Source organism: Anopheles nili, chromosome 2 (genome assembly GCF_943737925.1).
Source record: "Anopheles nili chromosome 2, idAnoNiliSN_F5_01, whole genome shotgun sequence".
NCBI lineage: Eukaryota > Metazoa > Arthropoda > Insecta > Diptera > Culicidae > Anopheles > Anopheles nili.
Genome location: NC_071291.1, coordinates 58,052,568 through 58,183,003, shown reverse-complemented (window position 1 = coordinate 58,183,003; position 130,436 = coordinate 58,052,568). Strand labels below are relative to the sequence as shown.

Below are 130,436 nucleotides of genomic sequence, written 5' to 3'. Positions count from 1 at the left end.
CAAATTCAAATCAATGTTATGTTGTTTAATTCATTCCCCTAAGTTTTATTGTCTAATTTACTTATGACGGCCTATTCTCTTATTTATTCTTCTAGATTCTCTGCACCTCATAAGCAAAATCGGTATATTAAATGTAAACGGTATCAAATGAGCATTTCCTCGATTATCTGACTTAATCCATGGCTGGCTAGATAGATTATTCCTCGTTCTCTTTTACATAGATTTAAAACGTAACACTTGCACCCTCTATTTGACAGATTGTCACTGATCAAGTAAGAACTACAAAAGTATAAAATAAATTAGCTGATGAAGAAGCAGATAGCTTCTTTTAGAAGTGAAATTGATCTATGCCCGTTAATTTGTGATCCCTTGAAATATCATTAATATTAATCTACTGCAAAATAGCGCGTACTTTTCCAACTACCATCCATTGTGAAAACCTACGAGTTTCGTTTAGAGCTGCTTCGGTTCTCTCGCCATTGTCGAAATTTCACTTCGACACTCCACCCCAAGCGGGCAGGATAATTGCGCGACGAGTCGTTGGGATGGCTTGCTTCCCAAACCGCCACCGATCGCTTAGCAAAACTGCTAATGATCGGTCAATTTTCTTGGGAGTTTCTTCAACCGCCCAAATGCAGATGACCGGTCTCCGGCGTTCCCTGGCAGCGCTTGACCACCGAGGGTGGCAGAATAATTACAGCCAGTTCGGACGCGAGCATAATGGCGTCGCACGTACTGCGTACGGTAAAAAGGGGGCCAAAAGAACTGCGGCTAGCAATTTCGTGTGACACCATTCCGTGGCGCACTACGCACGAAATCGAACAGCTTGCCCAAGTGCGGGCGACCTGGGTTTATGCAACCTGCGCTAACCTACGACCTAACGATCCCATCGACGGTGAGGTTGGGCCGAATTAAATCGCCTGCAAATATTGCGTTCTTCATGAGCCATCCATGCCGTCGATCGAGAGAGAGAGAGAGAGAGACACACATTGATTTATGGAACGTTTTTGGGGTGAATTTAGTGGACGCACTTTCTCGGCCATTTGTCGCTCGCGCTTTTCCTCAGCTCGAACACGTGCTAAGCTCCGGATCCAATCACACCGTCGAAGGCGAGCTTGCGGTGTTACGCGCGCATTTGGGGCCGGGCATTCGGAAGCGTCCATTAATTCAACACACGACGATAAATAAATCATTTTTCGCTTTCAATCCGCGAAATTTCGCCCCCAACCTTCTTCTGCTCCCGTTTATTAGGGGTTACCTTTCCGTGGGGTGGACGCGTAATCAAGCAATTAGCCGAGATGTTTGGGTATAATGCGCTCCTTTCGATGCGCATTCGAGATGCGCCAACGGCAAACCCTAAATCATGCCCGAAGCGACATACACCGAGCACGCATAAATGGGCTATTGATACCGCGAGATGCGCGGTGTTTGCTTTCCATCCGCGAGCATTAAGCAGTGTTTTGACGCAGACATCATAAATTAGGCTTTTTTATCGCGACCCCGGCGATCGTTTGCACATTCCACGCTCACGCTGTATTCGCGATCACGCGGCCATGCTTTCGTGTGCCCATCGCGGCACATGATTAGTGTGGATTGCATTGTTTAACTTGCTACTTTACTCACCTCGTTTGTGTACATTAACTGCGCAGAAGTTGCCCCCTTTTAACGGGTTGTATTTTGGGCACGAAGACTTGCTCTAAAAACGAACACGGAAACATGTCCCGATAAGGTGCACGACGTCAGGAGCTGGCGAGTTCTTGGCGTTTCAAAACGTAACATTCACTTTCGGACCGACACTAAGAGGAATCATATGTTGCTAAATTAGCTGATTGATGGTCGACTTCCAACATTGATGCTTACGAATTCCTAGGCATTCGACACGCCTTTATTGGGGTGTTAACAAAAGGAGGTTTGCAATTCAAACTTCCAAAAGGCATTTCATGAGGCTGACAGGGTTTAAATTTGATTTCCTTCATTCATAAAGCCACCTGCTAGTCGTGACAGTTTATCTGGAACGTGAACCTTTCTCAACTGGAATGCCGTCACAACAGCGAGCTGCCACGGTCAATTATTGACCCGGAGGAAGTTGGTTGCTTTTTCTCAAAAGTCTCAGCAATGGAGCCCGTGCAATTGCGCAAGCGGCCGAACCCTATCGACACAGGCGAGTATCCAATTTCAAATCAAGAAAGAAATCAGTTCGCTTGGTGAAAAATCACTTGCGGACTCGTAATATTCGTGGCCACGCCGATACCCGATTCAAGATCATTAGAGTCTCCAAATGACGTGACGACGTGGTTGGTGAAGTTCAAGTTTAATTCGTCAACTTCGCGGCCGGTTGTGACCCACTCCCACAAAAAAAAAACCCATTTCCTCAGGCTGCCCCGAGAGCCACAGGCGATGCCAACAGACAGGCTGCCACGATCGGTGCCACGATCGTGTGCTCGATGATTGATAAAAAAAGGAACCACTCTGAGACCTTGCGGCTCGATTTGGTGCCGGATTTTGCCGACCCAAAACTGAACTGTAAAACGTTTCCTCAGAGAGTATCGTCCATCCACCCCGTGGGTCAGATTAATGAGTCGTAAATGTGGCCCGGGCGCTGCACGACACCTCGACACCGGCATCCGGACGTTCACTTTAACGAAATCTCCAAATGCAGATAAGCCACCTGCGCCATTGGAGCAGCTTGGCAAGGTTCCAGCAACTCGATGAGAAAATTCTACCGAGGGTCAGTCGCCGAGGGGTCTCTCCTGTAATCCTGCAGTTCCGCCCAACTTCCCAACCCACAAAACGCAGGTGGGTTTTGATCCTCGGATGGATGTTTACCATCAGGGAAGATACCGGTCACAAGGCGGACGCGAAATAGGTGCAGTTGCAAAACATATCGCGCTCTGCAATAAACGTGGCTAGCATGTGTGACATTTGCTACAGCTAAGATCTCATAATAAAGTCACTTTTACTGCACCATGTGTAGGGGTCTCGATGCAACTAACTTGATCAGGGTGGTTTGGAGCACGATCTCAGTCGGTGAGCGATAAAAAAATTCCACCCGTGCTAAAGCAATCCGTGCTGTGTAGGACGATGCTAATAGATTGACCTCCAGAGCGCCGGCCAGGTCAGGTTTAGATGGTGCTAACGATTTTCGGAAGATCGTTTGCGTGGCTTACTCTGGCATTCGGACGATGGTGATTTATAGTGGCCAATAAATTTGTGCTTGTGGCTTTTTTTATTCGGTAATGGTCTTATGATCTCGGTTGTACTTTCGAATTGGTTCGCAGTTATTTGCGTGTTGCTCTTGACATCGGATACTTCTGTGTTAGTAACGATCATCAATGACGAAGCGATGGCTGGAAATGGATATTTTAACATTGACAAAACTTAAAGTTATCAATCAATTAAAATGTAGGAGCATTTTATATTTCATGGAATATATTAAAATACTTGTACACGAAAGATGGTTAATTTAATTAAAACATCAGCTTCAACCAAATAGATATCTTGAATGACATTGCAATAAATGTCAAATAAATGCATGAAAATTCTAGATTCTTAATTTTTTATGGCTGTATCCCTTTCAAATTTAGCGGTTTGATGATGCAATTCGATGTATTTGAGGTTTTATTTCTACGACACGAAACAGGCATATTGACACGCAGCCTGATTTTATCTAAATAGTTGATATACATTTAATGATATTTTGATGCACAAGTTCAAACAGATATTATCATTTAACACGTTTGAGGAAAAATAAACTCATTTCTATAACAAATGATATGATCGATCTAAAGCAACAATACTTGTACAAAAGGTTATAGTATTTTGGTTAAAAATTTATTGCTTAAATAACTAAATTAAAATAAATGACACAAACTATTGTTAAAATACCGTATTAGATCTTTATATTTGTGAAATAGCACCTTCTCTGATTTCCTTTTTATTTCCTACTGTCAAGCTTATTTCCGTCATCTTTGAGATGATGTTTTTGCCCACATCGAATCATTAGAGGCTCAATTATTTAATTAGTCAACTAACATTGCAGGAAATCGCATACAACGAATGTGTGGGACCACAAAACACTGCCTATCTTACCATCAGGCATGCCTGCTTAACGCGCCACACGAGAGAATGAGCCTCATGACGCGGCTGAGTGCTTCCGAGTTCACCTTATAGCTGCAAGTATCTATTTCTCCGCCGAGACAAAAGTAAGCCCCCTCTAAGACGGGGTTTTATCCGCATCTCCGCAGACTGCCTACGATTATATGACTTTCGCACGTGCGTTCGCGGGGTGAATGTTGAAACTTTCGTAAGCCGTGAGTGATAAATGGCGGGTCCCGCTCGGTATTTGAAGTCCGTACCTTTTCACAAAATTTCGCAAATTCGTAATGGTGCGCAGCTCGCCGTTTGGGGTTTCGTTTGGCTTTTTGTTGTTGTTGTTATTGCTTCCTTTCCGTAGGTCAGCCTTCGAATGGGCGAAAATTATGTTGAACACTTTTTGTGCATCTGTCAGCGGCGCGTTTTGTTTCGGCTTGGGCGCATTTAGCTCGGGAGTGTTGCCTCATGTCGTGTAGAAAGGAAACAGTGGGGCACATATGTTCTCGCAAGCTCTCAAGAAGGTCGAAAGCGGGATTCAGTGGTCTGGAGTAATGTTCTTAAGGCAAAAAATAAAAGATTTGCGAAGTGAATGCAATTGAATGTGAACAGATTCCTTGACAATTGATAGCGGAATCACCCTTTCGCTTATTACTCTTTGCAGAGAGTAACAAATATCATCTTTGCAAATTCATATCCATTCTCTAAAAAAAATATTCATCTTTCTTTTTTGATAGACTATGCTTTGTTAAATGCTTATATATAGTTGAGAGAAAACCATTTTAAGCGCAAAATAAATCTTCCAACCCAAGAAGCTGCCTGATTTGCATGTCTCTAGGAGGATTGCCCGTACCTTTTCAACCACTCCCCGGCTATTGACAACAAAAAAACATACCACACGATCGTAATGATCGCGTAAAGACAACGCGCGCGACAATTTGGAACGGTTGTAATGAGACTTTTGCGCAACATTGTTGGACAAACAGTACACCGTCCAGTTGCTGACGGAACCAACGGTCGGGTCTTCCGTTCGTTGTGACACCCGGCCAGGAGGTGTGATTGCCTCAACCTTAGAGGCCAGCCACTCTTACCATCCACGCCGGGACAATTGACTCGTGTGACAACTCAATCAGGCTCGTGATCGACAGGGCGGCCATCTTCCACCCGGTTCCGCAACGGTTCATGGCAGTACTCGATGCGCCACAACGTCCACGCCAGCAGGTTAGAAGTGTGAACAAATAAAACCCCATATACTACCCCGTGGCTGCGACTTTCCCCCGGTGTTGGCGCATTTTATGAGTCCACAAGTTCGCGGAGGAAAGCGCAGTTACCTGCGACACTCGCCGACGATTACGGAGCTTTCCTTCTATGCTTTTTTTTTTTGCTCTATCTCTCTCCCCACGACTCCCCGGAGTTTGGATGGCTCGGTGGCAATTCTGTCGGTTCGCGAAATTGGACGCGTAAGGTGGATTGAATAAAGTTTTCGGTTGAGGCCCAATTAATCGAACGCCATTGGGCACTTTACAGCTTGCGCTTTACTCGTACCGGGTTCGTCGCTTGGTGGTTTCGCGCATCGAGCTCTCCAATTTCACCATCGGTTGAACCTAAACCGAAAAAGCACCGCGCAATCGATAACCCATTATCTGGGTACCGGATTTTCTACCTGGTTTTATATATTTTTTTTTTTTTTCCACAACAGTTTTTCTATTGCTGTGGTATGTAATTCTGCGCCATAAACGCCTTTATTATGGCCACTGTTATCAATTCCATCGTCATCGAATATTTATCGACATCGATTGAATTGCTGTTGCGCGCTGATTGACCACCGACCGGAGGGTGGATGATGTTACTTTGTGCGCCAAGCGTGGAGGGTTTGCCGTTAAGGTGCGTTTTTTGTGTGATGACTCCGTCATGTGGCTACCGGTTTCGGTGCGATGACATTTTCCCTCAACCATGCAAACAACGCATTAGTTAAATCTCTTAAATCCCCAAAGAGAGGAAGCATAGGGCCATTAGAAGATTTTTAAGAGTAGTTTCATTGATGTTTTTTTTTATGAAATTTGGCTGCGGAAGAACTTTGCAGGAACGTCGTGATGAGTATAATTAAAGGAACTATTTGTTTTTTGTACTGTGTTGAATGGTTGATAAGCGGAACACGAATAAATCCTTATACTACGATGGTACACCATGAGTTTGGGTGCGATTTTTTTATTTCAATAATGTGGTTAAGGTTGCAATAATACAACATTAAGGTTGCGATATCAATAAAACATCCAGAAAAGATGCAGAATACAAAAAAGAAAATGAATATAAATTGTATAAGCCGAGATTTTAGCATAATGATATAACGTAATTATATCTATGTATCATATCTTTATTACGATTAGATTTTTTAAGTTTTTCACTACATTGTTCATTATCAGCAAAGATTTTTCAATATTTTTGTAATCATATGCTTTTCTTTCATGGCTCACAGAATGAAATGAATAAAATGAATTGTGAATTAAATAAAATGAATGACTACGCGTTTTTTTTATTTTTTTAAATAATTTTTGAACGGATGTGTTATAAATCTTTCACTCTACAAACTTGCTAACACTCATGATTTTAAAAAGGGATTATTTTTTAACACATAACTTTTCTTGTGCGTCGTGAAAATTTATGACACCTAGTTACTGTCTAGTTGATCAACATTACGAGATCAGAGAGCAATTAGAAATCATCTACAGTTGGTGAATCCATACGCACATCAATATGCAACGACTTCCTTTGCATTTATTTATGAAACAATGCCTCACGTCTCTCGCCACCGTTCGCAATGGAGCTGACGATTTGGTCGGAGCCGAAAAGTGCGTCCAATAAATTTTGCAAATTAGAAAAGGCAACACTCTCCTCAGCCCAACCTGCTTATCCACAGCCCAACTAGCTTTCTATCTCTCTTTTGCTTTCTTTCTTCTTCTCTCGCTCTCTCTCTTCCCAGAAAGCAGGACATCGATCGTGCGGCTGCGTGCAATAAAAAGCGTAGGCTCAATTTCGAAACCCTACGCTCGATTTCGGGGCTCTCAAATTCGGCGAACGGTCGCAAAACGCGCAACTGGAACAATTCGTTAGATCATCGCAGCGGCAAACCATCAGCTCAGTCGGTTTGGGCTAACGGTGGTGACCCATCACCCACATGCGGCTCATATGAACCCCTTCCTTTCGCACGTCGGTGATTTCTTTCACTTGTTGCGCAGACGCAGCCACCGATCGCGGGCGCATACCGTTCCGCACTAAAGACCGACCAGCACCGACCAAGCGAACGAACCAAGTGCCAATTGGAAAATGGAGACGAGGAAAAACGCCGGCGAAGAGCTCGGAAGAGCAGGGCTTCCTTTCACCCGTTCAAATCGGCGGTCACCTTGCGAGAGGTTCAGTCGCGAGGTCGTTTTTTGAGGGTTTTTGTCGCGATCGATCGTGTTCATTTTCCATCAGTTTTCCACCCACCATGCGGCTCCATCGTGCACTGTCGCATCGTGTCAGTGGAGGGGCATTTTCGGTCACCCTACGGGCAGGGACGGAAGGAAAACTGTGATCGCGTCTTGCCCGAGCCCGATATGCTGCCACCGCCTATGCTGCGATGCGGCATTGACGGATTGCGAAGCGCGGAATCGTCACATCTGACTGATCCCGTCAACCGATCGATCGGTGTGCATCAGTAAAGGCCGATTTAACCCCACGATTGCATCATGGTTGCATGTTTTTGTCACGTTTCGCTGGAAAAACGGGCCCAACTTTCACGTGGCAGACAGCATCCCCGTCGTCGACGGGTGTTATGCTACCATTTATGTTACCCTTTCGGCGTCGAAGGCCACACATTACGGGGCAGCCTGGCCATTACCGGCCGGCGACGTAAAGTGCCAATGAAACGCCAGCCTAACGATGCACTGATGTGCAATTGAATTTTTAGTGTACTGGAAATTACTCACACACGCAAGGGCATATCAATTCTTTCGAACCACACAAGCTGCTGGCGACAAAAAGGCGAAGTAACCAGCCTAACCATCATGCTCATGGAGACGCCTCGTTGATCCACGCGATCGCGATCGTCAGTAATTAAAAGGTAATGGATTCGCGCAAGCCGCTGGGTGCATTGTTTGGGTGCACTGAGATCTAAGATGCGTCGCGGGTTGTCGCTCTGGCGAACGGACGGGGAATGTCGCAAAGAGCCTTGCAGCTTGCGGACTACCGATCGCGAAACTAATGCATCCTCGCGTGTGTCCCACGCGTATCCTTGACGCGTACGCAACGGGTTTCGTCATCAGTGTCGAACCACGCGGTAGAACGCTCAGCGCACGGCCAGGGTCAGGGTGAGTTTAATATTGGACACGCGAAACGCGAAAATGGGTGAAAGCTGAAACCGAACCGTGCCAATAATGCACTCACTTCACTCCAGAGCGATGGAGAAGCGGTTCGCACGAAAATTAGCACAATTAAAATGGGAGTGCGGCTAATGGAAGGGTAATGACACAAAGAACTTGTTTCGTTTTTTTTTTTGACACCGCCACTCCGAAAAAAAGGGGTGTGATTTTTTGGAGTAGAATAACCCGTGGGAGGTGAGCTCATACTAGCTAGTAATCAGCGCGTGAATGGAACTGCAATGGTACCTTTTTGGCAGCAAAAACCAAACGCACTTTTCGTCAACAATTGTTGCTCTCAACACTGATTATCCGGTGTAAATTTCGATGGTGTTTGGGTTTGCTAAGCTATGGTCGTGATATAAGATGTGAGATAAATCACTTGCTGAATTTGAGCGAGATTGCGTCGCTTCGGTTTTAGTGCGTTTGATTACAATTCAGTGCGCGGTTGCACACATGGATTGCTTGTAAAGGACCATGCTCGTTACATACAGCTGTGTGTTGGTGCAGTTACAAAATAAAAGGTTTTATAGTACCAGCAAATAGGAGTGTCTGAGATTTTAATCTACAAGCCATCATGTTAAAAAATGAATTTTTTTCCAAGTACTGTTATTTTACAAAAAAAAGAAATGCAAAAAAGAGTTTGAAACCAAACGAATTAAAAGTAAAAAGGCTGGATGAAGAATAAACGTAAAATGCATGACAATAAATGATGATCTGAAGACTCACTGATATGAGTACGAACGAAGCAAAGCAAAGTAGATCATCAGAGTAGAAAACTCCCTAGCACCAACGATCATGTATGTGCGCTTTCGGGCTTACCACGTTTTCTCTCTCATCAGCCGTGTTGACTTTGATCGTACGTCCGACAGCCCATCATGCATTGATACACTAGCAGTACTACCCGGTACAATAAACCGCTCTCTCGTGGTGTTTGGCGCGCATAAATTTATAGCACGCTGCGAGCGGAATTACTCTCGCTTTCGTTCGAGCTTCGGCTAGTGCACTGCTCCACGGGGCAGACCGATCGGTTTCCGAGCTGGTCTGCGATCGGATCATTTTTTTTATGGTAACCGCCACTTTACCGTGGGTTTGAGATTTTTGAACGTGCGCACGCGCTCGCGATCGGTAGCTTTTCCCTCTGTTTTCAGCTGGTCGCACTCGCGCAGCGAAGAAGAAAACCTCGGCTTGAGTTCGGGCTGGGCGGCGGGAAAATAAGTGGTCCGCGTATAAAACGGAGCACACGGATCCGTTGTAGTCACAGTTCGATCTTGGCTTCTTGGCACGCACAGCCGGTGCTGAGAAACTAGACGCAGCACGCCTTTCGTCCTTTTATTTTTCCCGTATCTGCTTTCCCGCACAGTAGTGTCCTGGGAGTTGTTGCGTAGTGGTGTTTCCAGTGGGCCAGTGTTACTAGTGGCCATAGAGGATATCTCTACGTAAACGAGCAAGGTGAGCGGAAATCTTTTCGAAAAAGCCATCACGGGGAAAGGGCGATCGTTTACGATCAGTGACTAGCGTTAGTTAAACAACAGTTGCAGCGTGTGTAAATGATGAGAACTAGAAGTGATATTTTACCGCAAAAAAAAGGGAGTAAATGGATCATTGTGATATTTGTAGTGTGGCTCTAAAGTTAGAACATTCTCTTAGACATTCAGCTTCCATAAAGTGAAGTAAAGTTCCAAATAGTTCAGCGATCCCAATAAAGCAACAGCAACCAAACGTTCCACTTGGTTCGTTCCAAGGACGTTTCGAAAGCAATAAGGAACCGATTTTGCGATCGAGTGCTCCAAATCTGCCCTAGAATGCCTCAAGGAGCGAAACAGCGCGAAGGACCAATTTGTAGTGCAAATCGAGCCATCATGCATGCCTAGAACATGTTCGCTTGGTTCGCTCCATTGACCCGTTCCGGATACGATCGTGTTGCTTCTCAGGCACAAGCTCGGGCCATGGAATGTTGGAGCGATTTTGTTTGAACCGCGTCGGATCGCTGGTTTCGCTGGCTGTTAACACCTTCTAATGGAAATGCGGTGTTATAAAGCTGATTGATTTGCATCAACGGGATCTTTATGCTCTCCAAGCGAATGCATTTTATTCGACAGCATGCATGAGTTCTTGCTGCTTCTACGATGGTAGCTGCGGTTTTTATTGCCTGTTCAATAAAGTGCTACAAATAAATGAGCTTTATAGGATTTTGGGGCAAAATTAGCATACATGAGATAAATAATGGCTTTCCACATTGCAGCAGGTTGTAAAGGTTGGAATTTTTACAGCACAAATAGTTTGGGAATGAAACAAGAAATGGTTCTGAGAAAATAAACATAATATTAAGTATTGTAACATTGATGTCAAAAAGAGACGGCACTTTCTTCGTAATATTTCGTTCGTAAACTGACGGTTTTGTTTTGCATTTTGCACAACTTACCTTCTACTCTACACCCAGTGTGATGTTACAATCGTTTCACTAACACCGGACGACAGGTTCTGCCGGTTTTGAAACGATGGCGGAAATCCGATTTACACCTCTAGCAAAAAAAAAGTGAAACCCTCCGGAACTGGCCTCCTCTTCCGACGGATTTTCGATGATCACGCTCATTACGCGCTGGAAATCGGTACGCCCGTACGTGAGATGTCTGGTGCGATAGCTAAAGACCCCTTCCAAACAGTAACCCACCTAAGGCGGCTTCATTCGCTTTTCCGCGTCCTCTCAGACATTACATCACATCCCCAACCCTAGTGGCCTAGTGTCTGCTTCCTCGCTCACACTTGCGTGTGTGAAAATTCCTCCTCCCAATCGGTGACCTTCCGTGAAGCTGCTCAGAACGCGCCGCCTCGGGAGGAACAACTTTCGCGCGGCGTTGAGAAGCTGCCCGCTTAAAACCGGTTAAGTGCTTTTTTGGGTACTTTTCACCCGTTCAATTGGCGTTCTGAATCACGCCGATTACGTCGCCCGCTGCCTTACGAGGGTCTCTGTCGCTCCTGTCCAGCGACGAGGTGGACCTTGGCGATGGTGACAAGGCCGGCGCTTTCACCTGCAGCAACTGGCGTGAGTTGGGGTCCATTTTTTGAGGCGTTCTCGCTCTACGCGTCCGGCGTAATTTCGCAACACGCTGTAACGTCGTGACAGGGGCTGCGATCTTCGAGCAGGATCATGCGTAGAGATCACCTGATCGTGCGGGCAAAGATAGCGAACCGAGGCGAACTCAATTAAGTGGAGCTTTTACTCCGAGCGAGTCTACCGAACCATCAGGGTCGAAAAAACACAAGCTTAAATAAACAAACGATTTGCCCTCGAGCGCCAAAAACGAGCTAAACGTTTGGTTGCTTTTTTTTTTGGGGCCAATCGAGCATCCTTGTTGGGGTTTGTCTTAAGTGAGCGAAGGATGGCCCTAAAGTTTCCAGAAAATGTGTTTCAATTTCCCCAGCCCATCTAAAAACGCCACCATTACGCAGCTTCACCGCGATGCAACGTGATTGCGCAAGAGGAAATTCGACCCAAACATGCAGCGATTCCTCAATTAACCATCCTCTCGGGAGGTGGCTTTGTTTCGTCATCACGATCGCGCTCCCAACCCACACCGAGTGGAGCGTTATCAAAGTCCCGAATTGAATTTGTGCATCGAAAAAAAATATCTGCGCATCTCCACTGGCTGACTGCCACAAATTCTACGCCACCACCGATCTGGCTGCATTTTAATTATCCACCATTAAGCGAGCATGATTGGATGCGCGATATCGCGGGTGCATAATGTATTATCATTTCGTTCACTGCACCAACCGGAGTTAGGTGGGTTGCGTCACCCGGCCGGGGGAATTTCTCACTCGTTAGCCAAACTTTCTCAACCGAGCGCTTGATGTTGATGAATGTCAATTTTTCATGCTGCTGGGGTATAATTTTCCATCCCAACCGACCGGTGGGGGTTGGAGAATGAGCGCATGCTGCTAAATACAGGCAGCCCTTCGTCAGGCTGTCCCTATAATCACCTCTCCCTACGCATTTTCCAACGGCTTGTAAGAAGGAGTCCCATCAGCGAGTGAAGGTTCCTGTATGGAGAGGGTTGTAGAAATTACACCCCCCAAAAACCACCCCATCGGTTGAGTGGGTGTATTGTCACATCATATGGGTGGTTGCGTAAGTACATTCGCTTTTTTTACACACCACGATTCTTGGCTCACATGAGCTGAAATGCCAATTTGGAACCGAAACGTAGCGTTTGTGAGAGACACTGCTCGATGCAAATCACCGATTGGGGATGCAAAAATCACCAACTACCATACAAGAACGCTGCTCGTTACGGGTCCGAAGCGGTTTCGTTTCAATTGTGGCTTATTGGGGCTGTTTGTTTTACGTCGCAATGGCAAGCCTCGTGGCTTCGATGCCACGGGATCCATCGGGAGGACCGATTTTCCAATTCACGCACAACGCTGGAAGGGGCAGATTTTGGCATCGATTAAACGGGCCGTTCGATCCATCCCCGGCCATGCTGGGAGGGCCATTTGCACCCGAGACACTATCAATTACGGTGGCCTAATGCGGGCGGAAAAGATGTAACGGCTCCGTTAGCCCCGGATGGTGGGATTGGATTTTCATCGACTTTTGGGGCGCGTGTTGCGCACGGTGGGAGACTCCCGGAATGTCGACACATTTCAATCATTTTCCTAATGACTCAATTGGAATCGCGCCTGCTAGCCGTAATGAACCTGGCGCGCTGTTAATTAACGGACATTCCACGCGTAATCTAGTTGTGGGGGACTGGAAACCCGCTGGGATAGGAACAAATTGGAATGCGTATCGTTGCGTATGCGCTTAGCTGGATCTGGACGATGTGTTTCGCGAGATTCGCTTGAGAAAAATCGACTAATAACATCGCCGAGTAGATGCGCTATCGAAATCACCACATCGGTCGACTTTCTTCACGCAACACACGTTAGCGACGGCTTCGATTGGTCCTTTAGCTGCATTTTTCGCACGCGAATCGAGCTCCCTGAAAACCCACCAAGGTGTTCGAGTGGCTTTTTTTTTCCTCCACAAAAGAGGACCGATACCCGGTGTGTGTAGCATTAAACGTCCCAACAGTCTGACGGAAGCATGCCATTCGGGCGAGGTGCGTCGACATTCCGAATCATACCGACGTTGACAAACGGCTCGATTGCGGCAATCGGCAACCGTGGTGGAGCCATGGTTCGTGGTGATAATTACACTCGCCAGTGCACAATTGCCAGCAGCGATCGCAGGGAGCACATACCGGACCGGGGTTTGTCTAATGAAGGACCTACGCCCTTACGGCCTCGAGGCTCGAGAGAGCCAACTCGTCCGTTCGGCCGGTTCCCAGAACGACCTTTTGGTTGGATTGGTAGAGAGCGGAAAAAAAATATAACCCAGCCCAGCCTAGTGAGCCAACGGAGCCACGGAAAACGCAACGTGTCGTATGGCGCACACGCGATTGCTTAAGTCTGTCCGAGAGACAAAACGCACACGGCTCACGGTGGTCCATTGTGGCTCCCTGAGACACGCACTGGCATTCCCAACGTGACGTCTTAAGCAAGCGCCGAGATTGATCGACCGCTTGTACCAGCCTCGGAAGGATGGAAGGGTTGTTCTGGTTTTTTTTCTTTCTTACTTTTATTTCGGGAACCTACTCAACCGATTGCACAAACCTTCGCAGCAGCCAGCACATTAGCCAGCGTGTGGTGGATTTTTAGCTCAAATACTGACCGATCGATTAATCTCAACCGGCCGCGCTAATGGGCACTCACGTGCGCACACGCGATGAGGTGGCAGATAAATGGTGCAATAATTAGAGCAAGTGCTGCTGGGTGGGCGGTTGGCAGGAAGCATCGATGGATGGATGAGGCGACAATTTTTCTCCACCCGTCCGACTGTCCGGCTGTGATTGACATGTCGCTTTCGTGCGTCTTCCGACAGCCACGGTGGCGGATGGCTTTAACCAGAGCCTTTGAGAAGGTGCGGAGAAGAAGAAAAAAAAACTTTCACAACCCAATCACGTATCCTCCTTTCCATTATTGCGCCACCAGCCGCGAAACAGGCGGCGTGCTTTTGTGCGCCCACCTCGCGAGCGAAACTCCACACGGTGGTATGATTTATTGACTTATAAATTTTTCAGTTAATTTTGCGCCTTCAAGATGTACGATTTCGCTTGGTTTTTCCACCACATTTTCCGCCCGCGATCGGCGCGGTTTTGCTCCAATTGATCTCGTAATGCACCGACCCCAGCTCACGGGGTTGTTTCGATGATTATGGATGACTTTTTTCCTTTCGCGCTTCATACATGTTTCATATGGCTCCTGGGGGTGAGTCCGGTCACGTGGGGTTTTTTTTTCGGCGAGCTGACATGCGCTCAATCGGGCGCAAGATATCACTCACTCGCACTTGGGTCGCTTTGGAGAGACGTTAGCTTTTCCTTCGACCGATGATCAACCGGCGCGATGGCTCGATGGTCAACCGAATGCCGCGACATTGCACGCTGAATTTCGCCTCAATGCGAAGGGCGTCGCGTGAGGAACGATAAGAGACATCGAGAGTGAGTGAGAGAGCGAACACGACCGAGTTACATCAGATGGATACGGTTGGTTTCGCAGATTGGTGTGGAACTTGGGGCACGAAACATACCCAAGTGGTGCGATCAATCGACGACCGTAATTTAATTTGCCGCTCTTTCGTCGCGCGGAGAGCGTATAATTATGTTTTATCTGATTGGAGATTTTACCCCTGTTATCGGGGATTGTAAATCACCTTTTCCCTACTAAAAGCCACGCCTTTGCAGGGGACGAAGGGCCGCCACACGCGACACGCGTGGCCTGTTGAAATACAAATTATAACATCATGAAACAAATGGGTGACGGGGAGTGTGATAAATCGCCACCAGGCCAGAAAGAAGCTGTCAATCAAAGCAATCAACCTTTTTTTTGGGGGGTTTGCCTTTCTCCTTCGGGGAGCATAAATATTTGGAAAAGAGCCTCCGATTAGTTCACGATCACGTTGGCATTGCGTCTCGTTTAAGCGTTGTTATTCTTTCGTTACAAAGCACGCGCGAGTTGAGAATCTTTCACCTTCAAGCCACACACATTAACGCTAATTAGCCTCAATGCCACTCCCGGACAAACACTTTCACACGACCCCGGCCCAATCCAGCGGGTACGGTTTGTTTGCTTGTTGAAACAAAACACACCACAACCGGGCAACAATGGCGGCTGCAAATTGATCATTCAACCCCACTACCTTAGCTTGCTTGCTTGTTTCTCACTTCGAGCGGCTCCGACTCGACACAATTTGCCCAAACGTGATCGTGATTGATATCGCGTCCTCGGAAAAGAAAACCGAACAAAGTCAACAGCACCATCGCTTTTCACGGTTTCCTCGAGCGGTGCCAATGCTCATGTCGTTTCGTGCCGTACGCGATCATGACATTCATATCTCGAGCTCATCATCGTCCGAATCCGGTGCGCGAAGAGATTTTGAGAGGCCAACCTTTTCCATCACAACCAAATGCCACCGAAGGGGCGCTCGAAGAATGGCGCCGTGGAGAGAACCGGAACGGTTTAAACTGCTGGCGGGCTAACCTTACCCAAGGACTGGCCATATCGAACGAATCACACCACACGGGGCCGCTGAATTTTTGCACCCCATTTCAGCGTTGGTTCGCGTGGAAAGCGTTGGCTAATAAAAAGTAAAATTTCGAACGCAACCAAGCGCGAACGCGTTCAATCGACTTCAACGCCACGGTAAGCGACGAACCCGGTCGGCTATGGAGCCGGCATTCGTGTGGCTTTAAATGCGCGGCCCGGAATCGCAGTCGGTGTCGCTCGGGAGCGCGTGTAGGGAAAAAAGGGAGCCCCGAGAAAAGCGAATCATTCCGCATCGCAAATTGATTATCACTCGTGGCGCCCGCGGTGGCGGGAAAAAGTAAAAGCGTGAGGAGGAACCTTGATTTTCGAACGAACCCACCATTATGCAATGGCACCGGTCGTTTTGCTTTTGTCCGTGCACTGTCTAGTTGCCGTGGCTTTTCCCTTTTCTGTATCTGCGTTTGTTGTTTCGAGCCGGACGGTACCGGCAGTGGCATTAAAAATGCCACCACATTCAACGTAGCGATATCCGAAGAATGTGCGCCCGGGGAGATACCGGGGTGCCGGTAATTGAGCTATTCGCGTGATGCTACCGCGCTGGTGATGGCTTGCGATCGCGGTAATTGAAATAATAATTCCTTCCGGACCGTTCTTGGGCCACGAGCAAAATGTCAAGATCCCACCCGGTGATGGTTTTATTGAGACGTTAGCCGTGCAAGCTGTAAAGTAGAATGCGATCAACGATGCTCGAGTGCATAATAGGAACACAATGGGTGGTGGAACATAATTTTGAAAATATATTCAACACCACCCTGTCATTGTGTGATTAAAAATTAAAAATTTACAGCCCATTATTGACATCACCAAACACTTACGCAAGCCTTATCAAGCTTACGTGAAAATCACTTAAATCCTTCCTTAACGCGTGTTATGCTCAAACTATTCACTTTGTGTGCCTCTGAATGCGAAAATAATGCTAAATAATTCACCGCGAGGACATTTCGTTCCACCCCGCATGATGCGCGTTTGGTTCCGTAACATTAAAGCCTCCCCTCTGTCTGTCATGTTGTTAAAGTCGCCATGCTAAATTACGACTAATTAAGTTCATTTCTTTTCGTGTTGACTCAAGGCTTAAACTGGTGAAAGGGTTTGGTTAAGCGATATTTGAACCTTTTTCATTGACGCTTCTTGCCATCGTAACTTTGGGACGAAACAAGCCAACATCATCATCGTGTAGCTGGGTTGAGTTAGCTTGAGATTGTGTGTCTACCTTTCGGAGGAGCGATATTATCTGGCCTCAACAAACTACGCATTTCAATGAGCAACATCAATGGAACAGAATCGTGATGTGGTAGAATCCTTACGCTCTCGTTCAAGGATGTCCTGAAGCGGGTAATGTTGGCCACATTACTCAACGAGCTGAACCAGTTTCAATCAGCGCTCGGTGCGGCGTCTCATTGCATAATGCACTCAAACCACTGACGGCCGCCAAACGGAAACAAAGCCAGTTCCAATGGAGCTTATTAGCCCGGCACATGACGCTTTCTCCACTACCATACCATGGAAAGCTCAGCCCCACATTGCAGATCAAACTTTCTCTGATCTATTACCGAGTTTTCACGGTGGCACCTGACGCGGGTGCGTGCGCGAAGGCGGATTAAATAATCGATCAGCCCCGTACCGGAAGGCGTCTATTTGTCTAGCAACTACTTCTTTTTGCCTTTTTTGCCGGCTGGTTTTGGCTTCTTGCCTGCGTCATCGGTCACCGGGCCAGGTCGTGGTGGTCCTGCCGGTTCGAACTCTTCCTCGATCACCTGCACGCCGCGCGTTTCTTTGGGGCGAATTTCCCGCGAGGGTCCTCGAGGTGTTCGCAACTCAATCTCGACCTGATTGCATCGATTACCGCTGGCTTCCTCGGAGGGACGTTTGTTCTTGCCCAGCTTCAACACGAATACATCCACGTTAGGGTCATGCCAGCCTCGGCGACAGATTTCAATGCCAGCGCAATCACGCTCTACCTGTTCACTGTGAGCCTGCAAGGCGACGGTACGCGTTGGGTCAGGCTTTCGCCGGAAGTCATCCACTGAGACGGGAGTGGTTTTCTTGGCGAGCATGAAGTCACCGGACCAGTGGTACGCCGGGTACTTGAGAGTACCACGTACGACCGGCAACTTGCAGCCGTTTGCCTCGTGGCGGATGTACTCCTCTTTTAGTCCATACACGCCATCTGGGAGGGTGAGTGATGTCTGTGGAATAGAGAGCGAAAATATAGCCGTGCGTCAGGTACTATACATCAACCAGGTTCCAGAGCTCATACCCAACATCCTTTCGTGCATTCGTCGCTCTGCTCGCCATCCAAATTGACCGCAATGTTGGCGTCCTTCTCCACGCGGATGCAGATGGCGTTTCCGTTCAATTCCGCAGCGTACTCATCGTACGGTTGCTCCTCAGGCTCAATAGCCGTACCTACGATACTCGCCAAGCTTCCTTTTGGAGCAACGAGCTGATCATCATCGTGGTCTTCCACCGTAACACACTGTATTATGGGTTCACCTTCCACCTTGTAGCAAGTCACCGGTGGCTGTTGAGCGTCTCGTCCTCCAAACAGCACCTTCTGGTGGATGTTCGGTCCAAGGCAGGACATCCGTATGGTGATCACCACAAAGCCCACAATTGTGTGATCAGGTTCGCTCTCGAGCGGGTACATCGTCTTCAAAGTGTTGGACACCGGTTTACCGCGTGTGTCATCGTTGGATTCGTTCGATTTGACCGACTCTTTGGAACCAGAGCCTTCAACCTGCGTTCCATTTTCAAGGTCATACGACTGAGCTAGCTCAGTCAACAAATCGCGACCGGGTCCTTTCCATCCCCCGAGTAGCTTTTTAGTCCCATCCGGTCCTTTCTGATGCGCTGAAATGCGTAGTTCCGGTTCCTCCGCCATCTCGATGGTAGGATTGTACGCAAACAGGCAATTCTCTCCCGTCTTGCGCACTTCGAAGTCCAGCGCTGAGCCGAAATCCTTCTCGCAGACTTCACACCGAACCAGACCAGAAAGCTGCAACCGAACGCACAGTTCATTCCTTCGCGGGGTTTTTGTTTCGTCATCATCGAGCCCCTCGGTGGCCGAATTTCGCGTGTCCGAAAATATGTTCAAATCGTCCACGATGACCTCAAACAGGAATATGTACGACATGGCGTAGTAATTTTGCTTCCCAGCCTTCGGATGGCGTTCCAAATTGGTTTAATGCGGAATTTTCGGCACTTGCAGAATTTAGAAATCAGCCAATAAAAACACACAATTTGACGGGTTTGGAAGCTAAAGCACACTGAGCGAAAAGCCGCGGTTTTCGGTTACTTTGATGCTAAACCTTCAAGCCATCTGTACTAAACACCTCGCTGGCGATAATATTAGTTGTACTAAATAAGAAATTTCTTTCTCTGTTCCATTTGCAGGTAAAAATCAACAACGCACGTGTCAGGGACATAAATTCCAGCATCAGCGAGATTGGGCGAGCGCTTTAGTAACGTTAATGATTTTAATAAAGTCTTACCATCTGTCACTCGAACCGGCACGCTCACATCAAACAGGATTACAACGCCAGACCTACCGTCATCAGGGTGGGAAAATGAAAACCAACGGGTTGGCTTACGATTAATCAATTACACAATCGCTCGCTCCCGGCCAACCGATCGATAAATGCCAACGGAGTGCATACGCTTTTTCTGGAGCATACACAACGCCCCTGTTGGGCCGGAGAAATTGCTCCAAATTACTGCCACCGGTCGTGACACGGGATATTGCATGGGCGCAACAAAGTCCTCGATGGAGTGACCAGCACGGAATCGAATCACGGCCAATCGAGGCGAGTAAACGGTGCCCAACAACGGTTGCCGTGGTTCCGTGTCAGGTCGCTCTGATTATCCGTTACGCCACCGGTGCCCGAATGTCCCCCAGTTGAGACTCCAATTTTATGTTTCGCGAGTCATCATCGGCGTTTTGTGGCGTGTCTTTTTATCAACCCATCGTGCCATGTCACGGGCAGGCGATAGGGCTCGCGTTGGTTGGAAAATGGAACCGGCTTGGTGATGGATTTTGCATGTCCACCATGTCGATGTGTGAATGCTCCACGCTGCTGCACTTCATCATAGTCATTGGCGTTTTTATCTTATTAAAAATCCACCTCCATCACTTGCGACGAAGGGGATTGTGAGGTCGATGTTGGCTCTGTTTGCATCCATAATGAGGATTGTTTACATCGTACCGCCCAGCGTTATTTCAGCGGACGACTTGCTACATTTTACCGCGAGCGAATTGATCGCGTTTTCTCGGTACACCCGGAAGATCATCGCTTATGACAACAAGCAGTCAGTGCGGAAACTGATCTGTTGACGAATTTACCGCACTTTTCGACTTCCTGGTTTGTGGAATGAAAATCTGGCCTTTTAATCATCGAATCGATTTGTTTGATTTTCCATCAAATATTCCGCCCATTCTTCACGGGCCGGTGTGTGTTTGTGATCGCTATTAGGCGCTGCAAATTGACTCCCCTTCACATTTTTTACCACATAGCTTCTAAAACCAACGACCCAGCAAGTGAGTGAGTTGCGAAGAATTAGAGCGAACCAGTTACGAGACAGCGCGTCCAACCCACGTCGGGTGCTATTCTAATCATGCTTCACGCACCCCATACTTTGTTGCAGGGAAGTGCCCAGCTGTGTGCGCTTGGTGACCATAGCAAACGCGATTACAACCAGCAGTCATTAGCGGTTAGGGTCATTGCGATCGATTAATTGGTGGTGCGTAAATGGCTGGGTCGGCTGATCACCAGCCCAGGAATGGGAGCCACTCGCAATGGTTGATTTACATCCGAATGCGAACAAAAATGTTGAAGGCTCCCTGCTGGGAAAAGATTTATGACCCACCCGCGGTCGATCCTTTCCCTTCAACGCGCAAGGTCACCTTGAAATAGGCATCATCCGTCAGAATAAGCATCCGTTTGTCATTTGTCATTGATTTCGGGCTTTAATCCGGCCCACGGTACGTGCAAAACTTTCAAATTCAAATCTACCCGTTTCGAGCGGACCTTTTCCGTTCCGTTCGGTATTCATCCGCTCGTTGTGGCTTTGGTGAACGAGATTTTAATTACGTTACGCAAGTACTATCCCTGATGGGGCCGTCTTTATCCGTTGCGAGTATATCCGATTATGTCGGAGAAGGAGCAAAAAAAAATTAACAGAAATGCGTTCGCAAATGGCAACCCTTTAACCTCCAGCAGTTCATTCGAACCGCCAATCATGCGGACGGGAAGTGCGCTGCGTTACGCGATCGATCGTTTACGCGAATGAAGCTAAATTTCGAACACCTCGGAGCGAGTACCCTGCAATCAGCGGCTCGAAACGGAACGCCCCGCACCGGGCACGGCCGATAACAGACCGCCGCCTTTTGACGGATTGCTCCGTAATTATTGTTGGTGATCGAAGCAGGAAAAATATGCTTGTGGCCTCGTGAAGGTGTGGGCCACAATTGCCACTGCTGCTGCATGTCGATGATAGACATTATGCTGCCGTTGGTTGGATTGATTTGCTTATTTGCACCACATACTGCGCCATTAATTTGCATCCAGTTGATTTCGGTTTAATTTTTTTTGAGTTCTTTTGTTCTCGCGAAAATTCCACAAGCCCAGCAAGACGTTAACGGCCCATTGCCTTATAAAAGTGCGTTAGCATATTTGATATTGCATTATAAAAGTCAATAGAAAATTATGAAAAAATAAATATATGCCTCCGACACGCACGCGCGACGCACGAAACCCCGATGGGAATGCTGGTGTCATGAGAGTGTTCTCACCCTCACGAAACAGGCGCCATTTTGTAGCCTACTGTGCAAACTCGCGATCATTGCACCGCGTGCATGCCAAACCGGAGGGTACGCTTCGTGAAAGCAATTACCCCACGACGAAGCCTCATTCGCGCGTGTTTGACTAATGCCCAAACAATCACCATTTGTTCGGTGGCGTTTGCCTCTTTCTTTCCTAACTTTATCTTACCCACCGGTAGCTGCAATCGCCCACGTTCACCCCCGTTTGCAAATCACCGCAGAAATCAAGCAACGCGCCAAAGCGAAAGCACGCACCCGCGCAAGGGTGAGCCTTGTTTGGGAATCAACCCTCTCGACGCGTACAGCCTTTCGGAACCACCGTGGGCTGTGATTCGATTTGTTTGGCGTTTTTTTTTGTGTTGTTTTTCTTTCGCGGCATACCAACAATGGCCCACACGTGTTTGTGGCCTCTTTTCCGGAACCGGCCCGCGGTGGTATGAGTTATGACATGTGACCGACATGCGATGGCTGTTTGCTCAACTCCGCGCCGGCATGCTGACCGGTTTGTTTGCTCTGCACTGTGGGAGCTTTTAAGTGGCCGGTTTTGCATTGGCTCATAATGCACCCACCCTTGTTGTGCAGGTCAACATGGGGCGAGTGATTGCATGGTTTATTTCCTGCAATTCCACCGTGCCGTGGAAATGGGTGAGAGCTTTTCCTTCCGGAGACCTGGTGCTTGCTTTTCCGCTTCGAAGCAGGTGAGCGGCAAATAAATATCGTACGTGATTCAATCTGCGAGCGGTGCGAATTCGTTTCCTTTGTCCGCTTGCATATTAACGCGGGTTTAATTCCGCTGGGTTGTTTTTTTTTTCAATTTCGAATATTTTGGACACACTTTCGAATAGCTTTTGAATGGTTCGAAAATATAAGAAAGGCCAACTTGATTGAAAATTGAAACAAGAAATGAAGAGAACATGATCAAAAATGAATTGAAACTGTCTAAATTTGAATGAAGCAAATCATTCGATTGAATTCAATAGTTTTATGATTTGCAAACAAATGTAACTCTTCATCTCTCATATGAAACCTTTTAAATCGATTGTGGGTAAATGCAACAAGCAAAATGACAAACTAACTTTGACTTTAACGCAAAGATGCATTACAAAATGTTCACTCATGACAATTGTGAATCAAAGTTTGGAAAGTTTAGGTATGAATTGTATGCTTTTAAAAACCCACTTCATTTATACAATTTAATTCCTACCCATTAGCAACTTCCATTGTTTATTAATGCTTCACAATCGCTCCTTAAATGGCAAATGACACAATGCCACCCAAAGAACGCATTACGCATTGATTGCACCGACCATTAATTTGTACCTTTTCTAGCCCAAGAGCTTTACGGCGGAAAGGGATTATTTGGAAACGCACAGCTCAACAAGCCATGTCGACGCCACGACGTACTCGGGGGCGGATAAAAAGTAACTCTTTTCTCGAACCCCGCAATCGGGCGGCATTCAAGCATCTTCAGCCACTGTCGCAAACGGAGTGCCTTTCGTCGCAAAGACAATGTCGGGCAATTGTGCCAACCCTTTCATCCTTCGTTAATTTTCACCCACCCACATGGGCCGGTTTCGAGCGCATGTGGCCACAATGTTTCGAAGGTACTAGGCGTGCTCCAAATGGCCACATTGGCCACCGTTGCGTACAAGCATGAGGATGGCGCAACCGACCCTCAAAGGAGCTAAGGAACCGAAAGATTCCACGAACCGCCACTGGGGACCGTTTAGCCGCCGGTTTTTGCGTGAAAATCGATTTCCCAAAAACGGGCATCACTCGCGCTAATGAGTGGGCACATTTTTGCTCACCATTCGTCGCCGGTGAGTAGTAATGCCAATGTCAAGCCAACTATTTCGTTGCTGTTCGATGCCCGATCACTCTCATGTAAGCTTCTTTGGGGTGGATTTTCTTCAACCCTCATCGATCGCGGCTGATAATGATCTTCACGCGATCGGAACATAAGCACAGGTCCATATAGAGATGGTAGCGAGACAGCAGAAGTAGCCCCAGCTGCCAGTAGTCACTTATTTATCGAGGCAATTATGAAGAAGATTATCATCGACCCCGAACACCAGGCGCCTGACGATTGTATGGCCGCTCAGGGGGTTAATAAGTTGGTGTCCGAGATCGAGATGCTCCGGATGGTGGTGAATTATGCCACAACCGTGTAGTTTATGTCTTAATGGTGAACGTAATTGAGACGAGCAGATCGTGCAGCTGTGGTTGAATTCCACGCATGCTTCACATGGCTCATATACGAGTACCAGGTTTTATTGATTTTTTTTACTGTTATGACTATGATTTGATTTTCATGAGAATTATTTTTTACAATCTTAAATTCTCTAAAAAAAGGATAAAATCGAGAGTAGTTTACTTTGCTAATTTGAATAGAACGATTCGAGAATTATCCTAATTTGAATAGAACACTATAAGGCTATCTTAATTCATGCAGTGAGCAATTGTTATTGAAATACAAATGTGCATAAAAAAGAGCAAATTGTGGAGCATAACCATTAGCATACACATTACTGCGACCGCGAGCCTAGCAGTGGTTCACGATTGATTTATGGTCATACTGCTGACGTCCAGTGACCTCTCACGGTGTACTTAGCTCACCTGAACCACCGCTACTCCGCGGAACCATTTCAGCAAAGGAGCCCAGCGTCGTGCCAACCCTTAAAAGTGGCCGACGGACTGCATAGGCTTTATTGACGAATAAAATTAAGGTCTCCAACCGTGCTGGAGTGGTTGGAGCTACCCGAAAGTGTTACAGCTTAACCGCAGTTTCAGTTGAAACATTCGCTTAACGGCTCTCCGGTGGCATTGGCGTGAAAGCCCACATTTTGGAGCCCCGAGTGTTGTGCGTTGGATTTGCAACATAACTCTCGCATAGACGTCCCGGTTAGTGGCGTGCGGACCAGAGCGAATTAAACGAGTGATTGGTGCAAGGTCGTGACGAGGAGTTTTTTTCTGCGCCTTTATTCACCCTCACGCTGAGGGAGAGATGGCAAATAGAATTTGCTAACCGTGATGGACGGATAACTCTCGATGCGAGCGTGTTCGAACCCAGTACACCCGATTACCCAACCGTTGGCGATGATCCACTTGGACTCCACGAAATGCATTCGTGATCGTGAAAATGCGGCTCAAAATGAAGAGGCGATAGGCAGCTGGCGGGAATCCATCGACGTGCGGCATCAATCGAAAGTCGAACACGAATGGAAAAACCATCGGATGATTGTAAAACGCGCTGGTTGTAAAAATTGAACAATGTACCGAATTGTGATGCAATAATCTGCAATCAAACTGCATTTTGGAGTGCATTTGTGCTAGAAGAATAAGCTTATTTCATCAGTTGTTGCAGGGGCTGTATCGAACAGAATACAAGCCAGAACCGGATGCTTGAGGTGACAAAACTTGAGTGGAATAGCATGCAATCAGTCCGCCAAGTTGCTGCCACAAGGCTCCTTGTGTCAACACCTCAATTTTCTCAGTGTCAACAAGGCTAATGGCGCCAATGACCATCGCGAATAATTTTCGCACCCTCAGCATACATTTCTATACCACCCAGGTCCATGGTCGACGGAATTGAGAAATAAAATTGCGCAGGAAAAAAAAACATATAAAAAGTCACACGCAAATCCGTCGTAAAGGATCGGTAACAAATTTACCCATTAGGCGTGAAGCACGCTCATTACTCCATCATCATCACTCAAGCGCTCAACCCCTGGACGTGAACCCAAGCCAGCATGCCTTAGGCCGCGATTTGGTCGAACACGAATAAAGATCGTAATGGCTCAAATTACCGGCTGCGATGGCGTGCGATCGGGCGGGAAAATGCGCCCGCTGATCGATGATTTGTTCGCGCACTCATTAGCGCCTCATAATACGACACCCGACTTCGTAACGTGGCTCCGTCTTAGGGACACTGTCAAAATGCTTCCCCAACTTACGATGACCGAGAACGGTTCCACGGCTCCATAATCAATGTTTAATGACATGTGATAATTGGATTTAGCAGTCACCGACACCGAACTGGCCGGTGTACTTGTAGTTCGATCGCGATCGTCAAAGGATGCCCCCGCGAGGCAGTAATTAATAATGCCGCGTGAGTGCCGCGTTAGTGCATTTTTTCAGCAGTTCGTTCGCACGAAACTGCCGGCATCGGTTACATTGATGTCCTGATGTCGGTGGTGGTTGCGGTTCTTGGACCACGTACTCGCAACCGCATGCCATCGCTGGGACAGCAAACAACGCTAACGATCGCTGGCCACGGGCATGGGTTTGCTTTCGTTTTGTAAATCTTCTCGTCACCTAACGCAGCGCAAGGTTGAGCGATTTTCTGCGGGTCTAACCGTGGCTCGAGGCTCGTGTCGCGAGCAAACTGACTGTCATTATCATGTCCTAGAGGGAAATTGACGGTCGCTGCGGTATGCGCCCGGCTCGGTGATGCAAGGGAGAGCCCATTTGGAAGGGGTTGTTTGAAATTGTAACACCAGGTGACAGGTGGGAGAGAAGAATGGGTAGAGGAGACACAAAATTATTTGCAACGATCGTGACATTGCCTGCTGATGATGAATTTTAATTTGCAACGTATGCTGTGTATTATGACATTACGTCAGTGGAAACAACAGATACATATCTGACCCTCGAAATAGTATTTGCACAATATAATCAAACGTGCAACCGGTTGCAAAACCACCGATAGAAATGCATTCAAATTTGAAAGTCGGGATGAAAAATCGATTACGACTACCTGTTAAAAAAAACTAAAGCCAAGCGATCAAGATAAACGACTTCCGTACCACAAACATGCCCCCAAACATATGCTTCCATCGTTGACAAGCATGAAGCAACGATTTATGTTTTGGAAACTCGTTCCTACTGATGATGGAGCCAATCATTTACGCTCATTTTTGACTGTCATTTACTAATGGACCGGCTGTACCGACCGGATCGGCGATTGTTCCAGTCCTTTCCCAACTATTAACGGGGTCGGTAGGTTCGGACACACAACCGGGATGTCGGGCATCCGCGTTGCATGTGAAAGGATGCCGTTTAGCTGGTCCCATTTGATTCAGAAAACCCTCTCGAACGCCAAACACACGCACTCTGTTGAAGAAAACTGGTTCAGTGTGGGCTCCAAAATTGTAGTTTGCGCAATCCGTTTAATTCGTGTATCTCATCGGTTAGCAGGACGATCGATTTGTAGTAAACAAGTTGAAGGTTACAAGGTGAAAGCCAAATTCGGATCCGGTGAGAGGCTAAGTGTTGATCACCTCTTGCGGGCCATTAAGAAATGTGCTTTCGATGCGTTTGAAGCGATCACCAGTGGTTCGGTTTATAACCACAGCAAAGCCTTCAACATCACCTTGCAAACGGACGAAACGGACATGAGAAAATGTACTCTACCCCCGATAGCATCTGGTACGGCGTGATCGTGATCGCGATCGCGAGAGAATGGACCAACCATTCTATTCGTCATTCCGGGAACTGTAGCATATCGCCCGGGAAACCACCACCTTCTACTAATCCGACAGTTAGTATTGCGATCGTATCGGTCCCTGGCGGCACTCCATCCATATCCCTTCGGCTAATTGGTAATTCATTCTTAAACGCCTCCATCTCGTGTCGGGCGGAGCATTGAAGTCTACCTTACGATATGGCCATTAATTTCAACCCCGTTGGACCACATACCGAGACTCCGTGGAGACGATGACAGGCCAAGGTCACGAACCGCCGTACTTCATATTGCAACAACATTGCGCCAATCTCCAGCAGGTGTCAAATTTTAAGCTTCCCATTAAACAGTTCCTTGACTTAATTAGGAAGCTGCGTCGAAGCTGGCGTTCTACTGGAGAATGAGATACTGTCCCAAACATTCGTCACATCAATCTAGGGAAATATCTCTATCGAACACCTCAGCACGGTGGCAGAACGCTTTCGTCTCAGGATAATCGATCACCTTTCAAACGATCGTGTCCGGTTCACGCTTTAACCGGTAGCGAAACCAATGGTTTCGTTACGATTTACGAGCTGCAGAAAAACTCTAATTAATTAATCGCGTAGCAAAGCGGGAGACGGTCAGTGAGCGAATACGTAATATTCACCCCCGAAGCTGCGGAAGAGAACGAGTTTCGCCTGAGGACTTGTCGTCAGCCTGGCTGTCCTTCAGCTTAACCACTCCTGGAAGGTTTCCGTACCCTAGCATCCACCAGTAGCTTGATTCCGATCGTAAAACTAATAAACTATACCCAACCGAAGCAATGTGACCGTAGAACGCGTTCCTGCGTCTTACGGGTCGTCTGGTCGGAGTTTTTTTGCCGTCGATCGGGCTCGAGTATTACATAATTTGTTTCCCAGTGCGATCGCTCCGTCTGCAAGCATCCATGCACGATTTACCCCGCAACCGGGGTTGTTCTCGTTTCTTTTCTCCCGCCATTTTGTTGTAGTGTTTCTTCTGCAACGGCTCCTGGCAGTGGCATGGTCGCATGGTAGCAAACAAAAAAAAGCAAAATAAAAGCGCAACTTATGGGGAGTGGAAGCCATTGTACACCGAATGCATGCTAGACGGTTGGAGTAAAGTGTTGACCGGATTCCATCCCATCCGAGCCAGAATGCCAACCAGAGAGCACCGGCGTCGTTGAATGTAGGTTGAGCGTGTTACCTCTCGACGTTTTGTCTCTGCCACAGCTAGCTTAGTAGTTGCTGCTAAAGGAGCCTGATCATAGCGAGGGTAGTTTTGAACTCTCGACATCGAGGCGGTGGCACCAACCGCTGGATTCGCGCTCGATGTGAGCAATCTGATAAAATGTTCTTTTCTCCGGTCGCCTGCACGAGTTGCTCTTTTGCATTCGTGTCCCCGGGTACGTTACGATGACAGCGAGACCTTCTAAGGGACTGCCATAGAACAGGCGTTGTGGCGCGTTTTGCCGCTCGTGAGTAAGGTCAGTTTGCAACGGTCGACCGAAACTTCCTGAATTTAAAATAGCACAATCAAACAACGGCCAGTCACCGGAACGTGGAACCGGTCAAGGAGCCACGGGTGCCAGCGTTCGGTTCGGTATCATTACCGAAGTGGGGTAATAACGCCAAACCGGTGTGCCCAGGAAGGTAACGGGGTGGAATCGAGAATTAATCATAAAACCACAAACCCAATCAATTCTACGCCCAGAACGCGCACAACGGGCGAGCATGTTGCACCTTAGGCGGCTGATTGTTAGTAGAACCAGACAAACTGTCCTTCACGGCGGTCCAATCAATTGCGACCATTATTTGGTTGTTTGAGCAGTTGGCAATTACTCTATCCGGCTCTGCTGGCGGTAGAGAAAGAACCTAGTAGCTGCTGCAGCTGTCTTCACACCGGCACGAACGGGTCGATTAATCCTGTCGAATGGACGCAAATCACGCAAATGGGTGAACGCAGAAGAAAAACAAAGAGCACATTTAGCTCACCCACCTGGCGGGGGATGAAAGTTGTCAAGGTCACCTTCACGATCCCTTTCCGACCGCGAGGTAGTGTGGTTGTATCAAAGCGCGCTATTAAAGATACGCTTAAGTGTACATTCCGCCCGGGAGTCCATTTGCGGAGGAATTTGTCCTCTCTTATGAAGCCGTCGTTTCAGATAATTAAGCATCTAAAATGATAGTCATATTGTTAAGTGTCACCAGCTGTTGCGACGGTGGAGCATGCCATCAGCAACAAAAAGCATGCATTATTGCACCCAGTGGCCTTGCATCGAATGGAGCACTTGATTCAAAAGCCACCGCGGATTTATCGTTCCAAACCGGCTTGGGGGTGAAAATAAATTATCAACGCCTTTTTGACGAGCCGTTTGCCACAATTGCCGGCTAAAATGTGCAATCAACCGAGTTCGGGTCCGGAACCGCTGGGAAGTGATTTTGGCCCACTTGCCATCAAATCGGTTCCACATTTCTAACCTTAAAACAAACGCGCCGGATAGCGGTAATTACGCTTCACAGGCGGGTTGATTGATAAAAACACACAGGTTCTGAAAATGGTTGCAAACTTTGAACAAATGCCCCGCGCGTTTGTGGCTTCCAAGCTGTCGACATTGAATAAACATGAACTCCTTCAACAAACGCCCTCCGGGCTCGGCAAATCGGCGCCCAAGCTTGAGAATGAGAATAGAGTAAAGGGAGGAAAAAAAACTCACAAACGGCAACATAAACGGGTGGCGTTAGTGCTGGCGGCCACAGCATGCATGTGCACGTTCCAGTTTGCACTGGGAGGGTTACCGGTAAATGAATTATGAATTTATCTCAACTCCGCAAGCGCGTGCAACCGCGCCTCTCCACGAGAACACGTGGCACGCTTCGCTTTTCTATCCTCTTGCATGCGCTGAGGGCGCCCTAAGTTTACCGCTGGAACCTGCAATTGCAAGCAGAACTTGCAAACCCCTATAGATCAGTAGCCCTGTGGCGTTGTAGTGCTTATGAATCAATGCAAACAAACGAATCAATTTCTCACCGAACGCTGTGTGTGGAAAAAACAAACAGACAAACGAACGCAACAAAAAACGTCTATATTTTGACATTTGAGGTCGTTTGGAATGCTTGGGAAACCTTGTTTGCACATCTATCAGTTTCGTTGGCTTCGTTCTAAATCGCGTGCTGTTTGCTTTCTACTCTCCCGGTACAGATGATGCTGTTTGTAGTAGCATCAGCGTTGATCGCCCTTAGCCAGGTCGATGCAGTGAATGTGGCCACTTCGTACAGCGTGGTTCATCACGATCAACCCGCCGCTCAGCCGCGTCTGTTGCAGAAAGCGTCCCATGTATACGCCCCGGCTGCGCACATCGTCACTTCCAGCCACACCTATGGCCATGCCGCCGCTCCGCACTACGCGTAAGTACATCGTACTGTCCAATACCGTATAGTAGATGATCTCCACGTAATGCAACGCCTTCCGTTTACAGCCCACTGGTCAGCAAAACTCGCTACACCGTCCCATTCCTGAGCGCCCTGCAGGCTCAACCGCAGTGTCCGGCACCGCCGACCTGCGTGAAGTCGCGCTACCGCACACTCGATGGTTCGTGCAATAACCTGCAGAACCCAACCTGGGGTACCCCGAACCGTCGTTACGGACGTCTGCTAACCCCGAAGTACGGTGATGGTATTTCCCTGCCAACGGTGTCCGTCACTGGACAGGATCTGCCGAACTCGCGTGTCGTTTCGCTCGTTGCTTTCGGTGAACAGGACATCCCGGATCCGGAGTACACCCTCGGCAACATGCAGTGGGGACAGATCATGACTCACGATATGAGCATGCAGGCCGGTGGTACCCAGTCGAGTAAGTAGGCGTTGCTTTCGAAATAGTGTGGTTAGGTTTGCTCACGTTCGTAACCTCTTATTCACCTCCACAGAGAAACACCCAACCAGATGTTGTACCGATGAAGGCAAGCTGATCGGTAAGGAACGCGCTCCAAGCAGCTGTTACCCGATTCTGGTGCCGGAACATGACCCAGCTCACTCCCAGACGGAAACCGAATGTATCAACTTTGTCCGTACGCTCACCGACCGTGAAGACCAGTGCACGCCGACGCACCCGACTCAACCGGCCGAACAACTGACAACTGTCACGTCTTACCTCGATCTGTCACTGGTGTACGGAAACTCGGACCAGCAGAACGCTGGACTGCGTGCATTCACGGGTGGACGTATGGCTGTGGTTGAACGTGATGGATATGAATGGCCACCGAACAACCCTAACGCCACTGCTGAGTGTGAGCTCGAATCTCGTGACGAAGTGTGCTATCTGGCTGGAGATTCCCGTGTCAACCAGAACCCGGGCCTGACCATCATGCAGATTGTTCTGCTGCGTGAGCACAACCGCATCGCCGACCAGCTGCAGAAGTACAACCCCCACTGGGATGATGAGCTGCTGTTCCAGGAAGCCCGCCGTATCAACGTGGCCCAGTACCAGCACATCAACTACTACGAATGGCTGCCGATCTTCCTTGGCTGGGAGAACATGGTCAAGAACCGACTGATCTACCGCGTGAAGGGTGGCGAGTACATCAACGACTACGACCCAAGCCAGGATCCCTCGGTGCTGAACTCGCACGCTACGGCCGCCTTCCGTTACTTCCACTCGCAGATTGAGGGACGTCTTGAGTAAGTGACAAGACTTGGCTGGTGCATAGCTGCTTGGTGTGATGACTAATCTTTTCTGTTATTAACAGCTTGGTGTCTGAAATCCGCAAGCCTACCGGATCGCTGCGACTGAGCGATTGGTTCAACCGTCCCTCGATCATTGAAGCCGGCGATAACTACGACTTCCTGACGCGTGGTCTTGCTACCCAGCCTGAGGAGCTCACCGACACCAACTTCGACGCCGAGATCAAGCACTTCCTGTTCCGTCGTGGACGTCCATTCGGTGGAGATCTGCGCGCCATCGACATCCAGCGCAACCGTGACCACGGTCTGGCCGGCTATAACGATTACCGCGAGTTCTGTGGATTCAAACGCGCCTCCACCTGGGAAGATCTGATGGATCTGATTTCGCCACAGGTAACATTGGTGTTATTCTGACGTATGTTTCGGTCTACAGAATACTTACGCTCGATCATGTTTCCTTTTGGCAGGACGTTTCGAAGCTGCAGTCGCTGTACGCTAGCATTGATGATATTGATCTAACTGTCGGTGGATCTCTGGAGGCTCACGTCAACGGAGCCCTGGCCGGTCCGACGTTCCTGTGCATCCTGACGGAGCAGTTCTACCGCACCCGTGTTGCCGATCGGTTCTTCTACGAGCGTGGCGATAAGGATCTGGCTTTCACCCGCGAACAGCTTGCCGAACTGCGCAAGGCCAGCATGGCCCGCCTGTTCTGCGACAACGGCAACCACGTCACGTCGATGCAACCGAAGGCGTTCCTGCGAATTTCGCACAGCAACCAGGTCGTCCCGTGCTCGCAGCTGCCCGAGGTCGATCTGTCCCTGTGGAAGGACCTCTCGTACGATAACAGCCTCAACTCGTTCCACTATTTCCACAACTACAAGAAATAGGGAGCCAACGTGGGGCGAATAGACGCATGAATGTTGTTCCGTAGCACAAACATACACACATACACCGATTTTCATTTCCCACTTTTTGCAGCACGTGCTCACGCCTCGTTTGACGCAGAATCGTGTATGAGTTTGTTACATTGTTTGGTCCCTTACGCCCTCTTCCTATCCACCACACTCGGGCGAGTGGCACCGTAGCTGCTTGCGCGAGATCGGCACGCTTTTTGTGTGATGTATGCATGTAACGAATCCCTTCCAAATAGCGCACATACAGCAGGTCCTTGCGGCTTTAACTCACGCCCCTGAATTTCTACTAGCATATGTGCACGCTCCAACCCATTTCCCTCCATCAGGACATTCGCACCATGCATCGCTGTTCGTTTTCCGGAGTGATCGCCATGATGCTGGCTTTCCTGCAACCTCACGATACGTCCTAAACCAAACACTCGATTGCCAGTGTAAATAAGGATCGCACTAAAGGAACATCGGATTCGTTTGTATTTTATTTTGCCATATCCGTTCACCCGGACCATCTCGGTTATACCGGTCCGGGATAGCATGCATTGCAATAACCGACGCGTTTTCACCATCATATTGTTTTTGTTTTGTTTCGCTTTCAACGATCATCCATATCAACGTGACGCAATAGCTTCAAATTCGATACCAAGCATTCGTAAACCGCCTCCTACTCCTGACGAAAAAAATACCCCCGAAACATTGTACTATCATCCAAGCTATCCTCCTGTTAGTATAGTGGTAAAACGAAATAGTGTTATTTAAAAACAAATGAAATTATATTAGCTGTAGCTGTATGTTTTTTTGTGAATAAAGTTTCCTAACTTAAATAAAAATGAACACTTGCTGTTGCTATTACTTATGAATTACACCATTTGGACATCTCGCAATAAGGCCGTAGAAACAAATATTCAAATGGAATGACTTCATTTTTAAATCACTCGCCCAATTTCAGAGACCAAAGGAATATTTCAAAATATTTATGAGCAAATCGTCACACCGTTGCTAAGCGCCATTACTTAATGGAACACTATTTGTGCATTGCATACTTCAATCGGTAAATAGTGGTAACAAACGTTCTTAGTTTCTTGCAAATAATTCAGCGATATGTTACATATTGCCATAACAGCACTTGCACAAATAAAGGAAATTTTGAATTGCCTATGCATGAATCTTCGCTCTATCCACTCTCTTTATTAGAGGTGTTGATGCGCAGCTGGTTTCAATTCGTAAGTCTTCATTCGAAACGACAAGTACAAAGTATCCTACAGGTTACAGTGGAGGTGAAAGCTGTTACCAATTGAAATATCAAAATTCATCAATGGAAACACTGAAAAGTAATTCAATGTAAGCATTATTCATCATTTGAAATCCAAACATTTAAAATTATTTTAGTTATTTTTTATTTACTGCTTTGGCTCCAAATTGATGATGAAGATAATGATGATGATTTGTACGCTCTTAGTCCATAGATGCTGATCGTCACACGAGAACAATTGAGAATAGTGTGTTGGAAATTTTTAATTTTCATATGAAATATTGAGGGATGAAGAAGAAGGCATGGTTTTGTTACTAGGTGGTCTATTTTCATTCAATGACGCGTATTGTATTTTCAAATATTGCTTTATAGCATAGGCATTCATTTTGCATACAATAAATATAGGTATTTTAAGAGATAAAGCCAGTATTGTATCTTTTTTGCAAACCCGGGTGATATAAAAGAACGCTCTCCGAGGGAATCGAAGCAATGCAGACCAGATAGCTCTTCTTAGAGGATCCAGGATCTGCATTATGTGTGTTCTCGTGTGCGTGCTCCTCGTAGTGGCCCTTACCGGGCAAGGTGCTTTAGGACAGTGTGATGCCAATACCCCATACCGTACGTTTGACGGCTCCTGTAATAACCTGCAGAACCCATCGTGGGGATCGGCCAACACACCCTACGGACGATTGCTCCCGGCGGAGTATGGAGATGGTTTATCAACGCCTCGTCGATCGAAAACCGGAGTAGATCTTCCTCCAGCTCGATTGCTTTCGTTGTCAATGTTCACAGAACCGAACGTGCTCGATCCCCGGATGTCATTGGTGAACATGCAATTTGGTCAGCTCGTGGCACATGATATGGGACTGCGTGCTGGAAGTGAGTGTCGTTTATTTGTGAATGGCTATATTGTTTCGAAATATTCGTTGATATATTCTTTATCACATCGTATTCCGTCGAAAAGGCTCTGATGCAGTATCCTGCTGTCAAAATGGAAGAGTCGTTTCATCTCCTGGTAGACGATGCTTTCCCATCCCCGTGTTGCCGAACGATCCTGTCTTATCTCCCGCTGGAATACAGTGCTTGGATCTAGTGCGCACTTTGAACACCTGTGACGTTAACCCCGCGAATTGCGTCAATCGGCAAGCACAACAGTTGAACGCAGCCACTTCATTTTTAGATCTTTCTGTTGTCTACGGAAACAGTGCAACACAGAACTCCCAATTACGTGCATTCGTTGGTGGCCGAATGAAGGTTGATAACCGCAACGGAACTGACTGGCCTCCGAGGCATCCTCAAGCAGCTAGTGCTTGCACACTGAAAAGCTCAGCTGACTCTTGCTACTTAACCGGTGATGAACGCAGCAACATTACACCGGAACTTACCATCTTGCACATTGCTTTTCTGCGAGAACACAACAGAATCGCCCGACAGCTTCAGCTATCGCATTCTCTGTGGAACGATGAAAAAATCTTCCAAGAGGCACGGCGAATCAACATTGCACAGTATCAACACATTGTCTACAATGAATGGTTGCCATTCTTCCTCAATCCAGACCTGATGAGCCAACGTGGATTGCTACTGCGTACTCGAGATTACGTCAATGACTACACATCGACCATTAATCCAACCGTATTAAACGCTCACGCAAACGGAGCGTTCAGATACTTCCATTCCTCCATAATGGGTAGTTTAAGGTATGACAACGTGTAACTATGGTAGTGATAGTGGTTGATAATTTAACAAACGCATTCATCTGGCAATCCTCACAGTCTCCACCAGGAATCTAGAGCATACAACGGTGCGATCAACATCAATGACCATATGTTCAACCCAACAATATTGGAGCGTAACGACGGTTATGCGTTGTTGACCCGAGGCATGACCACACAAGCGATGGGTCGTAACGATTGGAACTATGATGCTGAAATCAAACACTTCCTCTTCCGCTCCAATAGCTTTTTTGGTACGGACCTAAAGGCGTTAGATATTCAGCGTAGTCGCGATCACGGAATTGCGGGCTACAATGCCTTCCGTCAGTATTGCGGTCTTGGACGAGCCACTCGTTGGGAGGATTTCGTTGAACTACGTGGTCCAAGGGTAAGATGTCGATAATGTGTTCGACGCTACTCTAATTCGAAAATGTGATATTTTAGGATATACAAATGCTCAACAACCTTTACCGTACGGTGGATGACGTGGATCTAACTGTTTCTGAATTCTTTGAAAGACATATTCCGGGAACCCAGGCTGGTCCAACCTATCACTGTATTTTGATGGAACAATTCCTTCGTACGCGCCGTGGCGATCGTTTCTTCTTTGAGAATGGCAACACACCTGGAGCCTTTACTCCACCACAGCTAAACGAAATTCGGAAGGCTAGCATGGCGCGCATATTGTGTGATAACACACCTGGAGTAGTGCAAATGCAACGACGCGCCTTCCAACAGATTGCAAATGATGTCAATCCATTAGTACCCTGCAACATGCTGCCTCCACTAGAAGCACGTTTGTGGTGAACATACAACACCACACCATAAAATTGGATTTATTGATGAAGATGAGAAAAATATATTTGAAGTCAGTTATTGAAACAATCTTTAAAGATTAAGCTGCAGATAAAATTGCAACATGCTGGTAAAATTGCCTCACTTTCAGATTTGCTTGTAGAGCAGACATGGTCTACCCACATCCTGCTGACAGGGCCAGCTGATCAAGCTTTCATTTTCCCGTTTACATGAACAACATAGCCAGTATTCTCATCGTGCACTTATAGTTCATTATAGTACAACCATACCTGTTCTCCTAGATAAATGTTCTAGTAATGCGTATGCAACTTCCACAGCTCTAATCTTAGAATAATGTTGAAAGCCTTTTTGAAGTAAACTAAGAGGTAAAGCGTAGGAATCTAATTTATCGCCCTTTTTGAGAGAATAAGTGATGATGTTACCTTTGTTGATTTACTACTCAACCACATTGTTAAATAGCAATTCTAAAAAAAGTTAAATAGTTTTAGTAGTAACATATTTAAGACACGCTCATGTGATATAGATGAGGGCTCAAATACATTTACACTCAATTTGCTCAATTCTTCTACATTCTTGTACATTTGTGCATTGTACATTGTGTAATACTTGATTTTTCAAGCGAAAAATAAGGATATAGTCCTGTATGAGTAACGTGAGAACATCCCATTGCCATATTTTGAGATTATTAACAAAGAATTTAATAAAAAATACCACCATCATACGTCAATAATAAATTTAAAGCGTTTTAATGTCTATAACAATTGTATGTTTGTAACAAATTTCATCCATTTCTATCCATACAGTTTTTTTTCGCTTTTTTCAATTTACAGTAGTACTTTATTAGTCGATGATATAAGATGACTACTAGAGTGGATGTTATAACATCGCATGTAATATAATTCCCTGTGAACGAAGTAACAGTCTTTACAGTAAATTGGCAAATAAAACAAAATGATAAAGCTGTGCCTAATTAATGTATATTATACTTTTGGATTTATATTAAATTTTTCCCAAGGCATACTTTTGCAAATACATAATGCACCACAAAATAATTCTGTATAAAAAAGTGTCAACCAGGATTGGTTAATGCTGATGTACTACTAAAAACTTGTATTCATTTAATGCTTCTATTTATTTTTCTTGAACAACAACTGCTACTTTTTTAACATTGAAAATAATTGTAGTACATGATCGCAGTGAAGATAAACAAATTTTCTCTTAATGATGCGAAAATATTTGATTGTTCGATACCAACGAACAGGCTTACTTTCCCCGTAAAAATTTAAAGAGAATCGTTATCTATTACATTATTTGCGTGTAGAACTTTTTGGAGCATCTGCAATGTACGAGCCAAAAGTGTGATACGAATAAAGAAAACATTGTTGATGCTTCAGCTAGATGCCGACTAAACGGTGATCAATGATGTATACTGTATTATGATATCAAGCAGTATATCGAGTCTCATTGACAATCAATAACAAGCGCTATACTGTAGATATATTGTCCATTTTCGCAAACAAGATCGATATAAAAGATCGCTCAATGGCCGAATCGTACTATTGCAGATCAGATAGCTCTTCCTAGAAGGTAGCAGGATCTGAATGATGCGTGTTCTCGTGTGCGTGTTCCTCGTGGTGGCCCTTGCCGGGCAAGGTGTTCTAGGGCAGTGTGATGCCAATACCCCATACCGTACGTTCGACGGCACCTGCAACAATCTGCAGAACCCATCCTGGGGATCGGCCAACACACCCTACGGACGGTTGATTCCAGCGGAGTATGGAGATGGGTTTTCAACGCCTCGTCGATCGAAAACCGGTGTGGATCTTTCCAGCGCTCGGCAAATTTCTTTGTCGTTGTTCACAGAACCAAACATGCTCGATCCCCGGATGTCATTGGTGAACATGCAATTTGGTCAATTCGTGGCGCATGATATGGGAATGCGAGCTGGAAGTGAGTATTGTATCGATCCTTATCGCTAATGAATACATTTTTAAGTTATGGCATGCATTGATGCGCAGGTTCCGATCCAATTCTATGCTGTCAAAACGGCAAGGTTGTCCCAACTCCCGGTAAACGATGCTTTTCTATCCCCGTGCAATTGAACGATCCTTTATTAGCATCTGGCGGGGTGCAATGCTTGGATTTAGTGCGCACTTTGAATACCTGTGACGTTAATCCGGCGACTTGTACAACCCAACAGGCGCAACAAATGAATGCTGCCACTTCTTTATTGGATCTATCCGTTGTCTACGGAAATAGTGTAGGACAAAATTCGTTGTTACGAACCTTCATCGGTGGCCGAATGAGGGTTGAAAATCGTAACGGAACTGAGTGGCCGCCGAAATCGATGGGAACATGTTCCCAGAGCATACAAAGTACTACGCCGTATTCGGACTCCTGCTTCATGACCGGTGATGACCGTAGTAGCATTACACCGCAACTGATGATCTTGCATATTGCCTTCCTACGTGAACATAACAGAATCGCACAACAGTTGCAAATCTCGCACCCCCAATGGAACGATGAAAAAATCTTCCAAGAGGCTCGGCGCATTAACATCGCACAGTATCAGCACATTGTCTACTATGAGTGGCTCCCATTTTATCTTAGTGGGGACCTTATGAAGCAGCGTGGTATGATTGGACAAATGCGGGATTTTGTCAGCGACTATAACCCTACCGTCAATCCCACCGTACTGAACGCCCATGCGAATGGTGCTTTCAGATACTTTCATTCATCTATTGTTGGCAATCTACAGTAAGTCTGACAAAACACATGAGCCACAGTTTTATATAAAGCTCTCAACATTAAACTTTTCTAGCCTTTATCAAGAATCACGAGCACTCAGCGGAGTGGTAAACATAAATGCGCATATGTTCAATACTACGATATTGGAGATAAACGACGGTTACACGATGTTGACTCGAGGCATGGCTACACAACCGATGGGCTTAAACGATTGGAATTATGATCCTGAAATCCGACACTATCTCTTTAGTACTCCAATGCGTAAAGGAACTGATTTGAAAGCATTAGACATTCAGCGAAGTCGAGACCATGGAATTGCTGGCTACAACGCGTTCCGTCAGTACTGCGGCCTAGGACGAGCCACTCGTTGGGAAGATTTTGGTTACCTCCGAGGTCCAGCGGTATGATAATGCACTCCCCTGATGCAAGGCGTTAGCTCTAACATTGATCATTTCAGGACATTCAACTCCTCAACACTCTGTATCGCACGGTTGACGATGTGGATCTAACTGTGGCCGAGTTCTTTGAAAAGCATATTCCGGGAACTCAGGCAGGACCAACCTATCACTGCATTCTGATGGAGCAATTCCTTCGTACTCGTCGTGGCGATCGCTTTTTCTTTGAAAACGAAATGACGGCGGGAGCCTTTACGTTTCCACAGTTGAACGAAATTCGGAAGGCTAGCATGGCGCGAATATTGTGCGATAATACACCTAGTATAACGCAAATGCAACGACGCGCATTCCAGCAGATCGCAGTCGATGTTAATCCTTTAGCACCATGCGGCACACTTCCGGCTCTAGATGCACGTTTGTGGTAATCTTGAATTACTTCAAATATTTGCATTGGCTTACTGATGATGATAAACAAATAAATATCAACCCAATTGTAGAAACTTTCTTGAAGCATTAAATATTGACTGTTTTAAAGTGTGGATTAAAACGGTAGTTTTTTATATAGAAAAATTCACAAATGGCATGGTTTACTGATGAAACTCAATTAAAATAATGTTCCGAACTAAAATCTAAACACAGATAAGTGGGTTATTCACTTGTAAATAAGGATGCAATCGTTTGGACAATCTGTTGCCTGATATAAGATCCATTATTCGTATCTACCGCGGAGCCAAATGGTGTGTATTTATGGATGTTCTGCGCTCAATTAGAAGAACGTAAATATTGATCCGGAATAGTCCTCTTTTCGAATTATAAACTCCTTTCGTGCGTCATCGTCGTTATTGATTACGTTTAATAATCGGTGAAGTATTCGCTGAACACAACACTTTGTTTCAAAACGCTACAAAATGCCCGGTGAGTGATGGATATAAATTATATTGAGATCCTCTACAAAGACAAGCAGTAAATTTAACTTTGAACGTCTTTTTGTTTTCGTTCCAACAAACCCTTTGTATACGACAGTATAGACACATTTTTTAATTAGAAAAACACGCATTACTTTATTCATTATATGTCATTCTGTTTGTATTTTGTTAATTATAATATTTGCAACGAATGAGCTCAATCAAATTGAGTTTTGTTATATAACAATTTATTGCGTCAAGATTCAGATGCTCCATATGATTAAAGATCTAAATGATCGTAGCCATTGTTATTTAAGGTGTGCAAATATTTGATTATTCGATACTAATGCACAGGCTTACTTTCCCAGACTGCCGTATGAATTTTAAAAACAACGAATCGCTATCCATTAATTTATTTGCGTGTAGAACTTTTTGGAGCATCTGCAATGTACGAGCCACAATTGTGATACGAATAAAGAAAACATTGTTGATGCTTCAACCATATGCCGACTAAATGATGATCAATGATATATACTGTATTATGATATCAAGCATTATATCGAGTCTCATTCACAATCAATAACAAGCGTATTGTCCATTTTCGCAAACAAGATCGATATAAAAGATCGCTCTCCGTTCCAATAGAAGTAATGTAGATCAGATAGCTCTTCCTAGAAGGTGCAGGATCTGCATGATGCGTGTTCTCGTGTGCGTGTTACTCGTGGTGGCCTTTGCCGGGCAAGATGTTTTAGGACAGTGTGATTATAATTCACCGTACCGTACGTTCGACGGCACCTGCAACAATTTGCAGAACCCCTCCTGGGGTTCGGCCAACACAGCATACGGACGATTGATTTCCCCAGAGTATGGAGATGGTTTATCAACGCCTCGTCGATCGAAAACTGGAGTAGATCTTCCCAGTGCTCGACTGCTTTCGTTGTCGTTGTTCACAGAACCAAACATACTTGATTCCCGGATGTCATTGCTGAACATGCAATTTGGTCAATTTGTGGCCCATGATATGGGACTAAGAGCTGGGGGTGAGTGCTACGTTGTCATTCACATTACGTAAAACGACTAAAAGCATGTAAACAATTATTTTGGTTGTTTAATTTACAGGTTCCGATCCTATTCCCTGCTGTCAAAATGGCAGGGTCGTCCCATCTCCTGACAAACGATGCTTTCCTATTTCGGTACATTCTAACGACTCCATTTTATCGGCCGGTGGAACTCAATGCTTGGATTTAGTGCGCACTTTGAACACCTGCGATATGAATCCAGCGACTTGTACTAACCAACAAGCACAACAATTGAATGCTGCCACATCTTTCTTGGATTTATCTGTCGTCTACGGAAACAGCATGATGTTTAGCTCGATGATGCGATCTTACTTTGATGGTCGAATGAGAGTTGAATATCGCAATGGAACTGAGTGGCCGCCGAAAAATTTTATGGGCACATGTTCTCAAAGTTCTCAAAGTTCTACTGGTTCATCTTATTCTAACTCTTGCTTCATGACCGGTGACGATCGTAGCAGCATTACACCGCAACTGACGATCTTGCATATAGCTTTTATGAGAGAACACAACAGAATCGCACGACAGCTGCAACTGTCGCATTCTCTATGGGACGATGAAAAAATCTTCCAAGAGGCTCGGCGCATTAACATTGCACAGTATCAGCACATTGTCTACTATGAATGGCTCCCATACTTTCTCAATGGGGACCTCATGAAGCAGCGTGGTATGATTGGACAGATGCGGGATTTCGTCAACGATTACAATCCGAATGTCAATCCCACTGTACTGAACGCCCATGCGAACGGTGCTTTCAGATATTTCCATTCCTCTATTGTTGGAAATCTACAGTAAGTCGTCAGACTTCATATGTCAGAAATCATTTATTAGCTGTATTTATCTTACACATTCTTAGACACATTAACATTTAATTTATGCATTATCTTATACTCAATTGGAAACTTTTTCAGCTTCTTTCAAGAGTCACGAGCATTCAGCGGCTCGATTAATATCAACGAGCACATGTTCAATCCATCGGTGTTGGAGCAAAATGACGGTTATGCAACGTTGACTCGAGGCATGGCCACGCAACCGATGGGCCAAAATGATTGGAACTATGATCCTGAAATCCGACACTATCTCTTTAGTACCTCAATGCGTAAAGGAACTGATTTGAAAGCAATAGATATTCAGCGAAGTCGAGACCATGGAATTGCTGGCTACAACGCGTTCCGTCAGTTTTGCGGTCAAGCAAGGGCCACACGCTGGGAAGATTTTGGTTACCTCCGAGGTCCAGCGGTATGATAATGCACTCATATTGTATATAACTGCGTATCTAATAACCAACATTTCAGGACATTCAACTTTTAAGCAACTTGTATCGCACGGTTGACGATGTGGATCTAACTGTGGCCGAGTTCTTTGAACAACATGTTCCAGGGGCTCAGGCTGGTCCAACATATCACTGCATTCTGATGGAGCAGTTCCTCCGGACACGTCGTGGCGATCGATTCTTTTTTGAAAACGAAATGACGGCTGGAGCCTTTACGTTTCCACAGCTGAACGAAATTCGGAAGGCTAGCATGGCGCGAATATTGTGCGATAGTACTCCTGGTGTTACACAAATGCAACGTCGCGCATTCCAGCAGGTCGCAGTCGATGTCAATCCCTTAGAACCATGTAACTCCCTTCCGACTCTAGATGCGCGCTTGTTTTAATATTGATTCTTACTGCGCAAGTGGGTTGATAACCTTGATATGCATAAAATAAACGTAGCCCTGGTTGATCCATTAAGCTAATTCAATATTGCATATGATGTTATCCGATCTTTCGCTTCCATAGCATTTATTCCAAACGATCCGATCGAGCCAAAGGTCCGCATATTGTCCCTGCAGGCGCCTACATCTGGATGGTGAACGTCGTTTTAAAGTTTTTTGCACCAGATCAGTCACTCAACAACCAGATTTTTTTTAATTCAAAATTTTTAAAATTCGCCCTATCAACATGTTTTTTGTCGAATGGTTTTTAAACCACAACAATCGGAGATGGTGGATTTTTTACCTTTTTGACCGACTCTGCCCCAACGTGCATCGGCTGTCAATTGGTATTTCGTTCCCGGCGAGTCCTGAGGCAAATGTTTTTCACGATTTTTCTTGCAGTTTCAACTCCGAGCTTAGGTATACGATTATTAAATCAACATAATTGCATTTTACTCATATTTTTAGATTGTGGTAGAAGTAGACTGCGTCTTTCAATTCTTTCAATTAAGCAATCGATGATTTAATTACATATTTTTGGTTTGAATACATTGCTCCATCATTTTGATCAGGAGTTTCCAGATTACAAACAGCTTACTTAATTATTTGTTATTTTTACATATATGCTGACATTATTATGCCTTCGCTATGTTTAGAGCTTATCGTGTCCTATCTAACGTTTTGCTCAATAGTTTTATTGCGCCAAAAGGTCAGAGACCGTAAATATACGCAAATAACCACTTTCTGAAACATCGACAATAAGCAACTACTACTCTAAGAACAAGAAGAGGAGCTTATTCAGCTGTTACAATTTTATTTCCCTATACATAGATTGAGATACTTTTTGGCAAAACAAATCCAACTTGATCATACAACAACAGATGGAAGTTGATTGTACAATTGATCAAGTAAAGAACGACTGGATGATATTTCCTGTATTTGATCGTGTATATGAAAAAACAACAAATACCATTCATGACGTATTTGTTTACGCAATTAGGTATTCTACAACATTTTCCAAGACTCGATAGCTATTACAAAGTATAAAAACACAGTCCAGCAAATTATACAAAAAAATCCTGCACAAAAAACCTTGTAATAAAACAAGCGAAATGAAACAGGCACTACGGAAAATGTACGTTTAAGTTACACAGAATTGAATTGTAAAAAAAAATATTAGCTCAATATGTCTGAATTTTGGTGAATCTAATATTTCAACCGTATCAATTTTTTTTAGTTAAAAATCTATCTCTTCCATCGCCAGAATACCTTCATTATTTGAGACAAAATTTATCTTTTAAACAAAGAACATTTGGTTTTCTACGGCAATGTACGATACATGGCTGGATTGTTACTAACTTGTTTGTTTTCTCTGGAACTACTCTGCACAAACGAAGCAACGTTGTGTAATTTGGCAATCATTTCCAGATGATTTGAACATGTGCGGCAATGTTATGTAAGAATGCAGTAATATAAAAAGGGAACAAGTGTTTTGCATCTCATTGAAACAAATTATCTACGCGATGAAGTGCCGAATAAAGTTTTGCGCATCATTAATCCTGCTAGTGTTCTTAGCAGGGTTTCAAAGTGCCTCGGGACAGTGTACAAATGATCCATACAGATCTTTTGATGGGACCTGTAACAACCTTCTGAATCCTTCCTGGGGTGCAGCAAACACACCGTTTGTTCGGATATTAAACCCTAAGTATGGGGATGGAAAATCTAGTCCATCACTAGCAAAAGATGGCAGTCAATTACCCAATGCCAGGCTACTTTCGGTTGAAGTGTTCAAGGAAGGTGTACAAAATAGTCCCGAATTTTCGCTAGTGAATATGCAATTCGGACAAATTGTCGCCCACGATATGGCATTAACGCGTGGAGGTAATAACGAATTTATCATATTGTGCAATCGGGATAACATAGATAACGAACATGGCCATGCGGTATATCGTTTCAGTTCGAGATCCAGTGACTTGTTGCGCTAATGGTCGATTGCAGCCCAACCGGGGGGCAAGATGTTTCGCCATTCCCGTTTCATCCGACGATGTAATGTTTACTTCTCGTGGAATTGATTGCCTGAATATGATACGCACATTGAATACTTGTGACTTAAATCCAACCAACTGCACTCAAGCTGAACAGCTGAACCTCGTCACTTCGTTCTTGGATCTATCGGTAGTGTACGGAAACTCTCTTGAAGAGAGCACGCTGTTACGCGAACCGAACACAGGTTTGATGAAGGTTGAGCAGCGCGTCGGACAGGATTGGCCGCCAAGACATCCGAATCCAAGCACCAGCTGTAGCTTAAGGACACCGGCAGAGGCCTGCTATCTCACCGGTGACGCTCGTGCAAACCAAAGCCCACATTTGGCAATGCTCCAAACTACGTTTGTGCGAGAACACAATCGTATCGCGCAGCGGCTTTTAGTGTTAAACCCCACCTGGACATCTGAGCGTGTATTTCAGGAAGCTCGTCGCATAAACATAGCGCAATATCAAGACATAGTGTACACGGAATGGCTTCCGAATTTTCTCGGTCGAAGCTATATGCTCGAGCGGAAACTGATATATCAAAATACGAGTGCAGTCAATGACTATGATGCCACGTTTATTCCAATGGTGATCAACTCACATACGACAGCAGCCTTCCGCTTTTTCCATTCATCCATTCAGGGCACGCTTAAGTGAGTGGCACCATCAGTTATAGTATCACGATATCGAAATTAATCATCAATATCCTACGCCCAATAGGTTGCACGAGGAAAGTCGACAATCGCTTAGTAGCATTGACATCAACGATCACACCAACAATCCGACGATACTGGAACAAACATCTAGTCGCTTCGCAGATTTATTGCGTGGTATGACTACGCAGCCAATGGGACAAAACGATATTAGTCTTGACCCGGCCACCAAACATTTCCTGTTCCGGTTCAATAACATGTTCGGCACGGATTTGAAAGCGTTGGACATTCAACGTGCTCGTGACCATGGTCTCCCAGGATATAATGATTTCGCATTCTTGTGTTTGAATCAACGCGCTACAACGTGGTCGGACCTTAACCAAGTATTGATCCCAGAAGTGAGTATTGAGCTAAAGGCGGAAACTAAGAAACCCAAAAATGTCCTTTAAAAATTTTTAATTCGAAAATATTCAATACTCTATCCAGGCGATAAATCTTCTCAGCGTTTATTACAAATCGGTAGACGATCTGGACCTGTCCGTTGGATTGGCATTTGAAAAAAAGATAGATGGCACACAAACGGGAATGGTTATGCGATGTATCCTAAATGAGCAGTTTAAACGCACCCGTAAGGGTGACAGATATTTCTACGAAAACGGACTGCGATTCACTGCTAAACAACTGACGGAAATTCGTAAATCAAATATGGCCAAAATTTTGTGTGATACATCCGTAAACGTTGATCAAATGCAACCGGCGGCGTTCCTGCTTCCTTCTAGCACTAATCAACTGGTACCATGTAGTACATTGCCCACTCCGAATCTTAGAGAGTTTTAAGAGTTGATGAGAAGATTATATGAGCATGTCGATGATTTCACAATAAATGTGTAGATAAATGTTTATCCAAATAAAATTATAGAATCCCCTTAATGCAGGTATTGAAAAGAAAACATCAATATGTTCAAGTCTTGTTCAATTTGATTATCTCAGCAACCTGGTGTGCTCTGTTAATAACAGGATACGAGCCCTCTTGGACGGTCACTGTAGGCTATCCTATTTAGATTGGTTGAGAATGTTGAGCATGTGCTTTTCAAATCCCAGGCGATTATTATCTATCAGTGTAGTACTATAATATCGCAAAAATTCACGTAATGATACTCTCTTTAACAAGCTGAATCCAATTCACAAAATAAGAACATGCATACCTATGGAAAAAATTTGGTAATTGGTAGTGTACTGACAAGGTAAATCCAACTTTTAAAATTAAAATTCAAACGTCAGAACACATGTATGAAGATTATATGCATTTCAAATCAAAAAATCAAAATTTTCAGTCAAGATAATGAGTATTAAATATCTTACAATGCCAGCCCAAATCCTTTGTATATTCCATCAAAACGAATTGAAATTTATTACACGATTAGATCTATGATAAAAAGATACGCACTCGACCCGTTATTAATGCACGACAGACCGGACAGTGATAGATAGCCGGAGCGCACTGTACACAGGATACTGAAAATAAAAACAATATTTTGTTTATAATTATTACAACAATTTATACTGCAATGTCTTCATACTAACCTAGGTGACCACACGGGCAAAAAACAACGCCAACTTCCTCTGTTAAACAAATTTTACACTCACGAGACTCCTTCAGACGAACGTTTTCTTCTGTCAATCGTTTAACCAACTCATCAGAAGATTGTGAGATTGCTTCGTTTTGTGAAGATCGTTTTTGCTGTTGAGAAGTTGTTACGGAAGACGAAGTTGAGGGACTATTTTGTTGCGATACCTCAATCACTGCTGTTTGGTCTGGCTGTCCAGTAATCAGCTGCATAATCTGGTGGGTAGTTAATTCCAGGATTTGGTGAACTTCCAGACCCAAATTCAATGCTAGTTGCGATAATTTAGTATTGAGAGCATTTTCAAGGATCATTGGCGGATGTTTCGAGCTCGGTGGTATCATTTTGACAGTAGAAGAATCGTTGACATCGCTTTGCACATTGTCAATAAAAGATTGACCCATTACAAGTCGTAAAAAGCTGCAATTTGGAAAACACCGTGCATGCTCGAACCAGGGATCATCGTTAACAAGCCACTGTTCAAATCCGCCATCACATTGAAAACAACGCACGTCGTCTGCAACACCTAGATAATAGAAACCAGCCTCCGATAAACGTTTAGGATCCTGCACGTGGCCCATGGTCCAGTTTGTAAATGATCGGAAACGGGCATCCAACGAAGCAAATTCCGGTCGAAACGGCAATTCCACCCGTTGTATACCAGCTGACAATTGCTCATTAGCGGGAATTGAATTTTCGATTACTTTTACACACCGAGGAGAAAATCTTGCATGCTCTTGAAACGGATCATCTCCAGCTTCCCAGATCCCAATCGTAACGAAACACCAGGGGCACTGGACATTATCCTCAGAATACTTATAGTATAAGCCTGCTTTGGCAAGCGCATCTGGTGATATGAACGAAACTGGCCAATTGATAAAAGTCTTTCGACGATTTCGTTCATCTTTCAGTTCTAGGTTCGAATATGTTGGACAGTTGTTTGTACTTTCTGGTTCAAGAAGGAACGGGCAATCCGGGCTAAGAAGACGATGTGAAGCGGGTATCTATTTAAAGAAGGAAATCCACAACATTGAACAAAGCTTCACACAATTTTACGACGTCATTTGTGTTTTTCTTACATCATGTATATCAGGCCAGTTGTATACGCGTACACCGCAAAAGAAACACTGAGCACTGTTGGCGGTATCAGAGGCATAAAATCCATTTTTGGACAATATACTATAAAATTCCGATAAAGGGCCTTGTGGAAAAGCGGTTACAAAGCTGCTTAGGCGAGCCATTTCAATATTCAACTCCATTTTTTATATCTAGTATATCCGACCGGCAATGTCACATATGCAGATTGCTTTGTTGTTAAATGGACTGTAATATTTTATGCTACAACGATACAACGATGACAACCTGATAAGGATAACAATGCACATGTTTTACGAACGAAGTTTTACTAACTCAAATTCTATAGATTAGAGACCAAGCTTTGCTTGTTAGGAACATACAAAAATGTAAATATTGGTACTTGTTCTATCATGTTGACGTTGCTCACAGTTGTCATTGAAAAATATTGTAGAACACGATTCAAACAGAAAATTTGTAAAATAATTTCAAAACATCTAGTGCAATATTTTAGAGAGATTAAAACATTTAAAAAAATATGCAGCTTTATAAGACATGCTCACGATGCCTTTATTAAGATTTTTATGTTTTATTAAGATTTATTAACAAAAATTAGGAAAATCCTCTCGATTTCACCAGGGCCACTTTCAATTACATTGTGTGATGTTATCTGTCAAATGGCAAAATAAATCAAAATATTTCTACGTGCTTTAGTCAACAACGTGTTCACGTAGTTTCTTACGAATGCGTTGTTTTGTTAATTCTAGTGATTACTTTCATTCGAGTTAAAACAATGAACAAATTATTTGATGAATGTGAATGGGAAAAAAACTTACCCGCCGCTGATACTAGCTTTTGTTTCTCTAAGAACACGGTAAGTATTAAAAAATCGCTATAAAATGCTCTATGAAATTGGTTCTTTTCAATATGCATTATGCATTCAATAGGACAAAAACAAAGCTAGAAACACTAAAAGTATATCCAACCGACAAATTGTAAAAGCTAACAATCGAAAAAGCATCAATAATGAAAACTCAGCTGGATGGTCTGTTTTGTTAAAGAAAAATGAAAGCGGCACTAATCATTCTGAAAAGAAATCAAAAGCAGCTACAAACGGCATGCTCGATAATAAAATAAAAAATGGAAAAGGAAACAATTCACAGGATAGAAAAAGGAAAGTGTGTGCCGGTTCGAGTGAAATTGACAAAGAACCTGCTTGTAATAATGGCAACAATTTACCTATGAAAAAAACTAAATCGAACGAAGTCGTGAAAACTAATGGTAGGCCTACAAATCGGATCTCTCAATTACACAATGGTGTCAAATGCTCTGCTCATGCTAAAGTTGTTGCAAAAGGAAACAAAAGAGAGAATTTATCTGCAGCAGCTCGGAAACCGAAAAATTTGAAAGATACACTTATGGAGCGTCTTAAAGGACCTCGGTTTCGATTTATTAACGAGCAATTATACAAAACAACCGGTGAACAAGCCAAGGCTCTTTTCCAAGAAGATCCTTCTTCGTTTGACGCTTATCATGAAGGTTATCGTCTACAAGTTGCCCAATGGCCCATGAATCCTTTAAATCGTATGATACGCAGCATTTTGAAACTGTAAGTTTATATATTGTAGTTACCGAATTCTTGAACTTTTTTAACGATGTTTTTTTTTCAGTCCTAAAAGTACAGTTGTGGCAGATTTTGGATGCGGAGATGCAACATTAGCAGCATCGATACCGAATCAAGTTTACTCACTAGATCTGGTTTCAAAGAAACCAGGTGTAATTGCTTGTGACATGGCTAATACTCCTCTGGAAAGTAACTTTGTTAATGTAGTGGTATTTTGCTTATCATTAATGGGAACAAATCTAGCAGATTTTCTATTAGAAGCCAATCGAGTTCTTAAAGTTGGGTGAGTGACTGTCTCATTGTAATAATTGTTCATATTTTAGAACATATTTTTTGTTTTTAGCGGATTGATGAAAATAGCAGAAGTTTCTTCGCGCTTCGATAATGTCAATGAATTCGTGAACAATGTTCAGAGATGTGGTTTCAGTTTAGAAAATAAGGATATGAAACAAAAATTGTTTTACTTCTTTAATTTTAAGAAAGAGCGTACGGTCCTGAAAGGATCAATCAAAATCAAACCATTCAGCTTAAAACCTTGTTTGTATAAAAAGCGCTAGTAACGAATACAAGACTTTAATTGAATAAAATTTGTAATTCGTACATTTCTTTAGGACTTTTAACTGTTTTTCAGAGATATTATGGGAAGACGGACCGTACGAGAGAGGAAATTACTTTATTAAACACTTTATTTTCTCCCCCATATTTAACGTTTAGGTCAAAAAGAGAACATATTGAAAATTTTCCTTCAGCTTTTGGCAACACTGTTGTTGAAAATATCGTTTCAGAGGCTTTTGCTGTTTCGAAGTGAGTACTGTCATTTCATGACATTCGGCAAAAAACAGCTTGGTTTCATAGTTTTCTCGTACATCGTCCTGGACCATTTATAGTGTTGTAAATTATGGCCGAATTACACAGTAATGGCACTGAAAAAGAGGTAGATGTTGAAAAGCCAGCACCGACTCTCTCCGGTCCCATAGTAGGGATCATCTATCCACCACCAGAAGTCCGAAGTAAGCACGTTTGCGGTTCGTGATGCGGCGTGCCAAAATGTTTCACTGTTTATACTTTTAATTGCAGATATTGTTGATAAAACGGCAAGTTTCGTGGCTCGCAATGGCCCTGAATTTGAGAGTCGCATTCGTCAAAATGAGCTTGGAAATCCTAAGTTCAACTTCCTTAGTCCCGGCGACCCGTACCACGCGTATTATCAGCATAAGGTGCATGAAATTCGCGAAGGCCGCACAGATACGGCGCCGCAGGCCGGGACTGCCGTTGTCCCTGGAGGGCTACAAAAAATGCAAGCGGCCAGTGCCACGCAGCAGAAACAACAAGAGCTACTTAAAGCCGTTACTGAGCAACAGTTTGTTCCAAAGGACCCACCTCCGGAGTTTGAGTTCATCGCTGACCCACCATCGATTTCAGCGCTGGACTTGGACATAGTAAAGCTAACGGCACAATTTGTTGCTCGTAATGGGCGTCTTTTTCTTACCAATTTAATGAATCGCGAGCAACGCAACTGCCAGTTTGATTTTCTTCGACCACAACATTCGTTGTTCCAGTACTTTACAAAATTGCTCGAACAGTACACGAAAATTTTGGTACCACCGAAGGATTTGATGAACAAGCTAAAGATAGAAAGTGCTCCTGGCAAAAGCAGCATGAATGTAGTGCTAGAGCAAGTGAAGTATCGATCAAATTGGATGAAGCACCAGGAGATGCAGAGTCGTAGGGAGGAAGAAAAGGTGGAAAGAGAACGCATTGCGTACGCGCAGATTGACTGGCATGATTTTGTCGTAGTGGAGGTGGTCGATTATCAGCCGTACGAGTCGGGTAACTTTCCACCACCAACCACCCCGGATGAGGTGGGTGCTAGGGTGTTGATGGAAGAGCGAATGAACGAGGAAGACCACGACATTGAGATGCAAATCGAGTCGGATAACGACGACAGTGATGACGAGCTGCACCGCGGCCATGAAGGCAATGGACAGGTTAAGTTGTCACTGATGGAAAATCTAGTAGGTAAACAGCAGCAGAAGGACAACACACAGGTACAGGACATGGATGAATCTTCTACGTCGGGCGATGAGGAAGGTGACCGCACAAAATCGCTTCCAGCACCAATCGCTCCCCCGACTCATGATAAGGTTATTGTGAAAAAGTACGATCCGAAGCAGGCACCAAAAGTACAGAAGCCGGTTCCGTCTGCGGCAGATGATTATTTAATTTCGCCTATAACGGGTGAGAAAATTCCGGCCGCAAAGGTTGCCGAGCATATGCGTATCGGTTTACTGGATCCACGTTGGGTTGAACAGCGAGACAAGCACATCGAAAAAGTTGCGCAAGAGAATGTGTACGCACCGGGAGCAGCGATCGAGGCAAGCCTGAAGCAGCTGGCGGAACGACGTACCGATATTTTTGGTGTCGGTGACGAGGAAGCAGCCATTGGTAAGAAACTGGGCGAGGAGGAACCTCGCAAAGACGATCGCGTAACCTGGGACGGACACACATCTAGCGTGGAGGCTGCTACTCGAGCAGCTCGTGCGAATATCACACTTGAGGCACAGATCCATCAGATTCACAAAGTGAAAGGGCTGATACCGGATGAGGAAAAGGAAAAGATTGGTCCAAAACCGATTCCATCGAACGTCCAGAAGACATCTCAACAGCCGCATCAACACCAGCAGCATCATCAACATCAGCAACACCAGCACGCTCAGCATCAGCAGCACCAACAACACCAACAGCATCAACACCAACATCATCATCACCACCAGCAGCATCAGCAATCTCAGCAGCAGCAAAACCCCCAACTGGCATCGTCAGCGCAGCTAGCTCAGATGCAGGCGCAAAAAGGGATGTCTCAAATGCAGCAACATCCCGTTCCTCCGCCGGTGCCTTCGATGATGATGATGGCCATGGGTCCACCGCCGTTTGCAGTTGGAAATTACGTTCCACCCATGGCCCAACATGGAGCTCCTCAAATGGCAGCCGGTGGTGCTGTTCCTGTCGTTCCCGATCCACAGCAGCAAATGGCTGGTCACGAAATCGCCCCTCCCATGGACGAACCGCCTAGCAAAAAATCACGTACTGAGGATAACTTAGTCGAGGAAAGCGTCTTCTTGCAGCGCCACGGTGCAACTGGATCGATCACTGTTCAGGTGCAGGTCCCGAACATGACCGAGAAGAACGACTGGAAGCTAAATGGACAGGTCCTTTCGTTGTCGGTGAATTTGACGGATACGATCAGCTCGGTAAAGGCGAAGGTGCAGACGGAAACTGGAATGCCGCCGGCCAAACAGAAAATCTTTTACGATGTAAGTTCGAGTTTGTTTGTTAAGCAAGCAATAGAAAAATCTATATCTTCATTTTTTCCTACAATTTCAGGGCATGTTCTTCAAGGATAACAATTCCATCGCTTACTATAATCTTTTGAATGGTGTCACTGTTGCATTGCAACTGAAGGAACGTGGTGGCCGTAAGAAGTAAACTCAACTGTAAGCTTCTTGAACGACACGATTATTTCGTACACTAATTTTTAGGAAATAGTTTCGCATTGATAGTGTAAAACCAAATAACCGAATTACTTGATTGCATTATAACGCCAGTAAATAATTGAAACGGTAAATGTATTTTGAAAATAGTATATGCCACAGCAAATAATTTCCAAGGCATAAATTCGAACAGTTCGTTAATAAACATTTCCTCGTGACGTATGGCTGAGAGATTTTCTATTTCAGTATTTTAACTAAGTTAAGAATTTCGAAATTAATTTCGAGTTCTAATAGCGCGGATTATTCAGATAACCTTTTTTATCAGGAATGTTGAAGTACATCAAGAGTAAACTTGTTACACTGCTTAAAAAAATGAAGAAAAAAAAACTCGCCTGACGACGATACGGTTTGACATCTGGAACAGAGCCTTTGCCACATGTTGAAAAGAGACGCATTTCAAGAAGAGTGAGCTACGTCGCCATAGCGGTATAGGTATTCCGTGCCCTCAGTAACCAATTGGCCTAATCAGCTTCAACGCGTGAATTCTGCCTGTAGTTCCCGCGTTTATTGAAGAAAGTGACTGCAGATTTTGGTTTTGTTAAATATGGTACTCAAGCTTGCACAGGTTAGTTTTCGATGCTAAAAAGTGTAAAAACATGTTTTATTCGAACTTTTCTCGTGAGGGAGTTGCTATGCGTATAGGATTTACGTATATTTGTTGTCGATATGTGCATGTGGTCACTTAGCGCAGGCATTTATGTAATCATACCAACAAATGGGCCCATTGATATGATTCGTTTTAGTTCGCCGGCCGTGCTATCGGAGGACGTTGTTATTCCACATCCGGTAAACGAAATGATGTCGTGATCGTTGCGGCCACTCGCACCCCCATCGGTAGCTTCCAGAGCAGCTTGTCTTCGTTGTCGGCAAGTCAGCTCGGGGCGGTAGCTGTCGAGTCGGCCGTCAAACAGGCGAGAATCGCCAAGGAGGACGTTCAGGAAGTTTACATCGGTAATGTGAATGCGGCCGGTTTGGGACAGGCGCCGGCTCGTCAGGCAGTCATCTTTGCCGGACTCCCAAAGTCAACTATCTGCACGACGGTGAACAAGGTGTGCTCGTCGGGTATGAAGAGCGTTATGCTTGGTGCACAAACGCTCATGCTCGGGCAACAGGACGTGATTGTGGCCGGAGGTATGGAATCGATGTCAAACGTACCGTACTACTTGAAGCGCGGCAGTACACCGTACGGAGGAGTCAATCTGATTGACGGTATCGTGTTTGATGGGCTTACGGACGTATACAACAAATTCCACATGGGCAACTGTGCGGAGAACACTGCCAAGCAGATGGGCATTACGCGCAAGGATCAAGATGAATTTGCCGTCAACAGTTACAAGCGTAGCGCCGCGGCTTGGAGTGCAAAGGCGTTCGATGCGGAAATAACACCGGTCCGAATTGCTGGCAAACGGGGCAAACCAGATATTGTCGTGTCAGAAGACGAGGAATATAAGCGCGTGAATTTTGACAAGTTTGGGCAGTTGGCGACGGTTTTCCAGCGCGAAAATGGAACCGTGACAGCGGGTAATGCTTCCACTTTAAACGATGGTGCATCTGCCGTCGTTCTGATGACCGCCGAAGCGGCGGAGCGCTTAAAATGTAAGCCCTTGGCACGTATCGTGGGTTTTGCCGATGCTGAAACGGATCCAATCGATTTCCCCATTGCTCCGGCTTTGGCAGTGCCGAAGCTACTAAAACAGACGGGTGTACGCAAAGAAGATGTTGCTTTGTGGGAAATTAATGAAGCATTTTCGTTGGTTGTTGTTGCTAATCAGCGAAAACTCGACATCGATCCGGAGAAGGTTAACGTTCACGGTGGAGCAGTTTCGCTGGGCCATCCGATCGGAATGTCCGGAGCCCGCCTGGTAACCCATCTTACCCACGCTCTAAAGGCTGGTCAAGTTGGATGTGCATCGATTTGCAACGGTGGTGGCGGCGCGTCTTCGATCCTGATCGAAAAGCTGTAAGCATTGGAATCGGTATACTGTACAATGATTTTTGTTACAAATTACCTCATATCCGCAAAAGTATGCGAGTGAAAAAGAATGTGCATTTACTAGAGAATAGTTGGGTCGGGATTAATCTACAGTCTCAGACAAACAAAACGTATATTTTGCTATGCTACAAGCGGTTTTAAATTTCAATAAAATTGAACTTGATTTTATTCTCCTGTCCTCGTTTCAATTTTTGTTCCATTTCTAGCGCTCATCGAACCGCGTCCGTGAAAGAGAACCAGCGAGATAATCTTCCGCTTCTAACCTTGTATACCCACGATCACTGTACGCTTTGTGACGATCTAGTGGAGCAGCTTGAGGTACAATTTTCCGGCAGATACAGATTGGAAAAAGTCGATATAACGCGAAAAGAAAATGTGCGATTTCTTCGGCTGTTCCGGTGTGATATCCCGGTATTATTTCTGGAAGGACAATTTCTGTGTATGCACCGCTTGAACGCTGATTTGCTTCAAAGGCGCCTGGAAGAATTGGAAGGCTTGTGAATATTAAATTACTTTGATAATTGTAATGATACAAAAAGCTAAAAAAAAACCAGTCGTTTTATTTTTATTCTCTAACAAGGGTTAACTTTTCGAGTGATATAAATACATTTGATCCTCGGCTGTCTTGTGTCTATAGTTAAAAGCGTCAAAAACAATTTCTTCGTAGCTAATCGTGATCATAGGCACATAAATCCACGTTAATAAAATACGCCTTTTTCATTCTTTTGCATTCAGTGTTCGTTTTGATCAATTCGAAAGATTCGAACTACGAAAAGAGGATCCATTCAAACATTTGAACCATGTGTAATAAACCAGGTTAGGTTGTTTTGTTTTCGTATGACAACGGGTACTGGACATTTTTTCAATTTTTTCCAACAGTTTGCATGTTCATGCGCGCTCAAATCAGTTTGTTAGTTCGTCGCTACCAGTTCGCGTAAAATTCCGTAGCGACATTCGTGGTCGTGGTCCGCGGCGGTGTATTTTTTATTGTTTTACTCTTACCCCACGGAAGGGTGGATTAGTAGACGCAAAACAGTATCTATATAAAGTCACGTAAAAATAATAGAAATAAACAAAATCCCTCAAGTGTTGCTAACGGTGGCGTGAATATTGATTTGTGTGTGCGAAAACCTGGCATCATTTGAAGGCAGATCCATGAGGCACCTTCGCTGAAGCTGCAATCATGATAAGCGCGATAGTTTCTCGTCTTGTGGTGTGAGTTGAATTCCATATTCTAAAATCTGGCAACGATTCAAATAGTGGGCGCTCATGAGGCAACGTGAATGTGCATCTACTGCCCCATTACCGTTGAAGTTTGCAGTGCGCGTTCCTCAAGGTCCTGCGGCGACGAGCGAGCAAAGCGACAAGCATCCGAGAATCCTGTGCGAAAATGGACCACCTTTTATGGCACCGCGTCGAGGACATGGTGGGTCATCAGCAGCTGTAGTATGGCACCGCAAGTAGCAGTGGTTCACGTTGTAAAAGGTCAATGCGCGGTTGTATTAGTCATCGTTCAACGTGGTGCAAAACCTTTCACAACAGGATGCTGAGTCTGGCAAAATGTAGCATGCCAACAGCTGAAAAATCGATGATCCCGTGCACCCTTGATTGTCGTGGATTCCTTGGGATGTGATAGAATGAAAGCGTTAAGACAAAGAATGGTGGGTTTCTGTTTAGAATTCTTTTTATGTTACATGGTACAGTTATATAGAAACTAAATTAACTAATAGCTCATGCTGCCATCATCACTGAATGCCACAGAAGCGTCGCTCTCTGGAATAAAATGTAGGAGAAAAAATACATGCAAAAGGACAAGTCTTGTCAACACATGTATTCGGTTACGCACATACGCTTCGGGCGGTGAAAACAACAACAGAGCGAAAAGAATAGTAAACGCCCTTATATTCATGCGTGTGCCTACCGTGATGTAATTTCTCATTGCATTTATTTAGCCTGCGCCCACTGACTGGAACGACCAAAAAAACGCACTAACAACACCATCGAGTTGCGGCTTTTTCAGTAAACTCTTTTTTTACGTCACCCCTTTTTAAAGTTGAACGAAAAAGCTTGCTGAGTTCTCGATTGTTATGAAGGTTGCTATGGTCGTTGGTTAGGGCTTTTCGTTTAAACCGAGTAGTCAGTGAATGGCAAACTCGACTGTCCAGAATACGTGCATATCACGTGTGTACACGTTGTCGTTTGCGATCGGAAAGATCCAACGATTCAAAGAGATCACTCGATAATGAGCGAAAAGACCAATGTCCCAATGCGCAATTCTAATGCAACTCGCAGGCATGCGGTTGAAGCTGTATTTTCAATTAGAACTATGGCACTATTCCTTCCCGTTGCACAGCTTGGTCACGGATGGGGAGGCAGTGCTTTAATACTAACTGATGATAATCGGGACACCAGACTAGGTGTCGCCCATTTGCTGCAATTTAGCTCAACCGTTTGCATTCAAAATTTTTATTGATTATTATGATTGTTTTTAATCTAATTCTCTGAAAATTGGCTTATGAACCTATACATTATATTGATTTCACATTATCTACAAACAAAATCTATGATAACTAACAATCAACAGCACTGTTCGCTACAACAATCTCCAAAACCAAGATAGTTCAAACAGTTAGCTTACTTTATGGGTGAGCATTGTTTCAAAATTGATTTATTCTTGTGAAGATAATCATTTTATGCATTAGATTTTCATGTCAGCTGACTTTATTGGATTCCTTCTTTGCAAGGTTGTCTCGTTCCTTTTGAGGTAAAAACGAGTTGTATATTGATTTTTGCTTTCCAGGGCTATTTCTTCTTTGTTTGGCGCTTGCAGGAGGCTGTTGAACGAATGCCAACTATGGTTGACTGTAGAAGTTGCCTTCAACTGAATCACCCAGCTGGTTCCTCATTCACATCGGTTTAGCGCTGGTTCCGTGTCCCATCAAGGAGCGTACGGCAGGTTGCACATGTCCGGGGATATGTAACGAGTGCTTGTTGCGATTTCAGAGCATATCACGGGGAAGATCAGCTGATTTGCGAAGGTTCCACAGCATAAGCGCATTGGGGCGAAGCGAGTTAATCATTCGTTACGCCACCATGAGCAGGCAAGTCAAGTTCGTCAAGTTCGTACCGTATAATATTTGCAATCGTAAGAATCGTAACCTTCCACGGCTTCTTAACCGATCTTCCTTCCCGTGTACTCTCCTTGAGGGTCGGGGATGCCTAAAACAGCGCACAGGATTCCTGCTGCGTAGGTTGGTTTTGGAACGTCAGTGAGCATGTGTGAAGACCAACAGACCGGAACGCGAAACTCCCATTTTTCTCTGTCTACGATCCCACGAATGTCCCCTGTGTATATTGCTGAACGCCAAGTGAAGGTACCTCTAGGTGAATGTGGCACTTCAATTTGTTGCTAATTGAAATGACTCTTGCACGGACGAAAACATGGTAGACAGAGGCAAAACGATGCCGGATGGCGTTGACAATTTACTGGTGATGGTTGAGACTGGCTGGCAAGCAAACATTGGCCGACGAAGATTTTATTCCTGATCGCCAAGTAAGCGACTCTGGCAACGTAGGTTTAATGGAAACGAATGACCTGCCCTGGATCAAGGATTGTGCGGTCATTTAGAATTGAGCCAAATGAATAGAAATAATATCGTCGAGATTCCGCGACAACCTACTTTGCATGTTGAAATTTTGGTAAACTAAAAAATGATTGGACATTTGGGTTGCTCAGAATGCGATCAACCCACGCTATCCAGAAATGGGAATAATGATGTCATTGAGAATTTTGAATATTCTCTAAAGGCGATTTTTACCAATCGTTCAACCCTTGACCAAGCCACAGAGCAAAACGAGTTTGAGTATTGAAAACGAAAATAAAAAAAAGCATCTAACAAATTTAATTCCCTTTCAACGATCTCCAAAACCATGTCAGCTGTAAAACGCTGCAGTGCTTTTTTATCTTTTTCTCACGACTTAGCCAATTTTGGTCAAGGCATGTTTTTGGGCACACCTTTTATAGACACTTGCGCTCCGATCGTTTCAAAGACCCTTTTCGTATACCGCACGCACAGCATTTCCGTGTAGCAGAGCATAATTTTCTGCTCCGATCATGCGTGAAACAAGCCACGATCGTAGCTATCGAATATTCTATTCCATTTGAATTCAAGTTCACGATCATTAACGCTGCCGGGGGTTCCCATTGAAGTTGTTGACCCGAGAAATTGATGTCCTCGATGGTATAGAGAGGCCCTTGGTAGGGGGGAGACTTGTTTCCAACCCCCTACGATTCAAAGCAGAAATGCGATTGTACCGCATGGGTGATGATTTATTGTACCGTGCTGCTTATTGGGCAAGCTTATGGCCAAAGTAAGCTCGCAAGTGTGGCTGATGTTGAGCCAAAAATGATTAAAAAAACAAGATATATAATTCACCTCGATTATATATTTTAACATCATTTGATTCGTACGTTGAACTGTCGTTTGAATAACTATACCCAGATTAACCATTGACTCACGTTTCCCGTGCGGTTATTGCTTTTTGTATATTTCGTCTTTCAGCAGTTAAAATTGTTTAGAATTTCCCAAAGCATCGTCTTGGGGTTACGATTTCCTGCCCATCGCTTTCCACCGGTTGCCTTTTTAAAGTAAACTACGCCCTTCGCGGCCCTGCCGGTCCTCCGTTCGATAGGGTAAAACATACGCGACTGAATTATTAATGTACACCGCCGCCCGACCGGCACGCGCTGCCAAAAGGCAGTCAACCATCCGGTACGGTTCAAACTCCCAGAGTTTGGATTAAACCCGGCAAGGCAACATACCCTACGCTTGTCGAGTTTATTGCCCGTCACTTGATGGCGGTGTGACGTCGTTTGTAAACAAAAACAGCAGCATATTCGCCGGTAAAGCGTTTGTTCTGGAAGAACGACAGCATGATCCAAGACTCCCCGGGTCATATTTGTTACAAAAACCGCACTAGCGAGAGGGGCCTATGGTTGTCACTTGTTATGGTATCGAAATCCCGCTTTCCGTTCGATTTCGTACACAGTGAAACTCCCCATTGGTGAGTGGGAAGATGGGATTTGCCTCCAAATTTAAATGGAAGTTGCTCAGAAAGTGTGTTCATACGTGGGTGCGTTGGAAGAAACGTTTGACCTATTTTTGTTTGTCTAATTAATATCGCAAGCAAAGCGATTAGTAACCCATTTTCGTCCTATTAAGCGAAAACAAATATTCGCCTTTGGTTTCCGGCGTACTTATTTATAGGAATCTTTTCTCTTCTACAATGTCTCGTTAATAATAAATGGGCACAGTTCTTGATGGAATTTATAAGAGCAGGACTTAGAGTTTCATATGTTTCTTTAACCCTGATACGTTGTTTAAATCTAAATTTCTTGATAAAAACCTACAACATTTAACGTTCTCCTCTCAATGTCAGTACTGAATGGGAATTGATTGATGTTGCGTCGAGCGTTTTTCATGCACATTGATATGTATGCGCACTCCCCATCCTCGAACACACGGTTTGTTGATGTTGGGTAACGAGAGTTTTCCATCTTTTTTACGCCCAGACGGGCAAATGATTCCAAAATAAATATATTTCAATAAATTGTGTAAGCACCGTTTAGCTTTTCGGACCAGCAAAGAAAAAAGCGAAGCATAAAAAAAAAGCACCATTCCATTTTGACGGTGGAAGGTGAAAGTTTTTCTTTTTTTTCGCTCGTTTCAAGAACAAAGTGTAATTTATGATGTGAAGCGTATTATTTTACGCTACAGAGAGAGTGAGAGAAAAAAAGGGATGAGGATGTATAAGATAGCCGGATGGGAAATCGAAACTGCTGTTGCGCTTTCGATGGAAAACGGGAAACGCACGATCGTTTCGAAAATGCATGTGCAGCTTCGAATGGGATTTTGTGCCGTTAAACGGCCTATACTGCTGATTGGTACGCATTTTTCTGCACTGAATCATGCCAAATCACGGGAGCGATTCGTGGCAGATTCTTGAGTAGTAGCAGCAGCACCAAGCTCGAGTAGTTTGTTTGCTTGATTTGCCGGACTTTCTTCCCGTACCGTGCTGGTGACCTCATTCCTTGTTGGTAATGTTAAACATTGCATGTCTCTTGACGAAATGATTCCCTATTCAATCAATTTCAACGATTCGCAAGGTACTGTGTACCAAAAAAGAGTTATATAAGATGTAAATTTAACTTGTTTAGTTTTTATATTTTATTTCATTGAAAGTTTCAGTATATTATTAGATACATATATGCTTTTAAAATACTCACTCATATCAAATAGGGAAAATGAAAATACTCGCTTTAACATTGGCAGTAATGAAGATGATGATCGTTTTGATCGATTTTCCTTCATCTTGATTTTTGGTTTTTGCTTTTGCTTACTCAATCCATCACTTTACACTACAATTTGCTGCCAGAATTGTGCACGTGATGGCGTTCTGGTTCATTCCTACCAAATTCGCTGAACCTGCGCAGAAGCGATCCTCTCCCTTTCGCTCTATCTCTCTCTCGGTGTGTTGCGATCATTCTCTCATTCTCTCTATTTCTGATCCTCGCCTATGTACCGGGTATTCCCAGGTTTTCGGATGTTTTCCCATTTAGTTTTTCCGACGCTGTGATACGATCCGGCAGAGAAATTCTCAATCCTTCACGCGATCGCGGTTCGTTCAACTTAATATTCGCTTCCGCGCGGTTTGCTTGTTCAAGTTTTTTTTAAATTAAATTGTGTTCTTTCGGTTTTTTGTGGTGTGATCTTTTTGTTCTTTTTTTTGCGTTTATTGTGCATTTTCTTTCCCATTTGAATGTGTAGTTTGATCGTGGCTTAGGCGGTTAGGATTGGGTCATATAAATAAATAATTGACGATCACTGCGTGGTGCGTTGGAATGTGTTTAAAATAAAATCTCTCATTAGAAGCATCGTAATAAGGGGTAGCCTTGATAGTTTCCGACAGTCGGCTGCTAGTTTCTCAGTGGTACAATGTTACCGTCTCTCGACTGTGTATTTTTTGTTTCGATCTTCTAAACGCCCGTTGTAGGCAGTTTTTTTCGCTACCACACGTTCCGCTGCCGACGACCAGAGTAGTGAGTGGTTTTGTTCGAGTTTAAAAATAAGTGTGTTATCCTGCGAATTATTATGACCGGTCGGTTTTGTTAACCCCGCGTGCCGGTACAGAATAAAAGAGCAAAGGAGTCGTCTCGAACGGTGGCCGAGAGATTCAAATGGCCATTCCACCGACTCGGACACACTCCGTAAATTGATGCTCATTTGTGCATGATGCCGTACGGATGAACCCACGGACATGGCTTGGCAGCAGCTTTGTCTTGGTGGTTTGGACGTTCAACGTTCGACAATATGTTGGTAAGGGAGCTCTCACGTCACTGGTTCACCGTCGTGTCACGATCGCCGGCGTGATGAGCTTCGACGGGTGGATTGTGCGAATTTTCACACATTGCAGATAATTCGATTTGCTTCGCGAGACGAGGGCTCGTTGTTATTGAAAGTGCTCTGTGATCTTTCCTTCCTGCGTCGTCAGCTGAATGATAAGTTCGTTCGACCGCTTCAAAGCGTGCGAATCAAAACACAGAAATTGTATGGGAAAACATGACGGAAAATGCGCCCCCTATTCCTAGCACACTTCAATTATCCACTTCATGTGCAACAAAGCCTACGACAACAGCATCCACAGTTTGAAGAAGTCAACAAACTTACCGTCCCGTACGATCGGGTGCGTTTGGTTTCCTTTTTCTCCTTGTTCAGGGAGGGTTTTCCACCATCCCAAGCGACGATGATGGTGGTACGCGTGGAAAACGCGCTGGTAACGTTCGTCTTTTGTTTGGATTCTAAAAATAAGACACGAGTAAGGGAAAAACGGCAGCATAACGGTTAGGTACTCCTTACACGTAGGGACGACGTGCATAGTCGTTCATTTACGGCTACGGAACAGCCGTACGGTGCGCGGAATGCATCGTTAGTTGCGTTTTGTGGTGGTGTTTGATCGAAGAACATCTAAGGGCACAAATGCGGGGTTTTCCGGCTCGATGAGCGCAGTTTTGGAGTCACATCAATGCAATAACCGTCTGAGGTAGTTTTAGAGGAACAACTGCGTTTTACTGTGCTTTAGTATTTGTGTTATATATAATTAGACGTAGATCTTATTTGATCTATTTAAGCTCAACAGTAGTATTTTAACCAACAAACGTTGTGTTACTCACGTTCGTTTATAAATTGTTTATCAGTAGGGAATGTTTTCCATTACCTCACACTGATAATATCCTTAGAATATTCAAAGTGTCACAATGAAATTAATGTTTTTTTATGAAGGTTAAAGGCAAAAATTCTTGCTTGTGTGAGCTACATGCATATAGTTCTATCACGCTTGCTGCAGTTGTTACAAATCATTTTCCATATGTGGCGCAAAACCCGCTATACATTTTCCCATTTCGATTCATGGCAACATCTGATGATTTCGCGATCGAAACCGTGTTGGATGGAACCCATTTCACCCGTGCTTACGCGTTCGACCGACATAGAAACTAACCTCGATGCAGAAATTTACACCTAAAATCTAAATAAAAAAAAACACCCTCACTTTCATGATCACTATCCCAGCGGCCGTCGGTAGCATATCGGCAGCTCGAGAGGACAGACGAGCCATGTGTCTGACGCCGTTTAGGGCGACCATTCCTTGCATTGCATTCGCGCGTCTGCCACCACGAGACGTCGAGGCGAACGGCTGGTTCGAAGGTGAAGATGAGATTCGGAAGGAGTGTTGAGCCGATGCCGGCGACGACACAATATTCTCGTTCTAATTTGGCAGCCACCCTCCCAGGGAGTAGTGCGAGATTTGGCCTAGTTTTTGGGGTTTAAATCGTTACCTAAACTCAGATGCGTGCTGGCATGATGTTGCAATGTGCATCAGCTTCTGTTTGGGTTGGGACACTCGGGATTTTAGATTTTTTTAGAGAGAATTTCGAATCGCCGTTTCGTGTGGAAGTACAACACAGAAAAACATTCATTGGGACTAATTTGAGTGCGCTTGAAAATGTGTTCCGCTCTTACTTTCCCTGCAGTGCAGGCTTAGTGTGAAGGACGGCTTTGAGCATTTTCCCGCTTGTTTTAGTTGGTTTGTGATTGTTGGACTAGCTTTTAAACGATCGGTGATCCTCGTGTACCTTTTTTACCGTATAAATCCTGCAACTTCGCGGGGTATGCCATCGCGATGTACAGAAAGCATCGAATCGATTCAATCCAGACTCAGGACAGCAACACCAACAATGTGGGCGATCTAATAAGCAGGTTCGAGGTACGCAACTATCCTATAAATAGAGGACTGCTGCCGGAACCTACGCCCGGGACGGGAGTCGATCACGGATCCCCGCACCGTCGGCATTCCGGGCCAGTTCGAGCTGCGCCCTATTATTCGCCAACATCGTCTCCACCGACACGTCGCCATCGTCCGTACGACTCCTATCTCAGTGACGGTGCGGAGAGTGAACCTCCCAGAAGGATGGGTGAGCACCGAGTACGCCAGCGTCCTGGCACCACCATGTACTACAATAACGGCTCGTTGTCCTCACTGAACGAATCCGACTACTACGAGGAGATGATCGTAGATTCGCGATCACCAACGGCTGGTCGCGCTTATCACCGTTATGGTGGTGTAAGATCTGGTGAGGACACGGCGTTCCTCGAAGAGATCGAGGATCAACCCCTGAACAAGGAGCAGGTGGCCAGCTCGCTGACCCGCTTCGGTGCCATACTGCAGATGCTGTCCCGGATCCCATTCCCTCGGATGTCTGTCACCGGCATGGGACTTTGCTCGCTCGTCGCCATCTTCTTCTGTCCACGTGCGATCGGTTCGAATATACTATTTCCCGGTTTTAGGCTGCTGTTTGGCACGCTCTACCCGGCCTATGCCTCGTACAAGGCGGTGCGAACCAAGAACGTCAAGGAGTATGTAAGTATTTGCAAACCGTTCGAAACCACGAACGTTAACTTAACTAACTAACGCTGAGATGGTGTCTCACAGGTCAAATGGATGATGTACTGGATCGTGTTGGCGTTCTTCACCTGCATCGAAACGTTCACCGACATACTGCTGTCTTGGTTCCCGTTCTACTACGAAATTAAGGTGATCATCGTGCTGTGGCTGCTTTCCCCGGCCACCAGGGGCAGCTCGACACTCTATCGCAAGTTTGTGCATCCGATGTTAACGCGCCGTGAACAGGTGAGTCGCATTTTTATGTCTGTACGTTTGATTCGCTAATTTTGGGGAGCAAATTTTTGGTAGCTCCAATGTGGCAATGTTTCGTTGCAAGCTGCCTTTTGATGCGTTGTTAAATAAAACGGTTTTGGTTTGATCTTACAAACAGGAAATCGACGATTACATCAACCAAGCCAAAGAAAAGGGCTACACTGCAGTGCTGCAGCTGGGCTCGAAAGGTGTCAACTATGCGACCAATGTCATTATGCAAACGGCCATCAAGGTAAGAGAAAGATGTGCCAAAAGGATATCGGCCAGCGGTTAAGAGGCACACGAAACGGTGTTGTAATTTTGACTCACATTGCAATCGATCGATTCTAACATGCCATCCATCTCACGGTTTTTTTTAAATTTTCGTTTTAATTTAGTTTACTGAATGCATAACACACGTAATTTAAATGTTCCGTTTATTTTATTGGTTTGAGTTTGAATGATTTTAACGTGAATTTTCTTGCGAAGTGTATAGCTTTAAAATAAATCCTCCAAAAACATTTTGCCTGCCACACGCCTCAAAAGTGCATTGCAACGCACTATTTTCACGCGTGTTTTGTATATTTTACAATCACTATCGCTCAAATGCAACACGCCGCGTGCCGCAGTATGCACTAAAAAAAAGCCGAATAACCAAACGCCAAACTCGATTTTTTTCGTTGTTTTTTCCTCCCCTTTCTCACTCTCCTAATTTGCGTGGATTTGTGACCCACGATGCGACCTGCCCGCTTTTTCCTCATTTCCCGCCGAACACACCCACTCACAAAAAAACAAGGTTTTAGGTGCTAAGCCTGATGCACCGTTCGGTAGCATGATGCGCATTAGTCAATCCGATAACTCCCTGCTCATGACAGCAGCCGCGGTTGCAGCGCGAGTTGGCGTTGAAAATCGGACCACTTCCGCTTCCGTCGTCACGCACACTAACGGTTTGACCACTAACTACCACGACGGAAGTCCACCGGGAGGCGACATGAACGACGGCAGCATGCTAATGTCCTCCGAGCAGCAGTTTCACGCCATGTCGACAACAACAACAACTTCCCTCGCTAGCGGGCGTGTTCGACGATCGCAATCGGTTGACTCTGCGCTGAACAAAGGATCTGCCCATCCAGGAACTGGCCGATCGACGTCGTCTGCTACTCGAAGTGTGACACGAGCCGCAGCAGCTGCGAGCGTTAAACAGCACGGAACCATCTACGAGATGGATAGCGAGGACGAGGAGCGTATTCTGGCGGCGGAAACGAATTTCGTCCTGGGTACCGCTGGTGGTAAGCCTGCTACAGAAGGTGGAACGCTTCGCGGACGAACGCGAGCCATCACCGTGATGAGTGGGGAAGAGTCCGATGGAATGGAAAGCGTCTCATCGGCTAGTGGCAAGACGCAGGCTAGAACGACCGTACAGGACACGGGACGTGTGAAGAAAAATACTCGAACGGTCGTTGGCGGGTCGACACGGTCAGCGGCAGCTAAAGGAACGACACGGGGTCGTCGGAAGGTTGACGCAGAACCGGCCGTACTCGGGGAAGTTTCGTAAGACGATTGCATTGATCGACGATATTTAAATACTGTCGCAACCTGTCCCAACGGGAAATGGGAAAATGTGGTAGATACGGCAGGAAAATGCAGCGTTGCGTAACCTGAAAGCAAAAAGACTAATTTAGGAATCTTAACTCAGGGTCACAGGGATTCAATTCTGATGCGAACGGACCAAAAAGCCTCCTGAAACGGGCGTAAAAAGAAATGGTGGAAAAGGTGACAAGAAATCAAACGGTTTGGTAGTAACAAATTGTTTGCGAGTGAATGTTGTCAACTCCCTCCGACGTGTTATTCTGCTAGCTTAATTAGACCACGTTTTGTTTGGTAGTTTGAAATGTTACCGTGACGGGTGAATTTTGTGTGAATTTTGAGACAAACACAAAACACACAAATAACGCATCCTTTCCCTGGGGTAGGCTACTAATCAATGATATGCTAAGCGTGAGGTCGTAGAATGATTTGCCATTGGATGCATTCCTCCATAGTTAAGGTTAACCTAGTGCTTGTTCTAACGTCCTCCCACCACCACCTTGAAGTGTTTGCTTGTTTGTTTGCTGTCGATTGTTTCTCGTCTCTCGTGCACTGGCAATGTTGTTCTTTCTTTTCTATTGCAGCACGTTCCAACCGAACAGCTTCTACACATGACGCTCAAAGCAAACGAACCCTAGAGCCAAGCGCACCTACCGAAAGAGAGAGAAGCACTTGTTTAAATCGTTCCATCCGATTCCATTGTGTTCATTAGTTGTTGTGACCAAAATGTTGGCAAAAATCCGTACCAGCCAGGTGGACAGGTGGTGCAACTCTCTCATGCAATGCTTGCAACAGTTGTTACAGTAATTGCGCGTCTAGCTTGCGTTTGAAATGGCACATAAGAAACAAACTCACATATCACCCGAGCACGCGTGTCTCCTTGTTGCTTGTGAATCGGTATCTTTGTTTGAAAGTTAGTAGCACCGACTAGTAATAAACGTTGTACGCATTTTACACAGTTTACAGAAAGGATGATCTGTTTCGTTATCCTTTGGACAAAATTGATTAACGGTTATACAGAAATTAAATGGGCACAGCTAGAGGAACGATTTGCCAAATTTAGAATCGATCGAGAAAAGGAGCTGAATGAGTTAACTGCCAGGGAAAACAGTCTTATTGAGGGAATAAATGGCAAACATTTCATATAGGCAATATAGTAAAGGTACATAAGGCTTATAAGAATTAAGAAAAATAATTTTCCTTTTCCAAATTGATGTTAGATAAACCCGGCTATCGTGCCCCGTAATGAAAAAGCTAGAAGACGATAGACGTATTAATACTCAGTTATGAAAAAAAAATCGAACGCACAAAATAATGCCAACTTTGGATAACTTTAGTGAGTGAATTCTTTGCAGGAATGTTTACAGTCTTAGGAAGATATTAGAGCCCTCGACTGATTACGATGAAACGATAATTTTATCAAAACGACGTAGCACAAATAAAGTTTGACGATTCCAAACGAAGCGTTTTTTTATGATAGTAGCAGGGAAATCACTTATTGGTCTATGTTTTATTTGTTTCCTTTAAAATATTGGCACAACCTATATACCCGTAAACAATAAATATTATTGTTGAGAGTGGGTAAGTTTCAGTTAGCCCTATAAGATTACCCAGTGATTTGTAATGGTTAATACATTCATCGCCCAAAGAAAGCTAACATTTACAGCTACGATCAGTTATCCTTTTTTAATGGCTTTAAAAGACGCTTTTGCCAGTTATTAAAGCTTCGCTTCGAAAGTGTTTAACCGTGGTACGTATCTTGATTTTATTATATTCCTTTATTTTCCTATGTTTCTTTTTGTTTTTGTTTGTCTAATAATGCTCCTCATTGTACATAAGTCACATGTTTTGTCACACACGAAATCTTGCCACAGCATCCACACATGTCACATCTCTATCGACAGGATAATGCTAGTGTAATAAGGTTGGCGGTTTGTAGAGCCTTACGATCGATATTTGGTTGATTCGATGTTTGGGTTTGACTCACTGTTTCGTCCGCAGGGTGGTGGCGGTCTAGTCCAGACGCTGCGCAAGAGCTACAGTCTGAGTGATCTCTCGGAACCGGACACCCAGCGGACACAGGATGAGGTGGACGAGATCGTTAACCGACCGCAGCGTGTGCTACGATCGAAGAGTTCCCGTTCGTCTTCTGGCAATCGGCAGATGGATATGTACTTTCCGGAGGTAGAGATTGCTGGGACACCATACCACGGTGCGACTGCTCCACCGTACAAGTAAGTATGAGGAACAGAGAGGATAACATTGTGTCTTAAGGGACTAAATTTTGACTTTTCATGCCATTTCGTTGCAGTTACATTCGCTCGTCGGATGATATAAGCTCGGGATACTCGAGCGCCGAACCTGGGCTCAGCCGAACGGCTTCAATGAGCAACACCGCACGCCCGAGACTGAAATCGAAAACACGAGAAGTGAGTATCCTTGTTCATTGCACACGGGAAAGCATGTGCTTGTACGACGTGGAAAGCGAGCATGAGACAACAACACAGGAAAATTTATGGCCACACTTAACACTTTAATATGCAACTCATGCATCAAAATGCACCAAATCCGGGCTTGAGACGGGGTTTTTTAATCATACCCAAATGGAACGCAAGCATCAAGCGCAAGTGTGCGTTTACACTAGTTATATTATTTTAATAGTTTTTCTGTTTCTTTTGTTGATTCCCATTTGGTCTGGTTTGGTGTGATGGCACTTTCTATTGCACTGCAAAAAGGATGACGAATATGAGGCGGTGGAATTTTTTGATGAAAATGAACCAAGGCTTGTCCACGCCGGCGGCAATCAGGAGGGTGGTGGGACAAGATTTTCCCTTCCACAGTGTGCCACCATCTACGAGCTGCATCCGGGTGGATCCGGATATGGAAGCATTAGTTCTCTGCCGGCTATTACACAGGCGGAACATACCACGGATGCTGCAACCTTGGGAGCTCCAATATACTCGAGTGGCACGCAGGCATCACCAATGACGCAGGGAAGCGTTCAGAGTGCGATGGGCGATAAGTACAAATTGTTTTTGACTTGGATGGAAGAACAGCAAAAGAAAGGTACGGGCCCATCGGAAGTTAAGCCGTTTTCCACGTCTACCATAGAAGAGAAGACGTACGTCGACGAATCGAATGACGATTCAAAGAAGCATGAGTCGGTGGAAAATCGAGAAGAAAAACAGGATGAGAGTTATGGCGTATTGGAAGTGCAGCAAGAAGAGAAACGTGTGGAACCGACGGTCAATATCCAGCAAGAAGATCTTTCATTCATGGAGGACAACTTCCAAGATACGATATCGGTGTCGTCGAACGAAAACGATGAATTTTTGGAGATCGAAAACGCTGATTCACCATCAGGGATTGATGAAGAGAAACCCACCGGTACCGGTTCGGCTACAGTGGTGGAAGAATCGCCACAAGTGGATGTCGTTTCCGATAATAACACGGACATTGAGATCCCTGTAGGAGGTCAAAATGCTGAAGAACTGGAGAAGCAATCTGAAAATCATACGGAAGTTGAAGTAGCACCATCCGAATTAGACACTCAGGCTGCCGAGAAACTACCAATTGAAACAGCTCCTGTAGCTGTGGAACCGGTTCCGATTGTCGTTGGTATCGTCGCCACCGATGTTGAGCTTTCAAATGGAAACACTACCGTCGAGCCCTTCGAAACATCTAATTTATCGGTGGCGATTTCTTCATCCGACTTGAACTCCTCCAGTTCATCTCTAGCAATGTCCGAAAGCAGCACGGGAAGTATTATCAACCTGTATGCCGATGCATCGTCTGCTCAAGCTAAAAAACATGCTTCCTTCGGCAAACAACGAAAAGCCCCCCCGGTTCCAGTTTCTGCGCTTAATCCACCACCCGAGATGGTGGTCGTCCGAGAACGAACTGCTAAACCATCGACCTCGGATGTCGCTACAGTGACCCCAAAGCCTTCTACCGTATCGGTCTCTGCAGCTGCAGCTCCCAAAAAACAGCTACCGACAACAATGGCCACCGTGACGTCTCGTTCGAGAAGCACAACCCCCGTACCAGCGGAGCGATCCAAACCGAAGAAGTTTATGAGCTCGCTGACGGGAATGTTTAAGAGCCACGGGGAACCGACCCCAGCAGTTAGCCGTTCCAGTGAGCCTTCGTCTAATGCATCTGGACACCCCAGGGAAACCGAAATCTAATCATCTACAGCTCTCAGGACGTGCTGTCGCTCGATCCTTTCCCCATTTCGCAACGGCAAAGGTTAGGAGGATGGAGAGCAGTTTTTCCTATTTTGTTCTTTGTCGAACGTTTTTGTTTGTTTGGCTTTTTTTCATCTGTTTGTGTTTCATTGCGATTCTCTTCGACATGTACTGTTTGTTTGTTTGTTTCGTTAACATCCTTTTAAGTCTCATCGAGCGCTTGAAAAGAATCAACAACGTTCCCGTTAGCTTGTGCAAAGGAGCATCTTCCGGCGAGTTTACTAACTGCGAATGGAAAGCGTGACGATGGAGCAACGTGTGACTAACTACTGAACTGTGTAGCGGATTTTTTTTACAAAACCAAAGATTTTAACGCGATCATGCACACATTGAGTCTTGGGAATGTTGGAAAGTCGAGCCCTGTGAATGACAATAGTAGGATTGTATTATTATGTGGCTGAAAAAAAGAACCAAAAACACACCAAAAATGTGGAACCATGTGCTTTTGTTATTACATAGTTTAGGAAAAGTGCTTGCAAACGGATGGACCTTCGAAAATGCTTGCATGGAAGTCCTTTTACCAACGATACAATATCGCTATGGATTGATGGTTGAAATTGCCTACATTAAGATCGCTTACAACACGTTCGCTCGAAACGTACTCTAACACACCGATTTCCTTTGCTTTCCGTTGCAGGAGAAGATGTCGACCAGCTGCACGACGTTGCCGCGCACCAAAAAACCGGAAAAGGCCACCAAGGCACGCACCAAGACGGAGAAACCGACCGTTTAGGTTCACAGCTCGCGCCAAGCCTTTCCACGATTTCATCCTGAGCTTGCAAAATGAGTGTTTTGTTTGTGTTAACCTCTATCGACAAACCACCGGCAGATAGCGTCGATAGCCGTTCCGTTCCTGTTGATGGCGTTAACAAAAACCAAATCTATCTACGATCGTGTGTGCTTTTTTTGCTCGTGCAAATGACGCCGCGATCGCTGGAGAAGGTCGTGCAGCAGAGCTATATTAAGAGATTTACGCACGCCAACGATGAACCGATTTCATGTACGCATTTATGTAATTATGTACCGGGAAAGGAGAACGAACAGCGTGTGCTAATGGATGCCAAAAGGAACCGCAATAGATTGACAGGAAGCGGGCTTAAAATTCTGTGTCGGAAGGTTGTACGAAAGCGCTGTAGTTAGATGAGGTATTCAAATGAAACGTTGGCCAGATTAGGCAGGCGACAGCGAGACGAAAGGATATGATACTCGTATTGGTAAATGTTGATCCCAATTCCCCTCCCTACAAAACGGTGTGTAGCAAATTCGACTGCGATTAATGGTAAAGTGCAGCTGATTCCGCATGTTTAGACAAAAGGAATAACGAATATTCTCAAAGAACGCAAAAGAACTAAAAGTCCAACGAAGCATTTCATCTCTGCTTTAGCTCAGGATCAGGAATTTATTTATGTGCAATTGTTTTTAACTTACTCAATCGTTCGCACAAGCCGTAACGAAACAGCAGATAGGTTTTATAATGCTTAGCAGAAAGGTCGTTAGTTGCGTCGTTTGCGGGCACACTTGTGTAATGCGTTAAAATTATATTACAGTTGGAAAAAAAAGTTAAATAAGTCCCCGCTAGCTTAAGGCCCCTTTTGGTTTGACGTCCGTTTAACCGTAACGTAAGCTTTTCGAGCAATCGCACAAACAGAGTTAGTGTTGTAATTTTCTTGTTTAGTTCCTTCCCCTTGTCGTTTAAGAAGAGCGCTCGCGTGGAGCCATTTTGAATCGATTACGCACACTTTTCTCACATCCCTCACACACATATCTTTACGGCGAATGTTGTTTCCCCAAATGTCTGAACCGCTTCACCATCGTTAGTTTAGGGTGGACATCTTTCCACCGGGGTTAGCGAAAGAAGAGTGGACATGGCTGAGCCGAACTGTGGCACAATTAGCGAAGAAGAAACAATTGATCGTACTGGTGATCGTAAGCATAACAGGATAATGATAACGCGAGCGGTGGCGGATAAATGTGATTATCGTGGTGTTGCGATCGCGGGGTTTGGCAAAGTAAAGTTTATCAAACACCCGGATAGGATAGGATGAGAGCGTAATACCAAAATCCCGTGATTTATCAAGCAACGATGGAGGAGATCCGTAGATAGTGCAATGGATAAGACAAAGCGAGATGGAAACGTAGGGTTTGAATGATTAGACGAATCGTCATCTCTCGTACAGGGCAAACGAAACACGAGATTAGAGAAAACACTGCAGCAGAGCACGGATGGATGCAGAACGGATGTAGGAACTCTATGTTAGGATACAGATTATGTGTTATTAGTTTCCGCTCTCACGACACTCTCCATAAATACGCTCGTATATCTGGTGATAAGAGTTACTGCGCTCAATAACTGGCCAATAAAACAAATTTAAATGAATTTAAAACACTTAAAACGCATTGGATAATGTTTAATAAGTGAGAAAGCAGATGAGGTTATTCGTGAAGTAGATTGGTAATTTGGGAAGGTTTTCCTCACTTTCGAGAATATTTATCAACAAAACATTCACAAAGCAGGACGGTATGTAAGGATTCAAAAAAACAGCAGCGTAGGTAGATTTCTTTCGCGTGGTAATGAATTACTTTCAAATGCAAAATCCGTACTTTTTATACGTATCTATTTGGAAAAAGCAACCCAAAAAAACGTGTGTGAAAAGGTCATTATTACGGTAAATAATTGCAAATTATGCAAACGATACAAACGATTCGCATAGAACATGCTAAAAAAAACAAATTCAGAAAACCCAAGAAAACGAAATTTTTTGGCAAAAGTAACAGGAGAGCATACTAGCGAAAAGTTGAAATTTAAAAAAAAATTTTGGCTGAAAAATGCGCCAAATTTCAAATTTCAAAATTAAAAATTTCAACCACGTGAAGCGTTTAAACGAAATGTTTCACGCTTGAAATGTTTCAGCGTTCGAAATATTTCAAGCGTTTTTAGCAGCGCCATCTATGAGTGAACATTAGAACTAGATTTTCTCTCTACCGTAATTAGCGCCACCTGTTGGTCAATAGCCGAAGCATTTTCGGAACGCTACAACAGCACGAACCGAAAAAATTGCATTTTTAAAATTTTGCGCGACATAAGTACCAGGGTCGCATGAAAGTCAGGAGGCTACATTTTTTTTTCCGAAAAATTTTTTCCACCGCGGGTCATCGCGCGGACCATGAAGACTTTTTTTCTTTCAATTTTTGTGAACAAGCCGAATCGCGACACATTACTTGCGCATATTTTTACGGTCATAATGATCATCGATAACGTCGTTTTCAATCAAAGCCGCGTAGAATGGAAAACAATAAGGGTTCAAACACAGGGTGGTTATTTCTTAAATACCTTTATTTTCCTTTTGTAATTTTTGTGAACATATCGAATCGCGACAAATTACCTGCGCATACTTTTTCGGACAAAATGATCATGGATATCGACGTTTTCTTTCAAAGCCGCGTGGAATGGAATATAATAAGGGTTCAAACACAGGGTGGTTATTTTTTAAATACATTTATTTTCCTTTCTAATTTTAAACAGCTCCTGCTTTACTATGCACGGTTGCAGTCGTTTCGTGTGTGTGTGCGGGTGTGTGTGTATGTGTGTTTCAGAGGGAAGGTGTATTTTATGTTGCTGTCCCTCGTATTCAGAACCGTGTATTCTAGCTACCGCTATGCAGGGAATTCTACCACCAAACGCTTGTGGTTGTTCTTTCCTCCGTTCGGGTTTCTAATTTTTTGTTGCTCCATTTCCTTTCGTTACTATATATATATATATATATATATATATATATATATGTATGAGCACTAGAGAAAGATCGATAGATGTACTAAGTAGTAAAGGGGGTATTGAGTCAATTAAATTGCGTATGCTCGTTTTGTTCGTTTTTTCTTTAGGTGTGCCTCGCTTATACCATTATCTATTCGCCTTAACCAATGCAGCCGTTACTGCGACACGTATCTTGTGTGGGTGTGTGTGCTTAATCCTAAAACGAACGCGCAAATCCCTGCATTCTACGAAAAGAAGTACCATCTTGCGTAATGACGCGAAGGTGAACTGGAGAAAAAACATTGTCCATTACATGTTTACAAAAGAAAAAAAAACCCCCCCGAGCGCAGCAACACACGTGACGACAGGTGGCATTAAGGAATTAAGGAACAGTCTGAACGGAGTCGTAAAACTACACATATGTACATTATGATAGAAAGTTTAACCGTTAAACACACACACACACGGGGAAAATTGCGCCTTAATTTTGTGTTTGTTTGAGAGAAAGAGAGAGAGATAAAAAGAAAGCAGACTAGAATGTAAACAAAAAGCGGCATTTAAACAAAAAAAGGAGGCTAAAAAAAGCGAACGATTCAAAAATAACCCATTGCTGGGGTTGATTTTCGAGCAAAAACAAAAACTAAACAATCCCCTAACAAATCTAATTCCCTCCTCTTCGGTCGCTACACGTGTCTTATAGCTCTTACATGAATTGTTCCTTCGTTCTCTATTTCTCTCTCGATCTCTCGCATTTGCCCCGTCGTTTTAACCTCAACCCGTCGCCCTCTATACAACCTTTCCTTACAGTTTTGTGTTGTCGTACGTACGATTAAAATTAGCTTTTCAAACATGGAAACATCGTGATAAGAAAATACTGTTTAACAGCAAGAGCTCCTCCTGTATTCCGCTCGCGCGGCGTTACACGGTTAATTCGCTGGGCCAGCTTAAAGTTCACCAAAAACGCTCGGTTGGAGCTTTTCCTGCCTCCTCAAGCTGTAATCCTGGCCGAAGGATTCGATCAAACACGCGCACACACACATGTATGTATATATTGTAATGCAAAAAGAGATTAGTTTCGTGTAGTGTTTAATTCCTCTTCTCGCTTTCTCTCTCGCTCTCTATCGCTCACCATCGCTTCGCTTTATATCTTAATAATCACAAAGGAAGTAGTAATAGTATGTCTACCCAGAAAAAAAAGTAACAAAAACTCGTAAACCTACGCGGACACAATCAGAATCAGAAACTTGCTCCATGTGTAATCGGGGGGAAGGGAAACAAAAACATGTCTGAAATCCGGCGCCCCGTTCTTCGTCCGGAATATTTACGTAAGTATACATCAGTAGAGTACGATAAGGGATATATGCATATTTTTTTTGTTGTTGTTGCTTGCTTTATAGAGGTACGTAATAATTATCCACCTAATCCCACCAACATCTCTCGGCGTGTGTGCGCAATTGCCTTATTACTTGCGCGTTCGTTCTACCTTCCGCGCGTTGCATTTGCCTAATAATGCTCGCTAGTATGTACAGAATCGATCAACGGCGTAAGACTACCTGCCAGAAACACGGCTGACTATATGCCCTCTCCGTCGTGTGCGTTTTTTTTTGTGAGCTATCGTTTATCCTTCCGTTTTCTAATCAAACCCACACGCAATAAATACTCCTATATGTGTTGGCGTGGTGGAGCACAGTAAACCCCTCTGCGATAAAGTGCGATAAGAACTCTCAGGGAATCGTAAAAGGGGCGTCTTATATATCACAAAAAACAAAAACTAGTCATCGTGCGGTGCGGGAGAAAATTAACTAAAAAAAAAAAGGACGAAAAGGACTAAATGGCCGTAAAGTGTGTTTCAGGTAGGGTAGGAAGCAGCCACGCCCCCCCTTCCCGTATGTGTTGATCGCCTCCCAGCTCCTCGGTTTCATTTACATTCGCGTGCAAACAACACACACACACGCCAGTGAAAAAGGGTTTCGAGCTGCTTCCCGTATTCAGTTCGCTTGCTTTAGGGAAGGGATTGTTTTTTGTTTTGCACGGTGTGGCAGTATCCTTTTCCTTAGTGGAACGCAAGCATGGAACCGTATGGCAAAGGGCGCCTCGATAAGCTTCGTGCACGCAGCACTGTATGATTATAAATAGACTGTTCTTTTCATCGCTTTTCCTGCGCACTAAGAGAAAGAACCTACTTTTCTCGCTTCCCCGTTTTTTTGGGGGCGCTTTTTAGCTTGTAATTCAACTACAGCGTTACTTGCAAACGAGCGCATGATGCAAAACAAATTCAATTATGAGTTTACGTTTTAAGCAGAGAACACATTCTCTACTGAGCTCGACTGTCTTCTTGTGTTTCCGGTTCAATACCACCCGCTATTTCTTCATCTGAGGGCAGTTTGTGTGTATGTGTGTGTGTATGTGTGCGTGTTGTCGCTGATTTCTTGTAACGTTAGGCACCGAGGTGTCCTCACTTTGAAAGCTGCATCGGCAGCTGCATTTCATTCGCCTCAAACAACGGTTCGTGTTTGCTTTTCTCTTTCTTCTCCCAAGGAGAGCGCTCTATTCTGAATGTCTAATGCGTACCGCTCTAATTCTACATCAAACACGTGTTGCATCCGTGTTGCTTCGGAGGAGGGCAGTCCTCGAGTGGCAGAGTTTGGTTTCGCATGATTGTGTTGTTTCTGTTTTTTTTTGCTGGAACGCTGCGCCACAAAAACTCCAACTCCACGCCACCGCCAATCCCGGTTGCGACAGGATATTTACATGTTGTAAGCAACGTAGATCGGATCCAGCTGATCGGCGAGGAAACCATCGCGTAGATGCATCCGCTGTTTCTCACCGCGGCTGTTGATGGGAACAACACCTGCAAAAAGAAGATGATAAGGATGCATTTAGCGGAAGCGTGTCTTTTGAGAGCCTCGAAGGTCAGTCAGCCACAGCTCTTACCGGGATCGACAACAACGACCACACCGACAATCAGCTGATGCTCCTCCAGCACGGTGTTTGTCACGAGCGGTACCAGATCGAGCGCTTCGGATTCGTTTCCGTCCAGTTCGACCACCACCACGAGCAGGTTGGTCCAGGTGAAGACGGCACATTCGGCGATCTTCTTGTGGCACCGTAGGACCGAATTTTCGATGTCGATCGGGTGGTAGTTCATGCCACGCAGCATGATCACTTCGTCAAGTGCACCGACCACGTAAACGGCATCATGGAGCTCTTGTTCGTTGCTTGCCCCAACGGTTCCCACTGGGTTGGCTGCGTTTGAGCTTGTGGTGGAATTTAAGGTGTTGTGACCCTGCAAAAAGCCAATGTAACAACGGTCAGAAGGCTTGTTCAAATGCTTCGTCATAGAAAAAAGGACACCACCAACCTGTGAGTGGATTGATTCGGTGTCCGAATCGCGACTAGCTATGCTCGGTGTGGTTTCATCCAGTATCGAGCCGGCCTGGGAACACTCTGTGCGCCGTAGGAACCCAAGGTAACCGGTGCGAGCCCACATATCATTCGTCGAGCAGCCGGTCACGAGCTTGGCGTTGAAGTGATCATTGTAATCCGTTTCGTCGCCGTAGATCGTGAAGTACCCGTTCGAGTTGTGAGGTGATTGGACCTGAAATATCAAAAGCGAATTAGTTTCAATATTCCGAGCGAGACTTATTTGTCAATGTTAATGTCTACATTCTTTATGAACATTAATTAAAAGTCTTATAAGTCTGTTAAGCCATCATAGGTGCACAGAGGATATCCGTATTAAATAAATAAAGTAGAGTAACCAAATTTTTGAATTTAAGCGTACGATTGCACAAAAAAGAAAGTGTAGATACGGGCTATAGAAATAGGAACAAATAATTCCCGAATAAACGCTATAGCTTACCCAAATCTCCCCAAGATGCGAATCACCACACTGCCCCTTCGAGTCCGGGTTAGCAATGATCACCTTCACACCCGGCAGCAACTTGCCGGATTCAACGAGACACAGCGAATTCGGTGCACCTCGTTCAACAAGCGCCACTCGGTTGTTCCGCAACGCCCGAAGGTCCACATAAACCTGTGCACTTTCCGCAGAGCTTGCACCTTGCACACAGATTGCGGGATTAACACGGCAACCGAACGAAGTCGACACGCAGCGTGTGTTGAGACCGAGTGCCTGGAAGAGCTTGCAGAACTGCTGGGTTAGCTGTACGCGTGGACGTTCCTCCGCCACGACGACGCACGTGCGCACGCATCCGAGATTGATGTTGCGCTGTTTAAGCGTCTGGATCGAGTTGCTGAGTGCCTTGGTGCATAGTTCGATCACACCGTACGAACAGAATGTATCCCGCACGCGGTACTGAGACAGCGTGCTTAGCCAGAGGCTCGGATTTGCTTCCACCTGGAAGGGAATCAACCATTGAAACGTGTTAGAATATTGAGCAACTAAAGCGAATTAGAACAAACGGTTGCGTACCTCGTACGGTGCGATCAGTATTGAATGGTGACCACTGTAGACGCTGATCAGGGTCCACATGGAGAAGCCAAGGCCACAGTACGGATCAAGGCAGAGTGCCACATGGCGACTAGGGTACAGCTCGCAGGCAAGCTTCAGACTGGCACAGAGACTCGATAATGATCTATTCGGGAGAGAGAGTTTGCACAAAATAGACTCATTAAAATCCTTTCTATCTGGAGCCTTAGAAGCCGAGAAGTTCCAGAAAATGGTTACGAACCGATGCGTGATGATGACGCCACTCAACCGACCGCAGGTGGACACGCTGAAATCCAGATAGGCCGTCGAATCCAGCGTACTATTAGCGATAGCTGATGAAGTGGATGAAAGATCGAAGGTCAGTATCACGCGTAGATCGCCTCAACACCGCTCTACTTACTTGCTAGCTTCCGTTTGGGATTATCCTCAATGTCCAGTATGGTCGGCCAGCTCTTCGGATCGATCGAGGTAGCTGCTTCGCGCGATTTCAGCAACTTAATAATGCTCTGTATCGACAGGATGATGCCACTCTTCGAAACGTCCACGATCATGCGAACAGTTGGCAACGTGGTGACGAGATTCTGCGGATGTGGCGGTCGGATCGTCACCGGTACCGCATCCAGAAACAGGCAGCCATAAAACGCACAGATCAAATCCAACCCCGGCGGGAAGATGAGCGCCACGTGATCTCCCGCGCTCACTTTGCCCCGTTCTTGCAGCAGAGCCGCGATCTTTTCCGCCCGCTTGTGCAGCTCGGAACAGGTGAGCGTTTTCGCGACGGCTCCTTTCGAGTTGAGCAGCGTGTACAGGACGTGATCGGGTGAGGAGGTTGCACGCCATCGCAGCACACCAGTTATCAACTGATGCTGTAGAGAAGCAAAGAACGGGAGGAGAGATGAAATGATCGATCATTTCGAGGATCATCAATTCAACAGCTGCAACACACGACAACCTACCTTGCGATCGCTATCGTCTGTCAGACCGATATCGCGGCCCTGGGCAGAAGCAAGCCTATTGCCCTGCACCAGGTTACCGACCATTACCGAAGCTGGACCTACGGAGGCATCTGCACCGCCGCCGCCGCCGCCACCGCCACCAACAGCCGTACCCGCAGCAACACCGGTACCGGTGACGGAACCCGTACCAAGTCCACCAACGGCGCCGAGGTTCGTGGCGGAAGATGACGATGAGGTTCCGGAAATTTGAAGTTGTTGGATAGAGCCTGATTTTAGTGTTTTGCCATTTTGTGTGATCGCACACATACACACGGTTCGCAGCACGATCATGTGTGGTGATGATGATGATGATGGGGGGTTTGGGGTTTTGATGGGTGAGTTTTTTTGGTTTGTTTGATTGAAATAGATTCATTTGCATCCCCGCGCCAAGCATGCATTGTTTCGCATTACGCGTGGCACATAAAACCGGGGATCGAGTGCACATTTGTGGGCCCGTGTAGTGATCCCGTGTTCGTGTCCGTGTGTTCATTGCGGTGTGTGTGTGTGTGTGTGGATGTGTTTAGAAAAATATTAGCAATAAAAACGCGCGTGTAGATCGTGTGCAACGAATAACGATTGTACGCATAAATGTAATGTTTACGACGGACACATAATGCACATAATATAATGTACAGCGCGTATTCGCACAGAAATAATAACATGTTTGACGTGTACGAACAGTGGAGCGGTGGTTTTTTTTTGGTGCGATACCAGTGTGATACGATGAGTAGTTGTTTTTTTTTTAAAGAATGTGATTACGATTGTACGTGAAAAATTGTGATGAAAATGTCGTATGTACATTGTGCGGTGAGTGGATACGAAAAGCGGATACATTTCGTACGCCAAATGATGCCGGTTGTCGGTGATGATCATCGTGATAACGAAGAGCGCGCGGTGAACATTCGTTACAGGCACATTGTCGAATGGGAGCAATCGATACAGCACAGCCGAAAACCAGATAACCATTATTAACCATTAACCATACACCCCGGGGATCCATACAAGGGGAGGGAAAACACGTGTTACACGGTCCCGCAATGCAATTCGTTTGTTAGACGATCATCCGTAAGTAAACCAGACGATGCAAGGTTAGAAATGATCACAACGGTTAATCGAACGAAATCGCAAAAATGGCGTTTGTGCAATGGTTAGAATGTGGTTTAATCAGTTCGGAACCAGCCCGTATTACCGAGAAGAGATGAAAGGCCATCACACGGTAAATATATGTATATTAGTAATATGGTAAACGATTACGTTACGCGGTTCAATGGATTGATTATTTTTGTCGTTCGTTATTTTGTGAGGAGCAGAGCAGCATTTTGAAAAGAAAATTAAGAAAGAGAGAAAGAGAGAGAGAGAGAGAAAATGATATTAATTTTGAGAAAATGAAAACTATACGAAATCAATGGCGACCAACAAAGTATGAATAAACTAGTACACCAGCCAATTCGTTGGGAGTGGGGGGAAATCCTTGAACGGGAGAAGAGCAGAGGGTGGGGGGGGGGGGGGTGTTCTAGAAGATTTCGGTTGGGTAAGTGAGCACGGGGTGGCGGGGAAATTGGTACTATCAATCGGAATGCTTGAAAGTGGTATATTGGAGTGTAACAGACGGAAAACCGATCGACGGGAATTTCAATACAAAAGCCACTCATATTTTGTTGTAGCGACGGAACAGATGAAGTGATTTTTTTTGTCAATAGTGCAAAACAATTTTAGAAATAAGTCACCAACAACTATCCAACTATCTTGATTTTGGTGATTGTTTGCTACAATTTGTTTTGTTAGAATGCATGCATTACAAATTTTGTTAGCCATCTACCGAATTTGTTAGGACTTATTTCTAAAAGCACACACAAACTTGTCAAAATTATGTAGGTGGATAATAAAAACAGCCAAAAATTTAAAACACATAAATACTCTTCTGTGCGTGTGGAAAACAATAACTAGGCCGAATCGGGATCGAATCCTCCCTAACAAACGTAACACAATGTTTCGTTACGGAAAGTTTTAAAGAAATCCTTTTCCTATCCTTTAACACCACGAGCGATATTTTAACATTTACGATTGATTGAAGTATGATTTCGAAGCGTAAGAAGTTGCTGTGTATTTTGCTACTCTAACGTACGGCATAAGCGATTACGCGTTTTGCAAATGGTGAAGAGGAATGAGAAAAATGAGCACAATAAAACCAAGGAAAATTCAAAATCAAACACACAGTCAAACATACACTCGCACATCAAACATACTAGCCCCGTTTTGGGTGGGTCGCGTCGAAAGCATACATTTCTTTTATAATTTCGCCTAATTTAAGTGCCACTGGTACACATCAACACACTAATACGCACACAAAGGAGCAATGCAAGGTGCAGATGGACGAGGGATTTCGTGAAAAAGCAGCAAGCGTCCTTTAGCCGTACATACCGTGGTGAATTTCGCGTGGTTTTGGAAGATTGGTGACACACGTGTGCGGACACATGAGCACGTTGGCCGGGTGTAGCGAACCCTCGAGGAACCGTCGACGCGCCTCGGTCAAATGTATTCCGCCGAGGGGTGTCTTCGGTAGATGGTTCGGTGGCACGAGTGCCAGGCAGTAGATGCCGACCTGGTGGATCGAATCGACCGCCTGCAGAACCCGTGACATCCACTGGAATGATTCCTCCTCCGAGCAGTCCGGTCGCTGTTCGGCAATAACGCATACGCGTTCATCCCGCAACACCTTGATGCTGAAGACCGCGATTCGTCCGCGATAGATGAAGCGCATCGGTTCGACAGCTAGCACCGTTGCGATGATGTCGTCCGAATTGTGCTTGCGCCCGGTCACGGTCATTAGGCCGTCTCGGGAGCCACACACGAATACAAGCCCACCGGGACCCAGAAAACCCAGTAGACCGCTGCGTACGTACATTTCGTCATTGATCGGTTTCCCTGGGATGGATTCACCGTCCTTCGTGACGGGTGCTTCGAGAAGCGGTTGAACCTGGGGAAGATTGAGTAGCATATTACACACTGTATCGCATTTATCCATTTCAAGGATGGTCTTACCTTGAAGGTGGAATTTGTCATGCCCTCTAATCCGTAATACGCCGTACCGCTTGAACCCGAGGTCACGCAAATCTCACCAACCTGATCCGTCTTGCACAGAACCGGCGGTCCTTCGGCACTGACCACAACCATAGTAGCTGCAATGGGGAGAAAGCAATCTTGTAGTAAAATGCACAGTAGCTACCAAACCTTCAAAACGTACCACTCGGCATAACCTGACCACAGTCCTGCAGCGTGAGCGAAGTAAGAGAGTCCTCGCTATCAACTCGCACGACGCCATGCGATAGCGCCGACATCGAAAGAACACCCCGTCCGGTTGCCGATTGATTGTAGCCACTCGAAACGGGACGTCCCGGTCGTCGCAGTGACACAGTAAACACCTCCGAGCTGCTAGCACACGGACAGATCGCATCCGGTCGCAGTCCCTTCGACTGGAACACGCTCAGGAATTGATCGCAGCTAGAGAGTGACCAGGGATTGGCACCGTCCGCCACCAGCAGCATCCGCAGGGACAGCAGAGAGATTTCCTTGTGATCTTTCGTCGCCAGCAAGCCCCAATGTAGATCGCGACTCTTCACGAGACAGCACGACGCTCTGTATTTCGTGATGTGCTGCATCCAGGACGATGGTCTCAGCTTCATCAGAGCGTACGGTATGAACAGGACGTGCATACCGTTCAACACCGAGGTGAGAATACTATGCCACAGCCCGACTTCGCGCTTAAAATCAAGCACACACACGATCGTTTCACCTTCCGTGTAGTGGCAGGCCACCGTTAACGCACGGCAGTGGTTGATCATCGCCTGACGCGTTACGGTAACGCCCATAACGCTGCCCTCCTTGTCCGTCGTGTACTCGATGTACGCGCTCGAGTCCTCGCTGATGCGGTTGTTGTTGGTGTTGAAATCTTTCGGCACCTTAGGCAGGTGTTCCGTCACAAACCAGTGCAATCGTGGCCAGCCTTTCAGCTTGGTCACCTCACCGGTGGATGATTTCGGTAGACCTTTCAGGCAGGCCTCCGAGGTGAGGGCAACGTGTACACCGCACGAGCTGAGCAGGAATCCGACCTGTTGCGGTGGTGAGTCCGAGCTTGAGAGCGGCAGTTCTATCGGTAGTGGCACGAGCCCACGGAACATGCAACCGTACCAGGCCGTCAGGAAGCTGTGAAGCAAAAAGGCGAAAAACTCGGTTAGTTTAGCGAACGAATGTCGGGCGGCTTAACACCACACGGGCACTTACTTGAGCGGGTCACTGTTGGGATAAACCAGGGCGACACGATCACCCGGTTTCAGCGACACTTGTTCCGGTCCTTTGCTGAAGACCTTCGTCGAGAGAGCGTACGCGATCTTTTGCGCGCGTGATAGCAGCTTACCGTAGGTAAGCGTTGTCGTCATCTTCCCGTTCGGATCCAGCACGGTGGCCATCGGTGCTTTGAACGAGCTCGTTCCGTACCGCTGCAGGGCGGCCTCGAGTGTGCGGGGCAACCCGGATGGTACGATCAACTGCTCGCCCTGTACCGGTGTCATCACGTTGCCCTCCGGTTTGGGTGCGTTGGGATCCTTCGGATTGGCGGCGATCTCCAGCTCGATGTCGTTATCTTCGTAAAACTCCGGCAGAGGGCGCCGCTTCGGTCGCTTCAGTGTGTTGAGTAGCTGCTGGATCTTGGCCGAAACTTTCCACCGGCCAGCCGTACTGGTGTCACCCGGTTCCTGGTTGGCCAGGTTGACGTAACGCGTCACACGATCCGCACCCCGACGCGTGTTGGCGCTAAATTGTGTGATGTCCGGAGCGGCGTACGGTGTCCGTTGGTGCGGCTGGAAGTCACTCAGATCCGTAATGTCATAGCTCGACGGTTTGTTCTGGTACTGGTGGTTCCGGTGGACGGCCGGTGGTGATCCGGCACTCGACGTATCCGATAGCGTCGCGTGCTGCGTGTTGATCGGTTGCGTTGGGATCGTTTGTGGTGGCCGACGATCGAGGTGGGTTTGCTGAGGCCCATGTTGGGAGGATTGCTTTGTCGGCGGTTGGGGCAGTGGTTGCGGTTGCGAATGGTGATGGTCCCGGGACGAGGGTAGCTTCATCGGTTCCCGTGTAAGTATGTGATCACGAGGCAGATTGTAGTTGTCCCGGTCCGGTGTCGATATTCTTCCCAGCATACCTTCCTCCGGTATGGATTCATCTTCCGTACTGGAGTCTGAAAATGGGGACAATCGTTAAAAATATGAACAACATTGATGACGATTTTGCCATCGATCACCCTTCACTGTTAACCTCTTCTTCGCCGTCTTACGTTATTCGACCTATTTTGGACATTTGCATGCATTGGAATGAGCTAGACAATTTTAACCAGAACACTACACAATAAAGGCTGCTAAATAACGATCGCGTTGAGATCAATGCAGCAGCTTTTGTTTCTGACCAACGGTCGATTTTTAATAAGGATTCATACTCTAATTTCCAATACTATGGGTGTTCTCTACCGACATTCAGGTTGGTTTGATTTTTTTTTGGGATCCGTGCATGGATGAAAGCCAATTAAGCAACAGAGGGGGATTTTGTTTGGATGCTCTTGTGACCTGAAGTTGAATGATTTGCAGCGAAACACACGGGGGAAGTTATCGCTCGCCCCCGTTTGGAGATAATGAATGATATACGTTGCGTTTTTCGCGTGGGCAATTACCTGAATCGTCATGATCGCGCTCGGGACTGCGGTTAAGCACCGAGCTTCGTTTGGATGGCATTGGCAAGCTAGGTTTGGGGCGATTTTTTAATGCAGCTAATGCCTGCTGTACCGCTTCCTGGCGTACTTCTGTGTGAATGATACGGGATGGTGATCCGTGGTCGATTTTTTAGTTCAGGGATGTTCAGGTTTCGCGTCGGGTCGCGTTTGTCAGAGTGTGAATTGTGTGTCCGCATTTGTGATGAGGTTGTTGCAGAAGAACAGGGCATATAGCGTATGACATTTGCAGCGCGTGTATAACATATGTTGGGTGAGGTACAATAAGGTCCACGATAATAGGGTCGTTTGCGCACACAGCAGAATTGTTGATCATGATTTTGTGTTTTGAAGAAGTATGTCGGCGATTGGCGTGTGATCGCGTATTGTGGTTCCGGATGATAAACAGCGACATGATGATGATTTTGTGATAATGATGATGATGGCCACGATACGATTGGCACGCGACAGTTCAACCGAACACGAGCAGGATGGGAGCAGAGAGAGAAAAAGAGCAAATAAAAACGAAAACGAAAACGTGAAAATGATATTCGATTTGATATTTGAATGTTCGGTCCACCTTGAAGGAGGGACATAAGCAGGAGATATGCAGCTACGATGAGAAGAAGATGAAGAAATGGAAAGCTTATTGCTAGTTGACAGTTGCTTGGCAGAGGAATTGGGAATGGGATTGGAGCTACCATTCTTGAAGCAGGCAACATCTGACACCATGCACCGCGAGTCGTACACGTGACAGTTGTTCTTAGAACACACCGACGTTTTACTATGCGTGGGAAACGTTGGCAGGCGATTTGCCGAAGAGTTTTGTCAATTTAACAAGATTATTAACGTTCACCGCTGAAGCTTCCTTCGGCGATGTTGCACACGCGTGGGACGTTCTTTGGTGAGCAAACACATTCTCCACAGCATTTCAGCTCATTTCGTTTGATTTTCTAAATCGCGCGTGGGCGCGCTTAAGCTGCGTTGCACGGATTTTTAACGGATTATTGCTTCTGTAATCAATCTAACTGATTGCTTATAATTTATAACGAATAGCGTTGGAATAAAAGGCGCAGTTTTCAATGAGAACTTGGAGGTATATCAAATTTTACCTAACTTAGGAGAACGCTAATGGAAACGCGATCGTGAAAGAAACGATCGGCATACGAACATGTTTTGACTATTCGAACGTGTCCAACTGTCAAAGAAATTCAATATGAGCGATTCTGACTTATGTGGGCAATTTTTACTTTTAGAAACAAAATCAACAAATAAGGTTGTGTTTCTTTAATATATAATGTAGCTTTAAAACGTTAAAACGTTCGACTTTGTGCGAATAAGAACTACTTTCAATGTAATGTATTTCAGCAAGTTATAAAACCTATTGGAGCAATTCTTAGATACTTTTCTGGTTTGTTCTAGTACAAAAAATAAATATTTCATATAAAAGACCATTTCTTCCATAAGAAAACAAATATAAACCTTACTGCACATAATATCTCATGCGAGTCGTTCCTATCAAGTGCCTTCACCCACGATTAATCGGTGCGACTTGTCTGCCTCGAAGCTCGATCAGTCCACCCTGTCAGTTGGTGCCGCTGAACTTGATCGTAACTTGTCAATCAAGTCTAGGACACGTAATCGGAGAGAAGAACGTCCCGTGTACGATCATGCGGAGATGCGAGGATGCCGTTACTGTACTTCAGGTCGCTTGGGGGAAGGATAAATCAACGCGTTCGACTCCGTCATACGATCGGCTAGTCGCTGTAGCCGTCTTCCCGGTGATGGATCGATCTCCATTCGTGTTTATCTAGCCTTTAAGCACCCCTCTACAACAGACACACAGCCCGCCCCCGGGGTTGTTGGAGCATAACGATACCCCAATCCACGTGGTAGAGAGGTTAAAGAGACGAAACTAAACGTCTAATCTAAATGAACAGAAAGCAAAAAAAAATGGAAACATGCACGCTTGCCCCGTGCTGGCCTATCGCTAGTTTACTTTCATGCATTAAATAACCACGGACGCAAGGGAACGATACGGACAAGAAACCGATGAGAAACATGCAAAAACGAAAAACGAAACCATTCACAAAATGCACTCGAAGGCATTAACATGCACAATAATTTCTCCTGGCCGTGCGGTCAGTTCGCGTAACTTTGTCTTGTTTTCGATCGCTCATTAGCGCATAATTGATATGAAATTAGATACCCGTGCGATCGTCGAACGAGGCATTTGCACTCCCGTCGAATGCACTCACGCTATCGTAGTTGGGAGCCAGGTTTTTTGACCAGCGGTTCATTACGATTCCTATCAATCAAGCCGCCGCTCATGACATACCGTTTAGGAGGAGCTTTATGAGTGCAAAGATTAGCTCCCGTACCGTACGTGGTTCCAAACGCATTTTCCACAGCTAACGAAGAAAATGGCGACGTAACGATGGATCGGACACCTAAAAAAAATTCCAGCCGGACCGCCGGAGTCCAGGAGCGTAAAGCACGAGTACGAACCTGGACGAGAGCTGGACGTTTGGCTTGTTGCGTTTCCAATTTTCAATCCAAAAGGGGATCAAAATTACAGATCACACACGAGCTAGTAGCTCGCGGCTTGTTACATTGTGGGGCGTCGTGTGAGCAATCGGCGCCCTGCATCAAAATTAGCCAGGTGGATGAATTTCGTTACGTGGCGTTACATGGGGTAGGTTTTATAACGCGTCGTCGGTCGTAGTCTCTGGGGGTGTTATCCTTTCAACCTGCAATTTTGGAACCAACCGTTTGTCCCAAATTTGTACTAGGGGTATTACGGTTCGGTTAATGAAGGAACCCTTCTCGAAGCGTTAGTTAGTGGCTTTGAATGTTAGGTGTGCGTGTGTGATTCGTAGATTTAGCAGCGGAATAGATCAGAAAGAACGGAAGAAAGGGACGTGAAGAAAACCAACCACACAGGCATAGAAACTCTACATTCCGAAACACCCTACAGCCGGGATGACAGATCGAGAAAAGAGCAGTGTGTTGGGAGGGTTTGAATTTGAATTTGATGCGAGAGATTTCCGTGGAAGCAGATCCAACGGAAGGGGTGCAATTGATTTACCACTGGTGTAGCGACTCTCGTGCCGTCCAATTCTTCGATTATTTCTACTATTCTTGCCGTCACCGGCACCCGGCGGATTATTACTTGACCGGTCCGGTTCAGGATCGTGCGGTTTCACGCCCTCTGGCGGTTGAGGCGCCTTTGGACGTAGTATCACAGCAGGGCCACCACTGCCACCACCACTTCCGGTGACCACCGGCACTTCCGGTTTGACGTCACCGGCCGGTGAGATGTGCATCTTTTTGAGCATCGCATCCGTCGCGGCCGTCACCAGTGCCGTTGAGGTTAGGTTCGGTTGTTGCTGGCGCTGCTGATGTTGCTGTTGCTGTTGCTGTTGCTGGGGATGATGATGATGATGTTGATGCTGTTCAAGCAACGATGGCACATTGGTGGCAGCAGCAGTGGTGACCGCCGCCGGTCTCTGATCGATGGATTTTAGATCCTTAAGCAGATCCGTGAAGGCCTTGTCGGTTACGCCACTGCCCGAGGACGTCGAACCGGATGAGGTATTCCCCGATAGCAGTGCTTGATGCTGCAGCAGCAGACGCTCTCGTAGCAGATGCTGGTGTACCGGGATGCTTGATAAAGCCAGCCGATCCAGCAAGGCTTCCGGTTGCCGCACGTCCGGTCGTCCTGACGCTGGACGGCAGACAGGGATGTGCGCGTTCCGAAAGCGAAGCGGTGCGAGTTTTTTTTTGTGCGAGCGTGGAGATGAGTGCATGTGTTCGATGTGCACGATCGGGTGTGTGTGGGTGTGTGCAATGAAGGGTTTTTTGTGCGCACGTTTGATCCGCGTGTCATCGGAGGACATTTTACAAGTAATTTCGATGTACAAAAAACACACACACACAACAGTGGAACAAATGGAACATCACACAACGCATGCACACGTGGATATAAACCAAAGAGAGAGAGAGAGAGAAAAAAAAGAAAAATTAAAAAAAAAAACGAAACACAAGTTAGAATAAACAATATCTCACACCCGCCACCAGCCACCAGCCACCAGAGCCACCGTTTTCGAATGAAACATTTCTTACATTACAGCGTACCAAACAGTGAATTACAGCACTAAATCATGCCTTACATCTACGATATCTACCGTTAGCGGCAACATAAAAATAAATCTACCACCCATTTACCCGCGCTAGGGGGGTCTAACGACGACTAAAACTCTCCCCCCTTCAACCCCAAGTAGATGCAAATTTATTCCAAACGCCAGCGATCGCGCAGGCGCAAATGAAACCCATCAATCGAACACACGAGCAGTCAATGTGCCAATGAAACCTCTCCCACGCAGCGTGGTGGGGGTTGTTTTTCGGAATGGTCGAAAGGCTCCGAGAAGGCTCGCGCATATGGGCACAATTAGTGCTTAATGATTGCTGCGTCGAGCTGCGATCTGACACCGGTGGTTGGGAGGTCTTCCTTTTCAGAGGGCTTCAAAGGAACGCGTTATAACCTCGAGCGTACATTTCGAGTTAGCTTGAGCTCCACAGGAACCTTCGAAGCGCTGGGGAGGTCCGTGAGTTGAGATGCTCCGAAGTTCAAGCCGACCCAACAAATGGTGGATCATTTTTCGCAGAAAAAGGGACAGCTCTTTGGCGACCTTGTCTTCAGTTTCCAGAAGGAATGGCGTAATTTAAAAAAAGGAAAAGATACTTCAAAAAATGAAACCGGAGCTAGAGAACACTGAAGTGATCAGAGTTCAGCAGGATTAGCTGGAAAAGTGGAGATTATCTGCTTCACAGTTGCCGCGAAAGGTAGCAATTACCGCTAGGGTCGTTGCAATCATCTCACACGACGACGACGACTAAGTTAAAGACGTTAAAATGCGAAAGAAAAACACCGAACAAGCAACATATCAAGAACGCAAACAGCATAAACAGCTACGAAGCAATCATGAACGGAACTAAAAATCCAAAAGCTGGCATAGAAACAAGTTTCTAAACAGACGAACTCGTTAGTGGAGAGCTTTTTTTATAGGAACCTCCATCTCTCGAATTCCTACCCAGTAACGCATCGATCGAGTTTTGTTCATGGGTCTTTTGAAGGGTGCTTAGGAAGGCCGCAAATCAGAATTAAGGGTGGGATCTCGCTTTTGATTCCTCAGTTCCCAAAACCAACCCTCTCTTAGCGCAATAACGGGAGCCTATGGGCTCCGTTAGCGTAGTCAAAGCAGAGCATTATGACACAGTCGAACGCGATCGCGCACAGCGTAAGAAAACCGGCTGCAGACTTTGCTGCAAGGAATCAAAGGGAAAGAAAAGCTGGGCAAATTAAGCGGAACTTGAGCGCACATTAGGGACCCGTGGATCGGGGAACCGCTACAGGAACTAATTGCGTAACAAAGGTGCTGGAGGATCCACACAAGCTCATCTTCCAGGTCTATCTGACCTGATATCGTGCTCTAACCTGAATGATAGCGTTTCTCGTTGTGCGTAACCTTTCGCTGCGTGCTGCGACGTGTGCGATTTTGTTGCAGCTGCTGTTGCTGTTCCCGCTGCTGGTGGGACGAGGAATGATGATGACCTCCTCCTCCTCCACCACTGCTGGATCGATCATTCCTGTCCCTACTCCCACCACCACCACCTCCACCACCGCTGCCCGAGGAGACGAAGATGTTTTGCTTCTGCTGCGACGACGGATGATGCAGATGCGATTGGATGTCATTGACGTAGCCGGGGTTATTTCCACCCCCACCTCCACCACCACCACCACCACCACCACTACCTAGAGTTGGAAGTTAGTATGTAGGATGAAAACACAGCAACACTACCACACGAAATATATGTACACGTAAGCAAAACCCCCAATGCCCCCGGCTCTACTTATCAGCTGTGGGAGGATCTAGCACGTGGTTGGAAAGGATCCCAACACAGCACTTTCGCAGATGAAAGTGCCTCCTTTCTCTCTCACTCTCTCGCTACGGGAGGCTACTGGATCGCTCTACTATTTGCCGGCTAGTTGGTGTTTAATTTTCGCGACTTTCTGCCACGCGTCGTTTGAGTTACTTTCAGCCATTAATCGCAAGGCGAACAAAAACGAAATGGAAAACTCCGGCCCGGTCGTTTCGCTGCGACAATGAGACTAGAGACAGTTGCCACGAGCAAGGATTACCCAGCCCACCCCACATCGCAATCGTTGACAATTTTCCACTTTCTTACACTTAATTGCTGCCGGCGGTGACCCATGTGAAGGAGAAACTGGAGCCTGGCATTGTCAGGGAACGGCGGAACTCGTGGATTTGGTAGATAAAGTGACATTAACCTCCCACGATGGGGGAACGTCTATACATCGGTGTGGATCGTTTGACGGTGCAGCCAAGCATAAGCAACCAAAAGGGACTCTCGCTTATGGTGGATTAATTTGTTGCAATATTTTCCGCCCGGTAGTCGTCGTTTGTTGCAATACTATCAGTCGTCGGTGCACTTGTTTACAATTGCTGGGTTTTTTCGCGCAAAGTAAAGCTCGAATCCTCGGCACTTTTTTTTTTCAATCGTGTCGGTCTCACAAACGAACACTTTCCCCTGGGGGTGGAGTGTTTAGTTAAAGACACAAAACGCCCCAGAGCGATAAAGTGGCCGGATAAACCGCTTCGCTTTTCCGAGAAGCAGACAGTTAAAGTGCACGGTTTTAAGCGATACATCGTTCGTTCGGTGTTCTTTTTTTTATTGACCACGTCAAACCTCTTTCGCTGAGCAAAAAAAAACGAATTGTCACTTTTGGGGTTTGAGAAAGGACGTACACGAGTGCGTTTCCGATGGGAAAATGAAAAGTAATTCGAACGCCACCCTTAGCGTCCTAAAGACAACCCCCTCGGCGTGGCGTAAAAAACGGGCGGAGAAATCAATTCAACGTAACCGAAAAGGCGGCTGATTTGGTTGATGAGAACACAAACCGGCGGCAACTTGAAATTAGTAAACTCTTGCTGCCTCCGAGTGTCATTTGTTCACATCCAGAGATTGCCCTAGCGACGGAAGGAAGTCATAAGCAATCGGCTGCACTCATAACTATCGCTTCCTCAATCATTTCGTTTGGAGTTTTGTTCGTTCTTTTTTTGTTTTTTAGCTGCGTGTGCCTTTCGTCACAGCCAAGTTGCGTGACTAGCGCCCTCTCGGATGTACCTTCAAAGACTGTGGAGACTAGACGAGAGCGCACTTCCTTGTACCCCACAAAACACACACGCACACGACCTCTGATGGCGCTATTATGCGGGGATCGAACTCGTGGCAGCTAAATATCAACCAGAAATGAAAGGAAAGGAAATGGCCTTTTGGGGCGTTACGGCAAGCAAACCCCAGCGCAAGTCACCGTCAGTCACCGTCACTGGCCGCACACGTGAGGTGGTTGTGTACAGTTAGTTCTCGAAGTCATCATCAATTCTAATGCACGACACGACCCCGTAAGCGGAAGTGCAGGACGTCAGCTTTGGCCTGAGGCATTTTTGGTGTCTTCCAAAGGCGCCCCAAAAATTCCTTAAAATGCTATCACACACTTTTAGCAATTTGGCACGAGAATCAAAAACTTTTCGCATTTTAAGTACATCTTCGTACGGCAAATGAATCCGATCTCCGGTTGGGTGGCCCGACGTCGCGGATTAAATGTTCAAAGACACTCACCGCCCGGGAGTAGGATCCTCGGTTTCAAAATGGCCACCGAAGCGGTATTTGACAAACGAACACCGGGCGAAGGTATGACCGCGGAACCGTGTAATCTTTGGCGGACACTTGGCCACCATGGCGACCATAAATCAGCATTATCCCCGTAATGTACGAAATTATCGAACATGTCAACACACGCTTGCTGGGGGTTATTGCATTCCAGCGGTGTCTTTGAAATTACTGCCGCATCCGCGAGTTTGCGAGCGGTTAGAGAGTGAACCACCAAAAAAAAAACCGTCGAAATAGAAGAAAAGAGGTATAAAAGCGGACATATAACATTCTTGAGACATTAAGTCATTAGCCGGGGCCGCTGGAAAATAAGGGAAAGAGGCTGGGCGTTTTTCGATCGGGAATTGTCTTCCCCAGCGATGTGGATAAGTGTGAGAAAGTGGAAAAAATAAACACTACACGGGCGCACATACAAATTGGCTGTGCTTTCTCAAACCGTGTTGCATTTGCTGAGTTTGGCGTTTTACGTATTAATTAATTTTTTTAACGATCACGATGTGTGTTTGTGTTTAGTCACAGATGTGTTTTAAGTTTTTCTTTGCCAATAAAAATGTTTTTTCAGTTGTCCAAATGAGCGTGCTGTTTTACGCCGGTTAAAATACAACCACGCTTGTGGGAGTGAATGGCGCGATTTGAGGACCGTGTGTTAATTGACGCAATTTAATCATTCTCCCACACGTGCAAACCCCCCTTAGGCATGCTTCATGAACAGAAAACCCATAACTCATAACACCCTGGGTGGTACACACCCTCCAAAGCCGGGCACGAGTTTCGCGAGCTTCATACCGGGTGGTTTCCGGTTCATGTTTTTTCTAACTTTTCTACAAGATCGAACTACCTTCACCGGGCGCGCGATGTTACCGAAATGGTTACTTACCGTGCTGCACATTTTTGGACAGATATGGCTGCAAGAGTCTGGTTCGCTTCTTTTCGTATCCTTTTTGCGTGATGTCACCTGAAATACAAAACGTGAACAATGAGATGAGTAAAAGGTGGCGCACGAGCTGGGCAAATGCCGTTGTGAAACTGGAAAAAGTATATAGCTCTACAACAGAACACTGATGGGGTTTTTGTTTTCACGTATATTAAACTGCAAAAAAAACCTCGATCCCTAGCAAGGCTACGATCAAAAGGCAGATGAACAAAAGCAACACGGCCGAATCCGATGCTCATCGTTGACCTTCGTTGGCCTGGCAGCGCGGATCAATCAGGAACAGCAGCCACAATGTGCGACCTAAATAGAAGCAACCTGTCTTTCGGTTGTTCCAAATTTTCCCCCCAAACGTATAATCAATGCTCTCGCTACTCGAGAAGACTAAGGTACGAATTATGACCCGCAGAGGCCAAATGGTCACTTTGCCAAATTACGACCCAACCACACGTGCGCTTCTGCTCATTGCCTTCGCCATGGTCACCATCTCATCAGACACACGGGCACACACATTTGGATGAGTTCGATTTTTTCATCTTCGAAAGCTAGTGCGTGCTGGTTTTTTTTTCGCACTCCACCATCAGTAATGTGGACGCGCGTGGCATTGCTATTGCGTGCATAAATCATAACACCACTGCACCACAGGGTGGGTGGGGGTTTGTTTCACACCTTTGCATCAGTGTGTTAGTGCCGATGGATGCATCCTACGGCGGATCCTGTCTGCCAAACCGAAGGCAAACGCTAGAAAGCGCTTTTTGCGAAAATTGATCCAATAATGCTCCGCTTGCTAATTGGAGCATTCGCGCGGGCGATGCCAACTAGATCAATAATATCGACCGACCGACCGCCCTCGCCTTGGTCGACTTCTGATAGATCCATCTCGCTTTACCGATGCTTTCGAAAGCGATCCAATTGCGGGGGAAAAAAAGGTATGCTGCGTGGGGGTTTTTCATTTGGATACGCGAGAGAGCGAGAGACGCGCGATGGAAAACCCTGGGAAATTGGGATTGAGCAATCGGTCTCGGGATTCACGGTCAGAGGAGGAACGGAACAGTGGGCTGTGAGGAGTGGTTTTGGGGCGAGGAAGCTGATTTCTAATTTCCACGCTAAATTTGACCACCATTTCCGCCCGGGGTCTCTGCAGGCAGATGGCTTTTGTGGCGGTCGTTTAATCGAGTTAGTTCACGTACCGGGCTTACGTACGATGGAGGTTTGGGAAGGAAATACTTACTCTAATTTTAGCTTAGTTTACCCTCGAATCCAAAGTAGATTTGTATGTAACGAACACCATCGGATGGTGTTTTGTTGAAGAAGATCACGGTTTATCGATGCGCTCTCGACCAGTACTAGCTGATGTTTGAAATATACGTTACGTACACTGAAATCGTGCCATCTTTTTCCAACTTCGATCTAACGAACACATTCTACGATCAAAACGGCTTTCTTCGCCTCCGAAGGGCCACTTTCCAAATACCCCTACGGCGATCGTTCGCCACAGAAACGTACGACTCATCGCGAGTGGTGAACAATAATTTGCAAACTCATTGCGCGGAAGCCAATCACCAGGGCACGTCCTTTAGCACCAAACCACCAACGGGGTTAACGGTGCTGGTAGCTACCGTTGAAGTAACGCTTGGCACACCTTCACGTGCGCTGACAGGCAGCAGCTGGCCGAGAAAACTGACGCAGCTTGATTAAAGTTCACAAATTATTAATTCTCATTTGTAAGGTTGGTGGTGTTTTTTGCTTCTTTTGCTGCATGAAACACACTCATCAAAGCATCGATCGTGCGTCCGGCCGATCGGGGTTTCGATCATCGATCGGAGGAGGAGATCAGAAAAGCGGCGGGAAAATTAACCCACGCGTTCAAATCGCAAGAGCTCGCCGGTACCGAAAGAGACCGAGGGCACTCCACGAGAAAAGGAAACGAGATAAGACAATGGCCTGAAGGTAGGCAGAGCGATCGCCTTAGGAGCATGGACATGGAAATGAGTTTCCACCGGTTTGCTTGAACGAACGAACACACTGGGGCGTCTCAAAAGAAGCAGTAATGAGCGGGCGTGCGACTATCACGAGAAAACGATGGCCAACGTAAAACACGATGGTTACCTTGGCCCTGACAAACTGCTGCATTTATAATAACTCAACCATCAGAACGAACGAGAACCGCCCTGAATCGGAAGCAATTGCGTGGATTTCCCGTGGTGACGTGAAAAATCTGTTTTTTTTTGCTATTTTCCTCCCCAAGACCACCCACTTACCAGCCTCCCTAGAGGCGTGCATTGTGTTTTGTGATGTGGGGAGGTAAAATTGAGATCGCACCGTTGGTTGTTTATTGGAATTTTTAATGTTCGCTAATTGCACAGTTTCGCACAGCCCTGCCCTGGCGTACATGTCGCACCCTTGCGAGGGTCTGTTGGAACTGGACGTGAATAAAGTGCTGGTTGAGAAAGGGATAGAGAGAGATAGAAGGCTGTGGAAAATAGAAGATCGGATCGCCGTTTCACGAGAGCGTCCAAATGGGAGCGAGTGCGTTCCTCGCGTGAAAATTCTCCTAAGGTGGGACGGAAAAGAGCGCACCCATGCATCTAATTGTGTTGCGATTCCACGCACGCAAATCCCCACACTGTGGGGCAACGAGATCGACGAGTTGGTGAACAATTGAAGGCTACACAACGGCTGCGGGAGACCAAACGGTCGATTTTAGCAGCGATTTTTGTCTCGATTCGCCAACGAAGCGAGCTACCCATCTTGCGATCTTGCGATTAATGAAGCTTCTCTGCACGTGCGAGAAACGTCGAGGCCATCGTCGCTGGAGGAGCTTCTACACTTTTAAAAAGCCGTCTGACAATCGAGATCCGATCGAGCGCGATCGCTTAAACGCTGGCCAGCTGAACTAGCTGTCATTATTGCACAATTATTCTATCCCACTTTGCATTCGCTAACACTAGAACCGCATCATAAATAGCACCCGGAGCATTAAAAAGGCTACTGCCAGCGAAGATAACTATTATATTCTCAAACAAGCCCCTTAATGAAGTTTACCTCGACAGCCGTACGAGGAAGTGGCATGAGAACCGGATGAAAACAGCAAGAAAAATGAATGAATGAAAAACAAACCAACAAACCAAGCTTTAAGGCAAAAGATCACCGCCAACAGCTTCATCCCACCTTCAATTTGAACGTCCACGGTGTGCGATGGCGTTTCAGAGATGTTACAAATAAGCAGAACATATTTTAGCACATGCTGACCAGGTCTTTGTGGCCTTGAGCGGGCAGATGGATGGATTCGAGCAGCGTAACACCGGCTGTTGCATAATTCTCACCCCGCAGTGTGTAGTTTAATTTGAGCGTCGTGAAATGGGCAAACAAATAGACGTCTGACCATTTACGAATGAAAAAAAAACATAAATAACTGTAGCCAATCTGTCTTCTTTCTGTTGCGTTTTTTGTTTGTTTCAAACCTTTTTTTTTAACAACCGAATGCAAGCACAAATGCCGATGCTCAACAAATCACGTTTTAAATCCGCTTATAAGGCGATCTTGCAAAGCACGCCGCTTTGGTTGGCACAATAAAATAATGAATGCACACGCTTCCTTCTCCGGCGCTTTTCAACAGTCGTCGGTTTAAACTACCCTCGCTCACGTTTGCGGCACTTCCTGATGGGGCTAAATTTAGCATCATTTGCTTGTCGCGGAAATGTACAACGGCTGCACTTGTGGCCGCGCTCGCATTGAGCAAGGCAAGGGCTAATTTCTTTCGGCATAATTACTGCCGCATTGACCAATTGGACGGACGCGCGACATGACATCTACCAACAGCTGTTGCCTTTGCTGCTGTTGCTGCTGCAGCAACGCGAGTGTCGTGGAAATGCATCCCAAAATAACGTCTTACGTAAGCGCGTGCTTCTGCGCCGTCGTCCAGTTTGAAGCAACTCAAATTACACCGGTACAGAAGGCATTCCAGTCCCGTTTTTCTGCAACCCGCGGACGTTCTTTAACATCGGCCCTCGAAGTGATCTTAAGTGGGAAGTGGTCCAATCTCGCGCTTACCAACCGGAATGATTCCTCCCAGTCGAACACACACACAGTACCTACGACATTTGTGACCGTTTTCGTTGGACAATTTCACCCTTTTGCTGGCCAGGTGCTAAGTCTCCCACGGAAAAAAATGTTGGTACAAAAAAGAAACCCTAACGCTGGCAGGTCGAAACGTATTTGAGGGTCGTCACGGAAAAATGTCAACGCGAACAAAAAAAAAACCGGCTACAGAGTTTGGCGTTCGACTTACAGCCTAATCAAAAAAAGAAAGAAAGAAAGCAAGAAAAGAATGAAACCGTTACTGTGAAAATCACCCAGATATTCCTGTGGTCCAGCGTGTAGCTTTTTTTTCAGGTTTTTCAATGGACTCCGCAGCTTAATCGAGTTAGCGATTTGCGTGCACGAGTTGACGGTTGTCGGATCGTCGGACTTCATTTCGGTCGCTAATTCCACGCAGCTCTGGGGGAATAAGCGACACTTCATCAATTTTTTTTTGCTGTTGCTCTATCCCATAAGTATGACGATTTAAATTCTACCACTTTTTTGGACCAATTCACCCTGAGACCAGCGAAAGGAGAAATGTCGTGGGCATTTTTCGCTGCTTCACCATTACCGGCCGGGTGATTCTAGATTCTTTCCCTGTTCCCTTTGCGATCAAAACAATCATCGAACGATCAATCATCGACCCCCGTTTGGCGTGGTCGTTGGACTAATTCAGCTTCTTCGGTGGGTTCGCTCCGATTATTCCCGTGGACATGCAAATACGAGAACACGCTTCTGATTTCGTCCTCGCGCCAGGTGGGAGCAAACATGGGAGAGAACCAGAACCGGGACCAGTTCGTGTGCCATTTGTGACTAGGTTTAACAGAATTCTGGTTCTGAAGTTGCGACAGACTTGCGTCACGTCATGCGAAGTGAAAACCTCGCAGTTTCCACGCACGGCGAGCCCCAGGAATGGTTCACGTCAGTTGAATGATTCACCGTCGCGAAAGCCATCTAACTAAACCTCCATGTTTGGCAAAACAACGGCACGCCACCCGCCGAAGAAGTTGGCGTGGATCTAAATCCATAAATCGTGGCACGCCTTGAAAGAATTCATCACTCGCTGCAAAACCGTCTTAAGGATGGAATAAAATTAGTAACGCGTCTGGTAGAGATCGATCGTAACAAAACACGTACACACAAGTAGAGGCTTATGCAAAATCAATCGAGGCGGAATGGTGCGACAGTTTAATCCAAATTCTATGTGCCACTCCCGATTGCTCAAGCAAATATTAATTCGATGCGATTTCGAAGAAGGTGGTTTCGTATATTACCCGACAAAATGTATCGATTAGCATGCATTAAAGAGGGTCGAGCGAAGGACAAGCTATTCATCACAAACGTACATTTAAGGCGCGTGAAGCGCTTTTTTTCCTGGTGGATATGTTTATCACACGTGAATAACGCGGTGTCGGAAATAGATAAAAATAATCTAACCCAGGAAGGGGCCGCGACAGAGTTGAAATATTTTCACAGCAAAAAGACACGAACTAGCCTAGAAAATAAAGGCTTATCTGAAATCGGAAAAGATATGAATACAAGCATGGGTGATAGGTTTATGGGTCGTATAAAGACACTTCACCGGGCGCGGGCTTTAACAAGTCAATGAGCAAACTCCTCTTAACGGGAAGGCAGCAACAGAGCCGCTCGGAGGCGTTAGTGCGACAGTTGTGCTGTCCAACACCCACGAGTCCAGGTGGTGAAGCAAACTGCTTGTATGATGGTCTCTCTTCACTACTGCGGGGGCACAAGGAAGGCGCTTGCGCCATTGACCTTGGATTCACGGATCTGGCGGGCGTCGGTTTTGGGGAGGAAGCGATCGGATTAACGCAAACGCAATCCGATGGCGATTGAATTAAGGGAAAATACTCGAAAAGCTCACGTGAAGCCACACGCATCAAAAACGAACCGTAAAAGCGAAAGGTTTCAAATGAAGTGAAAAATTCATACCATTAAACCTGACGCAGGCCTCGAGGGTTTGCGTAATATAAGAAGGACTTTCAAAAAGTCAACAAAAGTAGAAAGGAACTATGTTCGTGTATATTGCGCAAGCTTGGAAAAGTGCTTCCGATGATCCATATTTTAAGTAGTTGTCAAGCTATGTCACATTTCCGGCCTAACTCGCTATCCGAGAGGGTGACAAAACAAACACCCCCAGGCCGTGAATAGGGGGGTGAAATCGATCAGGTTTTTAAATTAATTTCAAACGTAACATTTTCGACAAAAATAACTCAACTAATGATCGCTGGAAGCCAAAGTGAGCCTTTTGTGATCATATTAACTTCCAACTTGTGACCCAAACACTTCCCGCGGTTGTCAGGAAGTCAAGGTTACAAAGGCGAGTGTACCACACATGAAACAAAAAACAACTACCATGACCTCGCGAACTGGAATTGTGATTTTTGTTTGTCTTTACTATCGCTTTTTTTTCGACCACACCTCCAATTAGTGACCACAGAAACGACGAACATGGCTTGATTTCGTTATAAAAGCCAACATTGTTGAAGATAAAATGTGTCCCAAGTGCCACTGAAAATCATTTAGCGGTGTTTTTCTGCCAATCAAGCACCACGTTTTTTTCTTTGTATTTTTGCTCCTTTACGATCACCCTCTGCGCGAGGCTTTTGTCGCCAGTTTTAAAATGCAAATGTAGGCTTTATTTGGATTGTTTCATTTTTCGAGTTTCAACCCCACCACACTGCCGCCGTTCGATGCACAGCTAGGTGGAGGAAACGGATTCGCGTCGTTTCCTCGAACGTTTTTCTGCACAGATTTTATGCTTCACTTGAGAAGCTCAATGCCGCCGGCAAGGGGGCAGCGAATAAACCAAAATTAAAAAAAAAAAAAACGAGAACGTGGGACGAGCGTGACTTAAATCGTCTACCCGTGGTTGCGAAGGCGGGTTAGCATTTAAGTGTGGCGCGTTTCTGTTTCACCGTTTATTTAGTTTGCACACACAGTAGCCCCCACAGCAACAAAAGCAACAGCAAGTTATCATTTCCGATTGCGAACCACCCGCGCCATTTGTCAGGCTCGCTTAGCCGGTAGAGATTATGAGGAAGATGGGTGAGCGCTAATGATGATCGTCTGCCACCATGGAGCCGCGCTTCCCGTGACAGTCTTAGTGACGCTAATGTTGCAGCGTTTAAGCATTGGTTCGGTGGCTTAATAGCAGTTGAATGGAGCGCGCCACCGACAATCTTCTAGCATTCAGCTGTCACTAAGAGGGGAACGAGACGACAAATTGCTGGCGAAGATTTATTCCCATCCCATCGCGTTTGCTAATCGGGCTTCAGCTGCGGGGGCATGATTTATTGCGAAATATTGATGAAATAAAAACTGCACTTTGTCGTAACACTCTACACCAGAGATCGTCATCGGGAAAGCTAGCTGACGTTTTGCATACGGTTTTGCTTTCCACAAAAAACCCGGAAAAACTTACCCCAGTAACTGCCGCGCCGCAGCGTCGAGTGGTTTTTCCGGACGGTGCGTTTTTTGGACTTTTTTCGCTTCACTTTCTTCTTGTGGTTCACGTGAATGATGTTGATATCGTTATAATCGAACACATCACAGTAATTTTCGTCGTTTTCGTCGATGTCCTCGGCATCGTCCTCATCATCCTCGTCGTCATTGTCGCTCGAGGGAGCCTTCGCATCTCGCAGACCATCACCTGGCTCACCGACTATCACAACCTCACCACCGTTCGAACCGTACACTTTCTTCGCGCCTACTTTATACTTGGATCGGCTTGGACGACCTGAATCCTTGCGCTTCGGGGATCCCGAACCCGATTCGTCGAAACACTCGCAATCACTGTTCATTTTGTCGCACCGCACGCAGTACATATTGTCACCCAGGCTATTGATCAAGAACTCGTTCTCACTGAACTCCTCGTCATCGTCGTCGTCCTCTTCACCGGCCTCATCGTCCTCATCGTCTTCGTCCTCGTCGGGATCTTGTGCGGTTCCTTTGGCACCACCATTTCGCTTTTCCGTGTACCGATGGCGATTTGCACCGTTGGGAGGTTTGTCTCCATTCACCGAAGGGAATATGTTGGCTAGAGAGATTTCATTCTGCATCGCTCCGATCGATCGGACGAGCTTGAGATCTTCACCAGAAGCCGTTGTCAGCTGGAAGTTGGAGTCTCCAAATGGAGCAGAAATCGAGCGCTTGTACAATAAAGCCGCCGATTCTTTGAACCGATTTCCAGACACTACTGACTGCGTGCGCTTGGATGCCGCTGTTACTGGATCATCCCGAAGGAACTCCTCCTCGGTGTAGTGATCACCGATGCTCAGTGATTCCAGAGGGCTTCCGTATGGGCGAACTTCGTGAAACAGCTGCTTCCGACCAGCAGCGGTCGTCGTCGAATGAGCGCTTCCACCGGCGGATTTAAGCCCTTTGGTCGACTTCCCCTGCCCAAGGGAGCCTCCTGCTGTTCCCGGGCCACTTTTGCGCTTGTCTGGATGGGGAAACATAAACTCCAGACCGGCGTCTGTCTGCTGAAAGTACCGCTGCTGAAGGGCGTTGTTTTTGAAGCGAATCGTTTCGTTCTTCGTCACAATAAATGTGTCGTAGTAATCGTTTTCTTCCTCAGCATCATCTCCAGCTCCGGTCGGGCCGGTTCCGACTCCAGCCGTAGCACTTTCAGCACCAGCACCAGACGCACGGCCTGCGCCATAATCCCGATAGAACTCCTTTATGGCGGCTTCATTCAGTTTCTTCTTCTGGATGTAATAATGCCGCAAGCGCTTCAGGTGCTCCTCATAGAACGCCTCCAGATCGTGCATCTCCTGATTGTACCGGCGATCGTTGCAAAAGTTCTCAAAATCTCGTGCAAAATCTGGAGCTTCCGGTTCGAGCAGTGCCTCTTCGAGGGCTTGATCACCGTTGAATCCATCACCCAATTTGCTCCAGTTCTCATCGTACATCTCCCGGAAGATGTCCTTTCCGGCCACGCGCTGTTTGCGGATCGATTTCTTTCGCTTCGACGAATTACGCTGTACAACCATCACCCGCTTGAAATACCCATCGCGACTGACAGCCAACTTTGGAGGCTTTCGCCTTTGCAGCAGCGTCGCCTTTTTGGACTTTCGACGGAACAGGTTCTTCGGTTTGGTCAACGTCAGACTGAAACCCGAATCACGGGACGACATCGATTTGAAGGACTCGTTTTTGACCTTCGGTGGCGGGACTAGCCGTGGTCCGGCCGTGGATAGTATCGAGTCCTCTTCCTGTTGACCGAGATTCAGCTGCTTCCAGATGCGCCCGGTGTTGATCGAGTAGAATTCTTTGTTTTTGGTGAAGGGATTCTCCTTTATGCGCAGTGCGTACGGAATGCTGTTTTCCGGCGATGGCAACTCTGCCTCGTCGTACAGCGTCTGATCGTAGAAGATGTTGTTCTCCTCCTCCAGGTAGTTGCTGGGGAAGATGAACTTCGGCTCGCTGGCGGAACCGTCCGTTCCCTTCGGAGTGCGCTGTATCTCAAAGTGCTCGTGGCTCTTAAACGTGTGGTTGCTGTTGGTGTCCTCGACGTCCAACGTACCCGTTTTGCTCACGATCGCTTTCTTCGCCTTCTTTCGGTACTTGTTCTTTTGATTCTTCAATTCAACTGTACCATCCGTCGTAACGCCATTCAAGTTCAGCGTCGAACCACTGAGACCGTTGCGCAAATCCTTCTCGTCCACCTTGATATCGACGTCGATTAGATCCAGAGCGGAATCATTGCTCAGCTGCCGGTTCAGATTATCCTCCGGCTCCTTAAGACCACCATTGTCTAGCTTGGTTCTGGTGTTCTTGATTCCATCCTCTGTCTCCTGTTCGTCCATCGCCGGGATGCGAATCACTATCCCGTCTCGCGACTTGCTGCGTATCATTTTAAACGTTTGCGTGTTGATCCTTGGAATCCGAGAGGGACTCCTATGACGGTCGCCATTGACAACCGTTTTAGCTAGCTGATCGACACCAACTACTGATCCTTCCTTAATCGCCTTCTTCTGCTGCCGATCGCGCGCAGGGTCTGGCTCTTCGGGACAGCTGTCGAAACTCGTTTCCAGGTACCTCTCGTTGACATGGGTTGTCGATTGCATCAGCGAGTTTGGCTCGCAGTACGTCCGGATCGTGACCAAGGTGGGCAGTTCGGCGGTGGCCGTTTTGCTCGTACCCGCGCTGAAGCTACTGCGGAACGACTTCTTCGATGAAGCGTTCGTGTTGTTGTTCGCGTTACCCCCGTTGGTGAGTGTGTTGCTCTCGATCGTGAAGGTACTGATGCTGTAGAACGACTTATCGTCAGCCGTGTCGTCGGCCATCTTGCCACCGCGCACACTGCCCTCGGTCGCTTCATCTTCCTCCGGAATTGCGTCCGAACTGACGTTGATGTTCACGTGTGAAACGTTCTTCACCCGACCGGTGATAGCACCAGCAGAATCCTGGAACGACGGTTTATCGGAAACAATCGAGTGCACCGACGCCGTCTCCTGACTATCCGAGGAAGCCACTTTAACTTTGAGATCATTGCTTTGTACTCCATTTTCGTGGGATTTCTTGGGCACCTGCTGTTGCGAAACCGGCGGAGTCTGTTTCGAAGGACGCGGTGGTTTCTTGATCTTGATTTTCTCCACCTTCCGAGAGACTTCGTACGTTTTTTCGATCAGATCGCGATTCTCGTTGATGTACCGATCGTTGATCTCTTGCAGCGCGCGGATCTTTTCGTCCAGTGATGCATCATTCGACTCGAGCTTCTCTTCGAATGTCCTCTCAGGCACTGGTATCCGTTTTGTCGCGGAAGACGAAACGCCTGGTTTCTCCAAAGACTGTGCCGGATTATCGAGTCCTTGCGTGCCCTCTAAGTCACCGTTCGTCTTCAACTTCTCCGGACCTTTGACAACCTTCGCCTGGTCCTCAAACTCATTGATGTTGACCAGATTTTTGGTGGACCCTCGCAGAACCGCCGCCGCATTGCGCTTACGGCCTCGCTCGAGGTAGCTCTTCCTGATGCTGATGCGCTTAAACGAGTCACTTCGCTTGAAACTCTGATCGATGCTTGATTTGTCTTTCTGCTTCTTTTTCGTCTTCAGCAGGTTGCGAATCGATTCGAACGTGATCGGCTTCATGGTTCAGGTGGCACCATTCCAGGACCTGCAGGTACTTCACGACACTCTCCAGGAGCACGGTGCTCATTTCGCAGCCATCACACAAAATACACGCCCGGGACGAGGCCGAATTCTATGCCGAGAAAAGGGAGGAAGATATTCGTAATGTGCAGAAACAACACTGGTGTCAGCTTCGATAGATGTCGCTCAAACGCAACGACACGACGACCACAGGTTGCTGTGACCACAGACAGTGACAAAAGTGACAACTTCAAGCGCAATTCTCCACCGTTTCGACGCACTCACGCGCCATTAATGCACCGCTTCGCACGCTTCGAAATCTCAATCACATACGCACAGCCGAGTACGCGAGTAGAGCACCGCGGCTCGCAAACCGATCCTTCCTCGTTATGACCTTGACGCGGACTAACCGTTAGTGGCGTCTTGCCAGGCCGCAGCGAAAACCGGGAAAGTGCGCGGGCTCGCTCTAGCGATCGCGCACGATCGTAGCGATTCGATTTTTTTTTGTTTTTACCGCCTTCTTGTCGTTTCACGCACGCATTCGCGCAGACTTTCCTTTTGCCTCACGGGCGTAAACAGGGCCAGTGTGCGCGCGTGTAATAGACCGGCCGCGTGTTCCACTGGGGGGGAGTGCATTGGCGGGAGGAGAAAACTCTACACGGCCGCGGTCGGGTTGTAAGTTGGAAAATTTTCAAACAGGAGCAACAACAAAATTGTACACCCATTCGGTCCGGTTGAGGCTCATCACCTTCGGACTGCTCGCATAATGAGCGTTTTGCATGTACTACGAGCGCAAAATGTGCTGCGTGGTTGAGCTTTTTTTCTTCTTTGCTGTCTCTCTCACTCTCAATGAGGGGGCTAATGAATGAAAAGACTTTTCCACGGTGGCTCGTAATATCCTGTCCGAGAGCCGCACACACACACACGCACGGCGTGCGTAAAAAAGGGAAAAAACACTGGAAAAACGCGCGATACGGTACGATGTCTGAGCCAAGCCTTTGACCGGGCTGTGTAAGACATTCGCGCGCGAATGTTGCCCGCTGCATGTTGTTGAACTCGCAGAGACGTTGTTCTTCGTTGTTCTCCCATACCACCACGGTCATTCGCCGCCAGTTAACTGTCCCAGGTCTCGGGTTGATTCCTCGCAATCTTTGGAGGGGCCGCTTTTCAGAGATAGTGCCGTTTCTCCCCCCTGTACAGGGAAGTAGTACTCGACCTAACCACCTTCGACGCCATCTGTGGACCCGCGAAAAACGGTCCGGAGATTTTCCGCTTCACTCCGCTGACCAGCACGCGCGCGCACAGAACAAGAACGCCCGAACCGAAACGGTGAGTCCGGTTGTTGACTCATAAACCCGTTCTATAGCAGAACAAGCAGATCGTACGGTACACCACAGTTTGGCCATTTGATCTCCCTGTCCCAGCGGGAGGTGGGTGGCCATTTGAGCACAAAATTCCGCGCTGGAGTCAAAAATACATCGCGCTGTGCGGGAGGTGGCCAGGTTTTTTTTAGTTTGCTTCTTGCTGTCGGCTGTCGCGACTAAATAAGGCTTTGAGCTTTCTTGAGAGGGAGTTTAGCAGAAGCGTGCGTTCAACGAGGGAGTGCTTATCGGGGAGCTTGTTGCGCAAAACGGTACTGCGCTGGTTGCAGCGATTTGTTGCCGTCCAACGTGGTCAAGGTTGGGCAAAACACGCTGATCGTGAATATACGATACTGGGCGAGATTTGTAGGTGGCACAAAAAGGCAAGCAAAATGTGCATCTGGACTCACGCGGTTTGGCACCATTTTTTAGATCGAAACTAAAATGTGGAAAGCTGAACATTCTAAGCTACTCAACACACAAAGCTGGAGATATTAAGATATCTTTTAGGGTCTGCAACAACATGTATTAAACACGCACGCTTTGGAAAAACGCTACAGGCAGTTAAAAGTCTGTTAATCTACCTCAGTGATTGTTTGAGTCATTATCGAAAAGATGTGCGATTAGCTTTTTCCCCGCATTGCATCCGATTCTAATTTCCCATGGGCGTCTGATCGCCCTCCATCGACATCATGTTCAAGGTTCGCTTACGGTAATAAGCCTGTGCGTGGCATCAAACTCCCAGCAGCAGGCGTGTTGTGATTATTACGACCCACGGAAGCGCTGCGTCTAAAACGATTCTACATTCAAACCCCGAGCCGCAAGCGACGTTAGAGCCTCATTTTTGATGTTACTTGTCAGTTAGTGAGCTACTGAAACTCTGTTGCGCGGTGCGTACTGAAGGGAAAGACACAACGTGCGTCTCGCGTTTCAGCTTCAGCAATCCACTCCCCTGATGGGAACTAAGCGTAATTAGGTCAGTCATGAAGAAGTCTCTTTCGTGAGGTACCTCGAGCTATGTGCCGTGCGCGACCTGACTTTAACGAACGGTAGGAGAGAGAAAAAAAAGCCCCCTGCTAAATCTAGGTTTCGTGAAAACAATCACGAACGATCTCTAGCTAACCGCCGGTTACATCAAAGGGTAAGCAATGGTGGAGAAAAATGAAGCCCTTCCTGAGGAATCTAACACGGCGTACGTTCCACGAGCAGCATAAGCAACGCGATCGAGAGATAGGTCGATCGAGTTTGATAGATGATGGATTTTTTGGCAGACGAGATTCGAGCCAGGAACGTCCAGCGGATTGCATGGCGAGATATTACTGCTAAATGGAGTTTGTTTGCTGCTTCATCCCAAACGTAACGGGGAACCGACCCTACCACGTTGAGCTCAACCTTCTCCTCTTAACATCGGCGCACTTGAGCATGAGCCACACTTCTTCAACGGCCACGACCACACGACGTGTAAGTGCAGCTAGGGCTTTGCACTTTTCTTCACAACGTTCCAAAACGACGCCGGTACCGTTAAAGAAATCGAGTTCTGCAAGTGACCCTCGTCTCGTGTGCTGCCTCTTCTGCCTTTCGCTTCGTTTTCGGAGTCAATTTCGGAATCCCTCCCCGAGAACGGTCCGTAAAACAATCGAATAAAAACTTTTACGCGGATGTGAAATGACGAACTACTCGCGCGAAGGGTTGCTGCAAGTAGAGACCGCCACGTTGGAGCTGGTTGGCGCGGAAGCGGAAAGAAGTTCGAAACGGTCTTTGCGAGATGACGAGAGCTGAACAACGCACACCGGTTAGCGATTGTATAACAGGCCACGGTAAAAGGCCACTCTCGTTTTGTGGGTCACGTTGAACCACGCAGACGAGGGCCTGTCTTGAGGGCACGGAATTTGCTAATGGCGAATGATTCGGCACTATTTCGCTAGATCACCCCTCTGGGTGTGTTGAGATGGGAGATGTTGCACACTAGAGCTAGAGGCGGCACGTGTGTTTGCTAATGAAGTTAATTTAGTTACGAAGAGAGGAAAACACCTTAAAGACATAGAACACCTTATCAAACTACCCCTACCATCACGGAATGCGTTTAACGTCTTCTAATTTTCACCCAATGTTGAAAAATGACACCCAAAGAAGATGGAATGTGGAGCCTACGATCAAATTTGATCAGCACACATTTTGAGGTTAATTTTGAATGATCCTCTTATCCTCACTCAAGACTAGACAGAAGAGGAACTCAATTACCCATGTGTGTAGTATAAAAAAAATTGACACATAAAAAGAAAGAATCAACTTTCCCGATGCTGCAGGACATGGTGGAAAAACCCCCAAGCACATCATAAGCCGCTTATCGCTCAATTAAGCCCCATCTTCGGTTGCATGCAAACGCAAACGACGCGTCTGATGATAACGACACCAAGCCAAACAACGGCAAACAACGACCGCGTCCGAAAACCATCGCGCCGGAAACAAATCGTTACCCCTATTCGCGAAAGTGTGTCCGCCATCGGTCCGTCTGTCCTGACGGAACAGGAGCGGAACAGCCGTAATGATCTTTTGCCTAGTGCGCGTAGAGTTAGTTGCTTTTCTTCTGCTGCTGATCGATAAATGAGTGCCGCCTCAATTCACCGACGATGCTCCATCGTCACCGCGTGCAACACGGGCGGATGGGCGAGTAGCACAGATTTCTGCTTAATTTGAATACTTGTAAGCTCGCCTTCTTGCGGCTTGTTGTGGCACGGCAGTGGGAGAAAAAAAAAATAGCTCGAGTCTTTCTTTCCTATACGCGACCGATGGAAACATCGGAAGAAAGTGGAATACTGGGGTATCTCGCCACGGCAGCATGATGTATCGAGCAGAAGATCGGCAGATAAGCGAGGCTCGTGGTAACAATATGGCGGGCAGAAAAGGTCGCTTCTCGTGTATGTGTGAGGCGCTAGCGGGCGAATTTCAATTAAAGTGAGATCATGCCCAGAAGGGCATGGTTTCCGCCAAGGGAAGCGCCTGCAGCTCTGTTTGCCACACATTTCCACACATATTTTTCCCGCCCGATGGCGGATGGTTGGGGTTTTCCTTCTCCCTTTTCGTTACGCCAGCTTCCATTTCCCGCAATCGAACACATGTCGGTGGGGTGTGGAAACTGTTGATAACCAGACCGGAGCCCTACATTACGCGGCTAAGGGCGGTTTCGTCCTTGCGCGGGCGCTTTTCCCATGTGGCGAAAGCGGAAGCACCGATACGGTGACGAGTGGCGCTGGGAGACATGAGACCGAGAGATTTATGTACATCAGCGCACTGGGCCTGCCGCACGAGTCATTGTTAATAAGTAAATAAATCAGCACTGGTAACATGCATTTATGCATGCATTTATCACGACGATGGTGACGGCGGCTACCGGCTGCTAGATGTCTTATTTGCTATCGAGCTCTAGTTTTTTTTTTGGTCTCGTCTCTTCTATCGAGCCCATCTCGCGCTGTTGGATTTTCCGCGATGTGAAGCAGCTTCTGTGGTATGTGCATTTTTTTCTTCTTCTTCCCCGTCGCTTCTTTTCGCCCCAGACACGGGGGTGGCAATGGTTGTCGATGGTTTTGTCCCAGCAGCTGGCAATGTTCCGACCGCGAAAAATGCACATATAGCAACACGGTCCCCACGAAAAGGCGGCGCTCGATGGAAATGAGTTCAATGCATTTTTGATTAAAATGTTCAACGCCCGTTCGTTCGAAAGCCTGCCGTTCCACCATCTATGTGTGTGTGGTAAAAAAAAGCACATCCAAATCGGATCATCACAAAACTAGAGCACATGTTTGTGTGGTTTGTCGGTAGTTGCGAGGGATTTTCTTTTTTTTTTCCTCGCTGTGTACATTGATTGATTGCGCTGGAAGAAATTTGCATCACCGAGGTATGTGAGCAGCAAGTGATTTGTACTTTTTTTTTGGGTAAATGTTGTTGGCATCGATAGCAAGGGGTTTCTCTCTTGTTGATTTGCCATCCAATTAGTCTATCTCTTGGATGAGTTTATTCGTAGCTCAGGAGGTGCTTATTCGAGTGATATTTCAAGGTGGATACATTAAAATTGATGAAATAAATCAATAAACGATTAATTCACATTTAAACCCGTTTGGGATCTCAACTTCAACTGTTCTGATTCAACTAACCTTTATCCAATATTGCTCTAAAATATACAACTAGATAGATGAAATCTCCATTTTTGTGTATGAGTAGAAAATTTGACAACTCTGGTTTAAACAATCGATCACCTTTCGACTGCGCGATTTGATATTGATCTCTTTCAAATGAAGCCCCACTGAAATGTGTCTTTCATCGCTCCGTTTCGCAAAATCCTACTCCATATTAGGTCGCCTTTTCTTTCTATTGCGCAATCTTCTCAATGATTGATAGCTGATGATCTGTGCGCTCTCCGTATGAAAGACAGCTCGATGAGGATCGCGATAAATCGATACGCGATTGAATGGGCGATCTTCGCCTGAATGATCCTCTTTTATTCGACTAACAGATGCTTTAAGACGAATGAGTTTGAGCTACTCGTCAAGTCGTTGTGGATTAATCGTTGAAACGTTTTCTAATAGGCGGAGATACACATAACAGAGAGATACAAACTTCAACTTTGCATACTCGAGAACTTTGTTACGTTCTAGCCAGCTAGAAAATTCCAGTTATAAAACGGATCAACTGCATCGCATAGAAGCTGCCAGCTCGAGCTGACCATCACGAAGGAAGGAACTAAAAATGTCCATCGCGCGATAGTTTGATGAGATTACGGTTCACGGCATCTTCGCCGACAACTGTGCTATTTTGCGTTCCGGTTTCAGCAAGAAGTGATTAATGCATCTTTGGGGGAAAACCGGTTGAAGTGTTCCAGCATCTTCGGGCAGCCCTTTACCAAGAGAGAGCCATAGAGAGAGAGAGAGATGGTAAAATACAAGCCATCGTCAGAAGATTACCGGTTCCGTCGTGTCGCCTGTGGAGCGACGGGATGCGTGGATTAAAGCTCCTCGGTATCCATGGGCACGATTTGTAGGCCACGCTCCTGACACTGTCAGCGTTATTACGGCATCACGCAACATGCACCATTATGCGCCATTATCTAACCGTACAGAACGGTACTAAAGGGCTCTTCATCATCTCGCGCTACAGGTTTCGTGTTTGCCTACGACGATCGCCGATTAAAACGTCCTTTCCCGTTCGAAACGAATAAATCACGAATAGTTTTGCATGCGAATGCAGCAGATAAAAGCCGGTCTAACAACAAGGCTCGAAGAACGAATTGCTAGAACTACTCGCATATCGCACTACTTTAACGGCTTGGTGCTCTTCTGCAAACAGAAACTAATCTAAAATCAACAAATTTTGCTAGCTTCCAACGGTACGCGGACACGGATCATAAACAGCGACTCCGGGCGCGATCTTTGATGCTTTCGCGTGTTTCGTTCCAGTTCTAATTGGTGAACGAAAAGATTCTGTTTGTTCTCGTTCTCCTCGGGGCGGATTTCCAGATTTCTTTATTTGCTCGCTCAAATGGGGTTCCGTTACCGTAAAAGCATGGCGTAAAATATGATTCAAACTTAGAAAACACTCGAAACAAGTGCGCCACTGAAGCACCACTCTTCCGTTAAGTTGAGGGCAGGAAACTAACAAAAAAAAAACAACCTCCAAAAGCCCAAACGGGTTCAACGAAAAAAGCTCAACTGTGCAGAATCGCTTCAAGAGCGCTTCACCCTCACGTGTGCGCGAGTCGTGAAACAGAAATCTGGCCGGAACTAGGCCCGAATAGTTGGCAAAGCACCAGTGCGGCACAATTAGCATGGCTTATTTCAAACCGCACGTTTTTTTCGTTTTGGTGGAACGAATGAAGGCAGGCAACTTTCGCGGCACCCTTCATGCGGGCACACGGAAGCATTAATCGTGTTGTGTTGGGCTTTTGCCTCGTCCCAGCGACGTCCAGATGGCTGCTCCACTTGGTGGTTACTGCTGGGACCTTGCTGAACCTGGCCCAGAAAACGGCAAAATGCTGGACCTCCACCACCGGAACGCGATGCTCAAAAACGTAAAACAGTGCCCCCATCGACCAAACAAACTCCTAAAACCGTCCGTGACCATTCTTCACTTTTAATGCGATTCCTGGGCTCGAGAATCCCGTTATCCCAGGCCTGGATCTAGGTTTGTGAGCCACCATCTTCTTCCTGTGCTCGACATTGAGCTGGTCCGGTTGGTTTCGCAAGCCAACCATCGCCTTTAGCGCATGTTTATGAGGGTTTTTCGCTGGACCGATGGCTAGGTGACAACTAGGCGCTAATCCAACTGCTGCTGCTGCGGCCACTGCAACAGATTGCCTGTCGTTTTTTTTTTTTCAACTCAACTGCTCCCAGCAACCGGAAGATGGCGCGCGGTGCTGTAGCATAATAAAATTATAACACTTTAAACAATGAAAGTGATTTTATTCAGCACACTGTTTTAGTTTACCCTTGTGAAGAAGGTCAGACGCTTCTCAGACGCGAGCTAATGTACATTTTCCCAGCCTAAGAAGGTCGCTACTATTGAGATGACTGTGCAAATGCACATTATGCTATATTTTTCATGCCAAACGATTTATGGATGCGCATTAATAGGAATTATGAGTTTGTGGTCTCTGTATATTAAAAAATTTTACATCCTTTTGACTCGGTTAATAGCACTTTAAAATAGGTGAAAAGTGGAAAGCTAGTAAATAAAAAAAGGTAAAAATATATAAATTTGCATTTAAATGCATTAAGTCTGTAAAACAGATTGCCTCCAATATTTGATGACAAAATTAATACTGCTGACTATAGAAAACCAAATAATAAATCAAAGCATATAAAATATAAAATCGAAGAAATAAATTTACTGTCATTAATGAGTGCACAACAAAGACAGAATAATTAGATATCAAAAGATATTAGCATGCGCAACATCCATGATTCTAAAACACAAATAGTATAACATATACTATTTCAAATGAAAAGAACAAACACAAATAGTATAATATAAGCTGATATCCGAATAAAAGGTAAACCGTTACACATAGTTCACTTTCATCCCTGCATTTTTAATGAAAACGACCACGCCATATATTTACTTTCGTTCACTTCTGCATCTGTAAAAAGCCACCCAAAATAGGCAACCGCGTGAACTATCTTAACCTCATTTATTTGCTCTTCAACCGGTGGTTACCGATCGCCCCGGCGCCTCTCATAAACATCCGCCTGACATAATTCTCACACTAATTGGCACGAAATATTGGACAGCTCCCTCTGTTCAGGACAGCCATAGGACCGACGGGGTTTTCAAGCTCCGTTTTCTTTCCTTCCACGTGTACGATTGCTCGCTCTGGGCACACGCTTTAACTCGCATTCGCGGAGATTCGTCATAGCCTTTTGCAATCACATCGAACCCTCGCGCGAAGCCTACAGCGCGAGTCGCGAAATTTATTTGTTACTGCACCAAACAAAACACACCACTGTTTCGCGATCTACGATCCCCCCGGGGGTCGTTCATATTCCTGTCAGTGGCCGTGTGGCTTTCGGTCAGTAAATTAAACCACTCAACGTGTAGGCGGCTCCTGCTTCACGCCCCGGGGGCCTGATTCTGACTCGCACACTCTGGAGCGAGAGATTTACTTTCACGCGAGCGAAAACGCATGATGCAACGCGTCTCCGCCGGTTTGGGTGCACGAAAATCACGCAAAACGGCAACATGGGCACGGCTGCCTCGATATTGTGAGGTTGTGCATTATGTGCCCAGCTGCCTCGGAACTGACGAACTTGTCCCAAAGGGCACGCCATGTGGATGAAAGTGAGAAATGTCACTCGCGATCGGGAGAAACGATCGAGTTGACGGTTAAATGCACGCGGAAAAGGCTTTTTTTTCTCGCCAGGTTCGCGTGATTTGCACACCGCTACAATGTTGCACAACCGCTGCTTCCTATTCTAGGAAGTGCCTGTCGAGCGATTTCGCAATTGCAGCGTGCAGTATTCGCTTTGCCGAAACTTGACACCGTTGAGGATGCCATTTTGGGCAGTGTAAATTGCGAGAACATCATCAGCCCAGCGTGCCAAAGATGGTAATACTTGAATTTCAATTTGCTCTACCACGGACCGGCAACATTCCGGACACCTCCTTCAGTCAGGCCACGATCGCTTTAACGTGGTGTTGCATCGGCGTCTAGTTTTGCATATATGCACGCCCGGTTGTGCAACGGTGCAGTTCGGTTCGATCGAGGGCTGATTCATTTGATAAATATTTGACAACGTGTGAGATGGTAGCGGAACGATTGGTGTTAGGATCGAGAGCGAATATGGACATGCTGTAGCTAAATATGGCTCATCTTTCTTTCATGTTAGCATCACGGGTCGATAATAAAATTATTCTCATCGAGATTTTCCACTAATTGGATTTAAGCTTTGCTTCCCAAAAACAGGGTTAGAGCTTTCAATTCAAAGCAATAAACACAATTTCATCAGGATCAGATAGGAGTAATGCAACGCAAAATAAAAGTACGTTTATTCTCTGACCATTTTATTCGCTAAAATACAAAGCTACAGGCACTGTGCAACAAATCGCGTTGATCGCGTGATATATGCTGGAAACATGAAAATTGGTTACTGGTGTTCAACATGCAAAGAAGAAGAAAAATAAAAACAATTTTCCAAAAAGATTAAACACCAACAACGAGGCAAACGAGTAATAACAACAAGATTGCACACTTTCTCACAACAACTTCGCACTTAACGAAACAATAACAAAAATAACAAACTCGATCTCTCTTGATCGATTGAGTTCGATTGGATCGAATCGATTTGTGGCATCTTTTTACCGCCCCATCAGCACAATTACCTTCAGCGCCGGCAGAAGCGCAAAACATCGCAAGCGCCCATTCGCACTCGCTCAGCCAAAGCCCGACGACTCCTTGACCAAGAAAGTGCACGCCAGCGTCTGGTGTGTGAGAGCTTACCGAGTTGGGTGTTGTTTCCTCTCCTCTCGAATTCCTTCACCAAAACTAGACCACCACGCGAAACGTTTCTTCTATCTTTCGGCCAAAGTGCCTGCCGTTTTCTTTTTCCTTTCACAAACCTTTATTTTGGAGGGCGTTTGCGTGACGTGGACAAGACGTGGTGGAGGGTTTTATTTATTCGGAAGGTTCACCGAACACCATCGAGAAGCTCTTACGAAACACCATTACCTCGGAAAAATAACGATCCACCATTTCACCTGGGCGGTGCGTATCGTTTTACCCTACACTCTTCTTCGTGAGCGTTCAAAAAAAAGGCACATATGCGCTCGAAGGCGACCTGAGGCACAACGAGATCAGCCGCACCTTGGCGCCGAATCATTGGTCCTCTCGCATGGTTAAGAGCTTAAGGCACGTTTTCCGAAGCCAAACAGCTTCTTCAAGGTGAATACACCCGTCACCTGCCACGGGGAGGTCAGTAAAAAAAAAAGAAAAAATGCCCAAAGAAATTGGAAAAGTTAAAGGCACAAGTAAACAGTCTTTTCTCTTGGAAGACAGCAGGGAAGGGATCTGTGAAAATTGGACCGAAGTTATGCTAAACTCAAGCCGTGCATCGATTAGAGCGAAGTTAGTAACTTTTACATGGTTTAAAATCGTGCAAACTTTCGTCCAACACTAACACGATCTTATGGTAATTTGGCTAATCTGGTTGGAAAAAATGTGTCTGGTGAACTCTCATTCAGGTTAAAGCTAGCAGAAGCGCCAATGAAACAAATATGCAACTCCTAGAGAAAGTGGACTGAACGATGAAACTTCTCGATTAAAAGTCTGTCCATTCGGCACACAGACCAAACAATCTAGCGAAGCGCATTTCAAGGCAAGTTTTTTTTATGTAGCTTCGGTGACTACGATAAGGTCAACATACGGTTGCAGTCATAAAATACAGCTTTGTGCCACTCTGGAGAGTCCTAAAGTACGCATGCAATTTGCGTTAAATAATTAAAATAATCGCAACAACCACCGATGCCCGGCCGGTACCGATGGAAGAGGAAAGTTTTCTTCGGACTAGATACGTCCGTTTGTCACGATATCGTGAGCGAGCAAAGTTCTATCGCCTTTGGCGCTTCAGACCATCGAAAGCGAATTTGCTGAAGCTTGGCAGAACAGCATACGAGACATACGTTTCCCTCGGGGACCCTGGCAAACGATACTGGGGGTGTTTTTGGGACTGATAAATAAGTAGCTCTTTCACGAAAGCACATTCCCACACCGGTAATAATATGTACGGATGATATGGTTGCGTTTTTGCATTTCAGGTCACAGTAGATAAGATGAACTTGTCGTTTTCGAAGCGGTAGTGAAACTTCATTGTGCACTTTAGTTGGCAACTTTACTACAATATTTGAAACTATCTTCAGTGTACAAACTACATATTTGGAGTTAAAAAACTGGCTTATTTATATTTTTTTCAGTTGGCAAAAAAGAAAATGATAGGAAAACCACTAATTTAGCTAAATCAAAATCATGAGCTGCGAATAGAAAGTAATGTTGTAACCTATTACATTTTCCTCATTTTTATTTTCATTTTTTTAATGCAACATTGACGCACCAATTAAAAGCAATAACCATTCGCAAAAAAAAGCAATTTACAGCGCGAACGTTCAATTTTCAGGGAAACCCTTTATAACGTAATCACTGCAGAGAAAGAGCAGGGAGATAGAAAAGATGCCTTTCTAAACGGAAAACTTCAAATTTCAATGGCAGCGAAAAACATCCTAATAAAAGCAATCAATTTGGAAGCGAGTTAAAAGACTAACGGTACAGGAAATTGTATCATCAGTGATTTGCAAATGGGAAACATACCAAAAAAAAGCTAGGCATCTTATGAGGAGAGCTAGCACCCGGTAGCCTTTTTTTAAACCAAAGCAATACCCTGCTATTGTCTAACGCTTACAGGAGGTAAGAAAAACCTAGAAACCATGATGAGAGATTCGTTCGAAGGCGATCACGATACGATCGTTAGGGCCGATTAACAATTAACCGATTTCACTTTCGGTAATTTGGTTCCTGTTCTTTTTTCTTTCATCGCTCCCTTTATGTTTCTTTGCTGGCATAATTATAACCAACACTTACGTTTTCCCCTCGCACAAGGGAATCACGATGAAAATGCGGTTGACAGGGCGTTTCACGGCTCGTGTGCTAGAATACATGCACGTGAAGGATGAAGCGATTTGTTCGGCCTATTTTGGTCTGACTAATGGGTTGGAAGCGAAGAAAGCAAACCTATCCAACGAGGAGGGTGTCTTCTCCGGACGAGCATTTTCCACTTTCCACCGGCAATAATCTAACCGCGCCAGCAAAGCGGCCGGGCATGGATTGCACATTTTCATGCCTGCACCAAACGAAAAGAAAAGCTCCGATCCAAACGATTACGCAAAATCATGCTCCCCACGCCGAATGGAAGCTTTCTTTTCCCGTGCAGCCCTTCAAAAATAACCAACCAAAAAAAAAATACGATGCCGTGCCGTTAATTGCAAGCTCCTACTAAGAGCACTCAAACGGTTGATTAAATGCTGATAAATCGCTCCCCGTGGGCCACTCCTGGGCACACTTCACTGGCGTCGATGGGGCGCGGAAAAAGATATTTTTCCATGGCCTGTTTTTTTTTCTTCTCTTACGCCAAGGTGCCGTCATTCACATTGATTAAAAAAACCTCCCTCGGCGCGGATTTTCCGGAATTCAAAGTTAATCAAAATGAAAAGTGATGCTTTATTTCGTTTTCTACCACCGAGAAGCCAAAAGATGGGCGTTCCTTGAATTCTCGTCCGCTGTTACGATTGTCACTGCGCCGTCGGTGTAACTGTGGTGAAATGTTTGCCCCGAAAACAAAAGGATAGACCGAGTAAGATGACCCAACGCAGGAACGATCCTTCACTTGCACCGACTCACGTAACTCCCCGAACGCGTAAAGTTTGCGGTCGAATAAACCAACGCCCAAGCGCGCGAACCATTTTAATGGGTTTCGAAATTTCCAATCGCAAACGCAGATAGATGCCACTGTTGCTGCTTTGGCTTTATTTCTAAAAAGAAATATTACGCAACGTTAACGCTGCACATTAAAACGATCGCGTTTACCGTACTCCATTTGGATCGGGCGTACTTTACGCTGCTTTCGTAACCGGGATCGCTGTTTGCTCATAATTTATGAAAAGCTTTAGTTTGGCATTTGCATATCAACACGCACAATATTTTTGCACCCATTCTTGGCACGAGATGGTGGCCATTTTGTGCCGCTTCCATTCATTAAACGGATACGGGTTGTTAGTAACGTTTTAAATTTCATCTTCGGGCGCTGGCTCAAATTGGGTATAATTTTATGCGCTCGAACTATATATGGCCTTACTCTCGCCTATGGCCTTTGCTAGCGCTAGATATGCAGCACGTATCGGTTTACGTACGAATGTATTCGATTTACGTGTCCTCATAATTAACGGGCCAATGGATCGATGAGATTCGGTTTGTTCTGCGAAACTTAGCCCGCTCGAACAAGCGAGCTGTAGTCACGCAGTCATAATCAAACGATTTCAATGCCACTTCAAACCACAATATAACAAGCGACGAACCTCGCCAAATAATCATTCGCCGGAAAAGGTGGCCATAAAATCCGCATTCACGCATACGGTGACGGCAAACCGCAGCATAACCCTTACACCGAGAGGTCACCAGGTGGTTACTGCCTCCCGACTACGTGACTGCCATTCCAAACCGGACTCGGTCAGTGGTTTATGCTTCACTACCGTGCCGAGCCGTACATGCGACGGACGAGCAATTATCAAACCTCGGAGGCACAATTAACACCGCAAAACAACGACGCCGGCGACGACTACAATCGAGATCTCTCGTATGACCCCTTGTGTGACCTCCCGTTTGAAGATACCTCAACTCACCGGGCCTCCCGCGTGGGTGGCCGAGAAAAAAAATCGTGAGAATAGCTAATGAATGAGGAAAATACCGTGCATGATGGCGACGGCAGCATAAATGAATTATGGAAGTTGGAAATGACATCTCGACCCGAAAAAAAACCACACTTAGAGCCTACAGAAAGCCCTGCGACAAAAGAAACTCACACTATATTGAGTTTAAATAGGTTCCATTATTTACGAAAAAAAAAATCTCCATCATCACCCGCCTCTTTCAAAGCACCTCAAGAGATTACGTAAATTAGCATTGTGCCCTCCTCCCAAGTGACACGAAGTTCGGGAAGAAAATTGGATTTAAAACCTAATAATATTGACCTTTGCTTGGATTTCGTGCGTGCGACCCTCCCATCGCAGGACCCGACAGTAGCGCATAATTTTGACCAATGGCCTCACGGATTCCGGAATATGTTTCCATTAAAATCGGGTACACCTCTGCGCATGACTGCACGCGAAACGAAGGGACTCGCAACCCAAGACGCGCGCTCATAAGCAATTCATAATATTCAAAGGCATAAGGGTGTATGAAGTTAATTACTCCTTTCCGAGCGCTTCAAACCGTTCCGTTCCAGCTGGGGGTCGGTCTCGTGCGATCATCATCATTCCCTCCTGGCGACGCGACGTGCAGCAGGCAAGAAAAAAAATGCACCACAACGGCTGGCGCAGCTTCGAGGCTCTTACATTCGCCTTCGTTTCAACCGTGGAATCGTGACTGAATTAAATCATCAGGTTGGTGGTGTGTTGCAGCATAGAAAAATGCGATTACCTGTGCGCGAGCCGAATTGGCCCCCGGACAGACGGGACACGGTCCGAGAGTTGGGTCAAACGATGCTGCAAGCAAATGGCGGCGCGAGCATGCTGCTAGTCGCCCTACTCGGCGCTGTGCAGTTTTGTCTGTCCTTTTCGAAGTCGCTTTCGTTTGAGCGATTTAAGAAAAAAAAACCACCAATGGGGTGGGTGTCTTTCTTCGAATGCGCGAGGTGAATTCTTGCATCGTTCCCAGAGTAGTATGAAGCAAAAAAATAAAACACTTTCCTTTCCCAAACCTGGCAGAAGCATAGCATCCTTAGCTATGAGTGTCTGGATGGCTTAGCGGCTTGTTTCGGAGAAGAGAGTCCCTCTTGTTTGCAGCAACAGGCGAACTTATGAGCATAAAAGGTGGTCTAACGCGCACCAGCTGTCACGACGATGCATTCGCGTTGTTGCTTTTCTTTACGACGTAACCGAACAACGAATGCGGCGTGCCGTTTGAAAAATCCCGAGTACGCGTCTCCAAACACAACACCAAACAAAACAATCGTCACGAGGAGGGTTTGATTGATGTAACCGAAACATGGCTTCATTCGCTTGAAGTGTGTTTTGAATTTTTTGAACCTCCAGGTACAGGTACATGCTACGTTTATTTTCAAACAACAAATACGCGCCCGGGAAGATCGAGAGCGTCGAAAAAGGTCATGTGGAAGCATAATCTTCCGCGGCTACTGCAACAAACTGCAGGAAGAAACCTGCTCGAGCGGTTCCCTGCGATATGCCAAGTCAACATTAATTATCGAGCATACAATGGCTTGGAGAAGAAAAAATAACGCGCATAAACCAACCGACTAAGAGCCGGGAAATAAGCTCAACCATGCTTGCACCATCTTCCGGTCTCAACCCAACACAAACCATTTGCATCGAATCGTTTCGCTTCGAGTGCGCCGCTGCATCCCAAATGTTGTGTTGCAAATTGTCGATCGACTCTCTCTCTCTTTCTTTATCCCCTGAACCGCAAGAGCAGCACTGCACACAGAATGCAACGGAAAAACACCCGCGGGTAAATGCATTTTCGATGTTTACGACCAAAAAGGCCCCGATCCGGCAGGGCCAAAGCGCGGTTTGTCCCCATTCTATCGCCATCGCTTTCCATCGGATGCTGTGTGTGGTGTGATTTATTTATGCCTCACGCACGGCGCTTCTCGTAGTAGGCAGATTTGTGTTGGGTGTGTGTGTGTGTGTTTTTTTTTATTCACGGAAAATGCCACCCATGTTTCGCACTAGTGCAGGAGCTCAAAAAAAAAAATAACGAGGACAAGCGCGTGTTTGCACCAATTGCATCTGCTACCGTCGATGCATCTGAAAATTGGCAGCCATTATTTGTGCTTCATCCGTGTCCATCCGCCCTTCTTCCTGCCACAATTCCGTTTCATCGGAAATGCATCACGAAACGCGTGCACCTCCACAGTGTAAATAAACCCTCGCCTCGGTTGGCCGATTGCATCCAGCAGCAGGGTGGTTTGTCGTTGTTTTTCACCCAGAGGGGGGGGGGGGTTTCCGTAATGCATTTTCTCTGGACCCAAGCCATTTTCCACCGCGTGGCCAGCAGAAGGCGTATGTCGGCCAGGGAAACTAGGCCACACGGAAAAAAAACCCCCCCGACACCATACGGGTAGGTTGTGCGCGCGTACGATGAGTTTCCGCGCGACGATTGATGCGCAACCATCGCTCAGTGGCGCGCGCGCGCACACACACACACACCCCAGACGCGCCCATCGTGAGGGTGGAGAGAAATTTTACATCCCCCATCCCCTCACTGTATTGTGAAGGTAAGGTTCGTTCGCACCAGCAGGGTGAGGGAGGACAAATCAAAGGCACGGCCCATACCGACCATTATTATCACGATCGCTTCGGAACAGTCACATTTTGTTCCTTTGTCGAATTATTCTACACCACGTAAGGAAGGGCGCGCACACAAACACACACGGCTGGGGGTGGGACAGTGAAAAGTTAAATAAAAATGGAAAGAAACGTGACGATATTTGTCGATTATCGTGGAAGCACGACCAGAAGCTGGCACATCCCCCACGTTCACTTGGAGCAGGCAAACGCAACTGAATTGCAGCTTTCCAAATGGGCTTTTTCCGCGGCGACAAAGTTCCACCCCTCATCAGGGTGTTCAAAGGGTAGGTCACCTCCGATATGACTCGGAGCGGTTTGATGGCGCAGTTCAGTTTCCATTGTTACTGTCCATTCGTACACACAGCGTGCTGGTCAACCGCCACGTTGGGGCGTTTAAATGGCGGAACGGAATCAATGATGAAGGCAGCGAGGGTGGTAGTAATGCTCCGTTCGCCCCAATGTTGTAGTGTGCCGTTGTTATTTTGATCACCTCCCGGATGTGGTGGTACCAAATCGGAGGACGATCAACCATGGTGGCAAGATATGAAATCAAATAAAGCGACGATGGAATTATCAAACGCTTTTAATGGTAAAAGAGCGACAGTGAAGTTAAGCATTAGTCAGTGGCAAAAAATGCGTTCCACGCAACTGAACAAAAATGTTATTTAATAGCCCAAAAAAAATGGCTCTAAAACATCAAAAACTGGCGGAAGAACATTAGACGCTATTTTTTCGATTTTTCCTTTAGCAGAAAATCTCTGCTTCAATCGCTTCAAGTGCTCGCCAGAATACGTAACGAGATTACCTCGAGCCAGCTTCAAGCAGCCATCTCAGATAAACCTTTACACGATAGTCGGAAGGTGATTAGCCGCCAGCGTCTTAAAGCACGCCCGTTGACAAACAAAAGATGAACTATCGCCATCGAGTGCTATCTTGCGCCAGGAAAAGCAAATACAGACGGGTATAGGGCGAAGCGTTTCATCCCCACCAAACCCGAGGAACCCATCGCGTGAAGGAGGTGAAAGAATCAACATCTTGTTTGTGTGTTACACCATCACTCCCGGTCACCATCTCTCCAGAAACCGGTTGGCGTCTGGCTAAATAATTGTTCCATCCTCTTCTGCGTCATCCTTATCGCAGCGTCTACATCGAGGAAGCTGTTGTTCGTGAGCGAAAAAAAAACCGGCGTCTACTCCAAACCACTATGATGGTGGTTCGAAACAACAGGTTCAACCGGGGATAAAGCAGATAAATATTCCGTACACGAGCCGATGCGCGAGTCGAACGAATCGTATACGTTCTAACACAAGTCAAACGTTATCACACCAAAGACGCGACTTTTCGGAGTCGACTAATGTGCCGTCCTGCAAAGGCAGCATATTTCAGCTCAAAAACGCGCGTCCCAAAACCGTCTGTATCAAAATGTGATCTTTTAGTCGTATAAAAACAGAAAGAAAATAAATACAACGGTACAATAAACCTGCCTGATTTCTCGATCAAGCTGCGATCTCGAAAGAATGCTCGCAAGAAGCTGAAAAACTCACCCCACCATGGGTCGGGTTTTCTCGGAATCGAAATTGAGGTCACGGCGGTCGTCATCTAAGACGTCCAACGCAAAGGGGATGCACGAATTATTTATCAAAGAATGTGTGTTTGGAGAAATACCGAAAAAGCTCTTGGGACAGTGCGAAGCGCGTATATTTTGTGGGAAAGTTTAAGAACGAGACAAAGTATGCTATTTATAGCAACTCGACACCCGTCAATAGTTCGAGATCCTGTGGCTCAACTGCTGTAGCAAACTTCATGCCCTATATGCGTGTGTGTGTGTGTGTTTAACCTTGAGAATGATGTAGGAAACTCCACTCCTATGAGCTTATTTGCGTCAACGATAGCTTTGAATTCTCTTTTCTTTTTTGTTTCACTGCACCAGGAGTGAAACGAACAATAAAATTGGCCAGCACAATTTCGTTCGATCGGTTACCATTTCGATACACACACAGAAATGGATGCAAGCCGCCGGTCCCCAATCGCTCCCTTTCCTTGTTCACACCTCTAGAAGCCTCTCGGTTCGATCTTGGGGAACAAATAAATCGAACTCCCACACACGCGCGCCCAGGCGCCTGACGGAACCAACCAACATCTACATCACTGCAAAACGGAGCAGCCGAAGCAGCTAGAGATGCAGACACTGGGGACTAGATGCGTGTGGTATTGTGCTGTCATGGGGTGCCGTTCTTAAATCGCGACAAGGCTCCACCCGCCTAATCACCTCCAGATCTCTTACCCCATCGAGACGTCTTGTGCATAGGAAGAAAAAAAAGTGAAACCAATTCTCGCGACGCCACGAGCACTTTGTGAGACGTTCCGTGTGGGTTTCGTGGGCCGAGGGTTGGTTCGAGTACCACCGTCGCACAGCTGTCCACTTTGGCGTCGCTCAGGAAATCAGAAGAAAAAAAAAATCAAACTGCTGTTCAAAAAACATGGCTTTTATGGTGGACGGAAGAGCCACATCAACATTAATGTTCCACCGCCGGAATCGATGCCATTTGATGACGTCGTCCGAAGGAAGAATTGGCTCGAGGGTTAGGGAAGCAATACAAATATAGCCGCAATCTGGCCACACCAAAACCAGTGCGCGGAGTATGTTAAATTGCGTTACATGCTGCAATGTTCTGACATCATATTTTTTTTACTGCTGCATTATTTGTGTTCTCTGCCACTTCTCGCCGGCAAGGCAAGCGATAATACTGCAGAATATGCTGCTTTATCCGTCTCGTGGGGAGGAATTGCTGGCTCGAATGGCTCAAAACTGTTTTCCTCGTCAATTTGTGTCTTGTTCTCTTTGCTTCTTCGTTTTCTTCGTAACTGAAACACGACCCCAAGCTGGTGATTCGATGCGCATAACTGGCTGTTGGCATAACAACAACAACAAAAAAAATGAACCACCGGCTGGGGTTATTACGGCCAGACGAAACCAACGAGACACAGAACACAGAAGTCAGAGGGATAGCGAACAGGCAGTGTATATACGTGTGTCCGATACCTCGATACAGATCCAGCTTGATTGACTTCGTGCATGACTAGAACCTATCGCTCGGACCGGTCTAATGATCGTTTGTTTGAAACGCGGTAAATCAGCGTTTCCACCCACCCCGATCGTGCCTGACAAACGCGCGATTGCATAGGGTTTGTCGCTGTCCAGTGGGTTTAATTTTGGCACAGGCTCACGAGCACGCTCTACTGAATGCTAACTAGGTATCGAACTCCAATTGTGGATGAATCGGAAGACGGAGCGAACGGAGGCACCCAAATAAGGGCCGCTGTCCTTCCGTCCTAATTTGTCGGGTAAATTAATACGTACTCGATCTGCGCGATCGACAACAAATGAAATCATGCATCAAATTAAGGAATTGAAGATGACGCAAACATATTCGAGTGAGCGTTTCATGCCATCTTGAGAAAATGCATACGACAAATTGTTTACATAAGCCTCATCTTTAAGAAACCTTCCTTTCAGAACGAAATATTAATCCTCTATGAATAGGAAGCGTTAAAAATTCAATCTTCTTCAACATATATGTTTCTCCTTTTGCAGGCCTTTCTCACTCATGATGCTACGTATGCAAAATCAAAGGAAAACCCAAAGAAACTCATTTCAGAACACCATCCAAAGCGACGATGGAGCCGCTGATAGTGATCGTGTCCGGATTCTGCGATCTCATCACAACCACCACTTACGTGGTGGCCTGTTATATCCCCCATACACACGCAGAAGGGATCACCACGAAGAAGGTAGCCACCCCAAAAGCGATAGGAATGGAAAATCTTCACCAAACGCGCCTCGCGGCCGTTTTGCAAGGAGGGCTGGCCGACCGCCATCTCAGCCGGCTTCGTTCGGGACGGGCTATAAAAATAAATCGATTCCCTCAGCTCGGCCCAGACACGTAGCATATGGGTGAAGAGTGTTGCGCCAAGGGAGAGGACCCGCGACTCTGCCCCATCCTCTGCTATGCCGCTGCACAAAGTGATGGGGTGTTGGTGATGTTTTTGAGATACACACTTCTCGCCAACCCCTTTGGGCAAACCATCGCGCGCGGTTCAAATGTTAATCTGATCTCGCGCGCGCGTTCCACAAAAGCCGAAGCCTCCGTACGGCCGCCATTACAGCTGCAGCAGTGTCTAGCCACCGTCGTCGGTGGGTTCGAGCGCAAAAGCAACACAAAATGGGGGAGAAATAAACTCCCCCGCGTGCAGAAAAACGTCGCAAATCGGCGTCGATTTGCGATGGCCGCTCTCGTGGATCTGGTGGATGCTGGAAGGATGCCTTGCCGCGGGAGCTTTACCAGGAGTGCCAGGGTTGCCGCTCTGAAAGGTGCGCGAAGGTGGAACACCACCAGCAGAAGAGCGCGAAACAAATGCGAAAGTGCACCATCGGCGAGCGTCACGTTTGCGCAGCCACCAAATATCGCGCCTTAAAGCCTAAACGCCGCACCTTACGAGGTACCGGAAAAAAAACTAGCACCAAGTCGCTTGTGATGAAGAATGGAAGACTATAAGAGGACGCCAAAATGAGCCACTCCACACGCTTCACCTGCAATTGCTTTTAAATACAACATATTTTTATCACAAGTCATTCTTTTTTGCGGTACTGGTGGTAATTTTTAATGCTGCATAACTTTATGAAACTCCCATTTTGGTTTGAGAATATCTTGTGGAAATTTTGCGCTTGAAGTTTTGTCACTTTTCTGTGGTCATCGTGAGTCGTTGACGAATGAAAGATGGCGAAGTTTGTGGGTAAACTTACATCACTGGAACAAGGTACGTGTCGGTTTGTGATAAGCTTGCTGATGATTTATTTTCTTGTTTTTTCCCAAAACACACCAAACGATGTACTATCACTTTAACAATCTTCCCAATATTTAAAAACACCTTATCAATGACCACAAGGTGTTTAGGTATTCCTTTTTTGCGAACAGAAAAATCATCCACTATCACTTCGTCATCATTATCCAGCACCACGACGCGATCACACCCGGCAAAACACACTCTTACGTTACGTTTCGCGGTGGTACAAGCAATCGCCTTTTTTTTTCTTCCTGCCAAGCAAAATGTAGCACACCGATGTAAATCCACGGCAGATGCTTTAAAACGGTTTCCCCTTCGCGTACCGGTACCTTCCCTTTACATCAAGGGCGCACGGCCACTTCTCAGGACGAACACACGCGACCAAAAACCGACGATCGAAAGCGCACACCCGCGAACCGGTTCGAACGGAAGACGGCAGTTAACTGTGCGCTAGTGCGAAGACCTAGCACCAAACGGGCCCGCGATCGTGCGTCGATCGAAAAGCTCTCCCCGCGTGAGTAAGGGAAGCTTTCAAGAGCAAGAAAGAGAGCGAGAGAGCTCGTGAGCACGCGATGAGGCGTGAGTTTGAGACGTGATCTCACGACAGGCGCTCGATGGTAGAATTGTTTGCACGCGATGAGACATGAGACGATGTTATGTGGTTTGCAATGCACACAAATACTACCATCGTTGCGTACACCGAGCCGGTGGTCAATATTAAAACAGATCAAAGCCACAAACGAACGCATCCAGCTCCATTCTCACACGCTTCTCACTCGATCGGATGCTGTACTCATCTCGGTGAGCGAATCTGCTCAGTATGCAACTGTGAAGTAGCTCAATTTCAACTCGAGAGATTCGCCTCTTCCTCCTCTTCCAGGCGATCAACGCAAAACGGCGACCATCCAGTGTCCCGCGGGGATTTTTAATAAACGATCGCGCTGGCGTTGAATTCGGAATAAATAACAACTTTTATGCTTCGAGCGAATGGGAAAACTGGTTTCGTTTTCTTTGCGGCATCTGCCCGGTTCCACGGTTGTGCGGAACGAGAAGGAGAGTGAGAATTGTTCTATGCTTGAATGTGTATCGAGTCGGATCAGCGAAAACTGCTAGCACTGTAACAGCTAGCCAGGCAGTGAAACCAACGATTCCAACGAGAACGAAAACGGTGTTGAAGCGTGGCATAAAAACGGCAAAATCGACGAAAATAAATAGAATAAAATGATAATGAACTGGCCAGCTCGGTTGCGTACGTTTGGAAGCGTTCGGTTTCATTACGCAATGATGACACGATGTGCTAATAAATAAATTAAAACGAAGATATGATATCTCTCACAGAATATGAGTAAAGCCAACAATTTCAACTTAATCTTGCTCATAACTTACACGATAAACTAATGGCAATTAAAAGTCAAGAATATAGCTTAGCCTCAAACCATAAACGATTCACAAACCGGGGTGGAAAGAAAAGCAGAACCATATTCGTTTGGCTTAAACCTTGCCGCAAAGGTGAATTAAATTGCGCAATAATTATATCGCAT

At 46.0% G+C, this 130,436-nt stretch overlaps 12 protein-coding genes across 15 annotated transcripts; 9 read left to right on the top strand and 3 right to left on the bottom strand.

The window, feature by feature from the left end:
* Positions 1-17,779: 17,779 nt before the first annotated feature.
* Positions 17,780-19,266, bottom strand: LOC128726838 (uncharacterized). The gene is made up of 2 exons (XM_053820677.1): positions 18,391-19,266; positions 17,780-18,319 (listed from the first exon to the last, which is right to left on the bottom strand). The coding sequence occupies exons 1-2, from the start codon at positions 19,264-19,266 to the stop codon at positions 17,780-17,782; spliced, it is 1,416 nt and encodes a 471-aa protein (XP_053676652.1).
* An 11,347-nt stretch (positions 19,267-30,613) lies between these two features.
* LOC128721925 (peroxidase) lies at positions 30,614-33,823 on the top strand. The gene is made up of 5 exons (XM_053815728.1): positions 30,614-30,819; positions 30,891-31,264; positions 31,338-32,088; positions 32,157-32,484; positions 32,559-33,823. Exons 1-5 carry the CDS (start codon positions 30,614-30,616, stop codon positions 32,976-32,978), a joined length of 2,079 nt encoding a protein of 692 aa, XP_053671703.1. The 3' UTR covers positions 32,979-33,823.
* Positions 33,824-34,228: 405 nt separating this feature from the next.
* On the top strand, positions 34,229-37,241 carry LOC128722047 (peroxidase-like). 3 transcript variants are annotated; one of them, XM_053815863.1, is made up of 5 exons: positions 34,229-34,340; positions 34,459-35,130; positions 35,216-35,948; positions 36,024-36,351; positions 36,408-37,241. In XM_053815863.1, exons 2-5 carry the CDS (start codon positions 34,785-34,787, stop codon positions 36,768-36,770), a joined length of 1,770 nt encoding a protein of 589 aa, XP_053671838.1. In that variant the 5' UTR covers positions 34,229-34,340; positions 34,459-34,784; the 3' UTR covers positions 36,771-37,241. The 3 variants fall into 3 exon arrangements, with proteins under 3 accessions (XP_053671838.1, XP_053671837.1, XP_053671839.1); XM_053815862.1 differs by having other exon boundaries at positions 34,234-34,340; positions 34,431-35,130; XM_053815864.1 differs by having other exon boundaries at positions 34,293-34,340; positions 34,716-35,130.
* A 1,142-nt stretch (positions 37,242-38,383) lies between these two features.
* On the top strand, positions 38,384-40,347 carry LOC128726829 (peroxidase-like). The gene is made up of 4 exons (XM_053820665.1): positions 38,384-38,729; positions 38,798-39,536; positions 39,601-39,928; positions 39,985-40,347. The coding sequence occupies exons 1-4, from the start codon at positions 38,384-38,386 to the stop codon at positions 40,345-40,347; spliced, it is 1,776 nt and encodes a 591-aa protein (XP_053676640.1).
* A 1,174-nt stretch (positions 40,348-41,521) lies between these two features.
* Positions 41,522-43,561, top strand: LOC128726819 (peroxidase-like). Its single transcript, XM_053820651.1, has 4 exons — positions 41,522-41,867; positions 41,947-42,694; positions 42,815-43,142; positions 43,199-43,561. The coding sequence occupies exons 1-4, from the start codon at positions 41,522-41,524 to the stop codon at positions 43,559-43,561; spliced, it is 1,785 nt and encodes a 594-aa protein (XP_053676626.1).
* Positions 43,562-45,123: 1,562 nt separating this feature from the next.
* LOC128726810 (peroxidase-like) lies at positions 45,124-47,237 on the top strand. Its single transcript, XM_053820641.1, has 4 exons — positions 45,124-45,481; positions 45,558-46,284; positions 46,352-46,682; positions 46,771-47,237. Exons 1-4 carry the CDS (start codon positions 45,124-45,126, stop codon positions 47,119-47,121), a joined length of 1,767 nt encoding a protein of 588 aa, XP_053676616.1. The 3' UTR covers positions 47,122-47,237.
* A 431-nt stretch (positions 47,238-47,668) lies between these two features.
* On the bottom strand, positions 47,669-49,168 carry LOC128726800 (putative inhibitor of apoptosis). The gene is made up of 3 exons (XM_053820630.1): positions 48,989-49,168; positions 47,869-48,913; positions 47,669-47,799 (listed from the first exon to the last, which is right to left on the bottom strand). Exons 1-3 carry the CDS (start codon positions 49,166-49,168, stop codon positions 47,711-47,713), a joined length of 1,314 nt encoding a protein of 437 aa, XP_053676605.1. The 3' UTR covers positions 47,669-47,710.
* A 608-nt stretch (positions 49,169-49,776) lies between these two features.
* On the top strand, positions 49,777-51,164 carry LOC128720302 (uncharacterized). Its single transcript, XM_053813964.1, has 4 exons — positions 49,777-49,857; positions 49,931-50,592; positions 50,654-50,890; positions 50,951-51,164. The coding sequence occupies exons 1-4, from the start codon at positions 49,777-49,779 to the stop codon at positions 51,162-51,164; spliced, it is 1,194 nt and encodes a 397-aa protein (XP_053669939.1).
* Positions 51,165-51,505: 341 nt separating this feature from the next.
* LOC128720035 (splicing factor 3A subunit 1) lies at positions 51,506-54,253 on the top strand. 2 transcript variants are annotated; one of them, XM_053813681.1, is made up of 4 exons: positions 51,506-51,617; positions 51,685-53,372; positions 53,478-53,921; positions 53,992-54,253. In XM_053813681.1, exons 1-4 carry the CDS (start codon positions 51,506-51,508, stop codon positions 54,091-54,093), a joined length of 2,346 nt encoding a protein of 781 aa, XP_053669656.1. In that variant the 3' UTR covers positions 54,094-54,253. The 2 variants fall into 2 exon arrangements, with proteins under 2 accessions (XP_053669656.1, XP_053669655.1); XM_053813680.1 differs by having other exon boundaries at positions 51,685-53,921.
* A 336-nt stretch (positions 54,254-54,589) lies between these two features.
* LOC128721364 (acetyl-CoA acetyltransferase, mitochondrial) lies at positions 54,590-56,313 on the top strand. Its single transcript, XM_053815107.1, has 2 exons — positions 54,590-54,723; positions 54,902-56,313. Exons 1-2 carry the CDS (start codon positions 54,703-54,705, stop codon positions 56,120-56,122), a joined length of 1,242 nt encoding a protein of 413 aa, XP_053671082.1. The 5' UTR covers positions 54,590-54,702; the 3' UTR covers positions 56,123-56,313.
* A 6,480-nt stretch (positions 56,314-62,793) lies between these two features.
* On the top strand, positions 62,794-72,227 carry LOC128721362 (uncharacterized). The gene is made up of 7 exons (XM_053815106.1): positions 62,794-62,829; positions 65,240-66,126; positions 66,199-66,396; positions 66,542-66,655; positions 69,991-70,223; positions 70,301-70,418; positions 70,725-72,227. The coding sequence occupies exons 2-7, from the start codon at positions 65,389-65,391 to the stop codon at positions 72,174-72,176; spliced, it is 2,853 nt and encodes a 950-aa protein (XP_053671081.1). The 5' UTR covers positions 62,794-62,829; positions 65,240-65,388; the 3' UTR covers positions 72,177-72,227.
* A 6,507-nt stretch (positions 72,228-78,734) lies between these two features.
* LOC128730479 (disco-interacting protein 2) lies at positions 78,735-107,074 on the bottom strand. The gene is made up of 17 exons (XM_053823527.1): positions 103,405-107,074; positions 95,826-95,903; positions 92,691-93,008; positions 90,282-90,920; positions 87,158-87,286; positions 85,717-86,671; positions 84,680-85,638; positions 84,478-84,614; positions 83,857-84,412; positions 81,397-81,506; positions 80,841-81,306; positions 80,682-80,772; positions 80,423-80,585; positions 79,850-80,347; positions 79,349-79,585; positions 78,922-79,273; positions 78,735-78,838 (listed from the first exon to the last, which is right to left on the bottom strand). Exons 1-17 carry the CDS (start codon positions 107,072-107,074, stop codon positions 78,735-78,737), a joined length of 9,462 nt encoding a protein of 3,153 aa, XP_053679502.1.
* Positions 107,075-130,436: the final 23,362 nt, after the last annotated feature.

Coding starts and splice junctions, on each gene's coding strand:
- LOC128726838 (XM_053820677.1), bottom strand. CDS start 19,266: ATGTCGTACATATTCCTGTTTGAGGTCATCGTGGACGATTTGAACATA. Junction 18,320..18,390: donor AATGCACGAAAGGATGTTGG/GTATGAGCTCTG, acceptor TCTATTCCACAG/ACATCACTCACCCTCCCAGA.
- LOC128721925 (XM_053815728.1), top strand. CDS start 30,614: ATGATGCTGTTTGTAGTAGCATCAGCGTTGATCGCCCTTAGCCAGGTC. Junction 32,089..32,156: donor CAGATTGAGGGACGTCTTGA/GTAAGTGACAAG, acceptor TGTTATTAACAG/CTTGGTGTCTGAAATCCGCA. Junction 32,485..32,558: donor TGGATCTGATTTCGCCACAG/GTAACATTGGTG, acceptor TCCTTTTGGCAG/GACGTTTCGAAGCTGCAGTC.
- LOC128722047 (XM_053815863.1), top strand. CDS start 34,785: ATGTGTGTTCTCGTGTGCGTGCTCCTCGTAGTGGCCCTTACCGGGCAA. Junction 35,131..35,215: donor TATGGGACTGCGTGCTGGAA/GTGAGTGTCGTT, acceptor TCCGTCGAAAAG/GCTCTGATGCAGTATCCTGC. Junction 36,352..36,407: donor TTGAACTACGTGGTCCAAGG/GTAAGATGTCGA, acceptor GTGATATTTTAG/GATATACAAATGCTCAACAA.
- LOC128726829 (XM_053820665.1), top strand. CDS start 38,384: ATGCGTGTTCTCGTGTGCGTGTTCCTCGTGGTGGCCCTTGCCGGGCAA. Junction 38,730..38,797: donor TATGGGAATGCGAGCTGGAA/GTGAGTATTGTA, acceptor ATTGATGCGCAG/GTTCCGATCCAATTCTATGC. Junction 39,929..39,984: donor GTTACCTCCGAGGTCCAGCG/GTATGATAATGC, acceptor TGATCATTTCAG/GACATTCAACTCCTCAACAC.
- LOC128726819 (XM_053820651.1), top strand. CDS start 41,522: ATGCGTGTTCTCGTGTGCGTGTTACTCGTGGTGGCCTTTGCCGGGCAA. Junction 41,868..41,946: donor TATGGGACTAAGAGCTGGGG/GTGAGTGCTACG, acceptor TTTAATTTACAG/GTTCCGATCCTATTCCCTGC. Junction 43,143..43,198: donor GTTACCTCCGAGGTCCAGCG/GTATGATAATGC, acceptor CCAACATTTCAG/GACATTCAACTTTTAAGCAA.
- LOC128726810 (XM_053820641.1), top strand. CDS start 45,124: ATGAAGTGCCGAATAAAGTTTTGCGCATCATTAATCCTGCTAGTGTTC. Junction 45,482..45,557: donor TATGGCATTAACGCGTGGAG/GTAATAACGAAT, acceptor ATATCGTTTCAG/TTCGAGATCCAGTGACTTGT. Junction 46,683..46,770: donor ACCAAGTATTGATCCCAGAA/GTGAGTATTGAG, acceptor TACTCTATCCAG/GCGATAAATCTTCTCAGCGT.
- LOC128726800 (XM_053820630.1), bottom strand. CDS start 49,168: ATGGAGTTGAATATTGAAATGGCTCGCCTAAGCAGCTTTGTAACCGCT. Junction 48,914..48,988: donor ACTGGCCTGATATACATGAT/GTAAGAAAAACA, acceptor TTCTTTAAATAG/ATACCCGCTTCACATCGTCT. Junction 47,800..47,868: donor TTGCCCGTGTGGTCACCTAG/GTTAGTATGAAG, acceptor TTTTATTTTCAG/TATCCTGTGTACAGTGCGCT.
- LOC128720302 (XM_053813964.1), top strand. CDS start 49,777: ATGAACAAATTATTTGATGAATGTGAATGGGAAAAAAACTTACCCGCC. Junction 49,858..49,930: donor TTTGTTTCTCTAAGAACACG/GTAAGTATTAAA, acceptor TGCATTCAATAG/GACAAAAACAAAGCTAGAAA. Junction 50,593..50,653: donor ATACGCAGCATTTTGAAACT/GTAAGTTTATAT, acceptor TTTTTTTTTCAG/TCCTAAAAGTACAGTTGTGG.
- LOC128720035 (XM_053813680.1), top strand. CDS start 51,506: ATGGCCGAATTACACAGTAATGGCACTGAAAAAGAGGTAGATGTTGAA. Junction 51,618..51,684: donor TCCACCACCAGAAGTCCGAA/GTAAGCACGTTT, acceptor TTTTAATTGCAG/ATATTGTTGATAAAACGGCA. Junction 53,922..53,991: donor AACAGAAAATCTTTTACGAT/GTAAGTTCGAGT, acceptor CTACAATTTCAG/GGCATGTTCTTCAAGGATAA.
- LOC128721364 (XM_053815107.1), top strand. CDS start 54,703: ATGGTACTCAAGCTTGCACAG. Junction 54,724..54,901: donor TGGTACTCAAGCTTGCACAG/GTTAGTTTTCGA, acceptor GATTCGTTTTAG/TTCGCCGGCCGTGCTATCGG.
- LOC128721362 (XM_053815106.1), top strand. CDS start 65,389: ATGTACAGAAAGCATCGAATCGATTCAATCCAGACTCAGGACAGCAAC. Junction 70,224..70,300: donor GCGACTGCTCCACCGTACAA/GTAAGTATGAGG, acceptor ATTTCGTTGCAG/TTACATTCGCTCGTCGGATG. Junction 70,419..70,724: donor TGAAATCGAAAACACGAGAA/GTGAGTATCCTT, acceptor CACTGCAAAAAG/GATGACGAATATGAGGCGGT.
- LOC128730479 (XM_053823527.1), bottom strand. CDS start 107,074: ATGAAGCCGATCACGTTCGAATCGATTCGCAACCTGCTGAAGACGAAA. Junction 84,615..84,679: donor TGGTCAGGTTATGCCGAGTG/GTACGTTTTGAA, acceptor TCCCCATTGCAG/CTACTATGGTTGTGGTCAGT. Junction 79,274..79,348: donor CCGAATCAATCCACTCACAG/GTTGGTGGTGTC, acceptor GGCTTTTTGCAG/GGTCACAACACCTTAAATTC.